We start from the raw sequence: 144,179 nt of genomic DNA on the forward strand, positions 1-144,179 counted from the left end.
GCCTTAGCATGCATTCCAGGAGAATGTGCTCCAAGATTTTGCCAGGCACAGAGGTGAGACTGACTGGTCTGTAATTCCCCAGGTCTTCCATTTTCCCCTTCCTGAAAATGGGGGTTATATTTCCCTTTTTCCAGTTGTCGGGAACTTCACCTGACTGCCATGATTTTTCAAATATGATGGCCAGTGGCTTAGCAACTTCATTTGCCAGCTCCTTCAGCACCCGTGGATGGATTTCATCAGGTCCCACAGACTTGTGCACATTCAGGTTCTTAAAATGGTCTCGAACCAGATCCTCTCCTACAGTGGCCCCAAGGTCTTCATTCTCACAGTCCCTGTGTCTGCCTTCCAGTTGGTGTGGTCAGAGTATTTGCAGTGAAGACTGAGGCAAAGAAGTCATTCAGAACCTCAGCCTTCTCCAAATCCAGGGTAGCCAGTTCTCCTGATAGCTTCTGGAGGGGGCCCACGTTGCCCCTAGTCTGTCTTTTATTTGCAAAATAAATATTTATTTAATAATATAATAAATACAATAATAGCTATAATATATATTATACATATATATTATTTTATATATTTATTTTTACAAATATATATTTGTATATATTATATATAATATATACAATATAAATATAAAAATATTTTATTATGTGGGATTATGTATTACAAGAGATTTATTAAAAGAATAATTGCTGACGGTCTTGCTTAAAAAGATGTAAATATCAAACACAGAGAGAAGGTATTATTTAAAAAATGTATTTTCTCGTTTTTCACCATGAAGTAATAAGCCTGCTTGTAAGTTCTGATCAGCCACTAAACACACCAACCACATTTAACAAACAGCCAAAAGACGGGTATCCAGCTGCTGTCATAGAAATTGAACTGCAAATGGGCAGCTGGGTTCAACACTGGATTTCGCTCACAGGGCTCATTCTGAAAGACACATTAAATCAAGACCAGATTCTGCTGTCCTGCAATAGCTCCTGGGAAGCATCTTTAAAAACTATGATTTAGTGTAACCTTTTTGTTCTGCTTGCCATCGGAGTCATTTGGTATGAAATAGGACCTGATCACACAAATAGCAGCTTCTCATACAAGTTCTTCTCTGTTTGTAGTTAAGCACTATACACATACAACTCCTGCACCGAGACTTACTGTAAGTATAGGGCTGACCCTAGTGGAATCTCTTCATCTGCAGGGACAGGAATCTTGAAATACATTTGACCGTAACTTTTTACTGGAAAGAAGGTGAATGGTTTGAGTGAAGGCCAGCATACCAAGCTTAATGAAAGAATAAAATCACACTTTGACCACTCTTCTCCCTGCGGCTATAGAAAAAAAACCCACACAAAAATGCTTACTGATTGCTGCCTCAGAACTCAGCATAAGCCATCCAACAAGCAAACAGTACCTGTAGAAACCATGGGAGATGTCTACATGATCTTGGTTCCAATACTGAAGAGAATTTGGAAGCCCATATGTTACCAGGAGACAGCCGGAAAAGGAGAAGGTTGGGGCAGGATGAAGGGTAGCAACTCACTGAAGTTGCAAGCAGAAGTGTACTGCAACTGCTCCTACAGCACCATAAAGCAGCACAGCCCCAGCAGTCTGACTGGTGACAGTTCTGCAGGCTCCTGAGGGGTAAGGACCCATTCAGCACCTGCTGTGACAAGTGCCGGTGCTGAAGAGTTCACTGCTCTGTCTTCAGGGTACAGAGGCCAACAGCTGCTTGACTTAGATGACAAAAAAACCCCACTTTCCTTTTGTCTTAACCCCCCCACACACACACACAGATTGATATTCACAAGACACTTCTGTTTCAAGACATCTAAGGTAATCAGTGAGCACTTCCAGGATCTGTGGCCACAGGACTTCAATACAATTCAATGTGCCAAATACACTTCTGTATGCAGGTTATCAGAGTTGGTTGTTTTTCTTTTACTCCAACCAGAACTAGGTTTTTTTGAGAACTAGTTGAAGCTTTCGAAAGAAAAGCACTACTAGCTTGCCTGAACAGCAAAGTTCTCCACTAACATTCTCTGAATTCCAGACTTGAAGAAGCAAGGCGCTGGATACATTCTGTCTTGGCAAGCAGAGTTTCAACTTAACAACTTAACAGACTAGCAAGTACAAATCGGTCATAGTTAAAAAAGCAACACCACTTACAATCACAGGATGATACTAAAAAAAGCAGTGCACAATGAACAGTATGAACAGTTAAAACTTCATGCACAGTAAAGAGTCAAGTAATTTGGAAGACAGGTCACAACTCAGTCGTCAGTGAAATGTAGCTTACTCATCACAGAATCAGCCCTCAGTCGGAATGCAAGGACAGCGGCAGTGCACAGATGCAAGCACCCCCCTGCTGGCAGGAAAAGACTTTAGAAGTTAACAAGCACCTTGGGCTTCCCTCTTGGAACGTATCCCCACAAATGCAGTGCTACCCACCCTTCAGAGATGACAACTGCCAGAGATTTCAAAGTGAGATGCCCAAAGACCATGTTTTCATCCTCTGATGTTAGTAAAGCCTTGGATGCACAAAACAGCTGCTTTTGCAAGGTATTCTCTCTTGAAACATCCATATTTTTAAAGTCCGTAGTCTCCAAACTACCATCTTCTTGCCCAAATGTATTAGAAAAATGTAGCTGATTAAAACAGATGTTTGAGCATATTTTTCCATAATTACTCATTTTTTAAAATCATACTTGCTTACTCAGAAAAGCACACCAGAAAGACTTCATGTGCAAAGGGCTCTTTCCACCTCAGGGGAGAGGATTAAAGCCTAACCTAAACCCCAGCAGGACTCTCAAAACTCAAGCTGTGTGGTGGGTTTAACAACCAGAGCAACAGTTTCACCAATGCACTTCACTGAATTCATTCTGTCTCACGTCGGTTTCAGTTGAAAATACCAGGATCTACATAAGGATATGCAAGAAATTCCCCCAGTTTATTGCCTTCCAGATCGTAATGGAGCATCTGAAAACAAACATCGCAGAAGAAACAAGGATCCTCTGGTGCCAGACTGTCATTGTTGGTTACCCACCTGCAAGTTACAAAACACAAGTGTTTTCCATGCGAGTCTAACACAGTTGTGACACTCAAGTCAGTATTTTACTCAGAGTTGGGGATGGCAGCACCAAACATCAGTGATAAAGTTATACTGACTGGGTACTATCTATACTGCATACCTTCCACCCCAACACAGCTCTTTTCCAGACTCCACACCCGTCAGTGCCAATCCCAGCTGCTATCTTACACTGCTACAGCAGCATCTCCTGAGGAGCTCCTCACGCCTGTGTAGCTGGCACGGAGCGTAACAAAAAAACCCTCCCCCAGAATATTAACAGGAATCTTCTGTCCATAAATCATAAAAGATAAATCTGTTTGCCCTTAAGGTAAGAAAGTAAGAAACTGTGATGCAGAGCGGACACATGACTGACCCAAACTACAAGTCTAAAAGATGGACCTGGATGATGCAAATAAGGCATGGAAAGGATTGCCGCACACTCTGGCAAGCACTGAAGTTAACATGAACACAGCTGCCAGTACAAGGAGGGCTCACCAAGCAATTAATTTATGGTAGGACTCAGGGGCTATGACAGCTCAAGACTTCCAGTGATTAAGGATGATATCTGCACAGATTAGAGCATGCAGAGCAGCCAGCCAAAGCTGCTCTGCTGTCCATGGTTTAGTACCTCCCCACTTGAGCTTAGTGCTTAATCCTGGTTTTAAGTTAATGCATTTACAGCACCTCTGGTAAAGCCCTTCCTATCCCATCTTTCCCCCATACTGACCCTTTGGCTCCACCTCCCCTTATGGTCAAATGCCTTGCAGATTACAGCCACTTGCGAAGACATCCTGGGGGCTCTGCTAGGAGCACCAGGATGGGCTCCCATCACCATGGGAACCGGCTCTTTGCCTGATTCCAGACAAGTCCAAGGCCAAATAAGCAACATAAGGACACAGCTGCCATGCCAAACTGAGGCTGAAAGCGTAAGTTGCCCCCGAGAAAAAGAAGGACAGTGGGTGTTCCTGTAAGTAATTGATTCAGACCTGTAAAATCAGGGAGCCTAGCCTAGTCTGTAGAACTCCTTTGGAGAGACTTCTGCTGTGTCTACTGAAAGGCTTTCTCGTGTCTAAGTAAACAGCACCAACATAAATAAAGAGCACCAAATTCACATTCTGCTCTCTTAACTGCAGGAAACCCGTGCATCACAAATAGTTCCTTCAAATACAGCACAGAGTTTTCAGGTAGAGGTTAGGAGTCTACCTCTGGGGAAAGCTACAGCCCCTAAGAAATCTCTGTACTTTACCACATTGCATTTGAGCAGATCCATTCTTCCCTCTACTTAAGACGCTAGATTTAATGAAAGCTCAGTACAATTTCTGGTAAATGAATCTGAACCACGCATCTTGTCATAGGGCAAAAATGCAGCATTTTCCCCCCAAAAGTAAGATATTCAAAAGCAGTTGTTGAGAGCCAAGCTCTATGTATGCAAAAGAACATGAGCCAAATAATTAACCTCTTCATCACTGCAGATCTTTTGATCTCCCTGAATGCTACCTGCAGGAGGGCCTTTTCCTGGGTAGAGAAAGGACAACTGCCTGAAGAGTAAGACTGCAGAATACTAGCGTGAATATTTTTCACACACCTTATTAAATATGTACAGAGCTTTGATGGTTTTTATTTTTTTAAGTTATTAGCAGCACCTACAGAGACATTTAATAAGACAAGAAGATTGAGAAATTAGCGTACCTGGCTGTATACATTTTGCACACAAAGCATTTTCTGGTACATAGCCAGTGTTTCTTGATTAGCAAAGGATAGAGGTTCCTGTCCAGGCAGTCATCATAATGAATGAGCCTTGAGGGAAATAAATAAATACATAAAATACAATAAAGACTCGGCCACACTGGAATTTGTCTGAGCATGGACACTGAAAACAAGGCATGATTTAAATTCCTGTGTAAACTGTGACTAGACTTCTGCTTAGCATTTCTTATCAGAGACGAAGAACTGAAGACAGCCTGCTAGTTGCACCACCCATGGATTTTATGGTCAGGAGTAAATTCAGTTTGTGCAGTAACTCAGAAACCTTCAGAACATCTACTTTAGATGGTCTTTTCAAAGATTTTACCTCCTACAGACCAACAGGTAAAAATATCACAAACAAATGCTTAGAGGCTCATAATTCTGAGATCACCTGCTTGCAGTGTCTATGCCCTTGAGTTGTATTCCTCTTGGGGGGCACAATTTATTATCAATGCTTAGGTACATCAGGCTGGGAACTCAAAACGATCTGCAACTCACTACAATCAGAGAAATGCTCTCTCTATCCATTATGCACTCAGTATACACAATAGTTCTACTGTTGATGTGGTTGCCACCTCACAGCCAGTACTGCCTCCTCTTCCTCTCCTTCTGCCCACTGCAGCCTACTACTTCCACTCCTCTGCTCTCTGTTCAGCTCCTGCCCCTTTGTACCAAGTCTAAACTAATAAGCCCATTGACTCCAGCCACCCAGAATCGGTATGCAGATCTGGAGTGCACAGAAAAAAAATAATCCCTGTAGGTGCCATTCCTCATATACCACAGTCTTGGCGTGCTAGTTAAAAAGCTGTCCTTTTATGCAGACAAAAAAGGGGAGATCACTTTCTTCCTTGCAGAGTCAGTCATATATATGTGGAATAAAATCTTAAATTAGCCCTGTAGAAGGCAGCAGAATAATCTTAGTCTAACAAATATTCAGCCTTTAATTTCTGAAGTTTGTCCTCAGAAGGCGTGCTTTCAACCGCCTAAGGACTCCCAGAGAGCAGTAACTTACCTTATGTCCGTGATGATAATGATGTGCTCACAGTCCCCTTGGTGGCAGAAAAGGTATGGGAAGCCAATTTTGAGGGACAAATCATTAAATGTGTAGTCCTCCATGTCATCGGACTGAAGATTTACATAGCCTCTGTCATGAGATTCTGACCACTCAATAATAGTTCTGAAAACAGAAAGGTCATCAGCACAGCAAAGCTATGAACTGTGAACGCACAGAAAAGGAAGGCCTTGGGGGACATGCAAAACCTGCCACTAGGATACAGTTAAAAAGATAGAGATCAAAACAGCTCATGACATTTTGTAATAATTTGAGGTAATTTCACAGTAGTACCACATCCCCAGGGAACTGTGCGCTGTTCTCATGGAACACCTGCCTTTAAATCACCAGGTCGCTTCCTGAGTAGTTCCATGTAGTTTACGCCCCTTACAGTCAGGTCAGGATGTTTGCAACACAACACTTCTCAACCATTCCAATAATTCAAGTTACAAGCAGGTCATTTCTGTTCCTTGGTCAATACCTTTGTTTTAATGTATTAAAAAGCTTTTTTTGTTTCACCAAGGAGAAACAAAGCTGACAATAGAACCCTTAAACTTCCAAAATTTAGCACTGGAAGGGCACAGATGCAACTATTTCTTGGCTTTTCAGCACACTCCTGCATACAAGGCATTTCACTTCTACAAACTGTTATGTTATCACAAGCCCTTCCACGAAGATCCTTGTTACTCGTGGACAGAAAGAAAAGCAAAATAACTTCTCTGAAGTCACACACCAAGTCTGGCATAACAAGAACAAACTCACAGCTTATCCATATCATCCATTTTAACAGCTTGGTCTCCTAAATCTCACTAAATGCGTCAGCAAGCCCATACTTCCTTAAAACAAACTAGTCTGCACATTTTAAATGGGTATGACATGCTCAACCAGTGTGAAGTACAGTTTCAAATAAGAGATACCTGAGCCTCTTGGCAATACCACCTCAGATTTATTTTTCCAACAGTGGCTCAGTCCCCTTGTTGACTTCACCATGAAGGTATCCAACGTATTCTCAAAACTGCACGGAAAGCTGACTTTCACACAGCTGAGCCTGCTGTCCTTCTACCCCACAGGCAAGTGTTTTGGTGGTCACTGCAACTAGGGAGGGCACTTTAAAAGCCTGTACAGACTGGCATCTGTTACAGCAACCCCATCCCAACAGAGCAAAACAGGATTTTAGGGGACAAACATGCATTCAGCCCCTTTTCAGACAGGAAGTGAGTGGAAGGAATGAGCAGAACAAGTAAAACTTCCATGTAAAAATCAGTTCAAAGTGAAAAGATATCAAGAAAGTCCATCCTAGCTTCATAGACAACACATTCCAGCCTTTAAAACACCACAGATCATCAATAAAATGAAATAAATTTTCTGTCCCTTAAGATTTTCCTTAGTCAAAATCTACAAATACTGTACCTGCTCAGATCTCTGCATTCTGGGTATCTTTTATCATTATAAAAGATACCTTCAAAATAGAAGAAGGCAGATTTGTAGAGATCCTGAAAGAGAGAGAGAAAGTCTGCATTAGTGTTACGGGAGACTAAAACAACTTAAACAAGAACAGATTAAAAAAAAAAAAAGCACTTTATATATATAAACTATGGTAAGACTTCATTCTACAGGTTTCTAAGAAAAGTTTTGCACTGGTTTTAGATGCTGATGTGACAAGAAGGCTTATATGACTGCTAGATGTGCAGTTGTTCTGCTGATACTATTCTCAAGCCATTACAGGTTATTTTAGTGCTCTTATTTCTATCCCCATCATAGGAGTTACATATTTCTCCAAAAACACAGAACAGGAACTCAAGCATCACTGCACAAACTGAGCAACTGCACAACACTGACTTTAAAAAAAAAAAAAACAAAAAAAAAACCAAAAAAAAAAAACCTTAATCGTATTTTTGAAAATGAGTAAGATATAGTGGGCTGCCCCTCCACCCAGCTGCTCCCTCACTCCCCCATACCACCAGGACAGGGGAAAGAAAGCATGACAGGCAAGCTCACAGGCTGAGATAAAAGCAGTTTAACCAGAAAAGCAAAGGTTGAACACAGAAGTAAGGCAAAAAGAAGAGATCTATTCCCTGCTTCCCACCAGCAGGCCATGTGCAACCACTTCCTGGGAAGCAGGGCTTCAGCTTGCATAGTGGTTGCTTTGAAACACAAATTCTTTAACCTTTCCTCCAGCTCTTAATGCTGCACAAAATGTCATGTGGCATGGGGCATCCCTCTGGCCAGCTGAGGCCAGGTGTCCCAGCTACATTCCCTCTCAGCCTCCTTCTTACCCTCAGCCTGCTGGTCCTGGGGGGACCTGCAGAGAGACAGCCTTGAGGCTGTCAGCAATATTGTTCAGCAATAGCCAAAACACTGATGTGTTAAAAAGCCAGCCAAGGCAAAAATGCAAAGCATGGCTCAGAAGAAAATCCAGCAAAATCATGGAAAAAAAAATCCTTTCAAAATTCCCTCTTAATTACGAAGTTTGTCACATACAGAAAGGCCATTTGTATCAGTCTATCAAAGAGACATAATAATTAACAACCTATGGCACCCATACCAGCAGTGCAAGAGTAACTGGATTTCAAATTATCCCCAAAAACTGAGCTAACCCATGAATCCCTATTACACACATAATATTTTCTGCAGCAGGGCTACAGAACTACTGACATAAAATCATATCCATCCATTAAAAAAAGCAGACTCCAGCTGCAAGCATCTCCTTGAAAAGGAACAAAATAAGTAAGAACAGAAAAACATCTTGTTGAAATAGCACAATCAAGTATTGCTCTGTTTATCCAGTCTGCTCACACAACATTTACAGAGCTGTTATTTCCTAAAGCCAGTATCATAATTTTACAGATTGGAGAACAAGAGGCTGGAGATCAGCCTCGTGGAAAGAGATCTGGGGGTTTAGGTTGATGGCAAGTTGAATACGAGTCAACAGCATGCTCTGGCAGCTGAAAGAGTCAACTGTGTCCTGGGGTGCATCCAGCACAGCATTGCTACCTGGTAGAGGGAGGTGATTGTCTCTGCACTGCCACTGGTACGGCCTCACCTTGACTGCTGGGTGCAGTTGGCAGTGCTTCAGTATAAGAAGGATAACAAACCATTAAAGTGTGTCTGGAGGACCACTTCACTGCATCCAGAGGAGGGTGACCAAGGTGGTGAAAGGCCTCAAGGACAAGACCTACAAAGAGCAGCTGAGGTCACTTGGCTTGTTCATCTTGGAGAAGAGAAGGCTGAAGGGTGTCCTCACAGCAGCCTACAACTGCCTCATAGGGGGCAGCAGAGAGGGAGGTGCTGATCTCTCTCTGGTGACCAGTGACAGGACACATGGAAATGGAATGAAGCTGTGTTCAGATTGGACACTAGGAAAACGTTCTTCTCTGGGAGTGTGGTTGGTCACTGGCACAGGCTCCCCAGGGAAATGGTCACAGCAACAAGCCTGCCAGAGTTCAAGAAGCATCTGAATGACACTTTCTGTCATATGCTTCAGTTTTAGGTAGTCATGCAAGGATTAGGGAGTTGGACTCAATGATCCTTATGGGACCCTTCCAATTCATGATATTCTATGATTCTATACAAAATATTCTGTTGGGTTTTGCAACTTAAAACCAGCTATACAAGAGGAGAAAGAAATTAACAGATTTACATTATATACATATACAGCCAAAATTAAGAGGGTGAAAAACACAGAAACTTTTTCCTTAGACATAAACATCATTTAACACCTAAAAAAGAAGTAATTGTTTAATGGTCATACATCTGCTTCCCATAATTTCCACCCTCTGCTGTTGCTGTCAGAGCAGCGTTTTTATAGACAAGTAGCTTGAGCAAACAGAATACAACCAGGAAAGGTTGTGCTTTTTGGTCTACGTAACTTTTACCTTTAAATTGTGTTCTTCCAATCTCTTTCTGGTGTGTAAGAGATGTTATTTTTGGTTTATGCTACAACTCTTTAAAGACTGAGGCCAGACAGCAGTGTATTTTATCAAACTGATCACAACACATGTACAGGGCTTAAGAAACAAGTTACAAGAAGAAGGAGACAGCCTCTGCAGTGGACCTTGAAGGAGGAAGATGCCTCAGACCACAAACCCACAGCAAGCAGGGAAAAATACTGTTCATGTACTTCATTATATTTTGCTGAAGAAAAATAACAGAGGAGTGGGGAGTGGAAAATCACCTTTGTTGCAAGACCAATACAGCTAACCTGCAAGTCTATCCTGAGCTGGAGAAAACACGTTAGCTACGTTGCACAGCATTCACTACTGGAAGCTAGGCAATGTTGAAGGACACAAACCTAAACCCTCTCAATCCACTTCAGAGCAGAACACTTCTGTACTGACTGATACTCAGGGATTCATTCTGCATATGCTGTATAAGCAGCTACACACACCTACAACACACGAGTGATGCTACAAAACATTATATACACACACAGTTGATCTGTAAGTTACAGCATACTTTTTTCCATATTTTCAATTGCACTTTGACAAAAAGCAGTGTTTAAAAAAGAAAAAAACCACCTTTCTTTGCAATTATACACTGCATTCAGATACTGCACAAAGCCTATTTAAATCCTGTTTTCTTCAATGTACAGAAAACTGCGAAGAATCACAGAATCAACTAGGTAGGAAAAGACCTTTAAGATCATCAATTCCAACCATTACCCCAGCACTGCCAAGGCTACCACTAAACCACGTCACATGGGGCCTTATCTACATGTTTTTGAACACTTCCAGGGACAGCAATTCACCACTTCCCTGGGCAGCCTGTTCCAATGCCTGACTACCCTTGCAGTGGAGAAACTTTTCCTAATATGCACTCTAAACCTCCCCTGGCACAGCTTGAGCCATTAGCTCTTGTCCTATCACTCATTACTTGGGAGAAGAGACTGACCCCCATCTCTGTGATAAGGATGCCCCTGAGCATCCTGTTCTCCAGACTAAACAACCCCAGTTCCCTCAGAATCCTTCACTCATGGGTCTCAAGAGCATTTTGATAAAGTATTTCTCCAATGTACGTTAACATATAGTTTTGTCACAGTGACCTGGTCCCAGCCTCTACACCACCGTGTACAGGACACATTGCACAGCATCCCAGCTCTCAGGCAAGTGAAGGCTGTATCTATTCATCAACAGATGCATGTGCAGGCAGCTCAGACAGATAATGACTGGGGAAGATACCTTCGAGGAGCTTGGTTCCCTTCCATGATTAATTTGGTGACCAACTGCTCATCACAGGACATGCCTTCCAGTCCTTCCACCAGCTTTGTTGCCCGTCTATAGTGCATTCAAGAACCTTCACATCCTTCTTCAATTGTGGGCCCAGAGCTGCACGTGGGGCTCAAGGTGAGGCTGTGCAATGCTGCATACAGCAGGATAATCATCTCCTCTGACCGGCTCATTTTGCTGTGTTTGATGCACCCCAGCATGCAGTTTGCCCTCTTGGCTGCCAGGGCACACCACTGACTGAGCTTGTTTTGGCCAGCACCCCCAGATCCCTTTCTGCACGGCTGCCCTCCAGCCACTCCCTTCCCATTCTATACTTGTGTCCTATGCTGCTTCATCCTAGGTGCAGAATCCCGCATTTGAACTTGTTAAATTTCATCCCATTAATTATTGCCCAATGAAGACAAAGCAAAGAAGAAAAATCACAAAACCCAAAAGTAGCAAGAATGAGAGTGAAGTTAGGCCATTTATGCCAATAAAATCCAGTAGTCTCCTACTCTTTGTATAGGTTGACAAGCAATGTTTGTTTACTTAAACAATGAGAGCAGTAACTTGATCCTTACATTATGCCTGTCTTCCCAAACTGCACTTCAAGAGAAACAACATGTAACTTACTCACCCAGCCTTTGTCCTGCAGACTCTCAGAAAACCATGATTTGAATCAGTCTCTAAGATCCTTAAATTAGTCAGAAGTTATTTTCTCCATTTGGAAAAGTTAACATACTTTTGGTAGGTCATGGTGTCACTTCCTTCCTAGGCTGGAAGGAAGAAAATTCTACCCCACTGATGGCTGACCTCCTGCCTGCTGAAGCACATACTTTAACATGAAGACTATACTGAACCTATACTTCAATGCAAGTTGCAAATTCACAGTGATGCTTGAGAAAAACAAATGGAACGAATGCACACCACTCATTAACAGCTCCTGCTGGGAGACTAGGCATGATGGCATGCATGTACTTTGGGGAAATTGTTGGTTTTGTTGGAAATTGTTGGTTTTGTTAATTTGTTGGAAATTGTTGGAAATTGAGAAAGCCTAATCTCAGCCTTGTTGAGGCCATGACAGGCTCACATGACTTTCCTCCATGCCCAGGAAGATAAGTTTCAGAACTCTCCAGTCTCAGAAATAATCAGCTAACACTTTACTAAATAATGGTAGACAGACTCTTCCATTTACTTTACATAAATGAAAAGACTATTATCTTTTCACTATTACATATGTAAGTATGCAGCTTCCTCTGGTTTCTCTCAGATTGTAGATGTTATTTTATCTCTATCATATTGATAAAATACTATACTATTTATATGTAATCTTGGCAAAACAGCTAGGCCCCAAGGGTGATAATCAGTGAAACAAAATCTAGTTGGAGGCCAGTAACTAGCAGAGTACTCCAGGGGTCAACACAAGGTCCAGTTCTGGTTTACATCACAGAATCATTAGGGTTTTAAGGGACCTCTGGAGATCATCCAGTCCAACCACCCTGCTAAGGCAGGGCTACCTACAGTAGGTTACACAGGAATTCATCCAGGTGGGTTTTGAATGTTTCCAGAGCGGGAGACTCGATGACCTCCCTGGGCAGCCTGTTCCAGTGCTTGGCCACCCTCAATGCAGAGAAGTTCTTCCTCATGTTGAGGTGAAACTTTTTGTGTTTTAGTTTATGGTCATTTGTTCCATGTCCTGTTAGTGGGCACCACTGAAAAGAGTGTGGCACCATCATCCTGGCAGCCACCTTTGAGATATTTATATGCATTAATGAGATGCCCTTCAGGACCTTACAGATCATCAAGCTAGTTGATTCTATACTTCTATGAATGAGATCCCCTCTCAGCCTTCTCTTCCTTAGACTAAACAGGCCCAGCTCCCGCAGTCTCTCCTCATGAGAGATGCTTCAGACTCCTGATCCTCCTTGTGGCCCTCCATGGACCTTCTCCAGTAGCTCCTTGTCTTTCTTGTACTAAGCCCGGAAGTGTACACATTGCGGCAGATGTGGTTTCATCAGGCAGAGGCTGAGAATCACCTCCCTGGACCTGCTGGCCACACTCCTCCCCAAGATACTATTGGCCTTCCTGGCCACAAGGGTGCACTGCCGGCTCATAGTCAGCTTTCATCCACCAATACTCCATCTGTCTTAATGGTCTAGATGTTGAGGCGAAGTCTACCCTCAGCAAGTTTGCTGCTGACAGACAACTGCGCGTGGCTGATACACCAATCATGCTGCCACTCAAAGGAGCCATGACAGGCTGAAGAAATGGGCCAACAGGAACTTCAACAAGGAGAACTGCAAGGTTGCGCACCTGGGGAAGAACAACCCTATGCACCACAGTATGCTGGGGTCTCTCACCTGGAAAGCAGCTTGGCAGAAAAGGACCTGGGCGTTCTGGTGGACACCAAGTTGAGCATGAGCCAGCAGTGTGCCCTCACAGCAAATGAAGCAAATGGGATCCTGTGCTGCATCAGACAAATTATTGCCAGCAGGTCAAAGGAGGTGATCCTTTCCCTCACCTCAGCAGTGGTGAGGCCACACCTGGAGTCCTGTGCCCAGTTCTGAGTTCCTCAGTACAAGAGAAACATAGACATACTGGAAAGAGAGTTCCACAAGGGCCACAAAAATGAAGGGAGTGGAGCATCTCTCTCACGAGGAAAGGCTGAGAGAGCTGGGACAGTTCAGCTGGGAAAAAAGAAGGCTCAAGGGGATTTTAATACACAGGATGAGGTACAATGAGCACAGACTGAAACACAGAAGGTTCCCTCTGAGCATCAGGAAATGCTTTTTATTGTGAGGGTGACCTAGCACTGGCACAGGCTGCCCAAGAAGCTTGCAGAACCTCCATCTTTGAAGATATCCAAAAGCCATCTGGACATGGTCCTGGACAACTGGCTGTATTTGGCCTTGCTTGAGCAGGGCAGCTGGTCCAGATGTCCTCCAGAGGTCCTTTCAAACCTCAATTGTTCTGTGATAGGAGGTATATTACATGTGATGTATTATCAAAATTATGCAGTTTCAGTATTTTCAATTAAGAGTACTTTTTCTTTTTTGATTCCTTTTGCACATTCCCAGAGAACACCTTACAATTGTGTGACAGGGGAATAGTCTTCACTCCTACTTTTGATTAGCACCTAGTTGCAAACACCACAGCATGCAAGTTCAGAGGGGCATGGCCTACATACAGCTTTCTACTCGTATGTCTATTCCGGTGCTTTCCAGTATAGCACAAAGTCAGTCCCCAGGGATACATCTGTGTGAGAACTCATTACCAGCATTACTGCTTCCCAGTGGTAGCATTAATGATGTTTTTCTTGACATTGCACAAAACAGGTCAGCTTGGTAATGCCACCAGGAAGTTATTTACTCACAGTGCAACCCGCTGGCAGAAACAATGCAGTTTATTTAGTGCTGAAGAAAACAAAACTCTGCTTCCCTCTCTCCTGTAGTTTCAAAGCTCCTACACATGCAGAGGGCTCCACACAGATTTTACCTTGCTTACGTGTTCTGGTGCTTGATCTGGCTGACTGCTGAACTCACCACCTATCTGGAAGTCGCTGACGCAGGAAATTGAGTCTCTCAGCTCGGTGAGCTTCTGGCTGCCCAGTACAAGGACTGTCTGATAAGGTTTGTAATCTTTATGCTATGAAGAGAAAACGCATACAAGCTTCAAATAAAAATCACTTGTCAGCATTAGTACTGCTCTTCAGCTTTCAGCTTGAGAATCATTTACATTGCAAAAGACGTTTAAGATCATCAAGTCCAACCATTAACCTAGCACTACCACATCCACCACTAAACCATGTCAGCGTATGGCACATCACCTCTGTGTACAAGATTTTAAACAGCATTTTGCCTCAGCCCCTCCTAAGGCTGCCATTTATTAGTTGTATTTTGTCACATTCCCCACCAGAAAGTCTAGGAAAGATAGGAAGTTTGAGTGTACTTATCCCAGATCCAGAAAGAGTACTTCAGGATTTGAATATTTAGTTTCAGATTTTGAGCTTTCTGTGAAATCAGTTAACTGCTAAGTAATTACTGTAATAATTGCCTTTGGTAAACCAGTAACAATGAAAGCCAGATTCTGGAAAAACTTTAAGAAGTTACACAGTTGAAGGTTTACCACACTCCCTCAGTGGACGCACTAATTTTAACAGCTTAGGAAAGTAAGATATTACCTGAGTAGGGAAGAAACATCAGAATACAACCTAGAGAATTTAGTACCAACCTTCTGAAATATGACAGGGTAGAATATGTTTAGAGTTAAAAGTAGCTCTCCCTCCTCAACTAGATCTGTAGGACTGTCTGGCCTCTTTCCAGTTGCATGTGATTCCTGGAAAAATCAAGATATGTATGTATATATATATATAATATTGGCAACCATTTCTACATCATAGCCCCTGGATAAAAGTCTGAGAAACACTGTTCTAACTGCAACTCATTTTTGACTGTATAGCCTTCTGAATTGGTAACAGCCTACCTCCTCCAAGATGGAAATGTGAGAAGCTGCTGTAATTACAGATTTCAAGTATCTCCCATCATTCCTCAGCTCTGCGGAAGCTAAGGTGCTTTCAGCAATTACAAGATAGCTGGCTACTCCTTGCACACTGAGAGGGCCTCCATAAAGGAATTAAAGCTGCTACTCTGACCTTATGGAATCCAGCTGCTACCAACATCCACTATTTAATGTTTTTAAATGGTTTTTTTAATGCATTCACATGTAAATGAAAATTACAACCCTCAACTTCAGAAAGACTGGCCTAGAAAACAGCCATAGGATGAAGTATATGAAAATAAAAACCAGTGCAACACTTGCTCTTATTAGTGAAACTTGACACTGCTGGAGCTCTCAATTTCTCCAAAATCCAGCACTGCCCTTGCCACGCTACTGTTTTACAAAAGAAGTTAAAGCATTTCCACATTTCCATCCTACTTTATGTTTAAGAAGGAGCCCAGCTGTGAGAATAAGGGAAGGCACTTTTCAGTAGTCCTGTTTCCCCCCTTTTCAAGAAATCATAAGAGAATACTGACTGCATAAACACTTCCCACCAGCACAAAGTGTTCTTCAGATTCAATAACATGAGTGTGTACTGGTATGAGACTTCAGTTCTGAGATCCTTTCATCTCCCTTTTCCATGTGACACATTCCAAACTCATTTTTCTTATTGCTCTCTTCCTGTTCTAGTACACTATGGTCCCAATCAGTTGTGACACAGAAACCCCTTACCACAGCTTAAAGGATGCAGTAACGGATCACATACTCATTCTTCAGAAATAGAAGACACCACGTGTTGAAACCCTCTATGAAGATTTTTATTGCAAGTATTTGCTGAGACGTGTCAGGCTAAGAGCTCAACACAGCTGTTGCATCTCAGTTTGCACACAATGCTTAAATCATGTGCCTGGGTCTCTGGACAGTTGAGACAAAACCGCTCATGACAGACCAGAAAACCTCAAGGGTAAAAAATGTTTTAACAATCACAAGTGAGGCTCCTTCCCCACTACTCCTCCATCCCTAATTTTTACAAAATTAATGGCTTGCTTTCTCAAGCCTTGGATGCCACCACTGTAAAATTTATGAACTTCAGTTTTCCTGTTTCAGACATTAATTGTGAAAAAATTTTAAAAAAAGTGTTACTAAGCATAGTTAAAGGAATTCCAAGATGCTTTTCAGGGGCTGATCACTACACTCCTGGTTCCTGTTAGCTCAGAATGGCCCAGAAACTTGGGTTACAAAGCTCAGAGTTAGGATCTTACTGCCACCATGTGGCAGTCCTGCTGTCTTCCTCCTTCAGTCCTACAGAAACTAGCTCACAGTCATTTACACATTTCCAACAGAGGACTCCAGAAGCAAAACCTTTTTGTGTTTTGTCTAGCTCTACAATAAATTCACATAATCCTCGGTACACCTGATCACCTACACAGTGCTTTATTAACAACCAAATAAAAGCAGACGTACAGCAGTAATGAGCCGCAGTTCCTCTTTAGTACTTCTGGTACTTACAGACCATAGGAGCAAAGTTCCTGCCCTGTCTTTCTATAACATCTTTAATCATTACCTGCAAACCCTTACCTGCAAATATTTACATTGAATAGAGACTCACAGTGATGAAAAAACAAAGCAACCAGAAGTTGGACTTTTGCTGTACTGAAGTATCTTGAGATCCTAGGATGACAGGGAACTTACCATCTCGTAGGCAAGAGTTTCTTGTCTGCAAGCCCGATCCACAATAATTGTTTCTTCTCTCCTCTCTAATGCCTCTTTTCTAATTCTGAGGGGCAGGAACACAGGACAAAATTTCATTCAACAATTTCCATGCAGAATCTGTAAGAATACTTTTAAATACCACAAGCCACTACAGTGCAGCTTCAAACAGCAGGACTTCTGTTAGTATGACAGACTAACTTAAAATACTCTTGTTTCCTGATTCCCATAAAACCTGGTCACGCACAGCTGTCGTGCAGATTTCAGCTTTGTTTTCGTTTTGTCTTAAGTGCAAATCACAGGTTGGTTGTGGGCAATTTTACACTTATGAGAAAAAAAAAAAGAAAAAGCAAACCAGCAAAATTTTGTGTGAGGAAGCTTTTACAGAAAGCATGTTTTGCTACCTTCAAAGAACCTGTTTCAACTATCCCTTGCACTTCAAAGGAATCCAATTCATGCTCAAGCGAAAACCAGGAAAAAACCACAAATATTCTCAACCCCATGAAATAGATACTTTACTAAAATAAAAATAAAAAAAATCCCACAAAAAAATCAGTATCATTTGTAGAAGAAAGAGTATTATACATAGAATATCTACTAAAATAGATGTATTTAACCCCCGCATAAACAGCAAATCCTTCTGTACTTCTGGCACAAGTCCATCTACTCTTTAGGCCTCCCCAAAGGTTTTCAGTAACAATCAGGCTTAACACTGATGACAGTCCTAACACATTTCTTTACATTCTACACAAACTGAAATTCAAGTATAGCAAAGGCCTGACCTGGCTGAGCATGAATTCAAAGTTCGCTGACAGAATCTTAACATATATTGTTCAACATCTGAAATGCAGAGTAGGTTTAGATAAAGATGTTATCTGGCTATGACTTCAGTATTTAACAATTTGGATGTTAAAATGTGACTGTAGGTTACTAGCTGTAAGGGCTACAGATTTATTTCACAAGGCTTTGGAGAAACTTCTCACCAACAATTATGAGAAGTCCCCCGCACACTCTAAATTTAGGCACTAGTTCAGAAGCACATAGGTCCAGAAATCCTAAATTCTTCCAATGAGAAAGATGACATATTCTGTCTATCTTAATAAAAAATTCATAAGTAACATTCAAGCAGAAGGCTCATACCAATCATCCTGTCATAAACTGGTGTTTCTGACCTTAGAGTATTTCTGGACACTGCTTCAGAAAGCAGACCACTGCTTGGAAAAGGAACAAGCAGCCAGCCATGCTTTTGTGTGTGTTTCCTACCCCACCCCGTACCAGGGTATTGTGAGTGTATTGTAACAACATACCGTAGAGTTAGCAGACTGTTATCTTCAGGAATAACATCTGGGTCCTCTTCTTTATCAGAAGACATTAACATATCAATGCTAGGGCAATAAAAAACATAAGATCATTATTATACAGGCACAAACATGGGGAACACCACATTTACACAAGCTGTCATTGCTGTATTAAGGCATTAATTTATGCCACACTTCTTCCAGTGGGAATAAGACATTTCTGTCCGAAGTGGTAGGTCCACTTTTCCTTGTATTCTGCTTTCCATCCTCAGATCTCTTCCACCCTCACTCTTCCTGTGTTTGCACAGAATCCAGAGTAGAGCTAACCTTGTTTTTTTTGCTGTAGTGCAAATCCCTGCAGGTTGTGGGAAGGAAAAGTGGAACTACTTTGGCTGCAGCAATGACTTAAAAGTGATCATACAAACATTAGATTTTTATAATCACATGCACTGAAGTCTTGGAAGGTGTTGTTGTATGGCCTTTTACACAGGCCATGGTGGAGCTCCTCCTGGGTAACTCCACTACAGCAAGTGGAACCACACCACTAACATTTGGTCCATGTTCCTGAGAAAAACAGACTTTATAAACAGTAAATATGTGCTAATCCCTCCAGAAATTAAGGCTAAACAGTCAGTGCCATACACCTAACAGATGAAAGTGCAGGCAACACAAAGCATGCACTGGGCACACCCCACTTCAGCCATAACCACGGGGTTCCACCATGCCCTCTCCTACACACGAGACAGATGCACTCAGTGCAGTCAGTCATAGCAGAGGGGAAAACACTGGCCATACTGTTTAATGGACACTGACATGAACTGTAGGACAGTACCAAGGAACAGTAGTTGCAGGTCCCACTTGAAAAAAACATGCAAAGTGTTTTACAAAATTTATGCCCCCTAGAAAGGTATTTTAAGGCAGCTAGAAATAAAAATGCCAAAGGAAAGTCTGTGGAAATTTGGATATGGAAATAGAATATCAGTGAAGCCTTTAATTACAGTGACTTTTCTCAGAATATCCTGGCAGCCCAAAGAACCTTCTCAGTTTTAGAAATTCAAAGATGCTTTAGTATTTTGTCTGATATTTTCATAGTAAGCAGATACAATGTTTGTATTACTCTTCATATTGTATATGTTTTAAATGCAGTACTTTCATCACCTTTGAGACACTAATACTACAAGACACTAAATACTAATACGTTAAGATGCTAATGCTAGCTTAATGCAGCTTTATAACACGTCCCTACAGATATTTACAACTACCCCTTCTAATAAAACAAGAAGGTGAATTAGCTCTGAAATGGAATAAGGTACACGTAAGCCTCACCTCTGTTGACCTACCTAAAATCCACACTGATTTGAGCCTTAGCCTGTCCTACCTGTACACAACAAATCACTTAAAAGGCAAAACAGAATAATATGACTTATCATCTCCAACATTCAAGCCCTTCAGTTGCTCAAATACCAATAATGAATTCCAAGGTAAACCTCTGCTCGCAGACCGCAAAGACATTTAAACAAAACTTAAACCCTCACCCTACCTACACCTTGGTTATTTAAGAGAACTACTGATGCTATTTCCTAGTTAAGGACACCACTTCTGCACCTATTTAAAATCTGATGAAAACCCAAGCAATGTCTTAGCAATTGTCTACAAGCAATATAAGCAGCACGAAAAGCGTTTTTACTGAGTCAAATTTGAGTGAAGATGGATTTTTTCCCCCCCCTGCATTCTGTTTGCAGTAACACACTATGGAATAAAATAGAAGGAAAACAAAAATCATCCACAACACACAGAGATGCACAGAGTTAAACAACATTTAACCATTATGCCAGCTTTCCCTACCAGAAGGATCTAAATTCTCAGGAATACTTAAATGCACACTATGTCACTACATTAAAAAAAAAAAAAATTAACTTAATTATCAGTCCGTTAAAGACTCTCTTAATCTATTACTATTTTAAAAGCAGATATAGGAGGAGTATCCACATCTTCCCATCTCTCTTCCACCCAAAGAAAATCTCCTTAATTTGCCCTAAATTCCCTTACAAGTAGTTCACAGTCAGAAGAATCTGTGTTTATATCCAGGATGTGCTCATTTCAGTGCCTGGAAAACCATATTTATGCTGATTATAAATATGTCCCCAAGACACCACAGAATAGAACTTGGTGGTGCCCAGTGTTCCTCTCTTCTCAAGAGAGGAATACGAACTCAGAGCAGGCAAGTGAAAGTGATCAGAGGTAGTGATTTGAGGTTGGCCAATGTTAAGGAGGGACTCAGGAGGTCAGGTCTATTTAATTTAAAAGCAAAAACGCACGAAGATTAGGGATTGGGATTTCCAGCCTGTGCAGGGGACAGGTCACACCAGGATGTGCAGGTTTATCTTCATTCTCCTGTAAAGCCAACAGGCAGCTGTCAGATGATCTGTTCTCTCCCATCATAAACCCCCCATTCTTTTTTTTCTTTCCCAAACCTTTCTACAGCACACTCAGCAGCTAACAGACTGCACAGCTCTGTAACACCAGCAAACACAGGTAGCAGATGAAATATCGTAGTCGTAGACTGAAGAAAGCAGAATGGAAAGCAGAATGAATGAAGGGGAAAAAAAACCCCAAAGAATAGAAAATCTGCTTGGAATTCCATTTTCACATTTCCCATAATTTCCAGAATAACTCTGAAAACATCAGATGGACATGCTCATGACACAACACCTGAATTTTTTATATGCACCTTTCAATGCAGAGCGCTGAAGGGAAATCCTAGCTATATTTACCAAATTATGTCTTCTGCATTGCTTCTGTGCCTGAAAGTGAACAACCTCTATCTTGGATTCGCAATAGCTTGTAAATACTTCTACACCTTCCAGGAAACTGTAAGTGAAGGACAGAACTTGCACAAAGCTATACAGATAGCAACAGAACTCTGACATATCTTCCCTAGTGATAAGCTACAAAACATTAATCTTGACTCTTTCTGTGGGATTTACTGCTTGAAAACAGGCTTTCCTGCAGGTGAGAGGCGATTCTTACTATTCACGACCTAAGAGCCTGCCAGCTGTAGTATATTTGAGTTCTAGATGGCTCTCTTCTTTCAACACTAGCTTGCAGTTCACTGGTCCACAAATATAAGTTACAAGTGCAAAACAAGGGAGCACCTTTTCTTTCCCAGCCCTACTGCCACCTGGGCTGTTCGGGCAACAGCACAATCAAGACAAAGAAGCACTTGCATGGCTTTGACTTCACTTCCAGCCCTGACAGAAAACAGTCAGTAGAGGCCAAGGACAGAGGCAAGCTCAAAGTTAATGTATATTGCTATTAGCAGGGCTTATCTAAATGATGTTAACAAAAAGAGATACCTAGTTCTTTTTCTTCATAGAAGGTATACCTTTCATTTTGCAACTGGGGCCTCTTAAAACCATGCACGTATTCCTGTAACTTCAAGTTCTACCGAACAAGTAACACGTTGCTAAGAATTTACTTAGGTAACTTGTTACGTGCTGAACCGTTCATGCCACAACACAAAGTTTCCGCTAGCGGAGCATTACCCTCCAGAAACACGATGGTTTCCTTTTCCACAGCGCATACACCCGGGAGATAAACCCCCACGTGGCCCAGACCCGGAAACAGCCGTTCTAGGCAGATTTGCCCGAGCACCTCTCGCCTCTCCTTGAAGCACCGGTGCAGAGCCTCAGCCACAGCACCCACAATCACGGCCCTGTGCGGCCTCCCCTGCACCACACCGAGCGAGGCCGCAAGCCTTCCGCTCGGGATGGGGCAGCAAGTCCCGGCCCGGGGAAAGACAGAGGTTTCAGCCCTTCCCCGGGCCTCCCGGCAGGAGGAGCCCCGTCTCCCCCACCCGCCACGGGCCGCGTAGCCACCACCTGCACACTTCCTGCAGCTCGGGCACCATCTCCACCTCGCAGCCCAGCTCCGCCACTACGGCCGCGTCCTCATCGGCCGCCTCCTCTGCCGCCAGAGAGAGGTCGGGCGGCCCCAAGTGCTGCATCCAGCAGCGGCCGAGCGCGCCCACGCGGAACGCACGGGTGTACAGCTCCGCCGCCTCGTAGTCGGGCGCAGCCGCGGCCGCCTCTGCTGCTGCTGCCGCCGCCATGGCCGCCGGGCCCACGCGCAGCCTGCTGCAGCCTCCAGTGCACACCGTCTACGCGTCACGGCCGACTCAGGCTCCTGGGCCCTATGGGCGGACTTAGCAGCGGCGGGCCTCCTAAGGCGGGCGTCCGGGCACAGGCAGGCTGCCCGCAGCGGTGCCGGTCTGCCGGAGCGGGTCCGAGCGGAGACTGAGCGCCTGTGTTAGGCCTCCGCGCCTGCGGGGCGTCCCGCCTTGCGACCGGGGGTGGGGAGAGCGGCGGTGGAGCTCCTGCTGTGGCGCTGAGAAGTGCCGGGCGCCGTTCGTTAGACACGGCCTAAAGAAAAGCCTGGAGTTACTAAAGTGCGCCGTGTCTGTGGGTTTACAGTGGTCCGAAGTCTTTAATCGAGCTTATCCGAAAAGCTGAATTTTCTTCTACCGATGTGAAAATTGCTTGCCAGCCTTCTTTTTGTATCATCGATGTGTTCGGCAACACCACGAGCAAGGTTCCTGAACTAATGATTTACTAGCACGGCTCATGCCATCGCTTTAAAAAGATACCTGTTTGCCTCCATCTTTCATCATAGCCTTATGAGATTAGTGATGCACTCCAGGAGCAGTGTTTTTAGGGAATATACAACGAATACCATAGTGGACAATTGCAGGATTTTCTCGTGTTAGATCACCTGGGAATGCCACTGCAACAGTGTGACAAAGCTGCCATGAGCAGAACCTGTTAAGAAAGAGGCAGAAGTCATTCTGGATTGAGGGAGAACCCGATGTACCTGTTGCTTGTACCAGTTGAACCACAGCCTGCTCACTTGCTTCAAGCCAAAACATCCCATTACTTCTTTAAACATGAAGATAATACTCGAAAAGAATGTGTGTTAGCAGGTGGATTGTTGGAGCAGAGGGGAAAGATAAAACCAGGAAACATTCATGAGAAGAGATTGGGTCTTTGCAAACTGCATGGAAGGGTTAGGGTCCTGACAGTATAAGAAGGTCATGACATTTCCCTGCTGCTTTCACAAAGGAAAGTAAAGGGGGAGAGGTAAGAATGTAATAGCACAACCCGGTGATACAAGAGCATGTTTTGCTTTGTTTAGCAATAACAGCATCATGTAAAGCCCTTACACCTCCCCCAGTTATATTTAAAATTGCACTGCATTTCAGTGCTGAATTTATTTATTAGCTGTCACTCACCTCTGCCTTTTAATTGCATTTATTATACATTATAGAACTCTTGCTAAGCTTCAGCCTCTGCTTTCTTAATCCATCACCTTTGCACATAGTGACACTCCCCAGCTCTGGAAGTAGCTCTTGATTAAGGGCTGTTACCCCCACTTCCTGTTGTATCCTCCCTGAAACTTACCAGTTGTTCTGTGAGGGACTCTCATGCCAATTTCCAAAACTATGCCTGCCTTTCAATGTGCCTGTTTATATTAGGAACATACCTTTCCCCTTTGTGTACTTGCAGCGTCACCTGAAATTTGGAAACACCCCACCACTTACCTGCTGTAGCCACATCTGGGGTGGAAGTGATGGGGCTGTCTTGATCTAAGTGCGCTGTTGACATAAACATGGAGGAGCCATTCCATCCACGAGTAGCAGGATTAAACCATACTCTTGCAGAAAACTGAGAGGTTTCTAGTGTTCATAGAAAGTAGGTAAGATACTAGTTTCAAAAACCTTCTTTGGAAAAACAAACATGCCAAACTGTGGAAATCAGTGGGCTGGACTTTTTTATAAGACCACATGAAAATGACATCAGCGGAATTCCCTAGCACAAGGGCAGTCACTGCCAACCACAGTCCTATCACAGACAGGAGTGTGGTTTGGAAGGGGCTAGATACTGCCGTGCTGTAATTATTCATATTGCTTGGAATAATCCCTGTGGGCTGTTCAGGTAGATAGATTAATTTCCCTCACTGCCTCTCTTCCTCCTCCCCATGACAGGTTTGATTTCGGAGTTCCTCTGCAGTAGTTAAAAAAAGACAATGTAAAGTACATAAAGCTCAAGCAGGAAGACAGGATAAGTGGAAGTTCAAGGAGCAGCCAAGGTGAAAATTCCAAAGGTGGTAATATTTAACCATGAGTGGATAACGTGTTCTGTTTCATTTCCAAACTTCAATACTAAGAAGTCATATACTTATAAAGCAACTCTGCTCAATCCAAATCCTCTTAAGAACAAAGAGAGCTATTTATTTTTATAGCTTGGAATTAATCTGCCCTTTTTATAGCAGGCACAAGGCACATGGGCACTTCAAGGTTTCCAAGAGGTGCTTACTTTCCTCTGCTGGAGAGACTTTAATAATTCAACATTAAGGCAATGAAGGATGTATGAAGAACTCAAGCAGTGTAAACCAGGCAGGTATTAAGCTGAATTCGTTAAGACAAGCAATGCTGAAATCCAAACAGCACTGAAAGACCGTTTCAGTTATGGGAGAAATGTAGGTAATGCAAAAGAGACTGGAAAACAAGCTAATAAAAGCACCCTATGTGCAAGACGAGTAAAAAGAAATTGTAACTAACATGCTACTGAAGAACTCAGCCTGTATTGGGTAGTACTGTGGTATCCTGCAAGCTTAGGCGGCTCATTTTCAGAGTTCACAGTGCACAACTCAAATGAAGGTCAGTAAACACTCTGGGTACATAACCTTTATGAGAAGCTGGTCCTAAATGGTCCAGGAAGTCTAAGGCATTAGACATTAATTAAACCCCTTAGTTCCAGGCTAGTCTTTCATCACAAGGAACATTCCTTTGTTGATTCACACAGCCTCAGAAATACATAAATATTTGTCAGGCTTATCACATTCATGGCAGTAGTGTATAGTGCTTGCTCCAGCACACATAGTCTTAATATAATGACATGGTAATGCTTACGAAAGGGCAGTTTTGTGGTGTAATTACAAATCAGATTTTATGCTGTTGTCAACCCTGGCTCACATCTCTAAATTTAGAAAAGTCACTTAGAGTATCATGGGCTTCCACTTCAAACAAGAAAAATCACCATGATAATCACTTACACTCCAGCAGGAGTGTCATGACACTAGCAAAATCAATACTTGTAAGTAGTTTGAAAAAACTTTGGAAAGTCAGTGTTAAGCATTACTTTGGTTTGATATTTTAGATTCTGTCCTTGTTCATTACCTCAGTCTTGAGCTCTGTGGTACCCTTGTACTTTGGCAGACAAGGAACCTTGTCAGTGGTTTCTAAGCACTGTCTCAGCACAGCAATTACAGAGATACAGAAGAGTTCCAGGGCTGTCATTTTAGGAGATGGGGCTTCAACAGCTGTCAGGTGTTATTTTTCTGAGCCATCTATTGCAGGCCTCTGTTGTGAGGGTGCAGCAGTCCTCTGGACTGTGGCACCCAAAGCACTGATCAAACCCTGCTGGAAGTACTCTGCCAATCCTACATACTAGACGGTTCTGACACACTATTATACTGAGATCATATTATAAAGTACAGTGTTTATAGTATGATGTCAGACGGTGTTGCATTGGTTACAGGCAGCCTGGTGTTCTCAAAGAGTGGGAAAGAATGGGGAGGCCGAGCAATGCCCTGCTTGTCACTGCTTCCAGAATTCCCATACCAAGGAAGAGTGGGCTGGGGGTGTGGTAGTCTTTGCATCAAAGACTCTCTAAGGCAGCCACTAGCATCTTTCACTATTACACCTAAACAGGAATGATCTGTTCCTAGAATGTAGCTATAGGTGGGACAGAAAGTAGCTTACATTACTTTTACAATAAAGTAAAATACTAACACACATAAATACATTCATAAAGGCTCTGCACAGGTCTTTATGTCTAAACAGATCACATAAAAAAATTAGCAGGCAATTTGAAAGCTGTGTAACCAAAAAAAAAAAAAACCCAACAAAACAAACAAACACACACAAAAAAAAAAAAAAACCACCAACAAAACAAACAAAAAAACCCCAACAAACCCACACCACCAGGAACAATTTAAAAAAATAATAAAAAAATCTGGTGGTTGGTAATTTCTGAACTACTTCATGGGTGAATATTGCTTTTACATAACCTAAGCGTTCATGTCATGAATGTTGAGCAGTCAGAATTATCTCCTTGAAGGGTTTCAAACTACCTCTGTTGGTTGTTCTTGCTTGCCATTAGAACAGCTGAAACTGAAGACAAAGACAAGCTTAAGAGAAAGATGATGACAGGGATGCATACAATCCAAACCAGACCAAAGAGAGGTCTGGTCTGTAGGCTAAATGTTGCTGACCCAAGTAATTCTGATGTTTACAGATGAATTTGAGTATATTACTGGAACAAGGAACAAAGTCAGACACAAAGCAGTAGTAGTATCACAGAGCAGACACCATCTATAGTTGTGAAGTATGTTGCAGGTTATTTTCAATCACGAGCAAGCACAGCAGTAGATAACATTTTGTTGAGGAACTGAAGCTGCTGCAGTTGTACAAAACTTTTACTCCATCAGTAATTTCCCAGCAGCGTTCTCATTTGAAAGCTGGTTTGTATAGTGAAACACTCCAGTAAGTACAAAAATGCACAGCATGGATGCTGTTTTCACGTGCAGCTTCATTGGAAATTCGTCATAAATATCATTCCTAGGTTCAGGCATATGCCTGATCACGTTTGCTTTTCATGTTTTGCTTGTTATGAGTTGGAAACTCCACTGGTGAAACTCCCAGCTAGAAAACATGACGTCTATGATATTTTCAGGACAAGGAATTGTAGTAATTGCTTCTGCAAGATATCTCATCTGATCCATCAGCTCCCTTTGGCTGAAGACTCAGATGCTGAGGTCTTCAGCCAGAGAGTATCTGAGTCTTCAGCCAAATAATGCTGATCAGATGCTGAGAGCATCTGACCTCAGCTTGCATCTTCAGAATAGTATAAAAGCAAACCTTGGTATCTTCAGAATAAAATATATGGTAACTTCCTTCAATTTAGGTTTCCCATTCCATGGCCAACAGAATAATCTCCCATCTACTAAATAAAGCCTAGCTGTTAGTGACAAGACTGACAGTAATCATGCCTATTTCTTACTGTGTAGGCATAATTCAGGGAGGTGCTCTGTCATCAGAAGTTGGAAGCTGTTCCTCTAAACAGATCTGTCAAATGCCAGTGATGATAATTACTAATGATTATTCACAGATTGCTAATGCGGTCTAGATTTAGACATTCCAAAATGGGGACAGCCTGGCAGTTTTTCACATGGGTGCATGTTCAGGGTAAATTTTTAATTTTTATCTTCTAACAATAACTCTTGGTAGGGAAAAAGCTAGTATTCAGTAGCTGAAATCTGGACTGCCTAAGCTTCATGGAGTTTTAGACTTACTTTACGTGCATGTAATATTTCAACTTAAAAATACTCTAGGAGGCAGAGCGGGAAGTGTTGCCTAAAGCCTATTAAAATAGAGGATGTTGGGTGAAAGACAAAATCATCTTTCTGGTAGAAGAGATTTATACTAGGTCAGAGGAAAAAGGGAAGTTGTTATAATTCATTTGCACTGTGGAAGCATGGGATCTCTTGAACGAAATCAGAGTGAGACCACATGGCACAGCTGGAAAAAGCTGACCAGCTTTTAAGTACACAGCATTCATTGATATGCTGGAGGGAAGGGATGCCATCCAGAGGGACCGTGACACGCTTGTGAGGTGGGCTGATGCCAGCCTTATGAAGTTCAACCATGACAAGTGCAAGGTCCTACACCTGGGTCGGAGCAATCCCAGGCACAGCTACAGGTTGGGCAAAGAAGAGATTGAGAGTGGCCCTGCAGAGAAGGACTTGGGGGTGCTGGTCAATGAGAAAATGAACATGAGCCGGCAGTGTGCGCTCGCAGCCCAGAAAGCCAACCGTATCCTGGGCTGTATCAAAAGGAGCGTGACCAGCAGGTCGAAGGAGGTGATCCTGCCCCTTTACTCTGCTCTTGTGAGACCTCACCTGGACTATTGTGTGCAGTTCTGGTGTCCTCAACATAAAAAGGACATGGAACTGCTGGAACAAGTCCAGAGGAGGGCCACGAGGATGATCAGGGGACTGGAGCACCTCCGGCATGAAGACAGGCTGAGGAAGTTGGGGCTGTTCAGCCTGGAGAAGGGAAGGCTGTGTGGGGACCTAATAGCAGCCATCCAGTATCTGAAGGGGGCCTATAGGGATGCTGGGGAGGGACTCTTTGTCAGGGACTGTAGTGACAGGACAAGGGGTAACAGGTTAAAACTTAAACAGGGGAAGTTTAAATTGGATATAAGGAGGAAATTCTTTCCTGTTAGGGTGGTGAGGCACTGGAATCGGTTGCCCAGGGAGGTTGTGAGTGCTCCATCCCTGGCGGTGTTCAAGGCCCGGTTGGATGAAGCCTTGTGTGGGATGGTTTAGTGTGAGGTGTCCCTGTCCATGGCAGGGGGGTTGGAACTAGATGATCTTGAGGTCCTTTCCAACCCTAACTATTCTATGATTCTATAGTAGCTAATATGGGCTATGTTTTAGAGTTCTGCTGGAAAACAAAGTTGATAACACAGAAATGTTTTAGTTACTGCTGAGCAGTGTTTACACAGTGTCAGGGCCTTTTCTGCTTCTCATATTGCCCTGCCAGAGAGTAGGCTGAGGGTGCACAAGGAGTTGGGAGGGTACACAGCCAGGAGAGCTGACCCCAACTGACTCAAGGGATATTCCAAACTATATGATGTCATGTTCAGCACATAAAGCTGGGAGAAGGCAGGGGGGTTGGAACTAGATGATCTTGAGGTCCTTTCCAACCCTAACTATTCTATGATTCTATAACTGATAACACAGATAGAGTAAACTCACAGCTAAGTACAGAACAATGTAAAGAGATCTCTCAAAACTTTTTGAAAAAGACTGCTTAACCCTCACCTTTGTAGTCCTCTCTTTACAGGGTTTGAGCACTCTACACACTGAGTTTCCAGTACTGAAAGACAAGCTAACCTGAAATGGCCATTCATGTAAACCACGTGGAAACCAGCTTTTTTTTTCTTATGGTTATTCTTGTTTCTGTTGCTGTTGCAGTTGCATTCTTTTCATCTGTAACAAAGAGATGATCTTACTGTGTGACCAGATCAGCTCTACCATCAAACAGAGAGAGGAGGAATGGATGAGGAGGGGCACTGCAGGTTTAGATCACTATAAGGCCTCAAGAGCATAGTAAAGAGTTCAGGGAGAGCATCCTCTGTGCCCATCTTTTCACTAATCATGAAGGTAAGCTTTGTAGGTGTGAGAAAATTTTAAACATTTAAATGCTGGGTTGAAAAGTTGTTTCAATTTCATACAAATGGCATTTTGCAAAGTTATGCTTAAACTCATGAGATTTTCTACAACTAATACAATTTAAGAAATACTTATTATTGTTGCAGTAGGAAATCTACATTCTGTTAAATGGGCAGTTTCAGCTGGTCTGAATTCTTTGAGAATTACTGAATACCTAAAGAGGCCTACAAGAAATCTGGAGAGGGACTTTTTTCAAGGGCATGTTGTGACAGGTCAAGGGGGAATGGCCTTAAACTGAAAGAAGGAAGATTTAGATTAGACCTAAGAAATTCTTTACCATGAGGGTGGTGAGGCACTGGCACAGGTTGCCCAGAGAAGTTGTGAATGCTCCTTTCCTGTAATTGTTCAGAGCCAGTTTGGATGGGGCTCTGAGCAACCTGGTGGTTGCTCAAAGTAGATGTACCTGCCTATGGCAGGGGGGTTGGAATTAGATGATCTTTTGGTCCAACCCAAACCACTCTGTGATGCTATGACTGTGATATAACTGGCATTCTGATTAAGCAGAACAGTATGAAAAGGAGCATGGTTGCAGATGGTTTGTGCCTTTAGACAATGACTGTGATTTGGTCCTCAAAATACTGTTCTCCCTGTCTGCATGTGTGCTGTCTTCTCTTCTCTTTAGCTCCCAGGATGTCTGCTGTCCACCTTCCCAGTGGCATCATGCTCTCTGTACAGAGCCTGGCTCTGTGTCACATAGGACTTCTAAACTGATGATGTTCTCCACATCCTCCCCTGAACTATGGACCAATCCAGCAATACAGGCAGAAGGAACAACTAAACCACCACCATCTGGTCAGCTGTATCCCTGTACTCTCCTGTGTTTAGCAGCCTTCCAGTATCTGAAGGGGCCTGTAAGAATGCTGGGGAGGGACTGTTCATTAGGGACTGTAGTGATAGGACAAGGGGTAATGGGTTAAAACTTAAACAGGGGAAGTTTAGGTTGGATAGAAGGAGGAAGTTCTTTACTGTAAGGGTGGTGAGGCACTGGAATGGGTTGCCCAAAGAACTGGTAAATGCTCCATCCCTGGCAGTGTTCGAGGCCAAGTTGGACAGAGCGTTGGGTGACATGGTTTAGTGTGAGGTGTCCCTGCCCATGGCAGGGGGGTTGGAACTGGATGATCTTGAGGTCCTTTCCAACCCTAACTATTCTATGATTCTGTGATTGTGGGAAAGAACAGCTTTACACTGCAGAAACCTCACGTGATGGCTCCTTGTTCTGTGTTGCCAGTGCATGAGGTGACTTTTACAAAGTAAATTAATTGGTACCACATCAGCTGTCCTGCAGTTTATGTTACAGTGATGGATGTTTAAATACTACTGCTGCTCCCTAGGAGACAAGACTCCTTTTGGTTACCATTAGCTACTAATGCCACTGCTGTGGTTTGACTGACCCAGGGAGAGACTGGGGGTAAAAGAAGACAGGCACTGTGGTTCTCAACTCCCATTGCATAGCTTCCAGTGAGAGGATGTTGTGGTTTAAGCCCAGCCGGCAACCCAGAAAACCATGCAGCCGTTTGCTCACTCGCCCGACTTCCTCCCCTGGCTCCTGGAAGGATGGGGAGGAGAATCAAAAGAATGTAGGTCCCACGGGCTGAGATAAGAACAGCCCACTAACTAAGGTATAACACAAAACCACTACTGCTACCACCAGTAATGATAAGGGAAATAACAAGGGAAGAGAATACAACCACTCACCCCCCGCCAACCGATACCCAGCCCGACCGAGCAGTGATCTAGCCCTTCCGGGTAACTGCCCCAGTTTTACATCCTGGGCATGACGTGCTGTGGTATGGAATACCTCTTTGGCTAGTTTGGGTCAGGTGTCCTGTCTCTGCTTCCTCCCAGCTTCCCCTCCTCCCTGGCAGAGTATGAGACTCAGAAAGTCCTTGGCCAGAGTAAACGTTACTGAGCAGCAACTAAAATCATCAGTGTTATCAGCACTGTTTGCAGGCTGAAAGTCAAAACCGCAGCACTGCACCAGCTACTAAGAAGGAGACTACTACTGATGAACCCAGGACAGAGGAATACATAGTTATAAGCCAGGACTAATCTGGAGATAAACCCCTTGACCTTTGTAGGTTGGGCTATCTGTACACAGGCCTATTACAGGCAGGTAGTGTATACATATTCTAGGTAATTATATGGTCTCACACGGTTATGCAAATACCTATGAGAGCACCAATCATAATGACAGCCTGCTGATGCAAGCTAGTCTTGTTATGCAATATTATGGGACTGTGGAAAGATTATGTAGCCAGCACAGGGTCATGTAGTCAATATGTACTACAGCAGACAGCAAAACTAGTTATTCAAGCTCTGGACTAGTTTTCTAACTTCCATCTTGTCCTTTCTATCCATCTATGTCTTTGCAGGTGGCTGCATCCCAGTGCTCTATCCTATTTTTCCATGCTTGGTTACCTTGCACACTGGCGCAGGCAGGCATAAAATCTCATGATCACAGGTACCATGACATTGAATTTCCTATTCCATTGTTCGAAGAACATTTTGAAACCTAAAATTGCAGCCCTTATTTGCACTCAGTAAAGAAAACATGGTCAGACATAACATTCTTAAGCTTCAGCTTGATGCATCTTAAATGTATCTTAATTCAAACTGCCTAATTCAGAAGATTTTATTTAAGGACTACAAATACATGCCATTCTACCAAGTAATTGTTGTTTCAGTGGGAAATAGGAAGCCTACAGATACATGCTTGGCTTCTCAGCCTGACCTATGGTGGATCACAGCCATCTGTGTTTACAGTAAGAGATCGCCCACATGCATTAGTCTGCAAACAGTATCAAAACCCAAAGCTCTTCTTTTTTTCTCTTTCACAATTCATCTATTGCAGTCTCAGGGTGTCTCCATCTAGGTGTATGAGACTGCATAGATTATTTGGGTTTTTTTTTTTGTTTGTTCGTTTTTGTTTTTTTTATTTAGGCCTAAGCAGTTCTCTGAGCTAGTGCTTCACAAAGTTGCCTTTGCGTTATTGGTAACTGAAAAGATTATCAGGTCATTGTTGTCAGCAGCAAGGGAGCATTTGTTAGCTCAAACCCTTCCTGGTCCTCTAGCAGTGAGTGCATATTCAGATAACCAGGCAAAATGTAAATGAGAAAAAGCCAAACCTATTAATTTCTCCAAAGTATGAGAGGTTTTGAGGGCACCTCAGTGATGCATTTGGGAACTCACTATTTCTCCATGTTAGCTGACTTCAGACTGTCAGCAGGCTGTCTTTCTGACCAGCACTGGAGACAGGAGTAGCCACATTTGTTTTGCAACCCATTTATGTTTCTACTGGACTACGTATATATTTGTGAGTATGATTATGCAAAAAGACATGAAACCCAAGGTTTCCCATAAATGTCACTGGCAAAGAATGTAATTCAGATCTGATTAGGACCTGATATTTTTTAAAGGATGATATTAAAGAGCACACTCACATTTCAGGTAACAAACAGGAAGATATTTGTGGAACACATAAGGCGCAGCTGTTCTTACCACTTTATGATCTCCAGTACAATGAAAAATCCTCATTTGCACATCTTCATAAAATACATAGTGCCTGCATAAAATACATAGTGTCTGCATCTAGCAAAGATAAACTGCCTTGACATGGTTGTTGCAAAGATGAAGAAATCCTAGCATATCCTTGCATCATAGCATTTAAGGCAGCTTGCAGCTTCTGAAGCAATCCTGGGATTGTCTTGCAGTTCTAGTCACTGCACAGCCACCTCTCTGCCTGAAAGGCAAGAGTGTGAATTGCTGCTGCCATGGAAGAAGCCATGGCATTGGCTGTTGAGGAGCCTGAATAAAACACAGCTTTCCTGAGAAATGTGTGGAAATTCATGCTGTGTGTGCTAGCTTGTGGAGCACCACACTGATTGCTGTCAGCCCTTTTTCATGACCTCAAGGCATTGTCTGATCTGATTCCCAAGATCAATGATATGGACAGCACTTAGAAGTCTGTTGCCTGCTTTGCCGCAGACTTCCTGTGTGACTTCCTTAAACTGAAACATACAATGTAACTGCTCTGCTGAAGTCTTGCCCCTAAAGTGTATTGAGAATATAGCTTTATGACCCTTGCGAAGTATGAGAAATGCTTAGAAATTACCTGAAGTGCTTGATTAAATAAAGCAAATACACCATAAATTTGGGTCAGATACAAAGGATCGATAGGTAGATAGATAGATAGATAGATATAGATACATAGATGATAGAAAGATAGGTAGATAGATAGATAGACAGACAGGATAGATAGAAGGACACATCAGACACACTCATATAAGCAAATTATGGTAAAGGAATCTGACAATTTACAACATTTTTGTTTACAGTAACTTATGCAATGGAGAGTGAGAAGTTTCTTGGCATACTGGCCTTCACTAGAAAATTACCTTGTAGTTTGCACAAGTCAGAATATTTGGACAGCTAGTCCTAGTAGCCTACTTCTTATTCTTATTCACATCTTATGGTGTTTTCTTCATGCACCCACATTTGGTGCTTAACATGGTGGAGCTGAAAAGGTCCAACCTGGTTTAGTCACATAATACTGAAATGTTTTTGTGAATGAGCACACTGAGGATGTACTGATTTTCTAAAACCCAGAAGTAAAATCAGGACTTTCAAAAGTGGGAAATGAGACCAGAACAGTTCATACAAAACCAGAAAATATTAAAAATGTGACCTTCTTCAAACTTCTGAGAGCAAAAGTGAAATAAAAAGTGAAATTATTTCTTCTTAATAATGATTATTATGTTCTTCAGTAAAAAATAATTTTAACACATTTTTAGCTAATCACTATAGAAGCTAGAAATAGTCAAAATATTACCTTCTATACTGACTAGTTACGTTCTGCTGCATCACAGAAAAACAAACGGATCTGTACTCTTTCTATACTCTTAGAAATTTCCTTGTTCATCCAGAATAGCTTTGTTTGTATGGGAACTGTAAATATTGTGAAAATTCTGAGCTGAAACTTTAACAATATGAGCCCTAAATTTCTTTTAAAGGACCTGTTTGGTGCATAACTGATAGGAATACCAAAACTCCTTGTCCCCTAAAGGATCTCATATCCTGGTATGACTTGGACAAGGACATAGTCATACTTTTCTTTCTCAGAATACTTGTGCCCCAGCCCATCTATTTTACAGATGAAAGCTTTTCCTTGTATTTTGTCATGGTTTAAACCCAGCCGGTAACTCAGTACCATGCAGCCACTCACTCACTCCCAGGCAAGGATGGAGAGGAAAATCGAAAGAATGTAAACCCCATGAGTTGAGATAAGAACAGTTTAATAACTATAATACAGTATAATACTACTACTAAGAAAAATAACAAGGAGATAATATAAAACTAAAATGGGAAAGAAAAAACAACCAATAAACACAAGTGATGGACAATACAATTGCTGACTACCTGCTGACTGATACCCAGCCCAACCCAAGCAGCGATCTGGGCCTTCCAGGTGACTCCCCCCAGTTTATATACTGGGCATAATGTGCTGTGGTATGGAATACCCCTTTGGCTAGTTTGGGTCAGGTGTCCTGTCTGTGCTTCTTCCTGGTTTCTTGTGCCCCTCCTCACTGGCAAAGCATGAGAGTGAAAAGTATTTGATCAGGATAAGTGCTACTGCCAACAATTAACACATCAGTGTGTTAACAGCATTGTGCTCAGACTGAAGCTGAAACACAGCACTGCACCAGCTACTAGGGAGAAAATTAACTCTGTCCCAGCCAAAACCAGGACAATCTTTCTGTAAGTCAGACTCAGAGCATTCAGAAAACATTTTCTTCATAGCTTACATACAGTCTAGCAATCCATAACTACATGCCCTTCAGCATGTTTGGTTATTTTGCCTGTGCATGAAAAGAAATTTTAATTTGGTTATATGTGGCCAGTAAAGGAAATTACTTTGGAAATATCTACCCTTTATCTGATATTTTGTCATGTCTTGGAGTTGTGCCACACAGTGCTGAGGATATTAAATAAGCCAGAATTACTTCAGAGAATTTATCTGCATTGCAAACACAAGCACCCATCCAAATTCCATCCATCCAGGAGAATTCTTACTGGTTTTATGACTGGATGCAAACCCTTAAAAGACTGATTTCCCCATCAGGACCTGCCTATGACCTTACAGTCAGCATAAGGCTAAAGCAGATATTTTCACAAAGTATAGCTGTAGGAGAGCTTGCTGCAGAATGTAGTAGCTCATTTCTCTAGGAAGCCAAAAATTAGCTACAAAGATATTGTAAATTCACCAGATGCTTTTTCTGCATAGTCCTCCACAAATCTACTCATCCTCTGATCCCTTTTGGAAGTAGTTAATCTTTGTTTCTCAGTTCTTTCAGATAGTCTACCAAATCACTGGCTAAGTGAGCTGCCACAAAGCAGTATGTGATGATTTTGATATGGAGTGTGTACATTTCATTCTAACGAAGGAACATTTGAAAACTGCTGTACACTAATCTGGCATGGAAACATATTAGCTTGGGCCCAGCATCATTCCATCATGCTTGCTGGGGTTTTGATTAAGAGCTAGATCAGCTACAACCAGTGTAAAGTGTGTACATGGCAAGCTTGGGTTTATCTGTAACTGTCTATGATCTAAATCTATTTATTAAATTTTAACTGATAAAAGCATTTTAAATAAATTGATTATTTAAGTCTTGCATTTTTAGGACTTTGTAAATAACAGGTGGCTTGAATTAACTAATTAAATCATCAATATAGTTAAAGTTCAAAGTAAACTCATGAAACAGTATTTGAAACCTACAGTACTTGCACTTAGTAATGAATAATGTTCACTCTAATAAAACTATCACAAGGAGAGTACAACATCTCACATTATTCTTAACATATATAATTTTCTCTATTGGCTAATACAGAATTTTGAAGCCAGAAGAGTTATATTCAAGTTTCAAAAGCTCTTACTAATAAACTGGCCAAATGCCATGATATACTGAACAAGGTTTATATCTCCAAATGAGGTATCATCTCAGCCATTTCTCAGCTAAATGTACACATTTAGCTACAAAGCATATAGATAGTCCCTACCCAATCTGCAGCAAAATCTCTTCCATGAACAGAGGGACCCAGATCTGCCATTCAAATCAGAGCTTCTGAACATGGTAACCTATATGGCGAGAGGAAGAAAGCACATGACTGTTTTACAGGTCTGTATTTTCTAGAAAAAAGTACCTTTAATGTGGATGTTGTATCATTTAAGAGGAGTTAAAATGCAAGTAAGTAAATAAATATGTATTTTCCTACAGTGTGAAAGGGAGGCCTTTGGATGCAATATAACAATTATGAATTGCTGTCCTATCATTAACTCATAGGATCCTCTCTGAGATTCAACTCCTGTTTCCTTGTGGGAACAAGAACATTATTATTTATGCATGACATTTTGGGTTTGGTTTGGGGGACTTTTTTTGGGGGGGAGAGGAAGGAGGGGTTGCATTCAGGCGTTTTCATTCCCTGATGACTTCAACACATAACAACCATCTGTTCAGATGGTTCAATCCAGAACATGTTTTCAGAGCAATGAAAGAATAACAAAATGAATAGACAAAAGATGTAACACATTTTCTGGCAAACATAGCTTTGAAAACTTTTGTTAGTAAGGCAAAGAAAAAAAGAAAATATCTGTAAGGTAAAGTTCTTTTGCCTTTTCTGATAAAAATAGTACCAGTATGTGCAGAAAAAGCACGTGGAAATTATTCAGCTACATAAATAGTGTAATTTCAAATGTGCTATTGGCTCTACTTACTAGATGGTTTACAGGTAAATGGCTCCATTTCTTGAAGCTAATAAAAGTACCCATGACAAAAGATAGTTTAGACTGTTAATAGGACCAAAGGTTTCAACGGGAAAAAATAAGCCAATTAACAATTAAGCCTATTAAATGGCAGCAAGGCACCAACATCCCTAAGGGTTTATTTAACAAGACATTCTGCAAGAAGAGGTGATCAGTCATTCACAATATGCCATTCAAACATCAAGCATCATGCTAGTATCAGGGGGAGTGACACATTAGTGTATTCTGTTTTCTAAGCAAATACCCTCATTTAGTGTGGCTTTTTATATTAAAAAAAAAAAATGGAGGTTGGATGATAACAGTTGCAGAGGTAATTTCTGACCTATTTACTTATTACTCTATAATTCTCTGAAACATGCAGTTTGACAAGAGCCTGGGAGAAGTAACATCAAAATACTTCCAATGAAAAGAAATAAGATGAAATGCAATGATAAACAGGAAGAAGCTCAGAGATAAGACTGGGAGAAGTACATAGAATATCTTGAGAAATAGCAGGAAACTGCTTAGCTTGAAAGGAGAAGAGAGAAGGGAAGAAAACTGCAAAGGGTAAGACATAGCATACCAAGATAAATAAATTTGCAGTAGGACAGGAAAAGGGTTAATCACTTTGGCCTGTGGGTTATAGGTGGGGCCACTTGAGTACCTGTTAGGGAGTGTTCTTGGCTGAAGAAAAGAGCAGAGGAGGAGATTAGAAAATCCAATCCAAACCAAACCAAACAACAAACTATAAAAACAAATGAAACTTCTTTTTCTTTCCCCCCGCCCCAGAGTTGGGGAAAAGAGAATGAAATGAAGTGAAATGGTCAGAGAGTGTTGTGGGATATGCATGTTGAGAAAATAATGCTGGTCTGTAACACCACCAGAAGGGTTTAGGTGATGGAAGGCCTACCTGGGCTTCCAAATGTAGTGAAGTTATCAGGTAGGTCCTCAGCTTTGTTGTCTAGAATCACAGAAAATGGGGTGACTTTTAAACCTCCTAAGAGTTAATAAATGCTCTGGTTTTCTGTTGTTGAGGCTTTTGTTTGGTTGGTTGGTTTGGTTTGGTTTGGGGTGAGTTTGGTTTTTGTTTGTTTGTTTGTTTACTGCTGCTCTTTACTCTTCAGGGCTTACCAATTTCCTGATGTATCAACCATCCTCTTGAGACTAACTCAATGTGTTGATGTTTTGCTTGAAGGTCTGCATTTATGTGGTGTATTGGGTGCTGTTAAGGCACATGTATAATGCAGTGCAAGCAACCTGCTCTGACCTTGACCTGGCTGCACTTTCAGCAGCAGCTGGGTCAGGTTACCTCCTGAGGTCACTTCAAACCTGAAGTGTTCCCTGACTTACTGTATTATACCATTGTGAAAAGTTGTGCAGTGGCTGTGGATACCTCCATTTTAAATAGTGTCAGCCTAAGACCAGTTTGACTCCACCTGGAGCAGGAAAGATATGATATTCAAGTGTTGGGGGTTGTGCCTGTTTCTAGAGATAAAAAAATTAACTAGTCTTTCTCAGTGACATCTTTTAGGGTTCTCCCTTAGAAGCTGATAAGGGGATACACAAAATAATCCATATATAATCCATAAATTAGACATGCTACCTGTAGAAAACTAGTATGCAAATAATGTCAGTGGAGAGACACTGTAAAATCACTGGAGCCTGACTGAAAGCAAGGTGCATGAACTGCATTATGTTTTTACCAAGGGTTACTTATACAACCTGTCTTAGGTGCACGGAAGCAAGTCACATGGTAACTAAGGTAAACCACCAAAGTTCATTGTTGTGCTTTCCCTGGCTTTGAGATAAGGTGAGACTTCCCTTAGTAGTGGAAGCTTTCTTGGCGGATATTGTTCAAGATCCTGTTTATGCTGAAGTGTCTGGTAACTGCCTGATTATGACTCTTCTAGTCTGCAGGGTACTGTTTCTGGTAGTTCTGCATTTATTTTCATCACTACAGTATCTGCCACGTGCTGGTATGGTGAATGAAGGGAAATGTGGCTGACTGAAATAAATAGTGGCTTCAAGATGGCCAATGCTTTTAGATGTGGAAACACTAGGAGTTTGAAACCACTGTGGCATTCTAAAGGTGTCTAATGAAGGTGAAAGTCTAAGTACTGCATTAAAAATACTGCATCAATATATTTGTCAAAGAATTAACGCCTGTTTTCTTCTCTTCCTAAGAAAGTTCTTGAGACGTCTAATAAACAGGATTTAGATGAAGGAGCTTATTGAAGTAGAAAGCAGCAATTCCTAACTGTAAAAGCCCAGTACTTTAAGCTTTACTTAATGTATTTGTAATCTCTGCAGTTTGCAAGTACTCTGTGCCATACTACTACTTCTGTGCATACCAAGAGGTGTCTTGGAAAGGCAGCTGTCTTTTGTGTCTTCCATAAAAAGTGTACCTTGGTGTGCTTGGTTCAGTTACTTATGCCCTTTTGCGGGGGCCTGAGGCCCCAGAACATATTTCCAGGACACTGACTCTCCCTTTTTCAGTAAGTTTAAATGTTGCATTTACTTGACTAGGTGGGCTGCTCTGCAGCTTGCTAAGCTTTCCTCACTGGGTGTGGGAACACAGGCACTGGGAGCGAGAGCTAATATCACTGCCAAAGACTAAAGGTAAAACCTGAGACTTCTTATATGGCTGGATAGTGGCAAAGGACCCTGTGTGTGTGCAGGAAGGGGTAGTTGACAAGAGAATAATCTTCTAATCAATCCTGGCTTCTGCATACAACTACATGTATGCATCAATGCACTCCCATGTGTTTAACTCTAAAGGGGTTACTGCTTTTGTTAATCTCTGAAATGCTGTTTGTGAACAATGGAACTAACTCAGCTTGTGGTAAGAAACAATATTTTGATACCGGTGCCTGTTAAGAAAATGTGTTGCTTCATCTTAATTGGCAAAATTAGTGCTGACTGAAAAAAAATTGTCTAGAGGTTACAGAATAGCTGTTATAATCCATCAGGAATACACCCTCTTGTTATATCTTGATTTCATTGCAGAGTTGTGTTTTTTTGATTTTTTTTTTTATTTTTTTTTTTTTTTTTTTTGCTTAGCTGGCTTCTAACTTTCAGCAAATATTTCATAGCGTATTTAAATGGGTAGAGTCACATGCAGTTTGTACTGCTCTGAGTACTCACTGTTCTAACAGGTAGTTTATGAAACAGTACTTCTGGGACTAGGTGGGACTTGGTTTCTGCCTTGCTCACTTGCCCTGCCTCCATCAGGGAAGCTGCTAATCGTTTATTGATTGTTATCTACATTTCTTCTGTCTCTGTGAGTCTGAGACTGTGTAACCTTACTGGAATGTAGCTGCAGGAGTGCTAAGGCAACTTGCTAGGCTTCATTTACAGCAGGCCTGTACTCAAGGGCTATTTTCTAGTCCTCAAGAATACTAGGTTGGTACTAAGTATATACACAGAAGTTGATTTTATACTATCTGATCATGAGGGGTGGAATAAGACTTTTCAGCCTTGTGGGATCTGTATTTGCTCACAGAAGCTCAGAAAAAAATACTTCTTTTTCCTTAGTGTCCCATGAATTCTTAAGAGGCAAATTCCAAGTGAATAGCTATCCTGCAGAAAGAAACACTAGCAGAGCTATCAAATATCCAGGTAGTGTTAACACAGCAGTATGCAGGTGATGGCCCTGAAGATAGGGGAAAATGTAGGCAGGCTTTTCGGACTTTAATTCTACGTAGCCATGCTAGCCAGAGGGGAATGGACTCTCAACGTCTTGCCTGCTCTGTCAGATCTCACCAAAATCCTTTCAGCACATCCACAGGAATGCTCTCTGAATACTTTCTGAAAGATTAGCAATCAGTTCATAATCTTCCTAATTCTTGCTGCAGAGATACTTACATTCAAATAGATAGAAACTAGAGTTGGCTGGAACTGCAACAGGGTTCTTTTCAGAGGATTAGGACCTATTAGTTCTTGTATATGTTCCTTCAGAATTCCTGGGTTTTGTTTTGTGTAGTTTTTTACAAATGGAAAACTGAAGAGGAAGATCAGTTTGCAAGGATTTTCTTTAACACTGAAACTTCAAGGGAGAAGAGGAGGAATGATTAAACTGGTTAGATCCAGTGTGGGGATTTAGGGTGGAGTAGCTCTGAGATACCCTTTTGACTGTTATTATAATTACCTAAATGGGAACATGCCCTATGGCAGCACATCAAAGACCAACCAAAATTAGGTAATGGCTCTGCCATTCAGTAGCAATTTTAATGCCTTAGCTACTTGGGTCAGGAATGATATGACATAGTTATCTCCACCACGATTATTTTAGCATGCGTCTTGGTTCTGACCAGAGAAAACTCACTGCCTTGAATATGCCCAAAAGAGTATAAATGAGCTAAAACACTTGGCAGGGAGGAACTAATACAACAATATAAATGAAAGCTATCGATAGCTAGTCATAACGAAGTGGCATTGAACTGGCCCAGTATATTTACTGATCCTCTGACTCATGCAGTTATGCCTCCCATGCACAGAGTAACTACTCGTGACTACAAACTCCACATTGGTGTGATCTCCCCAACTTAACTCTAAAAGCCTTGGTGATCCATTAACAGTTTCTACAGGAACATAAGGAATCAGGCTAAACTTTTATTCTCTGTAGCTGGAACTGGCAGTGTGTAACTGCTTAGGTCGGTGTTTCCCACAGAGCCATAGCTGTTTCTCATCTTTAAAGATGGTGTTTCTAGAACTTGGGAGACCTTACACGTTAGCTATCCTACTCATGTACTATGTACTCCATAGTATTCTGTTACAGAATAATAGTGGTTGGAATGGAGACAATCTGCTGCTGTAAGTAAAAGGCCATCTCAAAGGGATTGCTTTGGAGCTGAAAAATAAAAAGGGAGTCATGTCTTCAACAGGGGATGATAACTTGTATGACTTTTGTGAACAGTATCAAATTCTGATGTAATGGTAACAGGTTTCAGGAGGAGCTGTGTGGGCAGACATGACTGTGCTGTGAGTCAAATACAAAGCATTTGGGTCCATCTACTGCATTTGCACTACACATTTCATGTGCTTCAGATCGGTTCTGAAATAAGTACGTTAATATCACTGGAGTATCTTCCAACAACTTGCCAGTGAAGAAACATACTTAAGTGCAGTAGGAGTATGGGAGACCAGTGTGTCTATGCCACCTTAACTAAGAAGGATGCAATCTTGCAGGACAGATGAAGGTATTCAAATTGGGTTCCCCTCCCCCTTTTACTTGGCTTAAGTGGGTAAAAACAGTAGAACAGATACAAGAGAACAGTCTACATAAAACTAATGGGGACACTTGAGTTGGTAGCCTGTTCTGAAAGCCTGTACTTCTGCCTCTGTTTAGGGGACTGAAGGACCTTCCTTATCTCTAGGCTATAATCTCAAATCTTGCAAAAACTCCTAAGACTGTATGTATCTCCTGCTTAGTTGGATCCGTTCAGTTCTCTTTTAATCTCTCATGTTCTAACCAAAGCTAGTATATCAAAACTGCATGTATTTTTAAACAGAGGCTATGACAGAGAAGTAACCTGTCGGAAGTGGAGATGCGTGTTACACAACCTCCTTCTTAGTGGAAGTTGACCTCAGATGGCAGAATACAGGAAGGGAGAAATGGTCAATTTTTAGCATTATGATGGTGTGAACTAACAATAGGATAAGGCAGGGTGTAATTTAACCGTCTCTCTTAGAGACCTGGCTGCTTTGCAAACTTTCTTCTCAAGTGGTAGTCAGCATGCTGATGGAGCAGCTCTTCCACAGGGTGCTGAAGGACTGTGGGTGCAAGCTTCTCCTGCACTTCGGATAGTGAATGCCTGGAGCAGACTAACAACACTGAACTCATTGGGTCTGCAAGCCTATGACCCCTTCAGACAAGCTCCAGGACAAAAGCAGCACAGCCTGTGCTTTCCTTCCTCTGCAGCAGCTGCCTGGGCTCCACCACAAACCAACGAGGAGGCCTGTTGGTAGTGCACAGCACAGGACACGACACCAACCGGCAGTACCGGTTCAGCTGTGCAGGGCGCCGTGCCGGGAGCCGAGGGGCCGCGGGGACCAGCTGAAGGGAGCCTCGCTGCGCTTTCGCTGGTGTAGCTGGTTGGGGGCTGCGGGCCGCAAACGCCTGTGTGACTGGACTGGGGCCACGGCCTCACCTTGTGAGGAAGCCTCGGCATGAGTTCGGGACGATGCTCCGCTTGCCCCGAGGGCCGCGCCGGCCAGCCTCAGCCTCCGCCTCCGACCGGTCCAGCAGGCCCGGCCGCTGCCAGGCGCCCCTCTCAGCCACCCCCGGCCGCGCGGCGGCGCCGGGGCCGGGCGTTAATGGACAAGAGACGGCCGGGACGCCGCACGCGACAGGTCGCGACTGGTGGGGCGGGGCCTGTGATGCAAATGAGGGGGGCGGCCGGGCCTGCGGGAGGGAGGCGGGGGGCGCGGCCCCGGCCCCGGTCCCGGTCCCACTCCGGCACGGACGAGGCGGTGGTGGCGGCGGGGCCGGGCCAGCCTGAGGCGAGCCGAGCCCAGCGGGGGCGGTCGGGAAGCGTGGGGGGCGGGTCCACCGCCGGGCGGTGGGAAGCCGGACGGGGCGCGGCGGCCGCAGTCATCCGGCGCGGCGGGCAGCGGAGCGGGAACATGGCGAGTGTAGGGAACGGCACCGAGGAGAGCGGCGGCGGTGAGGAGGTAACCGGAGGGAGGCGGCGGGAGGGTTCCGGGGACCCGGGCCAGCGCCCGGTGATCCTCTGGCGGCGCTGCGGCGGGGGGGACGCGGGCGGGGACCCCGCTGCGCCGGCATCGCCATCGTCCACCTGCCCCGCGCCGCTACCCTGCGAGGGCCAGCCGGGTACAGCCAGGGGCGGCCGCTTCCTCTGGGGGCAGGCCCGGCGGCCGGCGGGAATTGGGGAAAGTTGTCCCGCTTCCCGCACCGCTGCCGCCGCCTTCGCTTGTAATTTTCTGTTCTTCTCTTTTTTAAATCCCGTACTGTTCAACCCCGGCCGGCGGCACCGCCGCGCTCCTCTGCTGCTCCGTGCGGCTGTGCCGCGCTGCCGCTCCGGTGCGCCGCGGGCGGGAGGCGCGACCGCCGCGCATCTCCGGGGAGCAGGGCACGAGTGTGGGCAGGGGCGGCTGGCCGGGCAAGGGCGCGGGCAGGGCGGGAGGACTGGGTAGGGGGGCGGGCCGGGCAGGGGGAGCGAGCAGGGCGAAGGTGCGGGCTGGGCAGGAGGATTGGGCAGGGGGTATGGGCAGGGCGGGAGGATTGGGCAGTGGTAGCGCGCAGGGCAGTGGGAGCCGGGGGGGGGGGGGCGGCAATGGTGCGGGCAGGGCAACAGGATCGGCCGGGGGAGTGGGTTGGACAAGGGTGCGGGCAGGGCAGGAGGATTGGGCAGGAGGAGGGGGCCGGGCAGGGGGAGCGGGCAGAGCAGGGCAGGAGTGAAGGCAGGGCAGGGGGTTTGGACATGGTCGGGCAGCGGCAGCGGGCAGCACAGGAAGACTGGGTAGGGGAGCAGGCCGGGCAGTGGGAGCGCGCAGGGTAGGGTGCGGGCCGGGCAAAGGTGCAGGCAGGCAGGGCAGTGAGAGCGGGCAGGGCAGGAGTGCGGGCAGCACCGTGGTGAGCACCGCTGCCCGCTGCGCGGCTGAAAGTTGGACGCAGCTGCGCCTCCGTGTTATGCTGGACGGCAGAGGGAAGCGTTGCGGTCCGGTGGCCGGAGGGAGTTGCACGCGGTGCCTCCTTCGAGGGCCCGGGTGCGTAGGGTGTCTTCCACAGCGGAAGTTTTTGTGTCTAGGAAGTGAAATCGGGCAGAACTGTAGGTGATACAAGGTGCATGATAGAGCGGAGTTTAAACTTTCCGTGTTGTTTTGTTAAAGGTTCTTTAAACAGTCTGGACACAAGTCACTTGAAATAGTCACCTAGACGTTCAGATTTTCTCTGTGTCCTCTCAGTCCAGAAAAACACAATAGCAGAATGCAATGACAGCACCTCTCAGAAAGCTGATGGTAGTAACGGAGCTCCTAGAGCATCTTTCAAAAAGGGCACTGCAAAACTGAGGTAGTTTAACTGGAGGCTGATCTTAAACACAGCAGATCGCAGTCCCAGCATGCACATGTAGGAATATTGGCTTGATTTCTGACTGTGCAGTCTAAAATGCACAATTTTAGCATTGAGTACAATCATCAGCTTCTTCAAAAAGGTCTGTAAGGCATCCCTCCAACTAATATTCAGTGAATTAAACTTATGAATCATGCAAATGCATAATAGGTGGGGTTTTTTTAGTGACTTCGTTTATTTGCCTGTTTTGCTTTTAAACCTTGTTGTGATTAGTTTTGGAAATGCATGTAACCGCTGCCTCATTTCTGAGGTGAGGTCGTGTTTCATACAACAGGGCAGCCGACAGATTTATCTGTAGGACTTGGTGTGCTGTGTAGCTTATTTGAATCCTCGTGTTCTGTATATGGCAGTTGCAGAAGCTGCTCTTGGAGGACATAATAAAACCCTGCTTGTTCTTTTCCTTGGTTAGAGAGTGGGGTTATATCCTAGTCTGTATTTCAGCGTGCTGTGAAACTTGCTACTTCTAAGGTTACAGTGTGGAGGCACATTGTGAAGAGGATGTGAAATGCTTGAATCTCATCCTATACTGGCGTGAATCACTGCAAAATTATACAATGATCTCTGCGGGGCTGAATTTTGTTTCTGATAAAAGGAGTAGTACAAGTGAGAACAAGCTATTAACAAACTCTTTCTGCTCTCGGGAAGCAAGTAGTTGGGATTCAGGTAAAACAGGTATTTGGCAACTTGGTTGTTGCCTAGCGGCCCATGGTGAACAATAGAGAAGAATATTTTTCACTGAATTGGCTGTTAAGTGTCAGTGCTTTGTTAGAGGGGAATAAGCTGGCATGCAAACAAATATAAAGGTTGGCATAAGAGCATCTCAAATAGGCTTTATTGAGGAGGCAGCTTTGTTTGAGCAAGAAGCTGAAAGAATTTTCTCCAGATGAGCTGGAAAGAGCTCATGCTCTTTACAGAGACTTGTGCTTGATTCTCTGAAGTCTAAAACAGACCAGAGTTGGTAATGGAGCAACTTCTTGTATTTTCCTGGTGAGATTCCAGAGCTCAGGAAGGGAGGGCAGATGGTGGCTTGATCTTGGGGAAGGTCACTGCTTCTGTAACAAGTTGTCTAGACTGCCTTTGCCTACAGGTTCACCACAATCTTTTTACTAATGCACAAGATGTGATTTCAGCACTTTGTGCATGAAATAGTTGATTTTAAGTCCCTTAGCTTTGTTTCCTTAAAGCGTTTGCAGTGGTTGTCACGTCAGGAAGCCGAAATTGGGGAATGTTCCTATTAGTTTTGTTCTTAAGAGCAGCATGCATCTAAATCATGCTGTTTATGTGGAACATAGCAGGTGGAAACAGCTTCCTGATTTAAGTGGACATGCTTAGTGCTATATGAGCATAGCTTTTAGCATAGGATTTTGCTTTGCAGGGCCTTGTGAATACTTACTCATCTCTGAAGCTTTCAAGAAGGATATGTTAAGCCAGACTTTGAAGTTATTTCCTACTTAACAGGACATTGGCCAGCAAGCAGCACGCTTCTAAAATTCAAGGTTAAGGCAGCAGGTACCTGCCCCTGTTCTAGTCCCTGATGAATATTTGTGAGTTTCCGTACAGTTCTTGCAGCTCAAGGAGGTGCCAGATACAATGTTTATATCTTTTTTTTTTTTTTTTTTTTTTGCTGTTTTACCTCGCTGTGTTGCAGCTGTGGCTTTGCAGTAGGCATGGCAAGGAAGTGGTATGAAGTCTAAGTAGGTCTTTGGCTTTTTTTTTCTCAGCTAATGCAACTGTGGTAGTCCAGTGGCATTGTGTTCAGAAAGTAACAAACCCCAAACAAACCAACCAACCAACCAACAGGAATTGGAAACCTAAGCCCAAGGAGGCTGTATTAATGAGACAGTGTTTTGACTATGCTCATCTGGGAAAACAAATGGTTATTAAACTTGTGATTTTCCTGTGCCATGTTGCTTCCCAGGTGTTAATGTATGGTTATCCTCTACTAGGAAGCAGTTTCCTGGATGCTACCTGATCAGGGTGAAAGTGCCCACCTGTGGTGTGTGCAATTGTCAATTCAGGTCTTGATATTCTGTCAGCACTTAAAACACTACATGACACTGAATTCACCTAGTAAAAGTACTGGTATTCTTTTGGAACAGGTTCCAAATCTAGGATAGAGATGCTTAACTTTAAGGTCAAAATAGCACTTCCAGTCACTGCAGAGTCTTCAAGCAAAACTTTAAGCCTTCTTCTCTCCCCCCCCCCCTCCCCCGCTCCCCACTGTCTAAAGATTACTTAAAATAGTGGGCCAGATCTGCTTCCCATTAAGTTCACTCTGTGCTGCCCTGGTTTTTCAAAGTCTTAAAGCCAGCTTAATTGGTTACTTGGGGATTCCCTATCCATTAAAAAACAAAACAAACCAACCAGACAAACCAAACCCAGCCTTGGCCTTTGTACATTCAAGGGTTGTGGCCAGACAGAAAGGATCATGATCAAGAAGTATCTACATGCTAAAAAGAGGCATTGTTTGGGCACAGCCAGCCAGACTAAGGATTATACACAGATCTGAAAGTGATTTGGTGCCATTGCTGCTGTTATCTCTAAGGCTTATATTGAGGACAGCTTGGTCAATTCAGCCAATCTGTGCCTCAGTTCTAAACTAACCTATTAAGGAAAATTTAGGTTATGACAGTCTGATGATGCCTGCTGTACTCTCCTGAACTGCCCAAGCAGGGACAAACACTGTATAGGCTGGCTTTATCAGCCTGGACAGTTTATCTTTGGAGCCGATTTCAGAATGAAACCTGCATGGTCTTTAGCTCAAAAGCTGTTTAGTACTAGTTAGTACTCTGTTTATGTACTCAAGCTTTTCATCTACTGCTGCAGCAGCTGCTGCAGTTATGATAAAAAAACTTGCTAGTGGTGTACTTCTTTGCATCAGTAGCTTAATATAGTAATGTACTTTAGAATAAATTATGGAACTGTGTAGTACCAGCCATTCTTCCTTGTTTCATTGAGCACTAAGGACTCTTCACCAGTTTGCTTTGGTCATTCCAGCCTGGAGGAAGAAGTTTCTCCTCCAGAAACTCTAAGAAGCTGAAAGCAAGCCACTATGGTGCATTTTTTTCACTTAAAAAGTGAAAAATTGGTTGGGAATATGGTGTTGGGAAGGCGTACTGAGAGCACTTCATCACATGAAAGATATTTGTTTTTAAAACATCTTAATCTGACATGTATGGTTTTGTCTCTTGAAGGAGTACATCTTGCTTAGCTGAGGAACATAAAATCTGAGATAATTTTGTCAGCTTATTCTGAAGGCTTGTGCTTCGGCACATAGCTCATCTGTTTTTCCCTTTCCTTTTTGGCCTCTCCTACTGTTGGAGCACATCTGAGATGAGAACCAAGCTATTCCAGCAGCACAGATGAGAACAGCACTGTGGGCAAACTAAGCATAATTAATAATTTCTTCTTTATTAAATAAAATTAGATTGCTGTTTCTGCTTCCAAGGTTCTGAGGTTCTTTATTTCAAATAAAACTTTGGTTTACCCATGGGTGTACCTCTTGAGAGGTATTTTTCCTTGTGACCATCTATTAAGGCAAGGATGTGTATTCCAATTTTATATTACTTATATTATTCTTAGATGGCTCATTTTTATTGTTCACGTTTTTCCATTTCTTATTTGGCTTCATGGAACTTGTTTCGTTCATCCGTTTGAGCCCCTTGGTAGTGACTGAATTTGAAAGATGCGTTGGTAAGAGAAACAGTGTGGTTTAAGGCTTTATTGCTTTCCTGCAGGGGAAAAGGAAGTGTGTGTGATGTGTTCCACTTAAGCTTTCTTATTTGATGTTCACTTCAGTTAATCAGTATGCTCTTCCTCCTCAGAGTGAGGGGTATAAAATACAGGGAATATGGGAAAAGCACCTGTTGCCTCTTAGAGAGGCAGAGCTGACAGATAAACTTCTGTGAGACATAAGTACCTATGAAGTGAATTTGTAAAACTGTTTGTCTGCCTCTACTGTTTTTTGCCTCTACTTCTCATCTTCTCATTTCTGTGGTTTTGTGTTTTGTTATTCTTGTGGGTTGTTTGGGTTTTTTCCCTGAGGAGGTTGGGATAAAGTGGTGTTTATTTTGTATACAGATAGAAAAGAACTAAAACAAAAAGGAAGAGTCAGCTTTTATTCTTCAGGTTTTGGTTTTTCCTTGTACACTTTGCTGCTATTCTGTTTTGGAAAGCAGCATCTAGTATCTTTTAATGAAGCCTTTACTTAGAGCAGTGGATATTACTGTCCTTACAGGTGCCTCAGTAGTTGTAGCTAAAAGCTTGCCATCCACCATATGGAAAGACAGTTCTACTTTATATGTAAACTTAAAGGGGCATATATTGCTTCTTGTAATTCCAGTAAATCTGTGTGAGAATCATGACTTTGTGGAAGCATGTTTTGTTCTGCAAATACGTGTTTTTCCTTTGTTGGCCTTTTGGTGTTAGTATGATTGGAAAAACTTCTAAACCTCATGGGCTTAAGTCACTCTCCTAAGCTTACCTAACCGAAAGGAAAGTTTCAAATAAGCAATAAGGCTTTCTCTTCCTGTGTAGTATCAGCATAGAAGGTGGAGAAAAGGTCATAGTTGCTGGTAGAAATACAGCCCTAGAGACTACATCCATCTGGTGGGCAGTGATTTTCACACATACTGTTTTTTCTGGATTAATAGAAACAGTATTACCCTTTAGAGAGCAGAAATGATGCATCACTGCTCTCATTTTGAAAAGAGAGCAAAATCGTGCAACTGAAGACCAGAGAATCATCTTTTATGGGTGGATGTGTGCTGCTGTTGATACGTGTTCTGATTATGGCCTGGACATGTCTTAAGAGCCTTGTACCATAGGTGGTCACGTGTCTGCTTAGATGGTCTGAAATGTGAGAATTTTTGTGGGAGTGCTAAAAATTTACTGTTCTGCTAAAAAGAAATCTGGTGGCTTTCTAAGATGAGGCGATGGCATTGGTGGATAAGGGAGGAGCAACTGATGTCATCTACTAGGACTTGTGCAAAGTGTTTGACACTCCCGCATGGCATCCGTGTCTCTAAACTGGAAAGGCATGGATTTGATGGGTGGGCCACTCACTGCATAGGGAATTAGCTGGATGGTCTCACTTGGAGAGCTGTGGTCAACGGGTTGATGTCCAAGTGGAGACCGGTGATGAATGGTGTTCATCAAGGGTCAGTACTGGGACCGGTACAACATCTTTGTTGGCGACACGAACAGTGGGAATGATGCGCCCTCAGCAGGTTTGGACTTGATACGAAGCTGTGTGATGCAATTGATTGCTGGAGGGAAGGGATGGGATCCAGAGGGGCCTTGAGATGCTTGAGAGGTGGGGCAGTGCAAACCTCATGAAGTTCGACAACATGAAGTGCAAGGTCCTACACCTGTGTTGAGGCAATCCCAGGCACAGATACAGGTTGGGTGGAGAATGGATTCAGAGCAGCACTGAGGAGGACTTGGGGTGTTGGCTGATGAGAAGTTCAATGTAACTAAAGCTAGTAACGTGTGTGCTTGCAGCATAGAAAAAGCCTGATGTGTGCTGGGCTGCATCAGAAGGAGTTTCACCAGCAGGTTGAGGGAAGTGATTCTCACCTTTTACTCCAGTCATGTGAGACACCACCTGGAATACTGAGCTCAGCTCTGGGGCCCCAGCATAAGAGGGATTTCATTCTATAATTCTGTGATTCTATGATTATGTTCTTGTTTAAGGTAAGTGTGAAAAGCATAGGAGAAAAACTTCAGAGAAAAAGCAGTTTAGGTAATTTTAAGTGTGACTTGAACCAGAGCAGGAACTTTAAAGTAAGACTCAGTGGCTGAAACATAGTATTAAAGAATCTGCATCTAAATCTGTGCCTTGTCCAGATGGAGAATCTTAGCATGAAAAACGTGCAACTCTGAAAAATCCTGTTAAACAGATCTGCCTGTGTACTCCTGCTTGACACCACTGAAGTAGATGCCTCTGTTAAGCTGCGTTCTACTGAGCTTAAGCAAGTCTCTTTAAAACCTTAGGAAAGAGAGATTCAGCAGCAGCTAAGTGTCTGTGTCTTTTAATGTAATTTGGATTAAAGGGCTATATATGTCTATAGCTCCCTCTATCAGTGGAAAATACAAGGTAGCTCATAGCCAGTCACTTCTAGAAAGTGGAATGGTTAGTCTTGACACTTTGCCAGACTACTGCAGCTTCTGCTAAATGTGAAATATGGAAATTCAAGTTATACTGAGTAGAAGTAATGGCACAGTTGTGTGTTTCAGTTTCAGAGTGAATGTATTTCTCAATAAGCGAACAACAACGGAGTGTTAAGGTCCAAGTATAACTAAAAAAAAAAAAAAGGCTGTTTGGAAGTCTCTTTTGCTTATTTGAATGGTTGTGTTTTTATCTTCCATTTGAATTTATTAAGTGATATGTTTGGAGTGGAGATGCAAAGTTTTTGTAAACTGAGAGACAGAAGTATAGAGTCATGCTAGTGTCACAAATCAGGTCCCAAGTAGGAGGATACTCCTGGAAGTTGTGCTCTGTATTTATTTGCTCCTGCAGTTCAGAGTTTCCACCATGGAGGACTCCTTTTGAACTACTCTCTAAATTAACACTTGTGAGTTTGTACATTGGAGGTTGCAGCTTTAAGTAGCAATGTGCCTGGGATTCTTCATATTCTAATGTCCAAGGGAGAGTACAGCTTTGTGTCCGTGGTGCCTTGCTTTTGGGGTGTCACCATGAATCTAAGCTTATTGGCATGTCATCAAAGGTAATTGCACTGCCACAACTGAAGGGGCAGTGGAAAAAAATGCGTGGGGACTAGAGACAGAGTTGTAGGAAGGGGCTTGTGTGCTTTCTCTGATTTAAGACTTGCCACTATGGGATGTAGTTTTGGTCCATTTTAGCTAGCTTCCCTTCAAAAAGCAGCCTCCCTTGGCCAACGGGATGTGTGCGGTTGCCTTGAATTTCTGTCTGTTTTCTGTGTGCATGTCCCTGTGGCGGAGCAGAGAAGAGAACTCACCTGACATGCCTGAAGGAGCGACTTTTCCCATGTTGTTGATGTGGGGTTTTTTGTCTTTTTGTTTTGGTTTGTTTGGGTTGTTTGTTTGTTTTCTTTTAACCAACATAACTTTCCCCGTGTGTGTTGCTTTGCCTTTGTGGAAGTCCTGCTGTTACAATGTCAGGTGGAGTGCAAGGAGTGGAAGCTGAGGTTACATCTTTTGATGGAACCCAGGGTACAGGGTTAGCCTTCTCGGTTGACCTTGAAGCATGCTCTTGTCCTTGCCTGAAGTCAAATACAAAGTTTTGTGTTTGTTTTAGCTTTGGTCTGTGCTGCAGGGCAGTAGAGCATGCAGTTCTATGCTGGGAAGGTAAACTTTGTCTGAGTTTGTGGTTTGTGTCTGTCAATCATGCTTTACACTTAACAGTTGGTCTCTGATACTGTCCTAGGCGAGTTCTGGAAACTAGTAAATGTATGTTTTAATAGTTGCAGAAATTGGCCTAAATTGTATCTTTCTTACATTGAAATCTCACCTTTTGTAACATTTTGGGTTTTTTTGCTTGATCTGAAGAAGTAATTAAAAGGGGGTATTTCAGAAAGATATCAAAAACCATTGCAACAGCCTCTACAAATTAAAAAAACTTTCTAGTATATAACCACCGTGGGCTACAGTGAAAATGGATACGGATATCAGGAATGGGCAGAGATCAGTTGTGACATAAATAGTTCCTTGGCAGGCTGGAATAATTGGCTGATACTTCTCCTTCCATAGTTAAAAGTACTCTATGCCTTGTGTAACGTGTTTGGCTTTTCTGTTTTTGTCTGTCTGTGTGCTGACGAGAGGAAGTGGTGTCAGGGGTTCAGTGCTTGAGATTGGACGGTGCAGTCATGTGGGATTTCACCTTGCACAGTGTCATGACAGCCAGTACATCAGAGGCTTACTGTGATGTGGGCTTGGTGTAAAGGAACTGGTGCTCTAATTGCCTGTGAGTACACAACGCAAAGCTCCAAAAAGAGGGCCATAACCCTTTGCAGGAGGAGGAGGAGGGAATGTGTGTGCATGAGCAATTGCCTAGAGGTACTGACATACTGTAACCTTATGTTTGTGGTAAGGTGACCCTTTGGAGAGAAGTGAGGAATCTGTTAACAACTGTGTATTGACCATGTCCTTATTATTACGCTCCAGCTAGAACTTTCAAAGGCTATAAATTCCTCATGACATCAGTAAGCTGTACAGGGAGTGTGTATCTGGGGAAGGTGGTGGGGGAACGTACCTTTCTAGCAAGCTTCGCTGAGTAAATAAATGTTATGACTTCTGTATGGGGAAATGCGTACTGCTTTCAGTACACCTGCCTTATCTGTTTGGTGTCTTTTTTTCTGGATCTTGCAGCTGCCCTGCAATGCCTGGGGAAATACTGTGCTCTGCTTGGGGATAGATTGGGTGAAGAATCTTGTAGGGGGGTGTCTTGACTGAAGAAGGAAAGCTATAGACACTTGATACATTAACAAAACTTAAGATGGGCATTAACAGGTTAACTCTTATTTTATATTAATGAAATTTGAGAGTGTGTGTTACTTGTGATTTTTTTTTTTTCCTTCTGTAAGGATTATCCTCATAACTTCAGATGAAAATGTGTTCTGTTTGTGCTTGCCTGTAAGTAGCCTAGGAGGAACTAACACTAGCTTACTGCTTGGTTAAGACAAGATCTGATTCTGCTTAGTGTAATTTAATGAGACACATGGTCTGAATGTGAGACTGTACTTCTATGTTAGGTGTTTGTCTTTCTTTCTTTCTTGTGTAAAGACAACAAACCATTTAGAAGACATGTATAAATCAATTATTAATTAGTTTATATTAATAATGAAGTTAAGTTGCTGTGTGCTGTAGAAGATGCTTTTCTGTTCATTAAAAAATCTGGTTGTTTTTAGGAGAAGTGGAAGGTGGCCTGTGTTTGTCTTGCACAGGGGGAACAAGCTGTGCTCTGGACAAAAGTCGTTGCTTTAATCTTGTATTACAGACACTTCTAACTTTAGGTAACATTGGCTTCTAAGGCTCTGCTGTTCTGTTATTACTGATGAATGAAGCAGATAGTACTGCTGATGGATCAGAAGATATTCATAGAGACTTTCAAATTCTGTAGTGAGAACAACGTTATTGTAAGCAGAGTTGTAGGAATTATTGTTACTGCAGCAAGACCTGTCCTAAAGGAAATGACCAGTTCAGAAAAATCGCTTGAATTGCTTTTAACTATAAACCAGAACTTTGTGGTGCTAAATATGCAGCAGCTGATGTTGCATTCTGTACAAATGAGTAACCAGTTATGTAGTCAAGAGGATATTTAACCTGAGGGAGGCAGGGAAGTTAATACCCAAGATATTAATATTCCTTTCATATTTTCTTCTTTTTTTATTAGTTATAGGCAAAATTGGCACTAAATCATCTTTAATACGAGGTAAACATGTTTTGTTCTCCAGCTTGGGGTCACCTCTGGAAAGTATTAGTATCAGCAGTTTCAAGGTGATGCCTCTGTAATGAGACTTATTTAGGATTGTTGCTTCCATTCTAATTGGTAAGCATTCTGAAATGCTGTTAAAACATGCCTCTAGGGGAAGTGTAATTTGTAAGAGGTGATGTTTATGTGTAGGTAAGTCTGCAGTAAGTGCATGGTGAACCTGTTGCATGCTCAGGATTTTTTTTCGTAGCTTTAGAAATAAATGGAAGCAGTGAGCATTGAGGACCTTTGAAGTTTCCTAGTAAAGTTCAGGACAACACAGTGTGCTCTTCCTCTTAGTTGTTTATATTTCACCCCTTTTCCTTTACTGGGAAGTAGTCTTCACTGTGTCTACTTCGTTCTTACATTGAGTCAAGACTGACTCTCAATTTGTAATTGCAGCTAGATTTACACTGTCTTTATGTTTGATTCATCCTTATATGGTGAGATTCTTCTTTAAAAAAAAAAAAAACAAAAACAAAATTCTGTGACCTTTTGGGGTTGTTTTGTGTGTGGTGGTTTCGTTGCGTTTTTTTTTTTGTCATGACATGGTACATTGTGTGACAAAAAGTTATGTTGTGGGGTGAGGACAGAGAGAGACTGGAACTGAAGTTTTGTTGCTTCCTGCTGGAAGCTACTTATGCTTAATAGTAATTTTATTGTGGAACTGGAGGCCTCATCTAAGTTTGGTAACTGTTGTATGCTGACAAAGCTTTGCTGGAAAACGGCTTGGAAATTTGGCAAATGCATTTGAATCTCAAGTACAAATGCTTCTTTCATTATAATGTAGCATAGTTATTTCTACAGCAACAGTAACAGAACCTGTCTGTGAAGTAAGTGAATGCTCTAGCAATAGTCCTTATGCTAACCACACAGCCCTTTTTTACACAAATTGCGGTATGGTGGTTCATATTTTCCTGGTTGGACAATCTGTGTGCACTTTTCTGTTGTTTTGTTGTTAGGGTTTTTTTGTGTGTTTGGTGGGGTTTTTTTTATAACATAAAACAGAGTTTTTTGAGAATGAGAAGAGGAAATCTATGGAAGTATGGCAGTTGAAGTTGCATTTACATGAGATCTTTAGAAAGCCTCCTTGTATAAAGTGTGATATTCTTCATGGTATATATGAGACACCAGTTGTCCTGAAAAAAATTATGCTAAAACAGTTCCAAAGTCTACAACCATGATATCAAGCTGATACCCCTTCATCTATTGAAAGTGTTGACATTTGCTTCTCTTTTGGGGACGGGAGTTGGGAAAAATGGCAGGTTCTTTGTTGCGACAGTCAAGTATTTTGGAAAGGTGGTCTTCAGGATAACAGTCAAGTTGATTCATGACTCTTACAAAACCAGAGAAAAGATTTCTTTTTTCATTGTTTTTTGTTTTGGGCTTTTTTTGTATGGGTTTGTGGTTTTGTTTGTGTTGTAATTTATTTTTTTTTTTTTTAGGGATGCGGTTTCCTTAGTATTTTTGATTTTCCACACTTTGTTATGACAGTAATCCTTGCCTGTCAATAAACATACATGTTTCCACATTGTTTTAAGGATAGAGCTATTTTTACTTCTCTCTCTGACCACATGTTTTGACTGGTAGCTTCAAACTTTTGCAGTTGTCTTGTTTTATAATCACAGAATCATAGAATCACAGAATATTTAGAGTTGGAAAAGAACCTAAAGATCATCTATTTCCAACCCTCCTGCCATTGGCAGGGACACCTCACACTAAACCATGTCATGCAAGACTTCGCCCAAGTGCCAGGGATAAAGCATTTACCACTTTTTTAGGCAACCCATTCCAGTGCCTCACCACCCTAACAGGAAAGAACTTCTTCCTTATATCCAACCTGAACTTCCCCTGTTTAAGCTTGAACCCGTTACCCCTTGTCCTATCACTACAGTCCCTAATGAAGAGTCCCTCCCCAGCATCCCTATAGGCCCCCTTCAGATACTAGAAGGCTGCTATGAGGTCTCCACACAGCCTTCTCTTCTCCAGGCTGAACAGCCCCAACTTCCTCAGCCTGTCTTCATACGAGAGGTGCTCCAGTCCCCTGATCATCCTCGTGGCCCTCCTCTGGACTTGCTCCAACAGTTCCATGTCTTTTTTATGTTGAGGAAACCAGAACTGCGCACAATACTCCAAGTGAGGTCTCATGAGAGCAGAGTAGAGGGGCAGGATTTCCCCTTAGTGAAGCCATGCTGGCTGTCACCAAGCACCTTGTTGTTTTTCATGTGCCTTAGCATGCCTTCCAGGAGAATGTGCTCCAAGATTTTGGCAGGCACAGAGGTGAGACTGACTGGTCTGTAGTTTCCTGGGTCTTCCATTTTCCCCTTCATCCATGCTGTGTCCAGTGTCTTGGAAGATACAGACATACCCAGTACGTACTGGTTATGCTTATGTGTCAGAAGAATTAGGTCTATAAAGATGTAATAAGGGTTTCACCAACTTTATGGACATAATAAATAGCATAGTAAAGTTCCTTTTGATTTTAATGGGCTTTGTGTAATTTATGTGAAATGACTGATGACAGTGAAGTTTTTGTAAAAACTAAAGAGCTTAACACAAAGTTTTTGCAGGACTCAGAGGCATGTGTGCTGCAAGAATAATTTAATTAAGTAATCTTTCTTAAGGCTAGAGAGGACAAGCTTACTGTGCCTTCCTTTTTGTAGCATTTGTTTTGAGAATATAGTTGTGTAGTCTCAACTTCCTCTGTCTTCTTAGTTGCCCTCACATTCTTCTCAAATCACTCTTCCTACAGTATGAAAAGAAAGATGCATCAGCCAAGGATCATCTGTTTGTATTTCCCTTTCACTTTAGAATTGCTTGGCAATCAGTTTTGTCCCATGAAATGCAGAGATTTTCAGTGACAAGTTTACTGCATTTGTACTGGACTTTGAACTCCTCACTGTGTGATTTCTTCATTTTGTTGTGTGTGGGGCTTCTGGTGTTTGCTTTCTTGTTTTGTTTGTTTTGGTTATTTTTTGTTGTTGTTGTTGTTTTTTTTTTGTTGTTGTTTTTTTGTTGTTTTCCTGGTGTCACCAAAAAAAAAAAATAAAATACACCAACTTGACACTCCTTTGGACTCAGGGGTGCCAGGGAACCTATGTGTGAGATGGACAGGAAAGATAGTCAAGTAATGTAAAAATAAAGAGCTTTATTGTAACAATCAAGTTCTATGGTGTTGCCCTGTTCATCTGCCTCTTAGAAGTGCTCTTTGTGCAAAACCAACAGCAGATCAAAGAAATAGCAGGAAGGTGCCAGTATAAATAATAACGGAAACCGGCTTGGTATTCAGCCAACTTTAATTGAAACTGTACACTTGCTTTTGCATGCAGAATGTTGGATATAAATCTGAACATGAATAACTGTTGACACCATCCATTTGCATGTCAATTAAAACGGAAGTGTGTTGCAGTCCCTTACTTGTTGAGCGTGTAACTGAATCTGCTTATTTCCACTTTTCAGTCATGAGGTAGAGGCATCTAAAACAGCAGAAGCGCAGCCACTTGTGTTCAGAACAAGCAAGACTGATGCCAGTTTACTAAATTGTGACTGCCATGTGCCCTATATTTAGAAACAGGTTCATAAAAGCCATTACCTTGTTGCTGCCTCTTGTATGTAGCCTGTCTGACCACAGTGACTGACATAACTGAATGTCATTCCTCCAGTTGATGTTCTGTCTCAGTTCTGCCCTGGTTCATAGAGTGTGTCTGGTAGGCTGCTTAAGAGTTGCCCAGCTTGCATGCAGCTGAAGGCTGAAGCAGGAATTGGCCATTTGTTGAAACATGTTTATTAGCTGCACTTAATTTTGGCAGGCACTTTCATTGCAGACATCTGTTCTCTGTAAAAAATGGAGGGTGTATTTCTTAAGGCTTAATTTTCATATGTCTTATGGTAATTTCGGGGTGACCAGTTGTATCAAAAGGCCATTGCTTTCCAAATTGTAATGGAGAAACCTTTGTTCTTATGGTTACTGACATCTAACTTTTGAACTAAATGACGCTGAAGTTGTTACTGCGAACTGTTCAGCAATTCTTTAGTCAACCAAATTTATAATAAAACTGGGTTCTGCCTCACCAACTCCTGTTCTTTCTGGGGGGGTAGGCTTTTTTGTTTTGTTACCTACAGTATGACCCTCAGCCAAGTCAGCCACATTAATAAAGATCTCGAATGTGGCATGTGTGCATGAGATTGAATAAGTAAGTCTGAACTACTGAGTTTGATCTTTGGCATCTGACAGCTGAGGTTCTCAGTCTGCAGTGGAAACCATCTAGAAGAACACAGTTCCTTCAGAAAAGCCACCAGTCAGTCTACTCAGCTGTCTGGAAAAACACTGATACTTTATGCAAATATTATGGAGAACAGTTCTTAAAAAGTAGATGGGTTATATTTATAGTTCAAACCAATAAGTTTGAAATAATGAGTATTTTTTTCCTTCAGAGAAAGGAATTTAATTTTTTAGTTTTCATATAAAAGTGGTTGTACCAAGTAGAACAGAACTTGTGCATTTCAGTTCCGTTCTTGCTGCCTCAGGGTTATTTCTGTGTGGGAAGTGGAGATCATTTTCCTCTTTCGTAACAGCTGCATCATTTCCTTTTGCTTTGAACTAAGTATTTTTCCTGTGTTTCTGTTCCTAAGCTAAAAATTGTTAATACCAGGATCTAGTGTCACAGTAAGAAATCAAGCCCGTGTAGGTGGCAGAGGAGGGTTAGGGATGTTTTCTCCTCTCTCTACTCCCTAAGTTGTTTCTTTGCAAAGACAGCACCAAAACACCACCAAAACACCTCATACATTTGTTTTTTTTTTTTTTTTTTTGACAATAAGCATTAAGATGTAGTTTTATTCTCAGGTTACTTGTCTTCTCTGCTAGTTTGTAAAGTGATCTTTTCTATAAGAAATGACTATGTCAAGTTTAATGAAGTTAAGCTAAGAAGTTGCAATTTTTAAGCTCTTTATAGTGCAAAGTACTCTCAGTTCTGAGTAAGTATCAGGAAGCAAAAAGCAGCAATATTTAAAAATGAAAAGAATTCTGAATATGATTTGGTTCATCATAATACTGATTCTTCAGTGCTTTATGGATTAGCTCAAGATAACTGACACATTAGCTTCTGGGTCCTCTTGTTATGCTTATTACTTGTAACACCTGGAAAAATACACAGTCCTAGGTCATGTTTTCTCATGCCACTGTCCATTTAAGCAACAGTTGAATTTTGTCCTTAAGTGACACGATCATCCGATTGTTAGTATGCAGGAAAGGTGTCCCATAATAGATTATGTTTCATTTCTCAGAATTGCTTTTCTTTCTTTAGTTTGTGTAGGTTCTATCTGAAGTGTGTAGATTTGTGCAGACGTATTACCTTATGTCTCTTGCTGCAGACAAATAAACCCTGTTTTTCTTAGCTGGATGTATTTTTTTTTTTTTTTTACTGAGCAGTATTACAAGGTGAATTTTTACAGTTTTCTTACAAAGTGAACTTTGGACAAGTGAGCTTTCACTGTTGTTCATCTCCATCATTCTTTTTTGTGAATTACTGATTTCTCATATTTGATGCTTCAGTGGAGGTGGTGGGATGGGCAGTGTGTAGATGTTGGTTGAAGCAACAAGATCAAATCCATGTAATCTGTGAAAAAGATGTTACAGGGAAAATGAGCATACTTTTGTGGGGAAAGAGCAGTATTCAGGAACTACTTCAAAATGAATTTATAAATGCGTTGTTGGTTTGATTCTATGAAAGGGATTCAGACAATAAATTCACTTGCAGAAAAGCATCTTGGGCTCAAGTCATAGCCCGTGTGTTGATTTGAACAAATTCTCCATAGATTAATGTCAGAACTACAGATAATTGCTCTTTGTGAAACAAAAGCTGTCAGTTTCATGGGACTTGGCTGTTGTTAAACCTAGTAATTTGTGCTTAGCAGAACTGTAATGGTCTGTGCTTTTCAGGCTCTTAATTTGGAGATACGAAAGACAGTGTTATTCTTGCTGGTGTGTTCCAGTAGTTAGCCCTCTGCCTGAATGTGAATTTGGTGCAGCAGAAAAAAGGACATGGTGAAAAGAATATTTACAAGAAACCAAAGAGGTCTTGCCTGGTACTGATTTTGTTTCTGTGAGTCTATTTATATGAGCCAGATATAGTAAGCACTTTTGCTTTCCTGTAATTGGTGAATCAAAAATGTTGAACTTTCAAGTAGCTCTAACAAGCCTCTTGAACTATTTTCATGGTCTCTTTTCTGTTGTCTTACATATTTGTCAGCATTCAAGAAGGCTAAACTCTAGCAAAGTATGAAATTTTACAGGAAGTCGTATTTAATTTCTTGTCAAAATGACCTTTTGGTCTGTCTTAGGGTTGTTGCTTTCCATTAAAAAAAAATTATTGAACAGAAAGAAGCCTTGGAGAAATTTTGTTAGGAAAAGTTCAGTTACTGTCTTCCACTGACGACTGCTTTTCCTCTTGCTTGCGCAGCTAATTTTTAACGTAATGTGTGTTTTTTTGGATACCTCCTAAAAACTAGATCAGAATAGCATGTAAAAAAAAAATGGCTTGTCAAATCCAAAGTGTTTGTCTATAGTTCCTTCAATCAAGAGAGCTTTTTACTCTTCTGAAATAACTGCCCCCCTCTCCCCCCCCCCCCAAACTACGTAAACTTTGCTCTAGTTATGTACTAATTAAATATAAAATTTGTGGATTTTTTTCTGGCTGTGTTTTTTGTTTTGATTGTTTTGTATTATTCCTCCTCTTCTGAGATTGGTGTCATGTTAAGCAGTTTGCAGAAACCAACGTCTTGCAGTTGTTGCTTGCTGTGATGGTATCTGTGGGCTACTCTAGCAATTCTTAGGCTAAACCTTCAGAATCTCCTTGAAAGACTAAGAAAAACTCAGTATTTTTATACTGCAAATGCAAAATGCTCTAGTAGAGAACTCACTGCGAACTTGGAGTCAGACATACCCACATGTAGCTCTACATCTGGGAGTTTTGCTAATTTCATTGCTGTGTAATCTGGAGTTTTTCCAGCTTCTGTTGGCAGTTCTCAGTTCAGTCAAGTCGACTAAGGGGAGAGATGGTGTGTTGTTCTGTCGTATCCTTGACTAATATTCTTAGGAGCTTGCATATTGCTGTAATATCTGGTAAGATTTAAATTCGCAGTAATTTTAAGTTGTCACTCCTGTGGGTCTGGAAGTTTTAGCCACCAGTTTGTGTGAGTAAGTTTAAATGTAGTCCTGGCTGAGGAAAAATTAGTGTTTAGTAAGTTGTGTGATAGGAAAGGGGGGGGTGTGGGGGTGTGGGCTATGTACTTTGATTTTGTTTAAATTTATTTTTCTTTTAACTGTTCTGTCCCATTTGGTAATAACTGTGTAGTGACTGCTGACTAACAGAAACTGTCTGGAAATTGGTTCCATTGTAGAAATTAAGAATTTATGGAAAGCTTCTCTTTCATAGTCTTAGTCCAAAGTATGAGTATTGTAGATCAGTTTCTTCTTATACCTCCCCCTTCTCTTGCTGTAGTAAGTTTTCTTCCTGTATTCAGTATTAACCAGGAAAAGGAGATTTTGCAGTAGATATACTATTGCCCTTTCAGTGGGTCTGGACACATTTAGCCAGACGAAATAGGGTCCATGTCCCGTAATTTCAGAAGGGTGCTTCTGAACTTGTCAGATAAATTCTGTTTAAAATCCCTAAATTCCTGTGAGATGAACCCCTGTACAGAATCGTAATTTTTGAGTAAATGCAGTTCAAGGTGTGTTATCCTTCCTGTTAGGTTGAGAAATTTTAGACCTCTCAGAGAAGCCTCTTTCTGTTGCATCCAGCCACTGACTTCCAAATTGGGAGCTGTGCTGCCCTCAGGCAGGTGGAGCACGAAGTGTGCAGGGCAGCATGGCTGTTGACAGTGTCTGGGTTTGCTGTGCATTGTTTGCACCTAGCATTGGGGTTTTTTTAAGGGGAAGGGGTGGTATAGAGCTGAATTACAGAAGGCAAGAGAGGGCAAAAATAGTTAAATGTACCCATGCTTGCCTAAAAATTTGATCAAAACCACCAGGACTAAATGCATCTCAAAGTGTGTTTGCTCGCTAAATATATAAATCTCTTCGTAGCCCATGCTTTGCAACATTTTAGGATTAAGTTTTTCCAGGGAGAGGAGTTAAGTTTATGGTTTTTCGGATCTTTCCCTAAAACCATGCTGTATTTAGGCCCAATGAAATAAAGCTGTGATTAGGCAGGTAAATGCAGTATGGCAACCACATTTAATTCTGGCTAGTATCATTTCACCATTGTCTTTTTTAGTCTCATTTGGCTGTTGAATCAGTGTGCATCCTTGTGTTCATATTTTTGAGATTAGATATCTTTTTTCTCCTTTCTCTGCTCCTCCCCACCCCCCCTTTTTTTTTTTTCCCGCATTTCGCTCCCCTATTTAGTATGGAATTACTATCATGGCTAGTGTTCCTAGATACTATTGGACTTAGTTTTGTGAAGTTACATTGTTACCAGCTGGGAGTATCTAGGTGGTTAATAACTTAATTGGTAACCGTACCTTGTGGGACACCTGGATTTCAAAGGGGTAGTTTAGATTGTCCATGTTTGCCTACATCACTTGGAAAAGAGCCAGTGTTTAAACACTTAGTTTGACAAAATAATTACTAAACGTAGTGATTTACAAAGAGTTACAGGATGCAGTCTAGAAGTTACTTAAATGACTTACAATGAATGTGGAAGAAAGGAGAGTTCACTTTTGATGTTAGGTTTTCTGTCATAATCAAGCCAAGCAGTTATTTCCACTTTCTACCAGTTTGTTAGAACAAAAGTACAATCACTGATAAATAGCCTATGGTAGTTTAAGGGTGTCACTTACGTGTTGTTTTTCAAGAGGCTTTATAGGTGAGTTGTGGTCTGCTGCAAATGGTTTCTTCTCTCATTGCTAAAGAGCCCAGGAACTCTGGTAAATTTTTCTGCATTAATACACCGTAAATGTCTATACACGTAAGTGTCTGTCTGACTTTGACTTTCCTGGATTTGCAAAACATGAGTATCTTCAAGTTGTGTAAACTTAATTATTTTTAAACCTGCTCGCATTTTGAAAATGAGGCATTGAAAAGATGTGAAATCTGTTTATTGTATAATGTACAACAATTAAAAAAAAAGTAAACTAATGTAATTCAAGAGAAATAAATTTTTTACAGCTTTATTTAGTCAAATCCTATGCCACTGTTTTTTCCCCAACTTTGTGGAAAAGTCTGAATCAGTTTATGCCATGCCATCTAGTGGCAGCTTTACTTATGATCATGTTCTTAAAATTCTTGGATTGATGTGTTTCTCTAGAAAAGGTACAATAAAAATCTGGATAGCAGTGTTAGCTGGCATTATGTACTGACTGACATGGCTGTTAAATGGTTTCTTTTTCTGAGTGGAATATCTGGGGGAAAAGAAAAAAAAAAAAGGAAATAAGGCTTGCCCTTTTTGCAGTTTGTATTTCCTGAAGATTTCTGCTGAATGTGTGTGGTTGTTGTAACAAGGGCATGCTGGAGCAAGACCTTTGGGAATTGCTGCAGGATGAACCCCGGTCAGGTGAAGGAAATGAATGAAGGACTGTATTAAACTTGCTCTCTGTCAAGTCTTTCCAGCCATGTAAATAAAGGAAATTGGATTCCTATGCTAACACTGCTGAAGTGTAGAGGTCACGAAAGAGCTGATCAGGTTACACACAACTTTGGGCTTGAAGGAATTTGTGTGCAGCTTGTCATGGATACTAAGTAAAACTATGTAGCTTGAATTAAGTAACCTTCTTTGCTGTAGACTGAAACAAGCATCTCTGGAACTTGGTTATGGCATTTCACCTGTACCAGGTGGAAGCTGCGGTGTTGGGATGAGCAATTGAAGATGGAAACTTTACTAGGCTTTAACCAAGTATGCAAGAGTATGTCCATGTTTGGTTTTGGGCTGCTTCTGTACTCTGAGGAATGGGTAACTTTATCAATCACTTTGTTTCTAATTGATATAATATATAATATGTAGATAGTGTACTGCTTGACAAGTGCATGTTTGTATATTGTATAAAGGTTGAAGTGCTCACAGTATTCTGTCTTTTATGTAACCCCTCACTCTGAATTTTTTTTTTCTCTTCTTGATCAGACTTACTTTACAAGTAAATTTTAACAGACTATTGGAGAAAAGTTACTATCTTCTGAGTTCTTCTGAAACCTTTTATATCTTGGTAGGAGCATGATGAATTCCAGAACTTGATGTAGGAGGAGCTTTTCTGGGTACTTTTATTGCAGTCCTTTCCTTTACACTTTAGGACAATGTGACTCTTTTGCTCTAATGGGCATGGAATAGAGTAGAAAATGGCTGTGCTTCTCACATAGTGCCTTCAACTTTCTTCAGTATGCAGGGCATCGCTGAGGGTCTGTAAAACCAAATATAAACTTGTGTGAGGCAGTAAAGGAAAGGAGAATAAGATGTCAAATTGAATGCCTTCTAATACCTGTTTTGCATGCAGTGTGAATGGGAAGGCACAGGGAACTTTAGAAAATTGTGCTTATTTTGTCTGGTGTGGGTGTGTGGGGTTTTTTTTTTTTTTGTGTGCATGTGCTTGGTTTTTTGTTTGTTTTGGTTTTGGTTTTTTTGATTGTTTTGTTTTGTTAAGCATACAAGATGTTGCCTTCAGTGATCTTCTTTTTAGGTTCCTTGAATCTTTGTTTGAGTTTTGTTGAGAGGCTGTGATTATTACTTGTGCTTTGGTATGTGGAAATAAACACCAAGGTAGCACTTTGTCCTTTTACATATTTAGACATGCATTAGACAATTGTGAATAGCAGGGAACAAAAGTCAATAGGAGCCAGGCACAGGATCTACCAGATCCTTATCTAGACAGATTTCAAATTCTTTCTCATTCTTGCACATAGCTGCTGCTTTCAGGTTTGTAAGAGCAGGCAAGAGGTTCACATCACAGATGTTTTTACATCTTAGTCTAAACTTCTGATTGTTAACCTTCCTTTACAAGTACCTGACAGTTAAAAGTACCTTGACTTTTGCTTGTCAAGTTTGTTCTGTTAGTTAAAATGGAGTTGTGTCAAAAAGCTGTCAGTGTGTTTTTATTTATTTTGCTGAATTTCTTATCTCTAGAACTGGCTCAAGGAGGAAAGAGTTTTCAGAGAAGCACTTTATTAGAAGACTGATGACTCATATCAGTGTCTAGGGTGAGACATGGATATCAGGTTGTTCCTGTTGGTTTCTGTTTAGCTTTTTTGAAACTCAGTTCAGCTCTCCTCAGAAGAAAACAATATAATGGATCCTGATCTAAGTTGACTACCTAGTTAGTTACTTCACAGTAGGTCTTGTACTGTAGTATTGTTGACTGGTAAACTTAGCTTGACAGAAAGCGTTTGGACAGTCTGTTAATAACATTTCTTTAAATACATTTATATGTGGCAGCTGCAGGCAGTGAAGAATACGCAGTTGCAGTAGTTCAAAACTGATGTAGTAGTGTATTCTATCTGTGAAGGATGATAAAAGTCGTTCCTTTTCCAACAGTTTGTTTTTTCTTCTGAATGGAGTTTTTTCCTCCATTAAAAATACAAGTAATCTTTTTCTAGAGGATGGGGACATAGCTGCTTATAGTGGATTTACCCCTCTAGGTACAGTCACTGGGGTGGCCCTTTGGAGGTTTGGACAGTGCTTGTCCATACCCAGTGCATCCTTTAGGAGCTGATACAGACTTTCAGCTTGAAACCAGTAGTATATGAACATCATGGTTTAGTGGGAGGTGTCCCTGCCCATGGCACGAGGGTTGGAACTTGATGATCTTAAGGTCCTTTCCAACCCTAACTATTCTATGATTCTCTGATTCTGTGTATCTCAGTCACATAGTTTATTGCTGAATTTGTTCTGTGGTTTTGCTGAGACCTCACTCTTCAGGAAGCATAGGTCTGTCTTCTGAAGTGTTACTAAATGCTAGATTCAAACTCATGTTATCATGCTTAAGGTAAATACCGCTAAAATACTAATCCTCCACCTCAATGCCAGTGAGTCTAACAATGTTCTGAGTGTGTGCATTGTCTTAGCTGAGTAGACAGCCTTGGTGTAAGGCACTTAAGTTGTTTCTTTCATTAGTGTCAGTGGTTATGTGAGCATCTCACACAGTATTTGCAAGGTATTTTTCTTACTCCTTGCCACACCAAGTCACTGTTATTCCTTGGGTATGTGAAAAAATCTTAACAATCTACTCCATCAGGCTTCCCATTTTTCTGACCAAAAGAGCAGAAAGGACAGCCATGAGTAGGAAATAGTTTCTGTAAGTAAAGGTTAGGTAGCAGTCTTGGCTTGGAAAAGATTTGGATGAGATAACAAAGGTTTTCGAAATTGTAAGTGTCAAGGAAAGAGCAGGTAGGAATTGATTCTTCACTGTCTTTCAGGTTAAAAACTAAGGACTGTTAAACAAAGGTAGTGGGAACAAGCTTCGAGTAGAAATCATTTTATACAAAATGGGTGTCAGACTTGGGAAATCCCTCACTAAGTTTATGACTTCATGAATGAAAAAAAGTCTACGTGGGAAAGGGTAGACTGGACTGGTACTTGAAACAGACATCAACTGCAAATCACCAGGTGGACAAAGTACATCAAGCACCTCAAGGTTTGGAATTCCCCAAGCTGCCAAACACTGGCAAGTATGGAGTGGGAAGGATGTAGGACGGAGGGCTGTTTGCCGTGTTCTGTGCCACACACTTCTACAGATCAGTTTTGGAAACTGAATACAGCAGTTGATGACCTGTGAACTGAACCATTCTGACCATTTTCATGTTTATATGTTTCTTCCTTTATTTTATTTTAATTTGAAATTCAACCTAGGTGGAAAAAGGCTTGAATCTAGGTGGAAAGAGACATCCTCTGAATGTATGGACCAAGCTATTTGTATAACTGCTACTAGTGTGTGAGCTGGCTGAATTTGCAGTTGATCTGTAGTGCATCCTGGACCTACTATATGTACTCTGGTCAACTTGCATATTGGCTGTATGCTTAGAACACTTTTTTTTTTTTTACCTTTTTTTTTTTTTTTTTGTTTGTGGATATCCTGGTCAGCTAGAGCATCCTGGATACATCGGATGTGCTATACATATTCCTGAGGCATAAGTCTATGTTGCCTTCTTTGATGTACATGGTGAAAGTTTTTACATCTGAAAAGGAAGAGGTGTTTGGTTTAACTGCATTGTAGTCTGATTTAGTAGGTACAGGAAGGGTATTACTGTTTGGGTAATAATTTGCACTGAAAGCATTACAAAAAGTCAACAGATTGACTATTCTGGTTATTATTGTATATTGCAGAATTAAGTGCTATCTGGTAATGGTAACTTCCTGCTGTGTCACAGAAAGAGTTCCAAAATAAATGCATCTTTGATTGAAACAGGTTTGTTTTTTTTTCTTTTGCAGGAAAACTTTGAAGATGCGTATGAAAATATCCCCATGTAAGTAGAGTTTTAAAAAATTTGTATGTTTTTTATTAAAACTATTTAAACAGTGACAAAATACGGCATGCACACTGTTCTAGGGAAGTATACGTTTATATGCATTGATGCTACTCACATTTTCTAGAACTGTTAAGGTCCCCAGGAAAATGGAAGTGTAATTAGGTTGATAGATGTGATTGTTTGTCAATAAATGTAGAAGTTGCAAAGAATTAAAAAAGAAGATTTAGTAACTGTTATATACTGACAGCTCTAGATGATTTTGCATGGTGAAAAAACAATAGCTCAGCGTTAGTGGAAAAACTGGAGCACACATTCATCATGCAAGACCGTCTCATTTCTCATGACCTACTTACCTGTCCTTTCATCTAGCTGCATCTGCATCCCCCTTACTCCTGCATGGTCAACAGGTAGCTTGATTTTTTTCAGCAGGCCAACAAAGAGAAAACTAAGTATTATACTGTAGCCTTTCCTGCAGTAAGTACGCATTAGGTATTTCTGCACTATCTAGGTATTTCTTTTAATACCTCTAGAGTCCACTGCCTCTCCGTTAAATTTGGCTGATTGAAGCTTAGCAATATTAAGAGCATGATGGGACATGAGTGGGCAGCTGGCATAATTGTGTATGTTGTTTCTTTTGAAAATAGAGGGGCAGTTCAGTCTGTGAATCTTTGAGCAATAGGAATAAGATATCTCAGCTGGAATATTTGCTGCTGCTGACTTTCTTTGAGTTTTGACAGCTACTTTGCTAGTTATAGGAGTGATACAGAAATATGTGTATTCTTTTATGTTGGGTAGGATTCTTCACTTCATTAGATTAAGAAAAAAATGCCTAAAGAACTGTAAAAAGCCTTGGAACATTTTGTGAAAGTCTTCGGTCTTACCTTTCTTGAAACTCTTTGGGTGGAGTTTTCAAATGACACTGGAAGTTTACCTGAGGGGACGCCTATTCCTGATCTAGTGCCACACTGTTTTTCTTGACCTTTCCCCATCTAGAATGAATGGTAGTTTCTTTTACTGATAATATACTAGTAGAAATTTTGAAACATTACTACACTGAAACAGTGAATTGCCAGAGGTCCAACCTTTCGGGAAGCTGTGTCTATTTTTTATTTTTTTTTAAATTCTGCTGTTGATAATACTTGCCTTAAAATTTTCATATGTGTCAATGTTTCAATGTCTTTTATTTCACATAAGAAATGGGGATTGTTTTAGCTCTGTGATGATACACCTGGCATTTTTTTCAGTGGGTTATTGCATTTTCGTTATACCCAACTGACTTTTACTAAAATCAGCCTTTTTATAAGAGTTGTGTCTACAAAGACTCTTAGTGTTTGCTTATGAGATCAGAACTGGTTCAAATTCTGTCAAGTCAACTTGTTGGTATAGAGAATTTGGAAAGCATGTCTGGGAACCACATCTTCATAGTATTTCATACACAACTCTGTAATTCTTCATGTCAAATATATAGATTAATACTGCCCTGTATGTGGCTCCAGTAAATGCTAGGAAATGGTTTTGCTTATCTAATTTGGCTTTAACTGGGTTTTTATTCCTTAAATATTGTTGCCTAACTATAGATACCAGGTTGTGGAGGTTAGATCTTAAAAGGGCAATGATTTATCTTAATACGGTAAAATCCTTCCTTAAATCTCTAGTGCTGGCTGTTGTATCTGAGGGCAGGTCCAGGAGGAAATTATTCTCTTCTCAGATAGTCTAAATGGGTTAGATTTTTTATCTAGACTCTTTTGTGATCTTCTACTGGTGGTGGCAACTGTAGGTATACACAGCAACTCCAAAATGGTTTTTGTAATGAGCCCAAAATACTTGTTTAGTAGAAATGGGGAGGGTCGATTAAACAGTGTTCCATGTGTAAATGCAGTTCTTTATTCACTGGTGCTATAGCCAAAGAAAGACTATTACAATAGATTGGCCTGCCATTTTGCTTAAAGCAAAGGCACCATTTCACCTAGTGTTTTCTGTGCCAGAGGGTTACTAAGCGTTCAAAGTACTGGCTTGGTGATGACTTTTGATATATCCATTCTATTTATATGTGAAAGTAAATTTGCTATTACATGGTTGTGTTAACTCAAAACTGGTTAAGATTTACATATTCCGTTATAAAAGGAGCTGAGTATTTGGAGACAAATGTTCTTTCTGTTCTGGAAATTGAAGCATCTGCCAAAAAGTTCTAGTGGAAAGCTACTTTTAACCAAATATTTCCCCATGTTTTCACTAGAGCATCTGTTTGCTTTTGAGTTTTGGGTAAGTTTGTTTCACAAGGTAATGTAAGGCTATAACCTACCAAGCATCTACAGGTTTGAAACCATACATGGGCAGAACAGATTTGTGTTCTTTAGTTCTTCATCAGTGCTGAAGCAAAAATGCTTCATCAGAATCTGACTGTGGAATAACTATGAACTTAAGTGTTGATCTTACTGAATAAATCTCAATTTCTGTGACTTTTCTCCTCTATGTATTTCTGCTACCTTATTTTTTCACCAAATTATTAAGAATTTCTTTCTGTATAATGCAGAGATCCATGTTTTCTGTTGCCAGAGTATAATTTTGTAAATTATTTCTTCTTTGGTTTTACAAGAAGATGATTAAAAGAAGTTTGAGTTCTCAACAATTTCTCAACAATTTTTAACTGTCACCATATTACGCCTAGCATCTATGGACCTTGTCACTGCTGTTTTGATTTCTGTCTTTCTTTTTCCTCTGAAGTTCTCATTTTGTTATGAACTTGTATAAAATTTTAATTATATTTGGATTTTGTCCCATCTCGTTTTACATGCTGTTCCTAAAAATGTCATCTGTATATGACAGGAATAAGTTACCATCAAGTTATTATGCTTTTCCATGGTACTGCCTGCCATGCAGTCTTTTTCTCGAGGTAAAGGCAAGATGGTGTTTTCAGTTACCACCCCGTTATCAGAAGCTTCTACAAATGAAAACAACATTTAGAGTAATTACAGTAAATACAGTAATAATACTGTATTATGGTAGCTGCCTCTGTATGTCTATAGGAGACGCCTTATAGTTGTCTTTGGGAAGAAACATAGTAGTTTATCTGATGCTACAAACAGTTCATATGCAGAGGTAGTCTTCATGTTGCACTGTTTGCATAGAAATTTCTGATACCAGACATAAAGTTATGGCATCACTGAAAAGATGGTGAGACCTCATTTAAACATGTTTAAAAAAATTAAATGTTGAGAAGATGGAAGCTAGAATTCTGTAGGAAAGCAGGCAGGTGATTTTGATGAATAACTGAATTCTTAGGATTTTCTTTATCAGTATCAGCAGAAAGAGCCATATTTCATGGCTATGTTATCATTCCTTTTTTGCATTCTCTTTTTCCTACCCAAAGCTAGATACTGTTAATCCTTGATCCTACCAAAGCAGCTCTGTGTGGTATTACTGGGGTGATAGATTAAGGGGCAGAAGTGTTTAAGGAAGTTAGAGCAGGTTATCCGTGTAATCTCAGAAGTGTAGTTAAGATTTCAGTTATACCTGCACATGTGTGTTTTGTCAGTGAATGAAATGGAACATCTGAGGAAATAGTCCTAAATTTGAATTCAGGGTTCCAAAAACTTTTCAGAACACTGCTTGTCTCTGTAAGTTTGGATTCTGACATTGTCTTAAAATGGCGAGAAACAGCTATGACAATTTAAATGATCAAAGTTTTATTTTCTTGTGTTTGGTCTTCAAAGTCAAGGGAAAAAAAAGTCCAGTAAAGGTGATTTTTATATCTATTAAATACTTTCATAGCTACATAAATATGACAGAATAGCTACTTCATATTGTCAGTCTCCAGCTTTGGAGCAGCAGTAGTGTGACAGCAGCGAGATGTAATCCTTCTGTACACCAAACAGCTCTTGGATTATAACTTGGATTATAAATTGTTTAAATTTGAGGAGGTTTGAGTGAGCAATAATTATATCATTACTTACTCTTTCATATTTATTGCAACTACACCTTTTGCCTCTGGTGTAAAATTTTTCTATGTGTTTGTATTTGAATAGAAGTCTTCAAGCTACATTGTGCAAGTTTTTATATTGCACAAAACTCCTGTTCTTTTCAAATGTGAAATTCCACCTGACACTTTGAGTCTCCCTGCCCCAAATAATGTTAATATAATAAGTGACAATACACTTAAGTATTGCTTCCAAATCATGTAATGGGGAACTCTGATGTCTCTGAACTCCTTTAACACTATCAGGAACAGTTTCAGGGAAGAGGTAGAAACATCCTGGTTTTAAAGTTGCTCTCTGTAAATTACAGCTGTCCATCTCTGTCCTGCAGAGCCTGTCTTACCTGATCATAACCCTTCTTTTCCTCAGGTGTTTTAGTAAATATTGTGCAACTCCTTCCTAGTGTGTTGCATACTTACATGTATTTTCAAAAGTCAATCATTTAAATAGGTTGATTTGAACTATTACTGCTTTTATTACTTAGCACCCATCTTAAAGGGGTAAATGCAGATCTGTAGTTACCTGCATTGTGTTTTAAAGGCATTTGTGTTTCTTTGAGGCATTTTTTGAGTAAATCTCAGTTCAAGACAGGAAACATAGCTGGGAATAGGTACTATTAGCCCAGGTGGTACAGCTTTAAAGAATAGTTTTCAAAGGTAATGGTGGCAGACAGTATATTTTTCTGCTGCTGAGCTTTCCCGTATCATCTGGAGAGATTAGAGCAAGGGGATGGAGTTATCTCTGTTTGTAGTGGTTTTGATTCTGACTCCTACTTTGTCCTGCTTATCTTCATGATATTCATGAAGATAACTGTTTATTAGCTGCCTCTCTGAGCTATTAATTTATTTTGGTTGTGGGTCTCTACCTAAAAATTTGGATTTCCGGGGAAAAAATGTCAAAGGGTCAAAAAAATAGTGATTTGTTTGAGTAATGTCAAATAATGAAAATTAAACATGAGATAGTTTTCTTAAGTGCTGTTTGCTACCAACTCTTGTATGTTTGATCTATTTTCACTGCAGTTGCATTAGGATACCTTTTCTGTCTGACTTTACTTGTAGCATCTTTTCTTATTATATACACATAAATACATACTCAGGAAATAATGAGGTAATTCCCTTTTTTGCCTTTAAATATAAATCACTTTGCGTTACTCATGTCTCCATTTTCTCCTTGCAGTTAAGAGTGATGGATTAGAATGGGGCTGCAGCACAGATTGGGAAAATCTCCCAGCATCCTCTTCCCGCAGAGGCATCAGCTTCCAGCACTGACTGTAGCTGCTGCCACTCTAACTGACATTTCTTTTGAATTCGGCTATGGAGAGTGCCTGTGATGCCAGCTGCTGGCTCGTGAACTTTTGTCCTTCTATTCTTTTTGCTTGATAACTGGTTAATGAAACCTCATGGATATTGAGAAATAGAACAGAATCAGTTCTCTCTTTATGCTTTCCCTCTGTGGGTTTTTTTTGTTTGTTTGTTTTTTGTTTTTTTTTTTTTTTTAATGCGTGTGCAGTGGAAAAAGAATAGAGTGAAAGAAGCAGCACCTATATTTGCATAAGGACTGTTTTTACGTACCTGAAGTTAGCTGAATTAATCCTGTAAGTATATTATCTCTGTCTGCTTGTCCCTGAAATCATCAATGTTGTGGTAGTCAGATTTATGGATTTTTATCTGTGAAAATTTACTTTGGCAGGTATGTTGAACACTTAAACTACAGTAGTTTCTTTTTTTTAGAATGATTTCTTTGAAGAGGAGAAAAAAACTATGTATTCACAATGGGTTTATTAAATAAATGTTTTTCCTCTGCACTTTGCAGTGGTGAACAGTGCTTTTAGAGAGCAGAAGCTTTTCTGCTGATGTCAGTGCTTAATCAGCTCGGATGCTGTAGGATGTAGAGCACCGCAAGGTGTGTATTTTGGGATGCCATTCTTTAAAATGTGATAATTTACAGACAGTATCAAACTTGTAGGATTTTTTCTCCATTTATAGGGTATGTCTTCTTTTGGTAGCTGTGCTGATTTAACCCTTTGAGCTTACATAATTTTGGATTTATAAGTCATTTATTTCATATGATGCAGTTTGGTGATTTCTAAGTACTACATGTTAAGTACAATACATGTGCTTTTAGAGATTTTAGTAATATAAAGTCTCCATTCTTAGCCATAAATTCACTGTGAAATAAATTACAGTAAATTGGTTTGAAGTTTAGGAAGAGTGTCTTACTAAGATCACACTGTCCTAATTGTCTCTCTGGATCTAAGCCAGTGTTTTTGTGACGCAGTGTTAGTCCCATAAACATCTGGCCTGATCTGATGTCCTGCTTGCTGCATGATTTATTTCTTGTCTTTTTCCATAGCAAGGTAAATGAAATTCTTACTCATTTTGTGTAAAAATGTCAGCCATCATTATTATTTATATATGCTAGCTTTTTCGGGAGGATCTTCTGCAACCTATGTTCTTGCCAGCATTTAGATCTACTTTCTAAGGGAAATGATTAACATAGGAAATGTTCGTTGTTTTTTTGGTGTGTGTTTGGTGATGGTGTTGTGAACCTCTTTTATCTGTATCTCCATATTGTATATTAAGTTTTGGCAGTATTGCTGTCTGGCATATTCAGGTGCTCATATTTTTTGCACAGTATTGCCTGTATTGACCTTATCTGGATTAATTTGTATAAACTAGTAGTCTGATAAGGAGTAGTCAAACATAGTAAATGCTCTGTTTATTCACAAAGATCTTATGTTAAACCATAGGTCTAAAAATACTGTTGAACCATGGAGTTCTGTTAATAAATCTGATGGTAACTTTTTGTAGTCCTGTGCATTTCCATTAATGTAAAGCAGAACAATGTAAAGTAGATTTTTCTCTTACCTGCAGAGTGACAGTGTTTGGTTTGTTCTTTACCCTCTAACTGTGGTCACTTCTAAATAATCTGTGATCTGATTGTTTTGCTGACTGTTGTTATGATTATGTATGTTTTGAAGTGCTGCGTCAAATTAGTGCTGGGGTAACTTGATATGCTTGAATAGGATAATTTCACAATCATTTTGGTGATCAGATAAACTGTATTGAGCATATTCAGGCGGGTAAATAGTAACCTAGGTGGTGTAATGTGTCTTGCTCCCACAATATGGCTGATTCATGGAAAATTTGCATCTTGCTTGCTGTGCATGTGCAGTGCAGTTCACTGCTGGACTTAAAGAACTTGGCATCAAATAAACCTGCTGATGTTTCTCCTCACCTGACTTGCAATAAGTTGCTTATTGGCTTTCCCTGCCTCCTCAGTGGTGGACATAAAGTAAATGTTCAAAAGCAAAACCTTTTGTTTTCTTTCTTGTATTCCATTGATATATTCTTACGAAGCAACACTGTAGGTACTGGGCTGCTTTCTGGTTAGAGCAAAGAGTCCCGTGCATGCCCCCAAAATTTGAGATACCAAGTAAGATTCACATGCACAGTGCAAGGCAAAGAAACCTATTGGTCTCCTCACAGGTGGTGTTCTGCGAACTGAAAGTTTAAGCTCAGATGAGACTTTCAAGAAGGAGCTTCTGTTTGTATTTAAAGTTTTTTGTGTGTTTGAGGCTGTTTCAAGGCATTTCATTCATAAGGCGGTATTACAACTGTTTTTACTTATGTTATCAGTAATTACTAAAATAACAGTTTCCTCCTTTAGCTAAAAATGTATCTGTGAAGTTTATAAAAGCTAAAATTAGATTTTGTTTTCGTCAAAGATAGGGCAAACACCCCTCCTAACATGCCAGCAGCTCCCTGCCACCACAGCTTCTGTTCTGTGAAGAGCAGAGCTTTATCTGCCTTCTGTCTGCTTTCTCATTAGAGTACATGTCTGGTAAGGTGTAACAATTGGCCAATTAAAATGCTCTCTTAGTGAAATTGTAGTAGTGTATGAAAAGCTGTCAGTTTGAACTTTTTATGATGCTAAGGTAGACCTAAAAACTGTAAAGTCATTATTAGTTCACTTTCATGTAGATCATTTTAACAATTGTTGATTTTCACAGTGGCGACTGCCTCTTTTTTCCCTCAGTTACCTCTTGCCTTCTTACTGTCTCTGTTTTGCTCAGAGCTTCAACTCCTTTTCTTACAGCCATTCCTTTTCAAAAATACAATTTTTGATGTTTTGTCTTTACAAATATGTAGTATCAGTTACCTACTGTTTCTTCTTTATACTCTGCATCAGCTTTTCTGTCACAGCTGTAAGATGAGGGAGAAGAAAGAATTTAGTGAAAAAAAAATCCCAAACAAGCCCAAGCAAACAAAACCTCTTAACCAACAGCACACAGAACCCACAAACCAAAAAAAACCCCACCAAACCCCAAATGCCCAACTCGGTTGCAGAAAAGGAAAATGCCCAGTGGTGAGATTGCTTGATCATGGAAAAAGTAGTATAGGCAGATACCTTGGTATAGCAATCACAATCCAGTGTTTCTCTGATACAGGTTTACAAATAGCTGGTTAAACGCTACTATCTCATAGTTGGGTAGCGCTGAGTAGGAAGGTGCAACCTCATTGATCTGAATTGCTTTGTAGAGTAGTGTTTCCATTCTCTGCTGTTACCAGTTATGTGGGCGGATAGATGTCTCCAAGCTTGAAGTGAAAGCTAGTACCCAGGAAGGCCTTGGGTAAGAACAATGCTGTTTGCTGTAGAAGGTGATTTCAAATACAGTGTGCAAGAAGATCCTGCCAGAGGAAAAAATGAATATGTGTGCTACCCTAATGGTTTTGCCAAAATACCAGGCTGTGTGAACTAATACCATTTAAGCTAAATGACTGTTGTTGTTGGGTATGTCTTTTGCATGTTTTTTGGTAGGTTTGTTGATCCTTTTTGGTTGCTTGTTTTTAAAAAATTGCCTCTTGTTGAACAGATCGTAACATAGTGCGTTTTTTGACTCTTTCTGCCTGTTTGAAAATTTGGCTAGCACATCACTGGATAGTTTTGCTGCCAGTTGGGTTTCCTTAAGTGACTGTTTAGCACACAGACTGCAGTATGTGTTGGTGAAGTTCTGAAACAGTGAAGACACTATGCCTTCAAGGGAATAAAGTCTTGCTTCAGCATGAAATTATTTTCAATGCTTTCCATAAGGCAATAACATTTCCATTGAATATGTAAATTACACAATTTTATTCATGCTTCTCATAAGAAGTGATGTGTATTCCAACCTAAATAATTCTATGATTCTGTGAATGCAGAATTTGGAATGGAGGTAAACTCTGACTAGTGGGTTTACTGTATGGGTAAAAAAGCTCATGTTTGCTATACTGATCGCATGGCGGTGTTTATTATAGACTTTCTAGATTAATTCTAGTAGCCTAGGATAGGAAGTGATTTATATAAGTTGGAAATTATTTAAAACTTTTAGACATGGCTTAAGGTTTTTTTGTTGTGTGAATATGTGGTGTTGAAGTCTGGGGTTTAGATGAAATGGTGAAAGTTTGCAGAAAGTTTTGTTTACAATAGAAAAAACTGTTGGTCATGTGGTCTTATGTATTTCTTTGATTATTTCTAAAGTAACACATTGGGTCAGAGATCCTTTTGGTTTGTAAACTGGAAGTTATTGACAATTTAAAAATACTGTGGTCATGTTAGCATTAAAGTTTTGACATACTTTGATCTGTTAGTGGCAAGAAACATCTAAGTGTGAGAAAGGTTACTTGATTTATTTCCACCTTTATGAACTGCTCTCCAGATTGGAGGGATGCATAGCGTATGTACAGATAGAAGAAGAAAATCCAGCCTCATAGAGGCTTGCCTCATGCACCTTGCTTTTTCAGAGCCTGAGTCCTGTACATAGCCGACAAGATACTGAAAGGCATAAGCCAGCACTAGCATAGTGTTGGTGTGAGGGGTGCATGCAGTTTCTTACTCAGGTCAGTAGTCCTTAGAGAGAATAATACATGCTATGCTTTCAGGAGGGTTCCTTAGATTCAAACCTAGTTTCAGAAATAGTTATTGAAAGTGGTGTATCTCTGCTTATGTTTATTTTAAACAAACACAAGCCAAAGAGAAGACCCATACTTGTGAGTTTTAGAAGTAGTCTCATATAAAAAAAAGAAAATCCAACATAACTATAAAACTACTCTCTTTGCTTTTATGAATGTTTCCTAATGTTCACTGTATGGAAGTATGTAAATTGTAATAAGAACTCTGTAAGGCTCCAGCCACCCTTCACTGAACTATCCTGAGCATAAAATGTAGACCTAACAGAATATTTTGGGTAGGATTTAGCAATAAGATTCTTTTATGTTAGCGTTAGCTTCATGTCATAGCATTGTTGGTAGATAAGAGATTCAGAGCAGCCCTGCAGAGAAGGACTTGGGGGTGCTGGTCGATGAGAAAATGAACATGAGCCGGCTTCAGTGTGCGCTCACAGCCCAGAAAGCCAACCGTATCCTGGGCTGCATCAAAAGGAGCGTGACCAGCAGGTCGAAGGAGGTGACCCTGCCCCTCTACTCTGCTCTTGTGAGACCTCACCTGGAGTATTGTGTGCAGTTCTGGTGTCCTCGACATAAAAAGGACATGGAACTGCTGGAACAAGTCCAGAGGAGGGCCACGAGGATGATCAGGGGACTGGAGCACCTCCCACATGAAGACAGGCTGAGAAAATTGGGGCTGTTCAGCCTGGAGAAGAGAAGGCTGCGTGGGGACCTCATAGCAGCCTTCCAGTATCCGAATGGGGCCTAGAGGGATGCTGGGGAGGGACTCTTCGTCAGGGACTGTAGTGACAGGACAAGGGGTAATGGGTTCAAACTTAAACAGGGGAAGTTTAGATTGGATATAAGGAGGAAGTTCTTTATTGTAAGTGTGGTGAGGCACTGAATGGGTTGCCCAGGGAGGCTGAGAATGCTCCATCCCTGTCAGTGTTCAAGGCCAGGTTGGACAGAGCCTTGGGTGACATGGTTTAGTGTGAGGTGTCCCTGCCCATGGCGGGGGGGATGGAACTTGATGATCTTAAGGTCCTTTCCAGCCCTAACTATTCTACGATTCTATGATTCTATGATTCTATTTGTCATGAGGAGTGGTGCCACCTGCTGCTCTGGGGTAGGTAGGTAGGTACTGGTCCTACATAGTATCTTGTCATTTATCTGATGAGATTGCAACTTGGTGTCTGTGCAAATGATCAATTAAAGTGATAGCAAATAACATTGTCTCTTAGGAAATGATCCAAAGTGAATTTTGGCACATCACTAAGCAGAAGAGTGAAGCATTACCATTGGCTCATATATGAGTGATGGATGAGAGTGTTAAGTTGAAAAAGACTTTTCTTCTCAGATAGCTAACTTAATGGTGAAGAGTACTGTGCTTTCAAAATATGAGGAAAAGTATTTTAAGATATTTCCAGATAGCAGAGCTAATAGTTGAGTTTCATGTATGCTTGCTCAGATACAGTGGATACACGTAGACCTATGTTACTTTTAATGTGAATTTCTGGCTGGAAATGCAAATCTTTGCAAGTGCTGGCTGCACATATGAAAAAGAAAAAAAAGACCAAATGCAGATTTTTCAAGGACACCTACATTCCACAGAGTTCATAAGAAGATGAGCCATCCTGGAAACATTTCACAGAGACAGGAGACTGCTGTCTATTTTGAGGAACATTAAGTAGGTACCAAGAATCATAGTACAGTGATATTTCCACAAAGAGACAAGGTAGAATTGTTTCTTACCTGTTATCCGTGGACAGGGACATTAGTTTCGCTTTTTCTGCTTAAAGTTTACTGTAAAAATCTGACAGCTGTCCTGATTTCAGCTGGGATAATGTTCTTCCCAGTAGCTGGTGCAGTGTTGTGCTTTGGCTTTAGTCTGAGAACAATACTATTAACATACCAACTGTTGTTCAGTAGCACTCACCATGATCAAGGACTTTTTTAGTCTCTCATGCTCTGCCAGTGAGGAGGGGCACAAGAAGCCAGGAGGAAGCAGACAGGACACCTGACCCAAACTAGCCAAAGGGGTATTCCATATTACCGCACATCATGCCCAGTATATAAACTGGGGGGGTGTTAGCCAGGAGCCACCAACTGCTGCTTGGGGATGGGATGGGTGTCGGTCGGCAGGTGGTGGACAATTGTACTGTCCATAACTTTTTTTTTGGGGTGGGGGTGTTATTATTTTCAGCTATTTTATTTCTGATGGATTATTCTATTTTACTTCTATTTCAATTATTAAAATCAGTTATTGGTAGGGATAAAAAAGCTTAGAACCTGTTCATTACCAATTTCAGCATTCTTAAAGCATGACTGTTGGATATGGCAGAAGTAAGAATGGAAGTATTCTTGTTCCAGTAACACGCTGCTAATCTGAGGCATAGTTCACAGTTAAAAACAGCAAAAAGAAGAGTGTCAGGGACAAAAAGTCTTTGTACTACAATAGCACAAAGTGTCTGGGCCATTTTAGTTTAACAAGTGATTGACAGTTTGTTGGTGGCAGTTTCTAAATGTTTTGGATCTTTCCTGAATAGTAAGAACAGTGAATGGGACCTTAAATACATTTTGGAATGTAAAGCCATGCAAGATGTGAACATGAAGTGACGATTTAATGATATCTATGTGAGCTGTAAACCGTGACTGTTGATATTGTAGCTTGACAGCTTTTGGTCTTGGCTGGGAGATAGTGTTCCTGGGAGACAGTGGATTCCAGCCCCAGCAGACTCTGTTGAAGGCTTGAATTTATTTTACACAAAGCATGCATGGCAGTACTCACTGGCGCAGAGCTTAGTACCACGTATGTGGAAGAAGCATGTTGTGCCTGCACAGTATGGAGGGAGGGGACAGGGAGGGAAAGCGGGATCCCATCATCAAAAAAGCATCAGAATTACCACTGTTCTTTGAGAATGCACTGCATCAATACACTTAAAGTAGATCAGCATTTAAAAATACCCTGAACCTCCTAGCCAAGCAAATGGAGCTATGGAGTATACTCTGGTGAGGATGAGCTGCTGTTTACCATTAAGAAGTCATATCCTGGCTATGTAAGAAGCATTTAAAGATAGTTACTCTTTTTGGTATGGTAGAACATAAACAGTTTAATATGAGCTTTTTAATTGAAGATACTCATTACTATAAGGGAAAAGATCTAATTCAGAAAGTATAGAAACATTCTAAATAGTGACAGTGATAGATTTTGACAGTATATTAGGACTATTTGACTAGCCATCTTCCTGCAGAGGACAAGAACGGCCTGAAAATAATACATTTCAGTGCTCTTTGATCATCATTAACTTGGCAGTAGGTACTCCAGCAGACACCTGCACATAAGTTACTCAAGAAGAGTGCTGCTACATATGGTACTTTTTTGCTGCCCTGCCTGTTGGTACTGTGTTTGACACCCTGAATGGTTTTCATTTGAGTTTAAGCAAACAAACACCTCTAAAAGATTCTCCTTCAGATGAAGCTTCCATACGTATTTAGCATCGGTTGTTTGCTGAAGTATTTATTTTCTGGACAAGTATTCTCTTAGATATAATGCATCACATTTTCTTGATCTGTACCATCTGAATACTGTGCTGTCTTGTATACCCCTCAATTTTTAGAATAACTTGCTTTCATTCGTTTTGTTTGTCAGATGTGTGTAATTGGGTATCCTAAAACTAAATTATTACTGCTGGTTTCATGCTTTAGTGGGCGTTCTGCCCTCCACACACCCCCCAAGGTTTGCTTTGCTCCCACTAGAATCTTCAAATATTTTTGGTGACTATAGGACAGTGAAACTTTTGTTAGCAAGAAAAGTAGCTGTACAAGACCAAGGTGCTGGGAATTAAATGTTATTTATCAGATAAAGCTGATTATTTTGTCTGTGTTGTAAAAAAACCAACATATGCTTTTAGAAGTTCAGAAACTAAATTTTGCAATCCATATTCATGGAAAGTACTGCTTGCACATTCAAGTCCAGCTAATGTTAATAAAGCAATGTGCAACTCAGTCCTAAATATGTGGTATAAAATGTAGAAAATATAGCTAGATTCAAGGTAACCTTTTCTACAGTTCTCTTGTCTTTTAGCTCCTGAATCCCCTTTCAAGAGTTGGTAGATCACTGTATTTAGGGTGATTATATTAGAAGCTGACTAAATATCCTGCAGATACAAAGACAAAAGCATGTACCAAGTTTATACTTCATTTTAGGTATGTAGCTGCTTCTCAGGCATGCTGTTACACTAAACTCTACTGTGAACAGATAGGTGTTACTGCCTAACTTGTTACATGTTAAAATAACTTTTCCTTTAAATACTAGAGCAATGATATTTATTTTCTTTTTTTTTTTTTTTTGGTCTAGTAGTTATGCTCTCTTTTTTAATTAACCTGTAGGGAAAAAAAGGAAAGTGGCTTAATAAGCTGTAAACTGTTTGGACATTGCTAGTGCTCTTGCTTTGTGTACAAAGGATTGTCATGTTAATAGTGAATATTCCAATTCATCTTAGGGTTTTCAAGTCAGTGTTCTTATTCTTTGTTTCTATTGCAGCTCCAAGTAGGGACAGTATACTCCCACTGTATTAGAACAGTTTTGTGAGTAGCTCAGCATAACAAACTGTTGCTGGAATTCAGAACATTTATTCTTTTTTCTTAAAAGATGTTTGAAATGCTACTGGGAAGGTAACGTTAAAAAAACAGAAAAAGCTGTGTGTTGGGAAAAGATATCCTTACTTTAAGTGCCTAGAGAGTTACAGAGTAGTGTTTTATTCTCCTTGAAATGTGACATTATTGTCTTTGTTTAACACCCAATATAGCACTTCTTCCTTCTCCTTTTTTCCTTTTCCTTTTCTTAGAAGTGAACTATATTCACTGGGTGTAAAATCTGTAGTAATTTCACTGATGTAGAAATTTAGTCTACTTCAGGATAAATGAAAGCATATGCTCATCTGAGGTGATAAAATGTGTTAAGTTTCTGTCAATTCTAGGAAACTGTATGTAGAACTAAGGGAAAAAATGAGATTGCCAAGATAAGACTAAGACAGAAGGAGAAGAACATGAGTCAGAAAGAGCGTGAATCAGTATTGCTCACTGAACTGTTACCAGTCTGTTAACTGCTGTAGAAATTGGTTTGCCATGTTTTGGTGAGAGGAGGAAATGGGCTGCTTCTGAGCCTCTGTATAGAAGTATTCCTTGTTTGCCAGTGAAGATAGCCAAGTTGCTTCTGAGTCAGTACACTCTTTTCTTCTTACTGTTCTGGTACCAAGTTTTGAATCTGAATTGGAATGATTGCTTGTGGTTATGTTCATTCACTACAGGACGAAGGAAAGCAGTAGAAAATACATGTGAAGAGTAATTAAAAAGGAGTGAGACTCTTTAGTAGAGCATATGATTCAGCTCTCAAAAATAAGAATCTGAGAAAACTGGCTTCACAAGTTTTATGTCTGAAGTGGCAGAATAATTTCATAAGCTTGCTGATGTAAGAGTAACTGGAATATTGTTAGCGTTGTCTGAAGGCTCTGGATACACATAAAGGCAGAAGCACAGGAGCTGGTCTGTAACACAAGGAAAGAAAATGACAGCAACTTAGAATCATAGAATAGTTAGGGTTGGAAAGGACCTTAAGATCATCAAGTTCCAACACCCCTGCCGTGGGCAGGGACACCTCACACTAAACCATGTCACCCAAGGCTCTGTCCAACCTGGCCTTGAACACTGCCAGGGATGGAGCATTCTCAGCCTCCCTGGCCAGCCCATTCCAGTGCCTCACCACCCTAACAGGAAAGAATTTCCTCCTTATATCCAATCTAAACTTCTCCTGTTTAAGTTTTAACCCGTTACCCCTTGTCCTGTCACTACAGTCCCTGACGAAGAGTCCCTCCTCAGCATCCCTCTAGGCCCCATTCGGATACTGGAAGGCTGCTATGAGGTCTCCACGCAGCCTTCTCTTCTCCAGGCTGAGCAGCCCCAATTTTCTCAGCCTGTCTTCATGCGGGAGGTGCTCCAGTCCCCTGATCATCCTCGTGGCCCTCCTCTGGACTTGTTCCAACAGTTCCATGTCCTTTTTATGTTGAGGACACCAGAACTGCACACAATAGTCCAGGTGAGGTCTCACAAGAGCAGAGTAGAGGGGCAGGGTCACCTCCTTCGACCTGCTGGTCACGCTCCTTTTGATGCAGCCCAGGATACAGTTGGCTTTCTGGGCTGTGAGCGCACACTGAAGCCGGCTCATGTTTATTTTCTCATCAACCAGCGCCCCCAAGTCCTTCTCCGCAGGGCTGCTCTGAATCTCTTCTCTGCCCAACCTGTAGCTGTGCCTGGGATTGAGCCATTGACCACAACTCTTTGTGTGCGGCCATCCAGCCAGTTCTTTATCCACCAAGTGGTCCATCCATCAAATTGATCTCTCCCCAATTTAGAGAGATTTCATTGTTTGTTTCTTGTGTGTGTGTTACTGTCAGATTTAGAGCAGCTGCACTCTCTCTTATTAAATTCTGCATTCAGGGTTCTACTGTTTTGGTCAGCACTTAATAATCATCTCATTGACGTGATCTGTTGCTTACAACTGCTTAACCTTAGTTGGATAAAGCGCAGTGTAGATCCTAAATCTGTTGTTTTAAAGATGTAGACAGATTATCTCTTCCAGATCCAGCTTTTATGGTGAAAGCTATATAGCTTCTAGCTATTTGTCAGTATCACGTGTGTCCAGTTTGTCACCAGTTCTGCTCATGAAGCAATTTCTGAGTGCTCTGAAGTCTTTCAGGCAAAACTGGCAGAGATAGTGGTTTTATTATGTGGCTTCCTCTTAAGCAAGTGCAAGTGATTTTACTTGAACTGAATTAGGAAGAATGAAAGCTTTTGGCATAGCTGCAGGCTTCTGGCAGGACTATTTTTGACATAGTTGCTTGCAGAGTGAGGTCTGTTTGCTGCTTTCTTGGACAAAAATATTTTGCCATCTTTCTTGAGATTTAGGTTTGAAAACAAAGTTTCAAACTGCATTTGTATTAATACAGAGAATTGAGAGCTTGGACAAGGGATAATTTTCGAGTGTTTATGTTACATATTGCAGTAAAAATTACTCCATTGCGTATTGACTGATAAAGAAAGGAGGACAAAACCATAAACATCACTTAGATTAACAAAGAGGGCACAGCTGTGTAGCATGGATAAAGTGTTAAGCAAGCGACTTGTTTTTGTAAAGTTAGGTTTTTAAAAATGAGCAATACAATGCTATAAAAGACCTGTGTTACATAAGGGGGGAAATCTTTTAGATTTTGTATTTCTATTTACAGTTTAACTAAACTAAGTATCTTTTTTTAGGGCATCCAAGATGGATATCAAATGTGCTCTGGAAGAATGTTCAATGGCACTGAACTTATTTCTAAACAATAAGTTCTCTGAAGCCCTGGAAATACTTCGGCCATGGTGAGGTCCTGTTATTTGCTGAAGTCTGTAAGCAGATAGTGAAAAGTATGCTGTCAGATAGCTGAAGATTAATTTAAGGCCTCTGAAGATAGTAGTTTTCGTTTATTCTGTTGTGTCCAAAATAATTTCTTAGTATCTTTAGGTTTTAGCTGTGTGCTAGCTCCTCCTTAAGGCCATCACAAGACCTATTAATGAAGCACTGAATTGTTCTGTTTATTATATTACATTTGAGTCACAGTAGTGTTTAACCTTAAAGCCCACCTTCTGATCTTTTGACTAGTTCTGCCTATTCCTCTCTTGCCTTTGCTTATTTGAGAAGAGGAGCATGGTAGTGCAGATGTAGGGAATTAAATAATGCAACGTTGATAGGATAAACCTAGCATACTTATGACTGCATGGTGAGACAATAGGACTGGAATCTGCATCCTGTTCACTGTTTTTTTCCTGTCTGTCTCTCAAAGATGTGTTTGATGTTGCCATGTGTCAGTGAGAGGGATCTGTAGCTTGTGTTAGTGAAACAAGGTAAAGAGACATCCTTCTGTGTCCTGCCAGATAGGAGAACAAGCTGAGCTTTAGGAGGTTCAAATTGGACATTAGGAAAATGTACATTGATAGTACAGTACCAGAGGGGCTGCCAGATGGCTAGGCAGTCTTCATTTTCTTGACTCTTGGTTACACAAAACCAGAGTTCACCTGACGTAACATTGGCAATAGTTCTGCTGCAGCTGGCAGATTTGAGTATATGACCTCCCATAACCACTTTCCAATAATTTTTGATTGTGTAATTACATTGTGCAAGCCAGGGTGGTTCAGTGTAGCCTTTTATGCAGGACTGAGTGTGTGTATACTGACATTTCTATGACATAAATGCAGATTTTTGTGTCTTTGGATAAAGTAGTAATGTTAGAAGGATTGTCCTTCTGTTAAGTGAAAGCAGAAGAATGAATATTTGTGTCAAGGTTTAATTAGCTAAGTTAAATAGATACACCAATGTACTATAAATGGTATATAAGTGCAAATATTTATGTAACACGGTTTGGATATCTTTTGAACTTGTATCCTATGGAGGCAGACATACAGCATCTAGTGGAGATGGTATTATGTTCTCATAGCCATTACTTTCGTGCTTTATGCTTCTGTCTTTTCACAAATTAGTGCAAGTGTCTCAACATTTGATTTTGTATTCTAATTTTAAGTTTTGTTTAAATGCACAAGATTTATATGTTTGCCCTAGGTCTAAGGATAGTATGTACCATGCCCTTGGGTACAGCACTATTTTAGTTATGCAAGCTGCTATGACCTTTGAACAGCAGGATATACAACTGGGAATTTCTGCAATGAAGGAAGCTTTGCAAACCTGCCAAAGGTAAGCCCAAGCAATGAACATCTGTGAGGTGCTTAATCCACTAATTGTTCCTTATAAGATATCCCAGCTGTCAGTACGCTTTCAGAGCAGGCTGTTGTTGGTGAGATAATGATCTAAATTTGGAAAGGTGGAGTAGGTCTCGCTATCCAGTTATTCATGGTAAGGATATGTGGAAACCACAGACTTGTTGGGTCAGGGTGCTTATAGCCTTTAAAAGGTAGTTAAGTGGTTTATTGGCTATATAGACTTACATGTAAGGTGACGCTACATGGTTGAACTGCTTGATCTCTATCTGCCTATGACTGAGTTTGTCATGGGTGAGTTACCAATTGGGCTTAAATCACAACAGTTGAACAATTTAAAAGCTCTCTATCTCAAATTTCCCCTTTCGTCTTTTATTTTTTCCTTCTTTTAAAGTTGTTCTCAAAGGTAGACCAAATAGTCCTATAGGATTAAGTTCATATTGAGGTTTCGTCTAAAACCAAAGCAATTTTTTCATTAACACTACAGATGTGTTCAGTTTACTTTAAAATTAAAAGGCTGTTACTGCCATCAAGAGTGATCCAAACCATTTGCTTCTGGAACAACAAATGAAATAGACTAGAAAATAGAGGTTGTTTTTAAGAACTCTTTTTTTCATTTTAAAAAATAAACAACTTAGGAAATGCATTGTCAACACTAAAGTGTTTTATTCTACTGTACTGATTCTTCATCATTCTCATTAGGCCATAACTTACCATGAATAGTCTCCAAAGTAATTACCTCCAAGTGTTGTTAGTTTTGACATTTAATATCACTTCATTAGCAATTACAAATGAAAGAAAAGGGGATGGAACAAAATTATCAGATACTACCTGAATAAAAAAAAGGGTCAGCAGTTTCTGCCCCTTTTTCAGGTGTGCCATCTGAACTATATTGTTTAGTATGTCTAAAAATTAGATCCCTCTTTTGTACTTCAGATGGTTTCAATAAGGGCCTCCATCTCTGCAGGATACAAACTTCTATGCTCTGTTCTAGTCTGTCACAAAACTCATAAAAATGCAAGGTAAAGGTTATCAAACACTCACAGGTGACGAGTTGCCAGAACTACATGTGCCTTAATAGACTATTAGTAGAATAGTGTAAACAAACGTTTCAGTTAATGCTCAGTATTTATAATGAATGACTTCCTGGTTTACACAGTACATTCCTTTACTGAATGAAGAATTGTTTCTTTAGCTTCTTCATCAGGCTGGACCATTTGTGTAAACAGTAATGAATTCATTTTTGGAATGCCTTACTAAAATAAACTAGCAATTTATAACATGGACAGTTGAGATCTGTTGAAAGTAAAATATGTTGAAAGTAAAATATGTTCTGGCATCATAACTGGCATAAAATACAGAAGTATCTATGTTTTTATTATACTGAAAACAGCTCCTTTTCATTTTTCATTCTAATTCTGACGACAAATATAAGAAATGGAAAAAAAGTAATTCGTAACCCTGACTATTCCATGATTCTGTAAGACTTTGAAGTCCAGTTCACAAGTGGCTTGCCCAGAATCAGAGAGACCTCTGCAGCTGGTTGGTGGGAAGTGAGGTGGAAGCTGTTGTACAAACAATATAAATTAAATGCATGCTTGGAATGTGAATAAAGGTTGGATAGGCTTCTGAGCAGAGACCAGTACAAGTGGCTGTGATTAGACTGCTCAAAGAATCGCAACTATTGGCAAATCTTCACTTTATTAAGAATGGCTATAAATTCTGGTAGGAAATAGTTAAAAATTATAAATAACTGAATTCAGGCTTGTGTTGAAATGTCACTCATGCTGTGTGGGCTTCTTTTCTTTTGTGTACAACTGATTTAGATTCAGGAAAAGAAGCACTGTGGTGGAATCCTTGTCCAGTCTAGTTTCTAAACAGTCAGTAGATCAGTTGAGTGAAGGTAAGTGGTTTATAATACAATTAAAATAACAAAGTGAAAAAAGCTCAAAAGCATCCTGCCAGTGTGTGTGAATATGCTTAACTCTGTAACCTGAGTAGTGTCATACAGTAAAAAACAAAGCAACCACCTTTTTGGTGTTGGTTGTTTGGGTTTTTTTAATTTGAATGAAAAGCTTCTCAAAATGGGGGATTCAGCCAAATTTTCTTTTGGCTCTGAGCATGCATGAATTAAGGAATGCCTTTCTCAACACATTGTAGGACTGAAGGGAGATTTTAATGATTTTTCCTTAAGACAGTTCCCAAAAGTTTAAAAATCATTGATGCTGTGGAGTATGTCTTTATCATTAGTTGCATCAGAACCTGAATATGTTAACAAGTTTTGTACTTGTCTGTTTTGCCTTAAGGTGTTTTGGGAAATGGTATCAGTACATTGTTCATGGCTCTGAAAATGCTGATCTCCTATTTCTGATTCAGGCAGAATCAAGTATGCTTTTTTTTTTTTTTTCCCCCTAATGTGACACAAAAGAATCCTTTTTGATTCTGGACACATCAGACTCACCACATGTGCACTGTACATACAGCAGCCTTGTGCATGTGGCTGGTCTTGCAGCATGGGTGCAGTGTAATTCATGTCATGTGTGTTAAGTCAGATGTACTTTAGTGCTGCATGGGGACAGAAGGTCTGCCCAGGGCTTTCAGTCTGTTGAGCATGAGTTGGTGAAAACCTGTTAATAATGTGTTACTGGACTGAGGAAAAGCCTGAGCCTCTGTGAATGTTACCATTCATCTGTAAAAGTTTTTTCTAAGTCATGGAAGGAGGTTTGGAAGACCTAGTTACTGTAGGCTGATATTTAAACTTGAGTTCAATGGGAATTAAGGGAAATCACCCATCAGAATGACAAGCAGCTTTTGCCCTAGGCTGAGTTGTGCTCTGGCAAGATCAAAGGTTTTGTCTTAGAAGAGAAATAGAGGACTTCTATTGGGAAAATTTGAGTGTTACAGCTATTATTCAGCAGTTATCAGAGCAGGAGCCGAATCTTATTTGCATTTTGTTTGTTCCATTGACCCCATAAAGAGAATATTGACATAACTTTGCTGACAGTAAATAACTTTTCTTTCTCACACAGAGGAAATGCATGCTGAAATCTGCTATGCTGAATGTTTGCTACAAAAAGCGGGTCTCATCTTTGTGCAGGTAAAATAGATTGTTTATTTCGTATCTCTATGTAGCAGTTTAATGGGAAGATGTTAGTAATTGTAAAAGATCATACCCACAATAGATAACAGGGTTTAAAAACAAGCCCTTTGTTAGGGAATGAAGGTTGCTTCATGGCATTGATTGAAAGTATGGTAAATGCTGTGATATCGGGCAGAATCCTCTCTTTGTTTATATGAACAACCAAAGATGTTATTGATGCCCAGGAACCAAAACCTTAAGGTTTATTGCAGTCACATACAGATGGTATGTTTAAATGACTTGTGTCCTGTCTGACAGTATCCAGCACGTGTTTAAAAAGGTGTTTAAAAATGTCTTATTTGAAAGTGCCAGTCTTTTTTTTTTCACATGAAAAGGATAGAATGTTTCCCAACTAACAAAACGTCAGCTGATGCACACTCATCTCCAATTCAGTATCATTCTCCATGAGCTTTTGACATGGTGTCAGGAACAATATAGTAATGAATGATTATAAAATGAGCATATGTTAACGCTGCTGAGGTAATAATTCAGTTCACATAAGGATCGGCTGGTTAATGCTGTCTGGTGCTTCTTGTTTAGCTTGTGGTTCAGGGACTTCATGCTGCAGTGTTTTCAAATTTGATTTGCAACTCGATTCCCGAAAACAATTTTTGGTCCTACTTTTTTTCATATGTGAGTGTTTTACAAATATTTAATTAACATATTTTAGATAAACTCTTCAGATACAAATTATGAGGAAAAAAGTGGGGCACAAAGATATTAAGATCAGGTACTTAGAAGTTAATTTGGCAAAGCATCATAAACCACTTAATACAAGACTTTGGACAGAGGTGTCAGGAAATGCTACTAATGTAATGCCAGTCTTCCTTATAATTCACTTTCTCCTTTACTAACCAAATGGAAGAAACCCTCTTTGTTTTATGGGTGATTTTCTATTTTATGTTTTTTGAAACATGAAGAGAATTTTTAAACAGCTGTTGAAGGAGGTGAGCTTAGGACTGTCTAAAATGGAAAAAAAACCCACCCTAGGGGTATGCTCTAAAGCAACACATCTCACTATCCATCATGTCAGAGATCTATTGCTGTTGACTATAATACCCTGCTCTGCTGATTGCTCTCATGCGCCTTAATTCTCATCCTTGCTTCATTGGCTGACCTTGATTCATCTGAGGATGATGACGATAATGAAAATGTGACCATTCGAAAGAAATAATAATGCTTGCACTAAAACTCCTGTCTTTCAAACAAAACAGTTGAGGTCTTTTGAAATGGTGACCCTTTCATGGAAGCCAGAAATTCCTTTGGTTGATGGTTTTGAAGGTTTTTCTTTTTTTTTTCATTTTCCACACCATATATTCTGTCCCTGCCTATATAAGTGTGCATTTCTGAAATGCCTGCCCATATTCCCCGTCTGTATGAATTCAAAGTGAAAAAACTTCTGCCCTGTTGAAGTGTTACCACCTTGCTTTTCAGGAGTTTATTTTTCATGACTAAGTACATTGTGACTTTACTTTGATTTTTGTAGTGGTAAGCTAGTAAGCTAGTGAGCTAGTAAGCATATATGCTGGATAATGCATTAACAGGAAGTTATTGTAGATCAGCAATGAGAATTCATCTATTCAGTGATACGTCTGCTGCCAGCTCTGGGCTTGCTTATGTGTGAGAACCAGTATTTCAAAACTTTCTAAAAGGTTCCTACAGCACCATCTGGTAGAGACCTTTCTTATTTCATTTAAATGCATTGGAAATTCTGTTAAAAGTATTTGACTTTTTTTTTTCACCCCCCCCTTAAGTTTTACAATTTGTAGCATGCATTACAGAGATGTTTCCCTGACAACTTAAAACAAGTGTTAATGTCAGTGTCATGAGTCTACTAACTGAAAAACACTGTTAATATTTCTAATGTTAATATTTCTAATGTTAAGTTATAACTAAATTTAAATGTAGCTGGAAGATATTTGTGTATGTGTTATATATAATGGCTCAATGCACATTCTTGTTCAATTAAATATTTTTCTTCCAGGATGAAAATATGATCAACTTTATCAAAGGCGGTCTCAAAATTAGGACAAGTTACCAAATATACAAGTAAGCCATTAGAAAACATTTACCTTCAATGTTGTTATAATCAGTTGCAATTGTATTTAATGCCTCCAAAATAAAAAAAAAAAAATATTTACAGTAGTCATAATGATTATACTTCATATAATTTTAAATCATGTTTCCTCTTCCCTCCTTTTTTGTTTCTGCATCAAAAGGGAATGTCACCAGGTGCTACAGATGACTCAGGGGAACAAAAGCAAAAATGAAACTTATTACCAGTTCGAAGGAGGAGTAAAACTTGGAATTGGAGCATTCAATTTGGTATGACTTTTTGAGACTACAGAAAGGCTATTAGGATACTTCTGTAGGATTCTTTCTTGCAGATACATTACTGCAAGCCTGTTTTAAGAATTACATATTTGTAAAATGAAAATACAGACTCTGAAAGTTTTATGCGAGAACAGCAGTGGCTGTTTGCATTCATGCCTTCTAATTTATCCTGAATTGTGTTTAATTCTCTTGGACTAATTTATGGATGTATTTTTTAAAGAGGAAAAGCAGCTACGCCTACCTGTGTGGAGCAGGAATTTTTAAGATGCTTATGCTGTTGGTTATGGGAAATCTGGAGCGACTGCTTTTATTCTAACACCTCCATGTATACCATTCTTTTGCTTTGGTGGCACACTGTAGATTGACACAGACAATTAAAAATTCAGAAGAATGAGCGGTAGTTTACTGAATTAGTGCAAAAGAACAGGGTACGTACACTAGCGTTTTTCTTTACAGTTTACTACAGTTGCCTTTTCACACCTGTCCTGGCAATAGTGAGAGTTGATTTCTGCTGATAATGTTAATTTCTGTATCATTCCAGACTAGAGCTGGCTGGTTTTGAGTACAGGCAGAACAACTTAGGTCTGTCTGTACCTGTCGGCCTTTAAATCCCAAGCAACTGGTAGATATCTGTGTTCATAAGTGCTCAGACCTTTCCTGTTCTTCCTGAAGCCTCCTCAGGAGGCAGCTTAATAGAAGAATTCTCTGATGGGCAGAAGGTATTAGGGTGAATGAAGCTTTTAAAAACTGACTTTCAAATACTTCTTGTGCTGCTTGTTGAAAAGGTGGTTATGAACTTCTGGAGTTTTCTGTTATGTAACTTGGGAAATGCAGTTACAAGGGGAACAAAAAGTGCATGTATTAGAGGGCTGAAGGATGATAGCAATAGCTAGTATTTCTAGAAGTTGCTTGCTGATCTGCTAATTCAGTGCTCCCACAGTAGGAACACATAGGACTCCTATCATACCAGTGTGTCAATTGATTGGGAGTAAAGGAAGATGGCAATTGCAGATGTAAGTACTACCAAAATAGGTAGTACTTTAATTCCAAATGACCCACAATTTTCGAACAATTCTGATCAGCTGAAGTCAGAAAAATCTGTCATGATGTGAAGCTGGACTCTGTCTTCCTGTTTCCATGCTGGTGATCATCAGAAGTCGGAGTTTCCCTGAAGCTGCAAACTGACTGTATGTTGTTGATCATGCATGTCTGTTTTCGAGTTTTTTTTCTGTTTTCCATTATCACTAATGAAAAAAGGCATTTAACATAGTAGCTAGCATTTGTGGCTCAAGTTTATACTGGGTTTGTCTTTTTTTTTATGTATTTAAGGTTTTTTTAATCTTATTTTTGTTTGAAATGTATTTCAGATGCTGTCACTCTTACCAGGAAGGATCCTTCGACTTTTAGAATTTATTGGATTTTCTGGCAATAGGGTATCGGATCTGATATGTATTTTGTGTGTGTTTGTTTTTCAAATTAGTCTTTTCTTGGGTAAAGACTTGATGGATTTAATGTCATATAATTCACACTAGAAGTATAACAATATTATTTATCAGTATTTTAGTGTCGTTAAAAAGATGAGAATTGGGCTAGGTGGTGCAGACATAAAAGCACATATGGTGATACCCTGGTCTTGAAGAACCATGGGAAATGACCCATCTGCTTCAGAGGAGGATTTCAAATTGCAATTTCCGTTCCTTTTGCTGATCCTTAAGGAGAGGATATAAGATTTCTTTTTGAGCCTATGCAGTTAAAAATTAATGTTCCTCATATCAATAACTGAGGTGAGTAAGAGTCACAGTTCTACATGTTTCCAACCACGATCCCAGCCCATTTCTTTAGGAGGATAAATTTGTGGATATCATGTGTCACTGTGGAACCTCAGTACAACTTTTTCTTATGGACGATGAAAAGGATTTGTAACTATTTGTTTATTTGTAATTATTATTTTTATTCATAGCCTTGTTTTTATAAACCTAGCCTTGTATCTGAAGTATCTTACAGCCCTTTAAAGTTCTTTTTGGTACCTATAAGAAATAAAAAATAATTAAAACAAAACCAAAACAAACAAACAAACAAACAAAACAACAACAAAAAAAACAAAACCAAATTGAAAACCAGCCCCAACAAAACAGAAACACACAAAAAACAGATTAAACAAAGCAATTCACAGAATTATACGTAACTAAACTTTGAGTTGTTAATGAGACAAAGAATCACCATATGGTCTTAATGCTGTTAATCACAAATACGATTCTGCTTATGTAAAATTAGACTTCAGTAGAGGCCTGTTCATTCCTTTTCTTCCTATGAAAGACCTGGTTCATGCTGAAACTCTTCCATTATACACATTTTTGCCCTGACTGAAAAGGCAATAAAAGCTAAAAGGAAAAAGAGCAAACAATTTTGGAATATCAGAACGTTTTTTTCTATGGTGCTTGAATTCTCCTATAACTCAAGTTGCCATGCACTAAAACTCTGTTAAGTTATTGTTTGTTTTGAGGCAAAACTGTCAAAATCCAATATGTTTCTGAGGAGCTACTGCTCTTAAGCAGGGAATCTTTGAGCTCATCTCAGCAATTCCCCCAAGCAGTCAAGCTGTTGTGGAATGGGTATAAACTGAAAAGGATGGGAAGAAGTTTCATGTGTGAAGAGCTGAATAAGTCTTCATGAATCTGGATTTCTTTTCTCATCACACTCAAATTCCATTGTAGTTTCTGAAAACAAGATCTAGAAGTTGGTGTGTCAGCAGAGCTCATATTTTGATCAGAACCTCAAACAGTGGCTGACTTAGTGGAAGAGAATTGAGGATAACCAGGGATTTCTGTAAAGGAAGACACTTGCCAATAAGTAGCACTAGAACAGTTGAGAGAGGTTCTCACCAAACATAAAGACCTTATTCTGAAGAGTCATAGCCAGAAAATCGTGGGGAAGTGATGTAGACCTGTGTGTCTGCATTGTCTGTGTGGTGTTCTCATTTCACTAAAGCACTGAAATGCATGGGTAATTTTATTCAGTGTTGGCTTAATATTCTCCTTGCGGAGTACTATCAGCTTTGGCAGAACTGTTTTGGTAGAAGGTTGTGTTGGACCTGAGATTAACAAAGTGGCGAATTATTAAATACTTATATCTGAAAGGAAAACTGGATTTTGGGGAGCCAGAAACTATTAATAGTACTCTGTATACTGATAGTTAATTCTGCATGTGTTTGTGATGTTTCTTAGGAGTTGGGCCTCAGCCAACTACGGGAAGGCGCATCTGGCAGCAGTTTGAGGGCCATTCTGTGTACTTTCACCCTGTTGGTTTATCATACTTACATCTCCTTAATCCTTGGTGAGACCCACTGTGTAGCTGTTCAGTCATGCTACACCTTATGATAGATATTGTGATTTTTTTTTTTAGTTGAATTCTGAAACTGTGGCCTATTAGCTTTGTAAAAGGAGATAGCTGTATTATCTCTGACAAAGCTACGTCTGCTGAAACAGTGAGGGTAGTTACTGTTATACCAACATCTTGTTCCATTTGCAAGGCTGTCTTAGCATGCAACAGCAAAATATCACAACACCTTTAAGTTCAGACAAGTCATTACCTATAAATGAATGTCCAGTGTTATGAAAATTATCTCCAGAAAGAAGTCTGTACTCTCAAACAATTTACCTGAAAGTTCAAACATGTAAAAAATCAATTGCTTTTGTCACACATGGCTAAAAGTCACCATTAATTCTGTATGCATCTTTGTCATATATTTTAATGTTTAATTTGGAAGTATTTTAGTCCTTGTCCCTCAGGCTCATCAGGAAATTAAGGAGAACTTCATTTCTTTCAGTGTCACCTGTACTTCATTAGTGAGCTCAAAATTAGGAAAGGAGGCAGCTGAGGAATGTTTTCCTATCTTGCTAAAACAGTTACAGGGATTTAAAAATACAACTAGGTTCTATAATGGAACACTTTAAAGAATATTCATATACTGCATTCTTTTTCTACTTACAGACATTTCCTATCTTAAAAGCACTTACACCTTCAAGACAAGAATTCATTTTTATAAAAACAAAATCTGATAAAATAATTTTGCTTTTGCATAAAAACAGTCATCCATTAATCTGTGGAAGCCATAATATGATTTAAAAATCATTATGTATGAAACTCATTTGTTTTTAAGTATATTGAGGTTGATTTGTTATGTTTTCTAGGTACAGGGGAAGCCAACTTTCAGGAGGCAGATAGTCTCCTTGAACCCTACCTCCAGAAATTTCCAAATGTGTGTATTCTCAATGAATTTGTACTTCCTCAACAAAAATGTCCTTCCCTAAGCTTAAAATAATAACTGGGTATTTTTCTCATCTCTTTTCAAGGGTTCCATTATTCTATTTTATGCTGCCAGAATAGATGCACTGAAAGGAAATTTGGAGAAGGTAAATCAATTTTCTCTCTTAAAAGGTTTTTATCTGTGTGGTGTTCAACTGTGGGGAAAAAATACCCTATTCATCTAAGTAACTTATCTTAGTTGAACTAATAATTGTGCTCTTATCCCTGTTCATGTTCAGTATCAATATTGATTCTAGCTTTCTATCTGTAAGTGAGACTGAAAGGAAAGTTTATCTCATTTTACTAGTCAGGTGTTCTCCACTTGGGTGCTAGGTAAGAATTTGCTTTGTAATTAGACATTGCTCTTACGTGGAGCTATAACTGAGCCAGTTTTCATCAGTCTTACATAACTATGTTGTAGGCGCAGTTGAGGTTCCAAGAGTGCATAACAGCCCAGGAACAGTGGAAACAGATCCATCATCTCTGTTACTGGGAACTGATGTGGTGCTATACCTTCCAGCAGAACTGGCTTCAAGCATATCGGTATGCAGACCTGCTCAGCAAAGAGAGCAGGTGGTCTAAGGTAAATGGGCAGGTGGATGTGTTATGATATAGTGGTATCCTCTCCACAGCTAAATTTCCTTTTCAGTTCACACAATAAATGTAACTTCTCTTTCTTCTGAAAACCAGGAGCAAAGGCACAATGGCACCAAAATGGTAGGTCTAACTGAGTGGTTAAGGAGGAATTTTTATTTCACATTCTGAAACATCAGAGCCATAACTAACAATGCTTCAGCGCTCTAAAAACAGAGTAGCTCATCAGGGTTAGGAGAAAGAAGAGGGAGAGGAAAGCTGTGAACTTGTATCTCAATTTCTAATACTAATAAAACTTGGCTGAAGAAACTGTGTTTGTTAGTTAATTATAAACAGATACCTTTCATGTGACATGAAATGACAAGGCTGCTGGAGATGGTGTCTCATAGGAAAAGTTGGGGTATCTAACTTTTCCTTGTAAAAATGTTTCTCAAAGGATAAATCAAATGCAGTTGCAAATAATTTTTCATACATCATTTTTGTCTGTTCCTTTTTAGATTACTGGTTTATTATGCTTAGTGGAAAAGGGGATACATCCAATTCTTAACAAAACAAGAAGAGAAGAGTATATTCAATGTGAAGTGCAAATGCCTTGAGTAGAATTATTGATGTTTCTTTTTTTTCTCTGCAAAGTCCAGTTACTGAGCTTACAGTACTCAGTACTCATCAGTACGAATCAGTACTCAGATATTTTCAGTTTTTTCAGGCATGTCTTTACACATAACAGATCATATATAACAGTAATGGACTTTGGAATAGTTATGTCATTTAACCTCATCTCTTTGTCAATGATTTGTTTAATAAATTGTCCTGTTCTTTGCAGGAAACACTTTCAGCATTCTAACTTTCTTAGAATATTTATAAATATCTTGGGGGGAAAATTAGCATAAGTTAAATGAGAAAGAAAATGCTAGACTGCTGTAGTTCCACCTGCCTGAGAATTACTGGAAACACTTCACTGAAGCAAGTGGGGTGAGAGATTTGAGTCCTTAATTTCTGTACTGAGTCCAAAATTTGAGTCCGATTTGTGTATTGATTGAACACAGCAAATCAGAAGTGGTAATATGTTGCTATTTCTTTTCAAAAATAGGCGATATATGTGTTCCAGAAGGCAGCAATTCTGTGTATGCTTCCAGAGGATGATTTGAAAAGGACTGGTGAGGACATTGTATCTTTATTCAGGTAATCATTTCTAAATCAACTAGATGTGCAGTTTTTTCCCCTGTATAGTAGTTTTTGACTAGAGTATCTTTGTCTTGTGTGACTTACTTTGTTGTTATAACCATCAACTTTCCATTTTTCTCTTTGATTTGAGCATCAAAATACTTAAAATTCTGTTTTTTACCAGCAAACAACTGCAGTTTAAGTGGTGTGAAACAATTTAGTATGTTTTACATTTGCAAATCTTAGTGAAATAAGATGAAATAAAAATTATGTAAAGCAACTTCTGTTTCCCATTTTACCTTCTTGTAGACAAGTGGAGGGTCTAAAACAGAGAATTTCAGGAAAATCTATCCCAACTGAGAAGTTTGCAGTGAGAAAAGCTCGACGCTATGCAGGTTCTCAACCAGTGAAGCTGATACTGCCTGCCTTGGTATTTATTCTTGCTTTCTTTTTGTCCTTTTCAAACAAAAAAGAAATAAGTGTAATTCATTATATGGGGAAGGAATAATATTATCAGGTACTATGTTCTTGCATTTTCTTTATTACTGTTCTTAAGAATTGCTGTAGATGTGCAATGGCATTTTTGTGAAATGTACTAGGGGCTGGGTCATGCTATCAACTGCTAGCGATCCAAAAACCAGAGCCATATTATTCACATGAAAGTTCAAACATACAGAGAATGACTGCTCTTGTCACATGAAGCTGAAAGTTACCTTTAAGCTAAAAACCTGTGCAGGCTTATAGCGTATGTGTTCATCTTGAATAGAATCATAGAATGGTCAGGGTTGAAAAGGACTGTGAGACCATCCAGTTCTAACTCACCTGCAATGGAGAGGGACACCTAGCACTATACTAGGTTGCTGAAAGCACTAGGCCTTGAACACTTCCAGGGGTGGTGCATTTACAACTTCCATTAGCAAACTCTTCCGGTGTCTCATCACTTTTACAGTAAAGAACTTCTTACCTATATTTAACATAAATCTCTGTTTAAGTTTGAACCCATTTCCCCTTGTCCTATCACTACAGTCCCTAATGAAGAGTCCCTCTCCATCATCCTTGTAGGCTCCCTTCAGATACTGGAAGGCTGCTATGAGGTCTCCACGCAGCCTTCTCTTCTACAGGCTGAGCAGCCCCAATTTTCTCAGCCTGACTTCATACGGGAGGTGCTCCAGTCCCCTGATCATCCTCGTGGCCCTCCTCTGGACTTGTTCCAACAGTTCCATGTCCTGTTTATGCTGAGGACACCAGAACTGCACACAGTATTCCAAATGGGGTTTCACGAGAGCAGAGTAGAGGGGCAGGATCACCTCCTTTGACCTGCTGGTCACGCTCCTTTTGATGCAGCCCAGGATACCATTGGCTTTCTGGGCTGTGAGCGCACACTGAAGCCAGCTCATGTTGAGCATGTCATCAGCCAGCACCCCCAAGTCCTTCTTAGGGCTGCTCTCAAACCATTCTCCGCCCAACCTATGGTTGTGCTTGGGATTGCCCTGACCCAGATACAGGACGTTGCGCTTGTCCTTGTGGAACTTAATGAGGTTGGCATTGGCCCATCTCTCAGGCGTTTCAAGGTCCTTCTGGATGGCATCCCATACCTCCAGCATGTTGACTGCACCACACCTGCCACTTCAGTTTGGCAGGATTTCAGTCCTTGTCCTTCAAACTCATTAGAAAGATAAGGAGTACTTGAGCACTTTCTGTTCTTCTGATCAAAATGGAGTGGTGGTGGTATGTGTATTCTCTCATTCTTTTTATGTGTTACAGTATTATAATATTTAATGCCTTGAAATAAACATATTGGTTACTATTGTACTGATGCACTTGTGCCAGGATTTGTTGAGATTTCTTTAAAAGAACAAATTTTGTATAAATTATATTGTGAATGTGTGCTAGATGTACTGGAACCAGGTTTTTATCTGGAAAGTTTTATCTGTTTCCAGTGTTGCTCCAAATGGAAAGTAGCAGCCTATGGGTTATAACATCTGTATATAAACAGATGCACGAGTGTGTTTGGGTGTTGTGTATATACAGTGTGTGTATATATATATATGTCTGTATGTATATACATGCACATATATATGTATACTGTATATACCTGCACACATCCACAAATGTACACACAAATTTATCTAAAATCTTGTAGAAGATAATTATTTTCAGCTGCCTCTTTAGTTCATGAGGCAGAGGCCACAGGTTGAGCATAGAATACCCAGATCTGCTGATGTGTAATGTAGGTGATGGCAAACTATCACATGATAAAAATCTGTTCAGTTTCATGTTTAGAAATATATGAAAATACATGATAGAATCCACTAGAAAGGTGTTAAAGCATTCAAAGCTTGGAAACCCAGGTTAAGTTTGCCATGCACATTGAATATCGTTTTGCTTTCCCTATCCATAGATACTCTTATGCAGCTTTAATTAAATGATTATTAAGGCAAATGTGGTCGTGTAACTGACGGAATGTCCTGTACTCATTGTGTTGTTTGACCTCACAGATACTTACATTAATGGGCTTCTTAACAGTGAGCAAAGAGTGTTTTGGCTTTGAAACCTTTAATTTTGTTTATACCAAGTTTCTGTAGGCAGTGTTTGTATGTACTCAGAATATTTCACAGCAGCCTTCCAAGGGGATACTCTTTAGTTAAATATTTATTATAATTAAATATTTATGCCATTCCACGGCTTTTTCTTTTTTCCTCAGGAGATGATGTATGTCTGGAATGGCTTTGCAATTGTGGGCAAAAGAGCAGACCTCACTGAAAACTTACTGGTAACAATTGAAAAAGAAGAAGCTGCACTAGAAAATGAAACTAGTAAGTGATCAGTTAAGGTGGAATTAATAAGCTGGTAAGAAATGTTGATGTTTTTCTTTGCTTCTGTGTGCTAATGTTCTGTGATGCAAGTGTTGACTTAGGCAATGTGCTGTAAAGTCTGAGTATGGAAACTTTGGAGCCACATGAAAGTTAGAGGTAGTTCTTCTATATGTTCGTAATCTTGGCTTGATTGATGCTTCAGAAGAATATAGAAAACTTGAGGATGTGAGGTCATTAGTTACAGAACGTAGCTGATTCTTAGTAAGACATTTTAGTCTCTGAAGCATTCTTGGGGTATAATCTACTGATTTTTTACATATCTGAAAAATACTTATTTTTAAACCAATTTACACCATACTTTACTACAGAGGGCACATAGTGGGCAGAATACGATGTAAGTGTAAAAGAAGTAATGAAGTACTATGCATAAGTCTGTGATTTGTTGTTTGGTTTTGCTGGGTTTTTTTTGTACTCTCTGGCAAAATAAAACATACTTGCTAATTGTAAAATACAACATTTTTAACAAATTTTGATCATGGTTTTAGATCTTGATGTATTTGAAGCATAAATACTCAGGGTAATGTTTAGAGAAACAGTTCCATAATTTATTCCAAGAGAAACTTGAGTTCCTGTACTACAACAGGTTTGCTGCAGAAATATCTGGCTTTGTCAGGTGGGTGCCGTCATCTGTCATGCAAATGTCTCTGTAGACTTCAGAGTTCTAGAATGAACAGATAGTATCTTTTTTGTATATAATTTTTTTTAATGGTAATTCACTAAAAATTATTTCTGTTGAACCTGGATTTTAATCACAGTTATCACCAGTTCAGCAGCAGTTAATTTTGCCACGATTAAAATGTTAATAATGAAATGTAAAAATACATCTAATTATTTCTTACATGTAAACTGAAGTGATTCATCAGAAGTTACGCAACGACATATAAGAAATGCATAGCGGTAAAATCTGGAAGTTATAATAAACTAAATGGAGTAGCAGCTTGCAAGGCCAAGACTGAATAGGGTCCGGTTTTTTTATGCTTCTTCACATTTCTGCAGAATCAGTAGTGTGCCTCTTAAATCGCTAGTGTTTTTCTTTTTTTTTTTTTTTGGTCATATTTAAGCCAAAATGTTTGCTTCTGTCTACTAATGTACTGTGATGCAAGTGATATGCAAGACATCTGCAAATGAAGTGATGTTCCCATACGTTCCTCATGGAGGGTTCTGGCAGAAGCCATTGGGAATCTGGTGCTGAGTCATGCAGAGGCTTATACTAGAACTGCTAATGAGTTGTCTCAGTGAAGTAAATTTCCTGTCAAATCCTTCAGCAGAGGTGCACAAGGTACCAAAATAAACGGAGCAGAAATAAAACCAGTATGTTTTTTTCTCATGGAAATATGCATGTTGCAAACAGGATGTAATTTGGAAGCATATTTGAGGGTTTTTTTATGCTTTCTCTTATCTTTTTTAGTAGTAACTGCAGCTGAATGTGGTTTTGTTCTGGACTTTGTACCTGTGAACCTGATTTGCTTTTAAAGCTGTGGACTCAGACAAGATAAAGAGTCTGATTACCAGAATTGCTGCTGAATTGGAACCAAAAAAAAAAGTGATTAAAACTATTAGCAGGATGTGGCAATGATACAGTATTATTTTAAGAGACAGCCGTTATCAGTACTAAGTAGCGTTAAAGGACTGCTAAGGTGCACTGAAAAAGTGCGTTAATTATACACAAAGGTCATTTAGGGATTGCTTCAAGTGAATGGTCACAGCAAGGAATCTATCATGAATTTATAGTGGTTTTAATGTTGTATAGAGCTGAAACCAGAAATGGTAGCAGGAATAGATGAAAGAAACATAATTTTTTTTTTCCTCAGGATTTCTGGGAATCTTATTTTTCCACAGTTGTCATCTCCAAGATGCAGAAAAGGAATTTGTTACTTCAAGGAAAAGTAATTTCTTGTGTGTTTTGAAATCCTGATAACAATATTTCCTCTGGTATAGAGACTGCAGGATCATGGTTCTCCCACATTTGTTGGAAGGTTGTCTATATTAAATAGGCCTGTGCATTTACTGTCATTTATTGTCAGTGTTTCTGCATAATAACTTTTCTTCCTGTGGGAAATACCAGGGAGATACTAGCTAAAATTGTTGGAGGCTGGTAAGCTTTTACTGACATCAGTGCTTGCCCCAGTAATTTGAATGAATGAGTCCTTTAGGAGACATTACATGGATCCAGTACCTTAGCCTAGCAAAACAGGCTAGAGGGAATGCAAAATACCCGCTGCGCTTCTACCTATCACGAAAAGTCTGTCAATTACTGTCATAGAGACTTTCTGGTTTTAATCACAGACAGAAGTAAGCCTGAATGTAATGGCAAAGCACTTTGCTGAATCCTAAGATGCTTTAGGCTTTCATGTTTTTTAGAACTGTTTGTGTAGGATTTTTTTTATCAGACTATTATGAAAAAAATTAATGTGACCTTAGAGAGCTGGTAATTAGTTGTAAACAACATGATCTGAAGGGAGAGTGTTTTGCTTCCTGAATTGTTAATGTATGTGCTGCCATCTGTCTATCCATATGTGTTTTCTTTCCTTCCTTTTCCTTCTCTGCACCCAGCAAGTGCTATAAACGAAAGAAGCAAAAAAGGACAACACTCGTTAAGGTTGTATTTCTCAATTGCTTCACAAAAGCTCTTTCATGTGATATTTTTAGCGCTATTGAACATTAAACTTTCTTGAATTTCCAAATGTCAGACACCAATGCTGAAGCCTCTTAATCATCAGAGATGATGGGAATACTAATAAACACAGTTTCTTGAATTTGAACTGCAAAATCATGCTTCCAAAAAGTTCTGCAGGACTAATGTGTACTTGCGAGCTTTCAGCCTCACTGTAGGTTTTGCTTCCTATTTTAGGTGATTACAAGTACAGAAATCTTTAACTGATACCAGCTTTTGCCTGCTTTGTCCTGACTTCCAGATAGAGAAGACTGGAGAATATCTGGATGTTTCATTTTCTTCTTGTTTCTTCTTAGCCTTTGTCTTTCAAGAGAGATACAGATGTTACGCACACTTCTTTTAGTAGACAGTGTGTAAAATTATGCCTGAAGGTTATGTATGTTTTGAAATATAAAATCTGAGAAGCAAGGTCCTGATTCTGAATATGCATTCCGTACTGGAAATCTGATTTTCCTTTTTATGATATCTTCAAATTGTTTGATGTATCTTGCTTTTACTTGCAGATCACAGTGAATACTACATGGATGATGTGTGCATGGTACAGTTACTAAAGGGCCTCTGCCTGAAATACTTGGGAAGACTCATGCAAGCTGAATTGTGTTTCAATAAAGTAATTCAAAGGTAAAAAAAACATAAACAGACTTTAAACCTTCATATTTTTTAGCTTTGGGTGAAATTTCCAATGCTTCTGTAGAAGCCATCGTATTAGAATTTTTGGAATTAAACTTCAACATCCTGTTAAGGAGCTGGAGTTAAACTACCTCTGAAAGTAGCTGGAGAACCACAAAACTTTGCTAGTATTTTTTCTATAGATGTGTTAGTCTATTTAACTTTCTGTAGCTTTCTCTCTCTCTTGGAGATTAGACTAGCTGATCTCCAGAGGTGCCTTTCAGGCATAGTGATTCTGAGAATTTCTTGTATTGAGGAAAAGTTGAATTGTCTTATTTCTCTGCTGATCTGTTCAGGCAAGCTAGGGTAAGGGGATCTCAGTTCTGTGTGTGGGAAAGAAGTATTCGTATTATATTGCCTAGCCTAATGAACACTGTTTTTATCTCAAGTTATCTTTTTGGATGGTTGGGTTTTTTGAACTGTAAGTCACAGAGTAGGGTCCCAGTCTTAGAACTTTGTTCAAGGTAGCTTGCAAGGAAGTAGGAAAGAATGAGTTTTGCTCATGTTGGCAGGATTTTATATCTACTTTTTACAGGTATAATTAATGTGCACAAACATAACCAGTAAAAAAGGTTCCACAGTATATTCTCTGGCCGTGTGCTTTCACAGGCAGTGATTGCATTTAAAAGTTAACTGTTCACTTGAGGAAAATCTGTAATTAGCCACTTCTGTATTTTTTCTGATTTTGTAGTGAGAAGCAAATAAAATATGATAGCTACTTGGTGCCGTTCACCCTGTATGAGTTGGGTCTTCTGTACAAACAACAGGATGAGAGAGAAAAAGCAATAAGATACATAGAAACTGCAAAGTAAGTGGTTGTGTTTTGGTGGGTTTTTTTATTTGCTTGTACATATAGAATAACTGTGTAACTTCATTAATGAAGGCATGTGTTTTCTCTTCCTGCCAGCCTCTTTGCAAAATACCGTTAATTATAAATCTGTGTTCTTGACTGAAAAAAGTTGTCTTTCAGACACAGTGGTGTAGACAGTATCAATCAAGACACAGTCAGAAGGGAAGATGTCTCCTTTTCATTTAGGCTTCAGAGATGCTGAGGCTCTGCTGCCTGCATGTGATGGAGCTGGAAGGTCCAGAGAAAGGATCTATACCACCTCTGTCCCAGAGAGCAGCTGTGGGGCTTACATGCGCTGCACTGAAGGTGTTACTGGGAGTAGGTTAAAAGCCAGTACACTTCTGATCACCTCCCTTTCTCCTTTTGCATCCTGTCACAGAATAGAAATAGAGAGCTAAATATTGAGCTTCATCTGTAGTTTGAAGTATGGGGTAGAATTCGCCCCTTGTGTATGCAGAGAAGTATCCCAATCATGTAAGGATGTTGTGACTGTGCATTAGAAACAATCTCCTAAAACCTTTTTTAGAAAAACAGTAGGTTTCTTGCCTTTCTGTTTGTTTGTTTGGATTGTATAATGTGATTTCCCTGTGTTTTATTACACTGGCTGAACTGTGTTTTGACACTGAACATAAACTTTCAGCCAACAGTCTTTCTTCTCTGTAGTCTCTAGGGTTTTTTTCACAGCAAACTTGAGTAATTGGGAGGGCTGTTGAAAGATCCAAAATAAGTGAAAGAGATGGATTCAGTGTATCAGGGCATTTAATTGTTAGTACTGGCATCATTTGCTGCTCAGTTTGTGAATGTAGCTTTAAATGTTTGTACTGACCTGTTTCCTGTTGAAGGAATGAAGGCTGTCAACTTTGTTACTTCACTGCATACATAAAGTAGGAACAGTGCACACCAAAAATGTTTTTCTTAAACTAACGTTATGTTTTTCAGAAATAACTACAAAGAATACTCTATGGAGTCCAGGTTGCACTTCAGAATTCATGCAGCACTTGACAGCATGAATGTGTCATCTGCTTCAACACCTTGAATGAGGAGGGATGCTTTTCATGCAGACAATAGCCTACACAATCTTTTTGCAATCTTTTTTTTAATCATTGAAAGGAAGCAACCTAATGGTTGTTTTCTGTCATGTCTGATTTGATGTATGTCATTCCTTTAGACTGTTCTTTTTTTTCTGTATAGTGCATATACTATATCTACTTGCTACTTTAAAAAAGACCTTATATTTTGTTTTATAAAAATAATTAAATTTTTGACTTGAATGGGGAATATTTAAAAAAAATGATGGTGCAATAAAGTTTAATGCAAACGTTTTATTTTTTTATAAGAAAACAGATGCTGGTTATGCAGTGGAACTGGTGATAACTTCTGCATTTTTTAAAGGTTTGATTTTCTGCAGTATACTTGAGACCTTTTTGCCTCTGGAACAAAAATGCAATGCCTGCAGATAACCTTACCCACATTTGGCATACCAGATTCTGAAATTTGTTTTCCAGCGCAAAAAATTAATCATCTTTGACTTTGTGTCATTCTCGGAACAGAATTAACCTGTCTCAAGTGTGGCATTTTTACACTGTCAGATAAAGTTAAGCAGGGCTAAAGGTCACTCAGAATAAGTTGTTATGTGGTATTTTTCAGTTAGAGAAAAGCAGGGCTGCAGCTCTTGCAGAATCAACAGGTTTATGTCATTCCTGACATATTTGTTAAACCTGTTAAAAAAAAAAAAAAACCAACAAAAAACACAAAAAACCCCAACCCCAAAACACCACCCCAAAACAGAAAACCAAACCTAACCAAAAAAATAAAACAAAGCCAAAACCAAACAACAAAAAAAACCAACTCCAAAACAAACAACCCCTCCAAACAAAGAAAAAAACACCCAGCCACCCAAAAAAACCCACAACCCAAATCTGTCACTGAGAGACACTTTGTAACTTACACAGGATGTCTTTTCCAATGGAAAAAGGCTGGGAAATTTTTCCTGGTGCCTATCCCAAGTAATTATTGGTGCAACTGAAAACGGGTTGCTTTCTGTCTCCGCTGTCATGGATCTGAAGAAGGGATTGTTCTTTTTTCCTTTTTAAAACAGGCTTTTAGTATTTTAAGCCACACACACGCGCACGCACACACACACCCTTGTTGGTATTCTCTGTTCTTAGATTCCAACCAAAATAAATGGAAATTGTCATTATTTATTTATTTTCCCAGTAATGGGAATAACTCATAATAATGTGCATCTGTTTTTCTTCTCACCTTACTATGTGAACAGCAGTACCAAATTGAGTTTACCAATTCATTTTATATGCAGATTCTGCTAGCTATCTATTCTTAAGAATATACTTGAATTCTAAGTATACAGCCAATAACTTTTCTTTCATTAATTATTGCAAAACTTGGCCTGTTCCATATTTTATTAATGCCACTATATTTACTTCTGCGCAGTAAGCTCATAGTAACTGCACCTGTATGTGATTCTCTGCCTTAACTCCCAACCCAAGAAAAACCAGAACAGAATTAGATGAAAAATGTGTGTTCAGTAGCTGAAAGTTTCTAATTAAACAGTCCATGTAATGTAAATGCTGTAGTTACTCTTCTCAGGTGACTGAGAGCACAGCTTTCTTCTGTGTCTTTATAAATTAGTCATTTAATTGTGTATAAATGAGTAAAAGAGAACTTTGTTTTCTTCAGTTCAGCCTTCCAGAGTCAGTATTAATGCCCTGTGTATGTTACAATATGTCTCTTTTGGGAGCAGGATTCTTGCACTTGTGCAAAAACCAGTCATATCAACACAGATTTGCAATACTCTTCTAGTGTATTGGTTCCCCAAGGTTCCCAGCATTAAGTACTCTTTCCAGCTTGTTTCCTTTTCTGTGGTGCTGTTCCAGACTTGTTTGCTAGAAAGCCTGATTGATCAAGATTCTTAGCTTTATTCTGGATTTTTATTCCAATTTATAGTGTTGGAAATATGAATATTTTAGTGATTCCTAACTCTTCAGGTAGGTCTCAGTAGAGCTGTAGAGATGCTTTGTCTTCCAAATGCTGCAGAAGTGTGGGTCTCCCCAGCACATTGCATCATTGATGCAGTATTGTTTACTACGGAATGTCTAAGTTAAGTGATCTGTGGCTAACAGTTTGGATTAAAAGTTTTTGGCTTTTTTTTTTTTTCTTTTTTTCACCTGCTGTGTACTGTACTGGGCCTTAAATACAGCTCTGTTTTAGTCTTACTGCTCTCTGTATTTTCACCTTGCTTGTCTCTAATGAGAATTTTGAATAATGTGTTGAAACTTCCAAACAGAGCAAAGCTGAGCATTTATCTGTGATGCTATAAACTCGTGGTAATAGTAGGAATTGCAATATATACTAGAGCAAAGCTGAATCCTGTTTAAGCGAGCAAGGCTAAACTTACATACTTCCATTATGACAAAAGGTCATTATGATCTTTCTGATAATAGATGTATATTTTTATAAGGTAAGGAATCATAAAGTAGCCTGGTTATAAGACAAAGCTTCTCTTTGATTAAAAATTGTCTACTTAGAAAATATTACAAAAAAACTTCTTGTCTGTTCATATCATTCGAATGTTTAGTCTGTTGGTGAAAAATTGTTGTGTTACGGTTTTTAAGTCCTAGCCCACCAATTTTTAACAAAATATGAAAGCAAATACATGTTAAGAGAGCTGATTAAAGATTGGTTTATATCTGTCATAATACACATGGGTAACAGCTGTGTTTAGCACCTTATGGCCAGAAAAATGTACAATAATCTGATACTGTTATGCTTTTAAAACACCTTGCCAACTAATGTATAAAACATATAGCAGTCCAGTTTAGGCTTCGCAGTTATTTTATTACTAATCTTAATGTTTAATGTCCTTTTGTTTCTGTATGTTCTCATGCTGTATAGTTCAACAAAGAATGTTTATATTTGCACTGGTGGTGCAGTTTATTTGCTTCTGAACTACTGAGGTTTGCACATTGTTTCTATGTGGTACCTGAGTCAGAAAAATGGAGGCTGAGATGAAAAAGTATATTCTGGTTTAAAGAGCATGTAGAAATGTTCATTCTGATGCATTGGAATGGATTCTTACTTCAGAGGAATAAATCACATTTTATGCTTGTGCTGCTGAGTGCTCAGTTTGGCACTGTATTCTAGTTGTGCATAAAGAACCTTCAGCTGGGATTTATCAAAACAGTATCAACAGGAAAAGGCCTGATCTCAAGTTTAAACATGCTGTCTTGGGCATATAGTTCTTTTTATGCAACCTGTCTAGCCTGAGAGCTTGTACAAATCTATCAAGGTCTAGGAGGAAATAAAGGGTCTGAAATGTAGATAGTGAATAAAAAATAAACTACTTTAGCCTCAATCTGTCACCAGCGATCAAATAATACCTTTAAATGGTATAAAATACAGGAGTGGTTAATAATTAGCTCATTCTGTTATTAGTTACTTAATTAAATTCAGTGAGAACTAGACATGGTATTCTCCTACGATTCTTTTTAAAATCCCAACATTAAAACCAGGGAGAAGATGATCTTTTTATATGTGTGCAGGGCTTGGTTTCAGTAACATTTAGAAAAGTGAATGTGCAAAGTTATTTTTTTTAATGTGACATGGTTAAGTATTTCCATAGCTGCATCTAATTTTACCTGATGTTTCACAGCAAATAGGTCATTTAACTGTTTGCTGGGAGTTACCAATAATATCCATTACCTATTACCAATAATTGCTATGGTTTGAATGATAAGAATGGTGATTTTGGTTACCATAAGAACAGAGATTCTTATCTTAACTTGGCTCACAGCTAGGCAAAAGAATGGAAATATTCCTGAATACTTGTTGCTGTCTCTAAGATCCTAACTTACTTTCAGCTATTAGACATACCATAGTCCAGAGTAAAACCTCTGTAGCTAGATCAGAGTGATTGCAGGGTATTAAATAAAGGAATTACATTGAATAGAAGGAAAAGAAAACACACTGAAGAAAGATAGAAGCACAAAGCCAGGAACTACATCTGCATTCATGCCAGCATGCAGCAGAAGTTATGTTATAATCTGCCGCTGGAACACTGCAACAACTGTTGAGTAATAACAGTTCTGTTTATTGAACAAGTCACCCTTTATTAAGGAAACCTGAAGAAGAGCCAAATAAGCTAACTTTGCATTCTGGTTACATGCTGTTGTAAGTGAAAAGTCACTGCATTGGTATCTCTGGGATTTCTGAAGTTAATGCAATCTAATTAAAATAAAAGTATACCTTGTCTAAACAGTTCCAGGGGATAGACTTCAGTGCCACTTGGTAAATTGATGAGCCTTATATTATGAATTTTCCATCTTTTATTTGATACGCTACTGAAATAGTTGCAGTAGAGATACCAATTGGTTTTGGGTCCACTGTAAAACTGAATTTAAATTTTACTGACTGAACGCTGGCAGGACAGAAACGGAAAGGCGACTCCTGATTTCTAATACAGCAGGAATCTTGCCTGTGGACTTTGGAAACTGTTACATACCCAGTGCTTCTGGTGTACGAAACCAAGTCAGAACAGTGAGAAGTTTGTTGGCAGCTGTTTTCTTCCTGGACACTTATGAAGCTAAAAAGGGAAAACTGACTTTCCCTTTTGAAGAGAAAAAAAAGGGGGGGAAAGGGACAGCTAACACTTTGCTTTTATTTTTCTTCTTTGAATTTTTCATTACTTACCTAGGACAGCCAGGTTGGAATCCTATTCTTACCTGTCTGCCTGGCTGTCTAAAATAGATAGCAGAGCCTTCAAAGAAAACTCTTTCATCTGTCAGTATCCTTGCTCTGTGCTTCCCTGGAATTATGCAAAACAGAGGTAACTGCTTGTCTTGGCCACCTGTAGCAGGATAGCCATTAGGAAAGGATTGAGGGAGAAAATGCAGGAGAAATTTGGGTGTGAAGGGTAACAGTGAGGTAGAAGTAGGGAGATATTGGACAGGGATTTCCGAAGCACCTGAACCATTGATACCACATTATACCACACAGAATAATGTGATGGAATAGTGCAAATGTCATTGTGATAGAAAGGTGTCAAGTAAGAAAAAATATAATGCAGAGTAATCACTTGCTGGCTAAAAGGTGGCAATATGATCTGGAGGTAATGCAGAGCAAAACAGTTATTTCTGCTTAAGAAAAAAGCTGATGAGGATAGATGGACCTCCCTCCAGGCCAAATTGCTGATCTTATGTAGTGGAAGTTCTCTGATGACAGCTGCAGAGAAAGGGTGTTTTGAGTTCCTGTATGAAGACTGTCATCAGTACAGCCAGAACAGGATTCTGTGTCTGTGTGAAAACCTTGCAGACCTATGGCTAATAGCCATTTCTTTGGATGACATATGTCTGAAAATAAACACACCAAGTTGTGGAAAAAAAAAAAATATGGAAGTTTTGTAATGCCAGATCTTAAAAGTTTAATGGTTTTAGTCCTTTTTTCCCAAACTAGATTGAAAAGTTTGTGTGTATGAATTGTTGAGAGACTTGGCAAGACTTTTTTAAAAAATTCATTGTGTTCATTCTGGTTTAGGACTAGACAGTTACCTCCATGTGGATGTGAAGCGGGATTCATATCTCCTTCTGAGCTTTGGGCATGTGTTGTAGGTTTCCTCAGGGGACCTCCAGAGAAAAAAAGTGAAGATGAATACTGATCAGACATAATGGCTGAATTAGGTTAAATTAGATCAAACCAAATAATAGAAAAATAGTTGGTCTTGTTACTTGTGATGTCTTCAGTGTAAAATTAGAGGTTCGGAGGCACTTGTTCACTCCTTTAAGATGCTTCAGTTTCACGGATGTTAACTGTAGGAAGAATCCTAGTATAAAGGAGTTGCTTGCAGCTGCAGGTGTTCTTAACAGTCTGAAATGTTGCTCAGCTCAGGGCAAGCACACAGGTTTTCCTGGAATAAGAACCTTTTCCAAGAGCACTGTTCTTAAAACCGGGATTATGTAGACTGCATAGTAATTGGTGTCCACTGTAGTACAGTTCAGTACCTGTACTCATTTTGAGGGGATAAAAAATAATGAAAATCACTTAGTAAATTAATAGGAGCAACAATTTGAGTAGAAGATATAGAGGATTGAGCCTCTTACCCTGGTAGAAAAAGCTAGAAATGAGCTGATGTTAGAGTACAGCTTGTTTAGAATGTTATAGTATTTTCTAAATTCTTGAATGTTTGAATCTGAATGTTTTGAATTTTAATGTTCTGTCAGTGGTCCCCTAAGCTCTTGCTGGTTTATTTCCCGTGAAATCTGTAACATTTGTGGACCTTCACACCTAATTTTGAAGCTGCTGTTCTGTTGATTGTGGGGGATTTTTTTGACACAGAAGCTAATACAACTATGGCAATTGTATTTTTCACTACATAATAAATTGTTTCTATTCAAAACTTCATGCTATCTGTTTGGAGGTGATTGTTGGGCACCTTGAGGGGGGGAGGGTGGTGTAGGATATAATCCAACTGAAGAGACTGTCCATTTTACAGGCTAAGGAGTTTTAATCCCCTGTTGTTTCCTGACTTGGGTAGTTAGTCAAAGTTTTGTGAGACCAGGATGCCTTTCAAAACTTACTGCGAAAGAGCTTGGATGCTCATATTTTACTAGGTGGCTTCATGACAGCCAGTTATGCAAACATGCTTACAGCCACCTGGATGATTTTCAAACTAGGTTTTTTTGGTTTTAAACCATAAGTGAAACTTTGAGGGGGGCGGGCCGGAGAACATAATCTCCAAGTGTTTCTGACAATAAGATCATACAAATGCAAATGGCATAATGGTTATATTACATGTCCAAGTGCTACATGCCTCTAACTGAATTATTCTGCATTCAGATTCCCTTGTGCTGTTGTGCCAAGGCAGCACCTGGAAGGGATGAGTACATCCATGAGGGGACCTGCTTCGTTTCTCTAGGTGGGCAATACGGGGATGGAAAGGAAAGTAGACCACTAATTTTTCTTTCAAGGCAGAACACAAATTTTTCTTTCTGCTTTGCCTTATAAATCTATGTTTGACCAGCACTGCGGGAGTGGTGAGTTGGGAGTCTTGGTTTATAGCTCTGTCTGCTTTGCAGGGGTAATACAGTTACAATGGGTAGAAAGGTGTAATCTGTGTTACCTGTTTTAGGTGTACGTTAAAGAAACCCAACCAAACAAAAAGCAAAACAGAATACCCCACAACAAATGCCACACCCCCCCCCCCCCCCCCCACCCAGCGCTAACTTTGAAGTGGGGACCCTCGACTGAGCATGGATATCACACAATTTCAAAAGTAACCGGGAAAATGCCATTCTTCATTGCTATTCATTTAATGAAGGCTCATACGTCTTTAGTCAATTGGTGGTATGTGGTAATTCAATTGAATTTCCACTTCCGAAATACGTTTTTCAATCCAGTAAATAATCAGCTACATAGTAAAGTACATACTTATTTCAGTGAATAAAGCCTCTTGGATCAATTCAGTGGATCAATTTTGTAACAAGACTCACTAATGAAAACTGAGATCTAGTAGCGGAGTGACTATGTGAAAGTCTTACATTACAAGATCTCTTCAAAGGAAACACTGATAAGGAGCAGAGTAATAAATGCTTGTGGAAGTAATTGCCACTTAAGAGGGAACATGAAATTTTAGTTGTTTGGAGCACAATCCCTGCCCCCTCCTGAGAACTGTTTTAAGATGCAATGTGTTTGTAAAAAAGTATCCCCCAAGACGTACCCCAGGAGAGAGCCATAGTAGTAGTGATTAATCTGGCAAGAGGAAATCTGGATCTGTTGTGTTCTAAGAAGCCTAGCCCTTTCATCTGAAACTTCCTAAGTCATAAAATTGTTTTCGTAGCAATTTTGTATTGGTTCTGCCAATAGGTGAAAACTTTTAGCTGTTATTAAATCAACCAGACTTTCATGAACGGTTTACATGCCCAGTTTTTAACTGTCAGATTTCTCAACTTTCAGTGACAAGATCTGAGCAAGTACGTAACATTAACAGAGGATTATTTCCAGGCAAAGACAGTAAAGCCTTCAAGGAAGATCTTAAGTTGGATTTCATTTGGGATAGAAAAGTCTTGTTCTGACCAATTGAAAGCACGCAGTTAAATAATAGCACTGAAGTAACAGATTGGAGTAAATTTTTAGCTGGCATATGTTGCTGTGACACCTTCAGAGGAGCCAGTGACTTCTGTTAAAAGGGTGAGTGGGGCTGGACCATTTTATTTCTGGTCCAGTACTATTTCTGTCAGAGAGCCTGTGCTGTGTCGTAACTGTGCAGAACCAGAAGTAATGCTCAGGGACAGGCAGAAGACCTTACCTACCACCTGAAGACTGAAGTTTGCTCGTCCATAAACCGAGCGTGTTTCCAACAGCATGTTCTGTCACCTTGTTCACCCAGCACATGCACATTCTGCATCGATACCTTGTATTGCATACCTTGGCCTAAGGTTGTCATAAACATGCAGTTAAGGCATCCTGGATTGCTGGAATACTTAAATAGTCTTTTATTTAGGAACAGGTCAAGTAACACATCTTTCCATGTCTATATGTAGAAATATGTGTAACAAGTTTTCACAAATGTAAAAAAAGTTTATATTCCAATACACTTTTGAGTGAGAAGTTAGTAAGATCAGTATTATCCTTTGTTAACTCCATTCACTGCTGCAATACAGGTAGGCAAGGTGAAAGTTTTAAGAGGCTGGCTGCACAAGGGCAAGGGCTCTGCTGGTATCTATAGTAGGCATATGAGAACAACACAGGAGGAGTTTTCTGGGCATAAATCCATTGCATTGTTAATTAATAGTTAAAATTTAATAATTAAAACCATTGTTTCTCAGAAAGCAAATTGCTTGGATAAACATAGCTGTCTCACAGCTATTTCTGGGTGAACACTCAACATTCAAACTGTCTGTTCTACCTAATATTGGCAGCTGGCACCCAGATTGCAGGGCAGCAGCCTGGAGCAGTAGGCCTGCTGGGTCTCACAGGAAAGACTTTGCACTGTAACTCCTACTTCAAATACAGAATAACCCACCATTATCCACCCAGTGCATCCCTATGGATTTCAGTGTGCTTGGTGTGACTGTCTGATCATACTAATTGGTCTCCTATGGCCAGCTACTACTATAGCACTGTAAAACACTTGTGTGGTTTACATTAGTGAAGAGGCATTAGAAGTATGTTGTAACATTGTGTAAAGAAAACAGGAGTTTCCAGTGCCCTAGCATCACCACCTGGAGTTTCACACTGCGCTGCTGTGCCATTTAGCAGGGTTTCCTGGGGGAGTTGTTTCTTCCCCCTAGCCGTTACCTTGCTGACTTTTTTGAGGGACCCCATATTGGCTGCCATCACATATGTACCCCTAGCACTAGAAAATACCATCGGCGAAAGCTGGTTTATCTCAAACAGCATTGTTTTTAAAGGAAAACAAAAGAGCCCAGCACCTCCCAAATCTTCCTGGAGGACGGGGCTTCCAGGAGAAGCGTCAGAGGCAGTTTCATTCAGAAAAGGCTGAAATTTTTTAGGTATAAAAAGCTAGTGGTGGATGGCTCAAGGATCTGAAGTATTTGGAAATGATTTCAAGCATTTTCCCACCAAACATGTAATGTTTCTGTGAGCCATGATGGGGTTGTGAACATTTCAGCTACAGAGCCAGGATGAAGCTGTCTTCTCAGAAGGTCAGGAGGCCTTGTGGGACAATTCCAGTTAAGAAATATGAAGCCACAGCCACCCTGAAATACCGGAATCTGGATGTTGGAAAATAATCAGGAACACATTTTATGGTACAAAACCAGAATCAAACAGATTATCTGAGCTCGTTTGTTTATACTTCAGGGTTTTCGATAGGTCTGTTCAATCTCTTAACTCAGTAAGTGGCTGATTTGTCAAAGGATAAGCTTTTGAAGAAAGCCAGATGGAAGGGCGTTGAACTCCCTCTTATTTCGTTTGACAGAAAATGGATTGTTTTGTTGCAGTTCTGGATGTTCTGGAAATTCAGCCAGTTTAAGCTGTGTTACTTCATTACAATTCATGTGTTAGAAGCTTGCACAAGCTACATTTTACTGGACTGCAATGTCATTAAAGAGTGTTAAACAAGCAGAATATGACTGCAAAACCTAGAGGCTGAACACATGAGAACAGGCTGTGCCCTGCTCTCATGACGAAAGCTGACATGCTCTTGGCTTACACAAGGCTCCTTGCTGCTTTGCCCCATTGCAGCAGTTCAAAGCAGTAGGATGAGCAGCAGATCAGTGAAGCTGCAAAATTGAAAGGTAACACAAAGCGCACCTTTAACAAAGAAATGCTTTTTTGAGTTAGGGGAAAAAAACACTCTGTTCTTTGTCCTAATGCATTCCCTTTCCTTTCCCTCCTTCCTTCCTTCCCTCCGGGGCAGGGAAACCCAGCAGCAGAGCACAGTCCCAAACTGTGGCCAGGACCAGCAAGTGCACAATATTCCTCCCTGCTGTTCCTTCTCAAGCTTGGCAGGTGGAGCTGGTTGTGATCAGGGTGTTTATTGCTGTTCATGTGATACTCACTATGTGTGCAAAAACAGGGCCTTGAGCCTCTCCATACATTTACAGATCTCTTAACATGCTGCAGGCATTCTTCATAGAGATGATATGGATGCCACCCTGCAGTTGTTGAACAGGGAAATCAAACAGGGTAGGTGGTGTAAAGAAAATCACAGCTTTGAACTTTCCTACTTAAAAATAACCCTGCACAGAGAGTACTATTTTGAACATGTGAGAAGGCATTCCTGGTAGGGCTTGTGGGTGATGTGGCACTTCTCCAGTGACAGATAGATGCAGGTGTTGAAATAGGGCTTGTTAGCAGTTAGGTTTGATCTTAGTCTCAAAACTGCTCCATCTCCCAACCAATCACCTGAAAAAAACCTAGGGTAAGGGAGGTGGGTTTGTCTCTTACCATGGGTGTGTGGGTGGTTGCGTCTTTACCAATGGTTAGGCCTTGCATGGGAAGGCAACTTCAAGAGCAGTTAGATCATTTATTGTAAGGTTTACGGAAGTGGTATACCATTATTGGTCAGAGAGAAGAACGCACATGAACAGTACATTTCTAGAAGGAAAGAAGAGTTTTGGTACAGGGGGGCTTTAGGGCAGTTTTATGACCAGCCAGAATCTGAGTAAGCCAAGGAACTGCCAGTGATGCTCCTGCTGCAGGATGCTGAGGGAGAGGTGGTGCCAGGGGAAACCCTGGGCCAGCGGGGTGTTCCCTCACCAGTATCAGGGAAGACACCCCAGTCTTCCTGACCATGGCAGAGGCAAGATCAACAGCAGAAACTGGAGCCTTACTGCCTTGCCCAAAGCACAGCAGCCCAGCATCAGCCCCTGGGCAGGGACCCTGGAGCAACACCAATCGTGATGTAAAGCATCTCGTGCTTTGTTTTTCTTTCTCTCTTCTAAGTTCATGCCCTCTCCTATCCCTATCTCATCCCCTGTAAATAACCTATGTGACTAGATCAGCACTTCCCAGAAGGCATAGAATCTGCTGCCCAGGGAGAGCGGTGGCTGCTGTGCGCTTTCCTCACCCTTATCAACACAAAGAAGGACTCTCAAGCTGCAGAGAGAAAAGGGGCTAATTGAAATTGAGAATACAAGATGCTGTGGGAGTTATTACTCAGAACATGAAAGAAATAGCTGTAGCCTTAACAAGATTAGCAGAACTTGAGAAATATGTGCAATGTCATTTAGGACACTGTTCTGGTCTTTGGGGAAGCAGTTGGATGACTAAGTACAGACAGCTGCATTACAAAGAGATGCTGTTCAAAGAGGAAGCAGCAGTCTGAAAAGCAGACAGCAAGACCTGGGGACTGAAGGAATAGTACAAATCCTATCAGTATCACCAAAATAAAACATCTTCCGAAACTGGTGTCATAGGTTCATGTCTCCAGAGCTGTAAACTGGTCATTGTCCTTTTGGCTGCATTGGCTGCAGACACATGAGGACATGACCGGGGCCTCAGCCAAAATAGCAGCTGAGAGGACACTGACATGGAGGCCTGTAGATGCAGTATCTGGCACATCCAAAGCACAGCGCTGCATATGGGGCTAGACAAACTCCTTCGGACATTCAGGATGTGAAGGGTAACGGTGTATTTGAAATGACATTGGAGGGGTGGTTGAGACACGGAGGTTAAGTGTTTTCAGACTTCTCAGACTGTCTTGTACATTATTTGTTTGGATCTCATGCAATTCAAACATGGGATCTGTGCGTAATTTGGCGCAGAGCAGGAGCAGAACTGAGGTGAGTACATAGACACTGAGCCTGGTGCCAGGACTGGGCTTAGGGTCCTGATGCACTGGCATCCCAGCCCACGGACAGGAGAGAAAGCAAGTGTTGCAAAACTTCGAGAATATGTCATTTTCCTACCTGGGGTTTCCAGGTAGGTGCCAAAATGAGAGGGAATGTGAAACAGGGGCTCCTGTACAGCCTGCAAGAAAAAAAAACAGATAGTAAAGCACAGGGACTGGATGGGCGTGCAGCTGATTTTAGGGGACATTGTGAGATAATTATTTCCAGTTGTAAATGAAGTCTGTTGATGTATGTAAGAAACAAAATATTTCCCCCTAACTTAATTTATCGTACCAGGAAGAAAGCCAGAGAAGTGTAGAGTGTACAAATCTACGTAGCTGTCTTGCACTGACTACGATAACCGTAAAAATCAATTGCTATTAGGTTAGGGGACAACATTATAAGATTTTCTGAGGGCAAGTCTGCTAGAAGCTACTGCTCTCTGAATCACAAAATAGAGTGGGTGTACCAGCTTTACTATATAGCATTACAATTTGATTGACCAAGAGTATCTCAACAGGGGATTCATTTTACCTCCTGAAAAAGGAAGCCACTCACTCAGGCAGACACTGAACCTATTTATTGGAAGAGCATTGATTGCCCTTTCCCACCGCTGCCCTGGGAAGTGGAGCATACTTGCCTTGTATGTGTTGGAACTGCCTTGCACATTGCACTGCTGGCCCTGAGGGCTCTGAGCGGCCTGGATGCGCACTGGTGTGAAGCTGTAAAAGTGCTGACACAGCAGCTCACAGCAGTGGACACCAGCTCAGTGTGTAGCGAATTATGTCTTTGTCTGGAGCCAAAAGTACGTCGTGAGTTCAGTAATTTCAGTAGTGCATGCCATTCTCTGTGCACTCCAATAATCATCACAATTTATCAGCAAGAAGTGTTTCTGGCTTTTAGGTTATACCACCCAAACCCGGATTTTCTACTTGTGTAAGATGCAGTATATCTGCATATATATCTATGTGGGTGATAGTCTCCAGAACTATCTTTGTCAGAGGTGGTTTTTGAAAGACATTACCCGGGTATCAGAATTCAGGTCACTGTTCAGAATCTTTGTTGCACATGCATTTCATGTGCTTCTCTCTATCAACACGTATTTGTAAGGTGTCAGTTGCTGTGGTGTAAACTTATGCATTTGTGCAGATACATACATATTAATATGTAGGCATATAGATGTGTATATATATATGCTTTTTAAACATCTATTTAAAATAAATGAGTAATTATTCCACTTGGGCATAATTTCATGTAATAATATGAGCCTTACAAATACGAATTTCTAGTGCTCTGAGAACACTTCTCCCCCCATTAGCATTTGCTCCATAGCTGCAGCACAGGCACGAATACAGAGAGGTTTATTGTAGGAGGGGAGTAGCTGTCTCCAGAATCAGAGCATCTGTCACCTCAGATGGCCACGAGGTCACTGTCCTATGCTGAAGCAGAGGTACTCATCTGCTACAGATGTAGTGTGACTGCTTTTAGTGCAAGATGTCTCTGCTAGGTCTGATGATCCTCATGCTTTCCAAATACAAATGCAATCCCACCTGGGAGCCAGGGCTCCCTCCAAACAGAGGGAGATGAGCTTGGTGGTGGAGCTGTTGCTCTCTGGTGTGCCAGGCAGCATTTTCAGTTTTATACAGCTTTTACCTATGTGATTTGAAACAAAAGCAACCCGCTCACGGTCAGCGATGTCTCCATGGCCTGTGTAAAGGACTCTATGCTTTGCTCTGAGGCTATGCATATGCCCTGCATTTCATACAAGAGTGTGCTGAGAGGTTTTTCAAACAGTAACAGGTATTTCTAAACTTTAGCAGAGTATTTATTTCCCATATTTCTCCTGTTGTAAACTCAGACTCTTGCTTCTGAGCAGCGCTTCCTGCCAGCCCAGGAGGGGAATAAAAAATTACCACTGTACTTTTAGAAATGGTTCCAGTGTGACTTAGGACATCTCAGTACCTTGGATCTCTAGAAGTTAGATGTTCCCTGCAGAAGCTGGGAGTCTTTTTTCAGTCATTTCAAGGCTTGTAATACAACATCTTGGACTGATTCAGGCTAAAACAGTGTCTCTAAGGATTTGTGTATAAAGGAGTAGGAGAAGAAGTATTTCTGTTGTTTAATCGATCCATTGCCAGCTGTCTAGAGGTGTCCAGAAGCCTCTACAGCCGCAGTCTCCAAGAGCAAATATGGCTATACCATAGAATAGCTTCAGCACAATGTTTTTATTCTGCCTTTTTATTCTGTCATTGCTGTGCTGCGCTTTCCTCAGTAGGTGGCAAACTTCACAAGCTGTAGCTGGCTTGGTATTTTGCAGGGCTTTATCCCTCAAATAAAAGAGCATGTGCTGAGAAAGCTTTGTTTGGACTTCGTCCAAATAACATTTGCTTTCCTTCGCTCGCAAAAAAAGGAGCCATTATTGCTCCTAATTCAATCATTCTCTTTTCTGGGCTGATCTGCGGAAAGCCCATAGCTGCTGCAGTGGAGTGCTCACTTTGTGCGCGAGTGCTCTTTGTAATTGTTGAGTAAACAACAGGGAAAAAGCCCTTTTTTTTTTGCTACTTAAAAAAGAAACACCTCACATCAAGTCCATCCATGAAACACAGGCCTGGTTTATTGATCCCATAGAACAATTAGTTAAAATTATGTAGAATAAATTTACTTTGGGGATACCATTTTTTCAGTTTCACTACGAAGTACAGGAAGAGCACTTGGCATTCTTCATACCACAGAAACAAGGATGACCTTCAAGAATATCATATGTGTGTATATATACATATATGCTATATATGTATAGCCAGCATAAAACTAAAATGACTCATGTGTTTCCACAACTGCACAATCTAATTTCAAGTAGCGATACAGTGTAAGTAGCTACGTGGTACAGAAAGCAGCATCTGCCTTGGGGTCCTGGCAGGTTTTCTTTTCACTCATGGACTGGTGGCATTTCTACAACACCTCAGCAGGCTCTGCAGAAGAACTGATATCCCAGGAGGCATTTGAAAGGAAACAAAATGAATGTCTGATGCACAAGGGCATTAAGAAAAGTCTAAAGCGTACAGGACTGTGCCAGGTTGGCCTGACTCTTATCAGAAACCCTGAAAACAATTTTTATCACGTTTGTTGTATAGTACATAGAATCATAGAATAGTTAGGTTTGGAAAGGACCTCAAGATCATCTAGTTCCAACCCCCCTGCCATGGACAGGGATACCTCACACTAAACCATCCCACCCAAGGTTTCATCCAACCTGGCCTTGAACACCGCCAGGGATGGAGCACTCACAACCTCCCTGGGCAACCGATTCCAGTGCCTCACCACCCTAACAGGAAAGAATTTCCTCCTTATATCCAATCTAAACTTCCCCTGTTTAAGTTTGAACCCATTACCCCTTGTCCTGTCACTATAGTCCCTGATGAAGAGTCTCTCGCCAGCATCCCTATAGGCCCCCTTCAGACACTGGAAGGCTGCTATGAGGTCCCCACGCAGCCGTCTCTTCTCCAGGCTGAACAGCCCCAACTTCCTCAGCCTGTCTTCATACGGGAGGTGCTCCAGTCCCCTGATCATCCTCGTGGCCCTCCTCTGGACTTGTTCCAACACTTCCATGTCCTTTTTATGTTGAGGACACCAGAACTGCACACAATACTCCAGGTGAGGTCTCACGAGAGCAGAGTAGAGGGGCAGGATCACCTCCTTCGACCTGCTGGTCACGCTCCTTTTGATGCATCCCAGGATACGGTTGGCTTTCTGGGCTGCGAGCGCACACTGCAGCTGGCCCATGTTCATTTTCTCATCGACCAGCACCCCCAAGTCCTTCTCCGCAGGGCTGCTCTGAATCTCTTCTCTGCCCAACCTGTAGCTGTGCCTGGGATTGCTCCGACCCAGGTGTAGGACCTTGCACTTGCCATGGTTAAACTTCATGAGGCTGGCATCAGCCCACCTCACAAGCGTGTCAAGGTCCCTCTGGATGGCATCCCTTCCCTCCAGCGATCAACCGGACCACACAGCTTGGTGTCATCAGCAAACCTGCTGAGGGCGCACTCAATCCCACTGTCCATGTCAGCAACAAAGATGTTAAACAAGACCGGTCCCAACAGCGATCCCTGAGGGACACCACTCGTTACCGGTCTCCAGCCGGACATCGAGCCATTGACCACAACTCTGTGTGTTGCCATCCAGCCAGTTCTTTATCCACCGAGTGGTCCATCCATCAAATTGATGTCTCTCCAATTTAGCGACAAGGATGTTGTGTGGGACAGTGTCAAACGCTTTGCACAAGTCCAGGTAGATGACATCAACTGCCTTACCCTTATCCATCAGTTCTGTAGCCCCATCATAGAAGGCCACCAAATTGGTCAGGCAGGATTTCCCCTTAGTGAAGCTGTGCTGGCTGTCACCAAGCACCTTGTTGTTTTTCATGTGCCTTAGCATGCCTTCCAGGAGAATGTGCTCCAAGATTTTGCCAGGCACAGAGGTGAGACTGACTGGTCTGTAATTCCCCGGGTCTTCCATTTTCCCCTTCCTGAAAATGGGGTTTATATTTCCCTTTTTCCAGTCATCGGGAACTTCACCTGACTGCCATGATTTTTCAAATATGATGGCCAGTGGCTTAGCAACTTCATTCGCCAGCTCCTTCAGGACCCGCGGATGGATTCCATCAGGTCCCATGGACTTATGCACATTCAGGTTCTTAAGATGGTCTCGAACCAGATCCTCTCCCACAGTGGGCCCAAGGTCTTCATTCTACAGTCCCTGTGTCTACCTTCTAAGACCTGGGTGGTGCAGTCAGAGCCTTTGCCAGTGAAGACCGAGGCAAAGAAGTCATTCAGAACCTCAGCCTTCCCCAAATCCTGTGTAGCCAGTTCTCCCAAAAGCTTCCTCAGGGGGCCTATTTTGTCCCTAGTCTGTTTTTTGTTTGCTACGTTTAATTCTAACTGGGCCTTAGCCTTCCTAACCTGGTCCCTAGCTTCCCGGACAACATCCCTGTACTCTACCCAGGCCGCCTGTCCTTGCTTCCATTTTTTATAAGCCTCTTTTTTCCTTTGAATTTTCCTCAGCAGCTCCTTAATGTACTTAATTTGCACATTATTTTGTATAGATGCTTGTTCTGTAACATTTGTCACAGTAGCAAGACAGCGAAGAAAACTGGAGAAACAAACATGAGGAGCAACAGGTAGCTTTCAATACAAGATGTGAAAAGAACTGGAGAGCCTCAGTAGCTGGGATGACAGTTCAGCTGCAACTGCCGCTGCAGCTGTTAGGCTTACTTTTACTGATAGTGAATTTAGGCTAAGAACAAAGTCCCCGTATTCCACAGGAAGAAAGTTCTCTGTGGGAATGTTTCTGGGTCTCTGAAGGAGAAATTGCTTGCCCATCAGCAAGAATGCAGTGTGTGTGTGTGTGTGTGTGTGTGATTGAAACAAGTTGGACTGGTAAAGTACTGTGGTCTGTACTGGAATTGCTCTTCTGAGGGGTCATGATGACAAGCTGCGCATCCAGGGGCACACCACTTCATTAGTCTGTGCCTCTGGATTTTCTGGCTGCCAACCATGAGGTCCCGAAACACTAATACGGGTTTTTTTTAAAGTCAGACATCTACTTTTTGAGCTGGAGTGCCCAGTCCCTAGGGTTCCTATCAGTGGTCTCTAGCAGCACATATACCCTGCCTGTGCTTTTAAGAAGTAGCTGATTAACAAGTGCCTCTTCAGAAAAGGGGCTTTTAAATATTCCTAAAGGGGCAACAAGGTGTCAACTGGAGGAAAAGAATTACTTTTTCCCCTGTGTCCTTTTAACTATGCAGCAAAAAGTTTTTAAAACCCCAACATGGGCAAATATTTAAGGGAAGTGCAATGTCCCCCTGAGGGACATTTTGGGGGATATGGATTACCAATGAACAGGAAAAGAAGACCACGATCTGCTCTGCTGGCCAAGACAACCAGTACTTCACCAGGGGCTGATTGGGCTTCACTTCACACCCCCTGTTGCACAGGCTTTGGGTTGACTTTTAGAGCTAGTATCAATAGCACCGTTTCTCCACAGCCCCAGGCGGTGCCTGTTGGTGGAACAAATCAAAGCAGTCTGCACCCCATAGCTCATAATCTCCTTCCTTTGTATCTCACCCCGGCTAAATCAGCTTGTTTACAAATGCAAGCAAGGCTGGGATAAACAGATGGGTGTTTACTGATGTCCTGTGCAAACTGACAGGCTCCCTGCTAGAGAAAGGAAAAGCTTAGCCTGGGCTCCATGGGGGCTGAAGGCAAATAACTGCAAGTAGCAGAGTGGTGGAGGCTTCCTCATGAGGCCATGTGGTTTGCAGTATGTAGTGTCACGCACAGCTGAAAAATACTGCAGTCCACGGTGGGGTGCATGACCTTTCTGGGTTTTGACACACTCCTGTTTCTTCAGAGCAGATGGTCAGGTTAGAAGCACACGTTGTGTTTGACACATGTGGCTCAGCCTGTGTGCGGGAAATGCAAAGTCCACCAAACCCCACACTGCTCTGTGGCTTTCCTGAAGCTGCATACCAAACTGTCGTAGGTGGTTTTCATTACCTGTAACCCTTTACGGACCTACTGTGAACACTTTTTCTGGCCTGTATGCTTGGAAATGTTAGAAGCAAAACCTGTTAAAGGCAATGACTGGCCTTTCCAGTGTAACAATCATACTGTTTACAAATTCATGTTTTGAAACAAAAAAGGAAAGTGTTCGTAAAACTTATAACACTTCTTCTCTCATTTGACTATCTGCTTGGCCTCATGCCTGCATCTGCTGCACAGTTTTATCACTACAGCTTTGCGGAAGAAAAAGGACCTTAAGCAGATGCAAAGCAAAATCAGGCTTTGCTTTTAACTGTCATTTTCTCTATTCACCTATAAACTTATCCAGTCACTCGAGCTTCAAAATGTTTAAAAGTACCTAGGATTTGCAGCTATTCCTATTTGCAGACACTCCTGTGTGGATTAAAATAACTCCTGGAGCAAGACCCTGTGTTGCTGCCAGAATGGCCATACGAATTCCTTATTGACTGGGATCCTTGCAGGATGCAACAGTTAAGTAAGGTTGACATGAATCTCTTTTGAAAGCATGCGCAAAATATCCCTGGCCTCTAGTCCCTGCTTTCAGCTGTTGCCTTTTCTTGGGATTGCCTGCAGGCAGTGCTTGCTCTGCTGTGGGGTACATACCTGGGGGTTGAATTTGAGTGCTGTGGGAGGAAATGCAGGGATTATCATACCAGAATTATTCATTGTTAATTGTGGCAATGGAAGAAACAAACATGAAGTTCTAATACCAACAGTAATTTTTGAGTGATTAAGGAAACACAACACCAAAAATCTAGATGAAATAATGAAGAACAGAGTCAGTCTAGGAATAGAAATAAGGAAGCTGGCCCAGCCAAAGAGAGTGCATCTCACTTTCCCAGTTTTCTGCCGGGAAAACGTGATTGTTGGCTTTTTGAAAGCATTGTTTTGGAAGCAGAGGGTAGCCTGGTAGCACAGCTATCCTCTCACCTTCTCCCTGATGTGCAGCATGAGGGGAATGAAATGGAAAATATGAAATAGGAGGGAAAACACAGTTCCCCCTGCAGTCTTACAAAAAACAAGGAGGGAAGAAACTAAGCTTGCTAAGGTCACTTTTGCTAAGGCTTCTTTTCACAAAAGCATTCCTCCCTGCTAGATAGCTGGATGAGATCGCTGCTGTCCTTCTGCATGGCACAGCTGAGATTAAAACTTAGCTGGAGCTGAAGCAGTTTGCAGAATTGTGGATTTTCCAGGAGCTACATTTGAAGGCTGTGGACAAGTTCCGAGTTTCAGTGCCCTCAGGGAGGCGTCTCCCACATCACTGTGCAGAGTGCAATGGAAGCTGCATGAAGTTTTGTTCCGGAAGTCTCTGCAACCGCCGTGTCAGGGAATGTTACTGCCGGTGAATGTCTATCTGTGAGACGAAGTCAAACTGTTAATAACTGTTTGTGACGTTTAAGCTCATTAGTTCTACAAGTCAGTAAGTTCAGGCACGGCTGGAACAGCAAATCCTGCATGAAAATAAGTGAAAAGACAGAAAGAGCTTTGTTCAGATTTCTTTGAAACACAGGGAAGATTAAGATGGGAAGATACATACCTCAATGTGTCTTATTCTGTCTCTAAGGCATTCCCATGAGGCCCTTTTCTGTAATTGCACCTTTTCTGCCCCCTCATGGAGTTATTCCTTGGGTGGATTCATCCCATCATGAAGAACCTTGGGTTATTTCCCTTGGCTGCTCTGGTGCATCAGTGGAACAGCAGCTCTGGTAGCTCTTTCTCTGGCTAATATGCACAGTTTGTGTCAGTCTTCAGAAAGAGAGTCAGAGGGTGCTGGAACATACAATCTCATTTCTACAATGAAAGGCATCTTCCAGCTAGAGCTGCAGAACCTTTGTTTCAGGGATCGAAAGTGGTGCACTGACTTTTCTAGATGCTGTCCATCCATAGGTCTTGCCTACTGATTTCTACCATCTTGCTGTTTTACAGACATAGCGATTCAGTAAAGTGCAGAGATTCTAGGGACTGGAATAAAAACCCTATGTACAAGAGGATCTGGAAGTTAGAAAACACATGATTGGAGACAGATTAGAGACAGAAGTCTTCCACCTCTCCTGCATTGCGCTGTTTGAACTTAGGCAGGTCACTGCTCACCTTTGTGTCTCTAAACGGGGATAAAAGTAAGCCATCTGTGGTGTTACATGTTGAAATATTTTACACAAACTACAGAGATATTTTCTTGGGTTAGATCAACCATGCCCACATATAGAGACATAATCCTGTCCTAAACTCCCATCACTGAAATCAGTATAAACTACTAGATCACTCAAAACCAGAGATTCCCCTCAAAGAAATGTAACCTGCTGCTTCTTTTCGTGGTGTAAATCCTTCATAAAAATGTTGCCCTATTTGAATGAAGAAAAGCCCTCTTGCTGTGAACCAACTTAGGGTGGACCACCACAGAATCACAGAATCACAGAATCCCAAGGGTTGGAAGGGACCTCAAAAGATCATCTAGTCCAACCCCCCTGCAAGAGCAGGGTAACCTACAGTACATCACACAGGAACTTGTCCAGGCGGGCCTTGAATATCTCCAGTGTAGGAGACTCCACAACCCCCCTGGGCAACCTGTTCCAGTGCTCTACCACATAAGAATGATTTCCTTAAGAAGATCATTCTAGGACCTTGGACTCATCACATTTTCCCCTGTTGTACCTCCAGAATTAATCTTTTTTTTTTCCATAGTAGTTTCTTTCTTGCTTCAATGCACTAGAAAGGGAATTTATAGAAAATGATTTATGGGTTGTTTATGTACTTAGATGCCTCCTCAAGTTCCTGATATCATTCTTGATTGAATTAGTCTTTCCTCCACATCTTTCCTCCACATAAACCGTCCGTCCTTGTGGTAACAATGAGCATGTGCTTCACCCCTCCTGACCACATCTCTGACTCTCAGCATCAGTGTGGCAGACAGCACACGTTCACTCTGCTTTGCTGAGAGCACCCCTCTAAACTGCTGAACTGTATTGTAGAGTAACGGCCCACTCTTCCCATCTGATTTCTCCTTTTGACAGCCTGTATCTTGCAGCCACTGTCTGTGCTGTTTGATCTTCTGGTATCTGTTTCCGGCCCTAAGATTGAACTAGTGTGTGCAAACCATAGATCTGTCTTGATCTCCCTGAAGCTGGTAGCTGTGTAAAAACGTTTGGTGGCTCAAAGGGAGGAAGAGCAGCTTCCAGTTCTGTCCTTTACAACACCATGCTCCTCAGAATGCCTGTGACTTGTTGGTCTGTGAAGTGAGACATGCAAATACACCATTGTAGTGTGGGCTCTGCTTGCTCTGTCAGATCAGTTTTGCTCCCAGAAATATAACATCTACTATCTTTCATCTTGCTAGACTAAGAAGAGTTTCTGACTTCATTCTCTTTTATCCCTTGCATTCTTTTTTGCTCCACGGCGTATCATAGTACTGACTGGACCTCAAACGTGACACCTTAACTACCATGATGATCACTCCAGCTTTGTCTTTGGCCATGCTGGCGTCTGCAAAGGTTGCTTTCTTATCCCCTGTCATCCTAACCACATTTCTGTACTTTTCATCTCTCTTCTTCACCAGTTTTCCTTTTCACTGCATTGAATTCAACCATGTTCCTCAATTTTAAGGCTTTCCAGCAGTGCTTTTGGCTTTCTCTCAATGCTGTCAGCTCCTGAGCAGAGCCTAGAGCCTTGCCTGAGTTCCTCTTTCATATGTTTCTTTCACACAATTGTGTGTGCATGCTTAATAATGCCAAGAACACATTCTGCCTGTATTTTTAGTTATCCCTTCACTCTCCAAAAGCTCATTGATGAATACCATCACGTATGACTGCTTTTCTTAGTTAACAAACAAATTGAAATGTGGTAAAAATCACTAAGGGAACTCCCATTGTCTTTTCTCTGTTTTGACTACTGAATTGCTATGTGCTTTTTCAGCTTTTTCTTGGCCCTCTTCTAATCCTTTTCACCAACCATTCTTTTTCAGTTTTGGGAGACTGTAAAATATCTGATAACAAAAGTGACATGTCTGCTCTATAAGAGGATCATAGCCTCAGGAGTATTAAAAAAGCTCAACTATCCTCTTTGCAGAGCTCATAAAGAGCTGCCTAATGCCTTTTTGCAGAGCATTTTGTCTGGAATGTCTGAGGAACACTCCCTGGCTTCAGACATTTTTAAATCTTTTGCTATATTCTTTAGTTCACTGCTGTAATTCTAACTTTGTATAATTCCTTGGGCTCCAGTCCCACAAGGTACTAATTATTCTTGACTCCTCCTCCTCAAAATGTGTTTTCTTACTGCTTGAGTGTGGCTTTTTCTTTCCATTACTTCTGTTACAGCACTGCATTCCCATTTAAATCCTTCTCCTTTAGTATCTATGTCTTTTTATTAATAAAACCTGATCATGTCCCTTCATTTTTGTAATATGTGAATTGATATGCAATACCTTATTTCCTGACTTTTAATGTCTCTTAAATTCTTGATGTTAGTGTAATAGGAAAAATACCTCTGTCATGGTTTAAACCCAGCTGGTAATGCAGCTCCATGCAGCCATGCACTCACCTCCTTGCCCCAGGCAGGACAGGGAGGAGAATCAAAAGAATGTAAACCCCATGGATTGAGATAAGAACAGTACAGGAACTAAGGTAAAACACAAAACTACTACTGCTACCACCAGTAATAATAATAAGGGAAATAATAACAAGGGGAGGAGAAAATAAAGGGCAAAAGGAAGAAAACAGTAAACACAAGTGATGCACAATACAATTGCTCACCACCCACTGACCAATACCCAGCCTGATCGGACCTGTGATCTGTGCCCTCTGGGTAACATCCCCCAGTTTATATGTTGGGCATGACGTGCTGTGGTATGGAATATCCCTTTGGCTAGTTTGGGTCAGGTGTCCTGTCTCTGCTTCCTCCCAGCTGCTTGTGCCCCTCCTCACTGGCAGAGCATGAGACTGAAAAGTCCTTCAATCAGGGTGAGTACTACCGAGCAAGAACTAAAACATTGGTGTGTTATCAGCATTGTTGTCAGAATAAAGCCAAAACACAGCACTGCACCAGCTACTAGGGAGAAAAAAAATCATCTGTTACAGCTGAAACCTTTATATCTCTACACTTGCATGCATCAAACCCTCAGAGTCATTCAGTAGAATTAATCCTGTGGACTGAATGCCTTGATGTACCCAGAGCGTGTGAAAGGGTTTGGTCCTGCATAAATCTTTTCTTTTATTCTCACTTCAGGGATGGTCACAGAGCAGCTTTCAGGTTGGTGCCTCTGCCAGTGTATCCATTTCATGGGCTTTTAGTGCCCAGTTTCACATTCTTGTATATTTGACATTTATTTCTATGTGATTATCCTAGATGTGCACCACCCTCTCTCAGACCTGAATATTTCTCTTTCATCCAGGAAATCTCTCTAATACCTTCTTATCCCATATTACCTTAAAAGGAAATATGTAATGGTCTGCAAAAACAAACCCAAATACTGCTGTGTTGGAATACACTTACATTCGCCTCTTTTCACAGTGCTTATTCTGCCGCCATTCCTGAGAGCTAAAAACCTGGAAACTTTGTTTTTGTTGTCCTGAGGTGTCCTGACCTCAGGACAAAGCTTAGTGTGGGAGTGCAAGAAGGCTAACTTTACCTTTTTATTCCCCCAATAAATACTTCAGACTAAAAGTGAAGACAATGAGGACAAGAATGTGCCATATGAAAGGATATGGGCAACGAGCTACAATCTTATTTTCTAAAACGTGATTTCCTTAACAGCTACTGAGTCTCACCAACTTGTAGAAACTATTTGCAAGGCTCCTGTCCAGTCATTTGTAAAGTGAAAGTGCTTTATATGCAGAAGTACTCACAAAGTAAGCATGAATTGCTGACTCCTTTGGTGTCCTTTTCCCCATGTCTTCAAATTCAGTAAATGTTTCCCAGTTAGTTTTGACTGAAAATATACAACTGGTGACAAAGATAACTACTGAGCTTTGCAAGAACCCACTTGCAAGGTCTGTTTTCATTGCTTGCTCTTCCGTAGACAGTGATGCACTGCAGTGAAAAATACCAGCCTTCCCATTTCGCAGGTGGAGAAACTGACGTACAGGACTCACAAGAAGAAATAAGGTGAGCTGGGTAGGACTGATTAACAGCTGACTGACATGACTACTTTCTAGTCATGCCTGTGCCACACAGCAGAGTATAGGGCAGTCACAGGGAAAGGAAAGAGGATTCAGAAGCCTAAGCAAAACTAGACTGCCTTTGGGTTTTTAGCTTCTTCATGCCATGCAGTATCTATATGCTCTGTAATCTTTCAGATTCATGCCCAAGAAGCAGCACAGCTTTCCAGCTTCAGTCAGAGCTCAGCCACTGCTCTAATCTCTCACAGCTGTGGTGAGGGGATTGGATTACCTACCATAAACTAGAGAGCCAACCTACATATTTAGGTAAAATCCTTAGCAAAGCTTCTCCACAGCCTACAAGTTGATATAAGTGCAAGTTGACTAAAAAATATTTAAAAATATGGCCTCTATTTTACAGAAAGGGTCACAGAGTCTTGTGCTGTGTGTTCCCCCATATGTGCCACAGCTTTCACGAACCAAAAACCACTTCACAAAGGCATCTTCTTTAACAGTTAATTCTGGATGTGTTTTTTTAATTAAGCATCTAGCAGAAGACCACACAGGGAGCTGAACAATGCAATTTAAGCGCAAGCCGTTAGTGATCGGGGCCTCCTAAAAGCCAGCAAAACCTCAGAAATACAAGCTGGCTGGAAAAAGGGTTTGATAGCCCTTAGCTGGCAAAGCCTTCAGCTCAGGCCCAATTTCCCTTCCTCTTGCAGATAAAATATTTGAAACTACGTGAACTCATATCATTGCTGTGCTGTGGTCCTTTTGCACCAGCAACCCAAACGTGGCACCAAGTGTTCATCAGTATTGAGTACAGGTTTGGGGCATCAGCAGCATTAGAAACCCACAGCTGGGGTGGAAGGGGTGCACAGGGGTCCATTGCAATAATCTCTGGTGTGGCCCCATCTGTTACCCGAATGTTGGATAAGTATTTTTATGTCTGTTTTAGTAATATCCCAGGTATTTGAGTCTCCTCTTCCACTATGTGCGTTACTGCTTGGGACACTTAATTGAGGTTAGTACTCTCATAAGCCTTCACCTGTGACTGCCTTTACCAGCTCTGCTGTCGGTTTGAATGTATCTCAGTGTAACATTCTTATTTTAGATGTCTTTCAGAAAACGTGATATGTTTTTGTGTAATGCACAGCTTATTGTGATTTTTTAATTTTAGATGGATAATCCTCATCCTTCACTTTATTTATTAGCAGTGCAATCTCTGCAAACTCAGAGTAGGAATAAACTGACCGCCAGTTTTCCTTGTGAAAACTTAGTATGTCTCCTGTCCTTTGCTGTGGCATTCCTGGGATTTCATGATCCTGTCTCCTTCTCCACTTGGATATCTACATTGTTGGAATTCAAAGCATGAAAGCATAATTGCAAGCAACTTATTGCTAGTCTGGTTGTAATTTCTCTTGTGCTTTGTAGTTATTATTCATGGTTGAATTGGTTGCTCCTCATCCATTAGTAATGGAGATAGACCTTTCAGGTAATGAAACTCTTCACAAGGCCACTGGCCAGTCATTTATAAGCTGGAAGGCTGGCAAACTGCATTTTTAGCTGCCTGAGGTATTTGATTATTTAATTCTCTCCTCCAAAGACCAGAAAAAGTCTCTTTGCAGAAAATCTGCGGAAGAATCAGGAATCCTGCATAGGTTTAGAAGGAATGTCACTAAACGTATGTTCCCATGAATGGCAGTAACTTCTCAACTGGGAAGAGGTGTTCTAATGACTGTTTTCAGTTTCTCTGACTGACTTTGTTCAACCTACATTCTGTAAAAAACCTCAGTTTTCTGCCGATGAATTACATTCTTTGGTGTTCACCTTTGTGGAACATCAGAACATCAGCTCTTGTGCTCTTTCTTAGGATTATTTAGACCATTTGAAATACTTATTTCATCATCAGTAATTCTTCCAAAGATATACGGTTATTGATGGAAACAGCTGAGGAACAGAGTCAATGCTACATCTGTAATAAGAAGTATATTAGGGGTTGCTACTTAAAAGACAGATATTTTTCTAGGTGAAATTACAAAACTTGTGTTGGTGCTCTATGGTATTCATTTGAATGACCTTGCTTTACTTGCAGTTCCAAGAAGTTATTGCAAGAAACAATTTCACAGTTGTGGTTGGACAAATTAGCACTTGGTATATGAGGTCTTTGTTCAAGCTTTTAACCTGTATACCTCGGTGAGGGAAAATGTTTCAGTGAATTCAACTTCCCGAGTTTGGAAGATGAGTGTATTCTACTCTGAATTTGCAGTGGAGAAAGAAAGGCACAGTTGCTACAGCTAAAATGCAGGATAATGACTTTGTAAGGTTCAACTGCTTATAGTTTTCTGACCTCCTGCCACTGTATTGCCTTAATGTTTCCTGAGAACTGTTACAAAAGACAAAATTTGCAGCCTACAAGCCCTGTATTTAGCCAGTTTCTTCTTGTCAGAATTGCATTTTCTATTAAGCAGTCACAGCTCAGTCATCCAGGAAGACTAGCAACATCATCTTTCAGCTTTCACTCCCTCAGCTCCCACTCTCTGGAGGTCTTGCAGGCTAGATAATAATATACCTTTTGGTCTGCAGAGTGAAGGAGGAGGTCTCATCAATATTGTTCTTTCATTAGAGCATGTAGATGTTATTCTCTCACACATTTTCCCAATTTCGGTGTCATGTGGGAATTGCTGCCCTTTCTGTAGGAGTTTTCACTTTGTTCATTGCATGACTCTAGTAAGTGCTACAGATGCACTGTAACCTTGTTTGGATTTACTCCTCAGCTGATGAAGTCCATGTTGTATAGTGTAGCCTTCCAACAGAGATACTTCTGCAGAAATTATTATTGAACCTATCAAAATTCATAGTACCTATAAGCTAAGTAAATCACATAAATTTCAAGGTCTGTCACAAATGGGTGCCCTTTTTAAGGCAGCTACTTTCATTGTGCACTAATAGACACCGTGACAGCTGGAGTTCTCACACTGAAATTTTCAGAACAAGATTGCCAATTGTAATTTCTTGTTTGTCTCTGAGTAAGCCTGAGACTGGGCTTCTGGAGGGATTTCTGCACTCCCTGTTATTCACAGCCTGTCCTGTGATGGCCACCTGAAAAGTTCAGAAATATAAAAGCAATAACATTTCTGCTATTACGGAAATCAGGGTTGTTTGAAACTTTATAGGAAAAATGTCACCCTTAACTGGCAGTGAGCTCTACTTACAGCCAAGTCTGGGCCTGCAAACAAAACATAGAGTGATGTGGGGTTGACATTCCAGGAATCTTTTCTAGTTGCTTCCTGCATCCTTCATGTTTTGGAGAAGCATTGGTCCAGTGCTCATCATCGTCTGGCAGAGGTATGTCTCCTCAGAGAGCTAACATGATGGGCAAAGAAAAGACTTGATACTCCGGCTGGTATGCAAAAGCATAAATTTCTGTAGTTTTATACAGCTAAGATTTTTGTCTATGAGTTTGGTTTTGCTTATGATTAATGGATACCTTTTTAAAGGATATCTTTTGCAACTAAATAGCACCTGCAGAATGAAATTAAGCAGATTAACAAGAAATGGAGAAAGAAACTGCTATTTCTTTCTAAAAGCAACTTGAAAATGGAGATGATGAGATGACCACTGCCAAGAGCAGTGTTTTCTGTTTTAAGTAATTCAGCTGTGGTTTATTTGAGTTGTGGTTGGGTATTTTGTTTTGGTTTTTAATCTTTTAACTTCAGAGTAGGGGAGGTTCCTAGTGCTGTGATGGAAATTTACTGCAACAGGACAATGATTTGCTCATGTGACCCTGCTGATTTTTTTTCTCCCTATCTCTAGATGTAAAATGTCCACTGAAAGTAAAAAGATTTATTCAGATGAGGCACTGGCTGAAGCTGCTGGTTCTACAAAAGAATAAACACTAGCACTAGCTGAAAACTAAGCAGCTGTTATTAATTTCTTTATACGGAGTTACTTTTTCTTCTAATTTTAATCTTTAAAACCATGCTCTTCAGAAGATTGCAAAAATGTAATGAATCTGCACTGGATCTGAGCAGGGTCCAGGCTCTGCCTCCCAGCAGCGCTGGAAGTGGACACTGAGGAAAAAGGGTGGAAACAGGTAGACAACTACACAACATTTCAGCCTTTTTGTTCCCCTTCCTGCACTCTGTGCTGTCCAAGCATTTGGCCTTTCCCATTCTCATGTTGCCAAGTTAGAAATGATTTCTGCGTACTTTGTCTAGCTCAGTGGATTTCTTCTCCACTAACATGCAAGGACTCCCCTTCAATGTATATAAATCATTATGGTCCATATTGCCCTGTGGCAAGCAGTTCCACAGTGTAACCACCGGGGTTTGTCACAGATCTCCCAGCTTTGCTTGCTGATCCCTGGTTCTTTCTGAAGGGGACAGGGACTAACCTTTCTGCTCAGATATACTCTAGAACAAACTGGTTTTATAAGGATCTGAGCTGGTATGTGAATCCTTATTTCACTGTGTAAAACATTATTGGTCAAACTGAATTTTGTGTGTTTGTGAAGGGGTATGTGTATATGATAGCCATACCTACTAGCAATATTTACTGAAGGGAAAGCCAAAAGAGGACACTATTAACTTTCATGAAAACTTGTACAGATTTTAGCTGCTGAGTTAAAAATTGTTGACAAATGTTACTGAAGTTGGACTAGAGTTTTCTTAGGGTGGTGAGCTCCATCCACTGCATTGCAGCTATTTCTGGTTGCGAACTTAGGTCAAGTGTGTTTTTTTAGCAATGCTTCTTGCTTTCAGAAGCTCTGCTGGGTCTGTTTCTTTGAGAAAAAACAATCAAGAGGTCAATTGTCAGTATGCTCAAACACTGGCTATGGAGTTATATCTCAGTTGAGTGTTTTCTTAAGGTTGGAGTCTGCATTTGAACTAAAACTCTCATATTGATATGCAGCTTCCCTCTTTAACATCACATAGGAGGCAGAGACTGGTTCCTACCCAGGTCTGTTTGCACACTGAGCACGGACAACTGACAACTGCAAATTGAAGCTTATATCTAGCAGCTCCCAAAGGCAATGTGGCCATGCCAGGTACTGCTTCTAGACAGACAAACATTGTATACCCTGGAGTCCTTTTTCCCAGATTCAACAGGCTGGGGACATGTGGAAACCACCAAATGTATTTTTTGGGGATGGTGGTATTGCTTTAATTCTGTCAGCTCTATGGCTCTGGAAGAACGGACAGGGTGACCCAAAGCATAGATTTTTTTTTTCCCATTAGCTATAGGTTTCAGTTTCCAGATCTAGTAAGGACTTGTGGGCTTGTTTTAGCTCTTGCCAGGAAGGATATTGCCTCTGACTCCCTCTCCCTACAGTGAAGCTGCCTGAGGTTTAATGTTCCCTTCTCTGACACTCTTTTTTGAGAACTTTTTTAACTGTGAAAGCCATATGTTCTTTGTCACACAGAAGACCATTAACCATGCCAGGCTGACTGCCAATAGCCCTGGAGCCGGTGAGGTGCTGTGTCTCTGGAGATGTTTTTCTTTCTCATCTTTTCAGTATCTCCCTGTCTTTTGCAGGGATCTGGCTGTACTTACAGCTGGTTTAACAAAGAGAGCATAACACAGCTGGAATTCCATCTTCAGCTGCTTTAGGAATAAATCACATCCTAGGCCCCCTTATCAGCACAACTCTATGAATGCTGTTACTGACACAGAACAAATTGCTTTACCACTGCACCAGACAAGCTGTGGGCAGTGATGTGAACCTGATATGCCCTTGCACAGCCTGTGCCTGAAACCCCTTGAGAATGCACAGAGATTCATCTGAATGGGAAAGAAAAGAAAACCCTTTAAGGCAATTTCCCTTTACTACATAGGGTTTGTCCTGAGGTGTTCTTAGTATTTTGTTTACTCTTTTTAAAAAAGAGAAATTAAATGCCTTGTTTCACAGGATTTATTTAATGACCTTCAGACTCCTTGAACACAGACTGTAGTAGGGTGCTTACTCAGGATTATTTATTAATGAGAAGCCTGGGTAATTTTTTTTAACAGTGGTGAATTTTAGTATTAGTTATCGTCTATTTTAGATGAAGGTATTTCTAGGTCAGAATGAACTGGACTATTAAAACTCTTTGACAACATCCCAACTATTTTGTTTCAAGAAAAATAAAGTTTCTGTACAAGCAGAAAAATTCTCTAACCATTTGACAAAAAACTTTATGTAGGACTACATAAAACCCTTGTACAGGAGACCCACTGAAGACAATGAGATCCCACATCAGCAAAGTAGTTTAGCAGCTTTGATGGCATAACATGGCCTTTGTACTTGTTCCAGAATGGCATTCTCTTCAGGCAGGAACATATTCATATCCCTAAAAGTGTTCAAGGCCAGGTTGGATGGGACTTTGAGCAACCTCGTCCAGTTAAAGCTGTCCCTGCCCATGGCAGGTGGGTTGGAACTAGATGATCTTCAGGTCCTTTCTGAGCCAAACCATTCTGTGATTCTATGATTCCATATCAGCTACTTAAAAATGCATTTCCGGTATTCACATTCTCTGATTTTACAGATTTTGACATGTCTTCGATATATTCCCCAGTGATGAGTGAGAAGTTTCTGTTGCACTTCTCCCCCAACTTTTTAAGATTTAGTGAAATAAAAAGTGAAGCATGGAGGTAAGCAAATTTTTGCAAGTAAATGGATTTCCCTATTGGCATGAAAGCAACTGTTTCCTCTGGAATTGAGATGAGGCTCCCCAGGAGAGAAGAGCAGACAATTCACTCTCTGTTCTGTCACCTTTCAGAAGCTGTTCACTGTAAGTCAGAGACTGCTGATAGGAGCACCCCAGGAACTTTGTGTTTCTCCAGGAACTTTGCACTTCCCTTAGCCCAGACTGAGATGCAAACCCCATGAATTGGACCTGTCATTGCTAGGAGCCTCTGCTATTTCCACGGAAGAAAAATCCTGAGACTGAAAAAATAATCCCTATGTTTGCATGCTAAAAATGCTAATGTTTCAGAAACAAGACAATGGGGATCTAGTGGAAACCCCACTAGCCATTGTACCAGTATCCTGTTTAACTGCGAGATAGATACATTTGAAAACAGATACAATCATCCAGGTAGGCTGATATAGTCTAAGGATCCTCTTGCTGAGAGTGTCTGAACACCAATATGATGGCACCATGTACCGAATAGCATGCATATTGGCATTTAGTGCCATTGCCAACTTCTGGCAGCTCTGAGTTTGCAGCTTTGTCTCTCCATTGCCTGCGCCTTATTTTTAATAAATAACATTTTACACTGGTATGTGTTCTATATTAACATACATGTGTCCCTAATAGTATTCTGTAAGTCTGCCAAGTATTTCCTTGTAGTTATTTTAATCACTGCTGTCTTGTCCTTCTTTTTAGTATTTCATTAAAAATCAAGCTAATGCTTCCTGCTTAATGTCTAGCTAAGAGCACAGAATATGGCTTATTTTAGTACCTGTTGGGCCTGATTTTAACTTTATTCTGTGCACAATGCCCAGAATAAATATTGTTTAGCTTTATAGAATGTGGAATTTTTCCCAGCGCTTAAGTGCTTTTCCAGGGCAAAACTTTAATTAGTAGAGTGCAGTGCACTGGCAATTATTAATGGAGCCTTTACTTAGTTATGTGTTCTGGCTATTTTGGGGACTTAAGCATCTGTCAGAAGAAACACAGTAATTCCATTCTTTCTTTTACTCTCCTAAGCCTCTTTATACTGAGTTACACCAGAGGCCCCAACACTTTCTTTGTCATAGTTACCAAACACACGCTTTTTTCTTTACCACTGGAGAAAATGGTGGATGAGCAATGTGATAAAAATGATGGAGGGAAGTTATACACCGGGTGCTTGGAGAATCTGCATGTCTGGTCACCCTGAGAAAACTGTCCCTTTTCACTAAAACATTTTAAGTATGTTAATATATGATCTAAGGGAGACGTGCCTGATGTTTTATGGTTATCTGTGATTTCAGAGTAGTCTGGGACACTCTATAGTCATACTCTACTGTTTGTGGTAAGAGGAGGTCTTTGTGCAGCTTTTGTAAATCTAGCTGTCTCTGGCTGTGCTAATCAGAGCTTTATTAGCTCAGGCTGCATAATGCGACTTTTCATGGTTTGAACTTCTGTCAAGGTAAGTCATGTAACATGTTTAGACTTCATTTCTAAGAACACATCTCACAAGAAGAGATTAACGGAACCAGTACAATATGTGGAGACCACAGTCCTGGAGAAGACTAGCTATGGCCATCACACCAGACGGGTGTGATCTGAAAACATGGGAGGACATTTTTTGGTACTACAGGAACCTAACGTTCCAGTCACAGGATTCAGAAAAATGCAAGGATTGATAACGTTCCTCCAAGTGGAATATAAATGCTTTTCTGCCTACATTTAGGTTTGTACCCCTGCTTACTTTACTCTGACTTCCAGAGCAGAAATAAAGAGCTGAATCTGGTGACTCCTTGAACTAGATATCCTATTAACAACTGATTTTTCTTCAGAAGGATACTGTCCATCTGTGTTTAATTAAGAGAACTGTTTTTTCTATTTTGTGGGAGTAAAAATCCACCCACTGCTCAGCAATACAGAGGACTACAAATGTTTATTTTATCCTGCTGTGTTATCAACATGGCAATTTGTCACCCTACATTCTTCTTGCTCCACAAAAGCATCTTCCAGTTGAGTGAGTTTATGTGAGCTCATGAGCAGCCTTGCACTGAATGGAGTTTATGCAATGAAATCTGAGTAGTAAACATGAAACTGTTTTGCATAGGAAACAAACATTTTGTTTGTACTATTGTTTGTATATTATTTTTTGGTGGGCTGGAATAAAACCCAGAAAAGAGCTTTCAAATAAGGTTTTTAATCTATTTTTCAGATTTTCTGGCTTTTAAAAAGAGCTGACCTCCTCTTCTCAACCTATGTTTCTGTTTTTAAGAAGAGTCTCTTCAGGCATTTTCTTTCCTAGGAAGCATCAGGAGTAGTTGCTCTGCTCTGCTCTTGTTTTGGTGAAGGATTTCCTGGCCCAAGAGAAGACTTACATATGTGTTGTCAGCATGTATTCTTTGATTGACAGGAAGACACTTCAAAGTGTTAGCCAAGCCATTATTACAAAGCATGGTAAAAAGCTGTTAACAAAAGCTTAAACAAAGCTGAAGTTCCCAGAAATCTGTTTTTAACATCCCTTTTGCTGGGTTTGTCAGTTTTTTCACTCTAGTAAGATAATAATTTTGCCAGTTCCCTGTGTACCTTAAGGAAACTTGTAGCAGCTGAGACCTGATGTTCTGACCAAAGAGGAGAAGTGTTTCTGCTGCAGTAGACCTCTCTCATCCCCAGGTTCTGTCTCTCCTGTACTTACATTTTTGCAGACTGTTTTTAAGGAAATAAAATATTTGATCTTCCTATTCTTGTTCTTAATTTTTTTTTGTCCTTCTAAAGGAAATGGTGGTAGAAGGATGAGAACAAAGAAGCAGAGAAAACAGGACTGCATGCTAGTAAACAAAATACTACTTTGGCATTCCTGCAAAATCTATCCTGGACTGGCTGCTGACCCCTGAGCTCCCTCTGCTCATGGCAAAAATAACAGGGAACACATTTTTCATGGGGAAAAGGTAAATCTCTTGAAAAATAAGCAAATGCACCAGCAGCGTTACCAGCAAAGTGTTATGAAGCAGCATTAGCAAAAGAAATGTGTTTCTTTGCAGTAAGTAGTGTTAAGCTTGAATTTCTTAAACAACCGATTTATTTTGTTGTTAAACTGTAAATGATGCAACCAGTGTTAACTCTGTTGACAGTTACAGCTATTACCAGTCTGGTTTCACAGGGAACTTTCCTGTCCTGCTTCTCTCACCTCCTAGAGGTGAGGAAATACGCTTTTCGGTATACTAGTATCTATCTCATTTTAGCAAAGCTGAGAATGGCACGTGAATTAGTCATATGAATGGTAACACAGGCCTCCTAATCTTATGAATGTATTTGCTACAGGGAGTGAAGAAATTGTCCTCATTATAGAATAAAAATATATTGTGCAAGGCCCACATGAATAGATACTCTGGCAATTACTTTGTTTTTTGGAAGGTGATATACATGCTTCATATCCTGTCGTCTTCAGTATTTGGCAGTGCTCTTAGCAAGAACTGGTTTGGTTAATCCAGCAGGATGCCAACTTGGGGCCCCTTGAACTGTGGATATTCAAGAAGTCATGCTCTCAGTTTCAGAGAGGATAGCTGAAATAGAGGTGGTCCCTTTAAATACATTTAAAGACATTTCTTACATGCAATTTACTTCTGTTTACATGAGATCTTATCTAGAGGATGCTAAGAATTTAAACATCACTGTTCATTTGTGCTTACCCTAAAAACTGATTGTAACCATCTGTTGTAAAACAGCCTCAGAAAGGGAAAACCCTCTTGGTTTCTAGTTCTTGCCAGCTGAAGCTCGGGCAAGCAAAATGAGAGAGCAGAAATACTGTTGTGTTGCTAAGCCCTGACCTGCAGGATAGGCAGTTGTTTGACTGCTGTTTGAAAGGAAGGTAACTGAAATTTTCTATACAGAAATATTTTAGTTTTAATGCACATTGCCACTAAATGGTCTGAAATGTACAGACTGTTAAAATACTGATTCTGATCTTGTTGTTAAGTGTCTGTTGATGTGATGCTGTCCCCTTAACACCTAGCACCAGCATTTTGGAGATGCCAGAAGCTCAGCACCTCAGCAAATGAGGGTATCTATCTCAGCAGTACTGCAAACTGCCATAACATAGGAGTTTCATGGCCCTATCTGGTACTGACAAGACTGAACGGGATTCACTGTGTGGGACTCCTGAGAAGAGCAAAGTACTAAAAATTGTCAGGAGATGGGTTCAGAACTGGTAGAAATGAGACTCCAGAGAATTACATCTATGACTTGTATGAAGATTGGGAATCATGGAATTGCAGAATCATAGAATAGTTAGGGTTGAAAATAACCTTAAGATCATCAAGTTCCAACACCCCTGCCGTGGGCAGGAACACCTCACACTAAACCATGTCACCCAAGGCTCTCAACCTGGCCTTGAACACCACCAGGGATGGAGCATTCTCAGCCTCCCTGGGCAACCCATTCCAGTGCCTCACCACACTCACAATAAAGAACTTCTTCCTTATATCCAATCTAAACTTCCCCTGTTTAAGTTTTAACCCGTTACCCCTTGTCCTATCACTACAGTCCCTAATGAAGAATCCCTCCACAACATACCTATAGGTCTCCTTTGGATACTGGAAGGCTGCTATTAGGTCCCCACACAGCCTTCTCTTCTCTGGGCTGAACAGCCCCAACTCTCTCAGCCTATATTTAGATGGGAAGTGCTCCAGTCCCCTGATCATCCTCGTGGCCCTCCTCTGCACTTGTTCCAACAGTTCCATGTCCTTTTTATGTTGAGGACACCAGAACTGCACACAATACTCCAGGTGAGGTCTCACAAGAGCAGAGTAGAGGGGCAGGATCACCTCCTTCGACCTGCTGGTCACGCTCCTTTTGATGCAGCCCAGGATACGGTTGGCTTTCTGGGCTGCGAGCGCACACTGAAGCCGGCTCATGTTCATTTTCTCATCGACCAGCACCCCCAAGTCCTTCTCCGCAGGGCCGCTCTGAATCTCTTCTTTGCCCAGTCTGTAGCTGTGCCTGGGATTGCTCCGACCCAGGTGTAGGACCTTGCACTTGTCGTGGTTGAACTTCATAAGGCTGGCATCAGCCCACCTCACAAGCGTGTCAAGGTCCCTCTGGATGGCATTCCTTCCCTCCAGCGTATCAACCAAACCACACAGCTTGGTGTCATCGGCAAACTTGCTGAGGGCGCACTCAATCCCACTGTCCATGTCACTGAAAAAAATGTTGAACAAGACTGGTACCAACACCAATCCCTGAAGGACACCACTCGTTACCGGTCTCCAGCTGGACATTGAGCCATCGACCACACCTCTTTGTGTGCGGCCATCCAGCCAGTTCTTTATCCACCGAGTGGTCCACCTATCAAATAGATGTCCCTCCAATTTAGAGACAAGGATGTCGTGAGGGACAGCAAGAAAACATGGGCTGAACACAGTAATACAGAAGAGGCAGGACACCAGCTTGGTTAAGAATTTTTTTAAAAGAGAAACTTTTTCCATCTCCTATTCACTTGAAACACAGTAACTTTGTGTTCACAGTACAACCTG

General features: G+C 40.6%; 2 protein-coding genes across 6 annotated transcripts; one reads left to right on the forward strand and one right to left on the reverse strand.

The window, feature by feature from the left end:
• Positions 1 to 621: 621 nt before the first annotated feature.
• SNAPC3 (small nuclear RNA activating complex polypeptide 3) lies at positions 622 to 37,022 on the reverse strand. Of its 4 annotated transcripts, XM_065661535.1 has the most exons (10): positions 24,164 to 24,250; positions 23,213 to 23,384; positions 18,577 to 18,654; positions 17,252 to 17,336; positions 15,293 to 15,397; positions 14,558 to 14,707; positions 7,269 to 7,351; positions 5,820 to 5,984; positions 4,751 to 4,858; positions 622 to 3,037 (listed from the first exon to the last, which is right to left on the reverse strand). In XM_065661535.1, exons 2-10 carry the CDS (start codon positions 23,224 to 23,226, stop codon positions 2,890 to 2,892), a joined length of 936 nt encoding a protein of 311 aa, XP_065517607.1. In that variant the 5' UTR covers positions 23,227 to 23,384; positions 24,164 to 24,250; the 3' UTR covers positions 622 to 2,889. The 4 variants fall into 4 exon arrangements, with proteins under 4 accessions (XP_065517607.1, XP_065517606.1, XP_065517605.1 ...); XM_065661534.1 differs by lacking the exons at positions 23,213 to 23,384; positions 24,164 to 24,250 and adding an exon at positions 36,982 to 37,022; XM_065661533.1 differs by lacking the exon at positions 23,213 to 23,384 and having other exon boundaries at positions 24,164 to 24,369.
• Positions 37,023 to 44,197: 7,175 nt separating this feature from the next.
• Positions 44,198 to 107,868, forward strand: TTC39B (tetratricopeptide repeat domain 39B). 2 transcript variants are annotated; one of them, XM_065661391.1, is made up of 19 exons: positions 44,198 to 44,395; positions 68,679 to 68,713; positions 85,926 to 86,030; positions 87,265 to 87,396; positions 89,246 to 89,322; positions 90,449 to 90,516; positions 92,543 to 92,607; positions 92,778 to 92,883; positions 94,260 to 94,325; positions 96,117 to 96,225; positions 97,083 to 97,150; positions 97,245 to 97,304; positions 97,619 to 97,780; positions 98,882 to 98,973; positions 99,265 to 99,385; positions 101,660 to 101,771; positions 105,009 to 105,126; positions 105,866 to 105,982; positions 106,964 to 107,868. In XM_065661391.1, the coding sequence occupies exons 1-19, from the start codon at positions 44,348 to 44,350 to the stop codon at positions 107,058 to 107,060; spliced, it is 1,758 nt and encodes a 585-aa protein (XP_065517463.1). In that variant the 5' UTR covers positions 44,198 to 44,347; the 3' UTR covers positions 107,061 to 107,868. The 2 variants fall into 2 exon arrangements, with proteins under 2 accessions (XP_065517463.1, XP_065517464.1); XM_065661392.1 differs by lacking the exon at positions 44,198 to 44,395 and adding an exon at positions 53,742 to 53,760.
• The last annotated feature ends 36,311 nt before the right edge of the window (positions 107,869 to 144,179 follow it).

Source organism: Lathamus discolor, chromosome Z (genome assembly GCF_037157495.1).
Source record: "Lathamus discolor isolate bLatDis1 chromosome Z, bLatDis1.hap1, whole genome shotgun sequence".
In the NCBI taxonomy this organism is placed as follows: domain Eukaryota; kingdom Metazoa; phylum Chordata; class Aves; order Psittaciformes; family Psittacidae; genus Lathamus; species Lathamus discolor.

Coding starts and splice junctions, on each gene's coding strand:
- TTC39B (XM_065661391.1), top strand. CDS start 44,348: ATGGCGAGTGTAGGGAACGGCACCGAGGAGAGCGGCGGCGGTGAGGAG. Junction 92,608..92,777: donor ACAAGTTACCAAATATACAA/GTAAGCCATTAG, acceptor CTGCATCAAAAG/GGAATGTCACCAGGTGCTAC. Junction 96,226..97,082: donor TTACATCTCCTTAATCCTTG/GTGAGACCCACT, acceptor TATGTTTTCTAG/GTACAGGGGAAGCCAACTTT.
- SNAPC3 (XM_065661532.1), bottom strand. CDS start 22,678: ATGGCGGCGGCAGCAGCAGCAGAGGCGGCCGCGGCTGCGCCCGACTAC. Junction 18,655..22,448: donor GAGCTGCAGGAAGTGTGCAG/GTGGTGGCTACG, acceptor TTATTGCCCTAG/CATTGATATGTTAATGTCTT. Junction 3,038..4,750: donor TGCAAAATGTATACAGCCAG/GTACGCTAATTT, acceptor TGTAACTTGCAG/GTGGGTAACCAACAATGACA.